The following is a 142,577-nucleotide window of genomic DNA, read 5'->3' as shown; positions in this document are numbered from 1 at the left end:
TCCCCCTGGCCACAGGCCCTGATCGGGACTGGGTGAGATGGCCCTGATTGCCAGCCAGGCCTTGAGACCTCACCTGTGCACGAATTCGTGCATCGGGCCTCTAGTACAGTAATAAACTCTGTTTTGTGTACTCACAACTGTAAACTTACTTATTATGTCTCACCCATATATCCACCCATTTTCCCATACATAATCATGGAAAATTTTTAAACCTTACAACAAATTAATGAGGTTCATATTGTTCTCAAATTACAAAAAAAAAGTTTCAGATAAATTCAATAACTTGCTCTAGGTCACCTAAAACTAGTAAAGAACTCAGAACAGAGCCCAGATTGGGACCTAAGACTCCAGCCTCACTGACTCAGCCCCTGGCTCTCTCTTCTGTGTTCACTGTCCCTCCGGGCCCTTCTCTCTCTCCATCACTTACTCCTCTTACATCACTGCTCTCTCCCTTCAAGCCCAAAGCCCAAACTCCCTCTGACACACTCCCTTTAACCCAATCATTCCACTTCACTTTGGCATTTTTTTCTAGTAATAGAAGACCACTTTCAACCTAAATGTCCATCAATCTGGTTTAATAAGTAATAATACAGCCTCACAATAAAATACTACACTGTAAGTCAATCAACGATTCTCTCTCATCATTGATGTTTCTATCTCTCTCTCCCTCTCCCTTCCTCTCTGAAATCAATAAAAATATATTTTTAAAAAATACTATACTGTACGAATAAGGAATGTCTTCATGCATTACTCTGGAATAATCTCTAAAGTAATTTGTTAAATAAAAAATATAGTTTGCTATCATTTGTGAATATAGAGAATATTTCTATATGTGTGCATAAAAACGACACCAGTATTTGCTTCTGGAAGGGAGATATAGAGATTGAAAGTGAAGGAGGCCCTAACCGGTTTGGCTCAGTGGATAGAGCGTCAGTCTGCGGACTGAAGGGTCCTGAGTTCAATTTCGGTCAAGGGCATGTACGTTGGTTGTGGGCACATCTCCAGTAGGGGGTGTGCAGGAGGCAGCTGATTGATGTTTCTCTCTCATCAATGTTTCTAACTCTCTATCCCTCTCTCTTCCTCTCTGTAAAAGATCAATAAAATATATTTTTTTAAAAAAAGAAAGTGGGTAGATACAGAAGCAGAGCAACATTGAACAGAATGTTAAACTACAGTGGGAAGCCTGGGGAGGGTTGGGGGGGGGATTAAGAGACCAACTGAAGGACTTATATGCATGCATATAAGATTAACCAATGGACACAAGACACGGGGCGGGGGGTTGGGGTCGGGGGAATGTCAAGGGGGGGAAAAAAGGAGACATATGTAATACTCTTTGTAATACTTTAAGAAATAAAAATTATTAAAATATTAAAAAAAAAGAAAAAAAATAAATAAATAAATAAAAAAAGAAAGTGAAGGGGGAGAAGGGACTTAATTTTCACTGTATACCCATGTATAATGTTTAAATTTTTGCCATACACATACATTTAATAAGTTTTTTAAAAAGCAAAAAATTCCAAGTTTTCTCTGATCATCCCACTGAGCTCATCTTTACTTCATGTATGTGAAAGTCGTGGTACATGGGTGAGCCCTGCTCCCCTCTTTCTATAGCCTCCCAAGTGAGGCTCACATATCAACCATTTTCAGAGACCGAAGACTTTGTCTTTTCCACCAGACAAGTAGGATCCTGCAGTCACTTGAAGGAAAATGCTTTTGTTCTAGCCCCAGCTGTGCCATTTGCTAGTTGTGTAACCTAGGAAAAGTCATGTCACCTCTCTGACGGTAGATTCTGTCTCCTCCATCAGGTAGGTGAAGAGTTCTCCATCAGCCTCCTAACTTCAAATAGTCTGTCCCCTCTGCCTAGAAAATGGGAATCATCCCCCCTTTCCTATCTCGACAGCTCCTATCCATCCATCCTTCAAGACTCAGCTTCATGCCACTCCTAAAGGAAGACCTCCCTAACCTCTTAGTTGAGGTCCTGTCCCTGTGCTGTAGCTTCTCCATCACAAGCTCTATAACACTTGGTGGGCATGACTTGTTCAGGGTTTGCCTCCCCAGTAAGACTGCAAGTGCCATGAGGACAGGAACCGTACTGTGTTTATCATGCCTAGCACAGTGCCTGGCACATGATTCGGGCTCAGTAAATATTTGCTCTGGCCACATCACCCTCATCCAGACCCCTCTCTTCAGTTCCTACTTTTTTTATTTTATTGACTTTTATTTTTTTAAATATAGTTTATTGATTTTTTATATTTTTTACAGAGAGGAAGGGAAAGGGATAGAGAGTTAGAAACATCGATGAGAGAGAAACACCAACCAGCTGCCTCCTGCACACCTCCTACTGGGGATGTGCCCGCAACCAAGGTACATGCCCTTGACCGGAATTGAACCAGGGACCCTTCAGTCTGCAGGCCGACGTTCTATCCACTGAGCCAAATCGGTTAGGGCTATGTTATTGACTTTTAGAGAGGGGGAGAAACATCAATTTGCTTCTCCACCTACCTATGCATTCATTGGTTGACTCCTTCATGCGCCCCTAGCAGACCTAAGCGCAACCAGCAACCAGGACTTCGCTCCAACCAACCGCTCCAACCAACGGAGCCACCAGGCCAGGGCAGATCCTACGTATTGACAGACTGTAGCAGGCTCCCCCTGGCCACTCATGAAAGAAGGGTGCCACTGGGGATGGTGCCTCTCCCGTCCTGTTCTTCCCCTAAAGTCTCTCAGCCGACTGGGGCATCCGAGCCTGTGATCTTCCTCACCATCCAAAGCCAACTCCTGCAGGTTCCAGGCCCATCTAGGTCTCTCACTCAGGGCAGGGCCCCACTCAGGCCAAGGCCGGGCCCCAGACCCATTCCCTGCCCCCAGCCCAGCCCGAGAACATGGTGGCCCAGCCCAGCCTGGCAGGCCGGGCCCATCAATCGTGCTCCCAGGGGTACGAACCAATTTCTCTTGCTTTCCTGAGCCTGTCTCCCTGGCGGAGCCTGGAGGAGCCTTCAATCGCATTAATCCCAGGCTGGCGGCGGTGACGAAGACGGATTTCTCCACCAAACGATCCATTTGTATCTCTCGTGCACTCACTTGGTTTTTTTTTTCTGTGCGGATGTTCAAAATATCATGAAAAAGGCGTTAGTCGGGTAGCTGTGGCGCAGCGAAATAATAGAGTGATCCGGCAATGCGCTCCTGACCTTGCAGGACAGCTAATCCATCCGCACATCTATCTTAATTATTCCCGGTTACAAAAGAGAAACTCCACCATTCATTCATTCCAGACTGGCAATTCCATTTTCCATCCCCACTCACGCCCCATCCTTTCTCCACCATTCCCCTAGCCAGATAGGCCCATTCACCAGTGCTGCAACAGTCCCCCCTCGGCACCCTGGTCTCGCCACTTCTGAGCCCACCCGAAGGCAATCCAGGGCCTAGCCCACTGATTCTTGAGATCAGGAGAGAGGCACTCTAGCTCCCTTCCCCACAAATTGGACCAGTCCACTGGAGGAAGACTAGCTACCAACTCAATGAAGACTCACCAGGGACACACACACACACACACACACACTGGCAGCCATAGACTCATCCGGACTCTGACATTCAGACCTCCTCTCATACAGACATGTGTAGACAGACCCAACCCAAAGCAGACCATTTTAACTCTCCTGCTGCCCTGGCACAGATGTTGGGACAGATGCTGGGATGGGCATTTTGACTAAGGGTAGGTGCCATGGGTGGATGTCTTGGTCTGCCTGTCTCCCATCCCCAAAGACAAAGACCCCACCCACTGTATCCTCTCAGGCTTCCTCATTCGTACAACCTAAGCAAGTAAGAGCTGGAGGAGCAAGGTGAAGTGTGGGAGAGGAAGAGAGTAAAAGAGGGGAGGAGTGAGGAGAAGTGGGAGAGAAAGAAGGAAAGGGAGGATGGGGGTGGTGTGGTGAGAAGGTCATTGACATGATATTGTGAAAGTGTCTGTGTAGCACAATTTGACTAATTGTATCAGATTCACTTTGGGGATGCCTGTGCCAGTCTCTAAAGCCCTTTCTAATTCTACCCTTAATGTACAATTTTTCAGATCCCTCATTCTAATGATTTTAATGCAATCAGCAAAACTAGGCATGTAATTGTCTTGGCTCTGTGCTTGGCCATGGGGGCTCCTGGGAACCCTGGCTCCCAGTTCCCATGCTTCCCCCACCAATCCTTCCCTCTCTCCGTTTTTACCTCTCCATTCAGCCTCTGTCAACTAGTACAGAGTGAGACTTTTCCAGCTCCAGGGGCTGTGGGAGAAAAAGGAGGAGTCTCAGTCCCAAATCTGAGTGAGGAAAGGGCGCAGTGTGTCTGTCTAGGCCAGAACTGGGCAGGAGGGACTGTCTGCTGGCCCAGCCCTGGCTAGATGTGGGGGTTTAGAGAAGGGGGGCTTCCTGGAGGAGCTCAGTGGCTCTCCTCCCCTTCCCAGAGCAGCCTGGGCTGGGCCTATGGGGCAGCGAGCAGGGGAAGGGCCATTTGTCCTGAGACAATGGGAGAAAAGGGGTCTCAGAGCGGCTGTTGAGAGTCAATTTGTAGTAGTGACGGCTGAGGTTGCTCCAAAGGCTGGGAACAGCTGGAGCTCAGGGTGACTGATGGGTGGGCCCAGGAGAGGGGCCATCGGTCTGGCAGACACAAAGGCCCCGATGGTGCGCGGGTGGGGCCTGTCAAAATCATTAATTGCCCAAGATGGGAGCCCCTGACTTCAGATGGGACCAGTGGGTAGGGGGAAGAGGTCAGGAGCCTACCCCTCCCTCCCCGCAGCCCCGCTTAGGAAACTCAACTACCCACAACCCCCTTATTTACATAGACACCCACCCCCCAGCCTTCCAGGTCCCTGGCCTCACTCCAGTGAGACTCCAGGTTCCCGCCCGGTTTGAGCAGCTCTGGTTCTGGGGCCAATCCTGGGCCTGGCAAGGCCTCTCCAGGCCTCTTTGAGAGACTCGCCGCGCCCCCCCCCCCCCCCGCCCCCCAGCTTTGCAGCCTCCACACAGCGCTTCACTCACTTCTCAGGGAACAGAACAGCCTCAATTCAGGACCAGGAAAGAGCGCCCCTCCATTTCAAAGGGGAGAAACTGAGGCCTGCGGTGATTTCTCCCGCTTCTGGCTCTTCTTCCCCAAGCGGGGCGGAAGGGCAGGGTTACCAGGAGAAACCCGCCCCCTCCCCACCTCCAGCCCCTCCCCGCTCCGCCGCTCTCCGGGCGGGAGAGGGACGCAGTGACCCAGCCAGGTGGTGATGATGCGGCCGGCCGCCTTGGTCACTCTTGGCCGCTCCCCGAGCGCAGCCCGACCCCCCTCGCACGGGTCACGGCGCCGGCAAAACTCCCTGACACAGAAACGCCGCAGGGCTTGCGCGTGCCGGGGACAATCCTCCGCCTGATGGGAAGCGACAGCCCTGCTCCGCCCCGCTCCGCTCCGGTCCCTCCCGCTGCTCCTCCCCTGCTCCGGCTCACAGGCCCGCTGCAGGCCCAGCCCCAGTACGTGCCCTGGCCCCCTCGATCCCGCCCAACAAGTCGCTGCCAAGCCCTCCAGGGTGTCCCAGGACGGGAGAGGGGAGGAGGAGGAGCCGAGTTGAGGGGGAGTGGGGACAAGAGGGACACCCGGCCAGGCACATGGCAGCTGTCAGTGATGGCAGGGGGAAGCAGACAGCAGCAAAATGGTTTGTTTTCAGGACCCTGCTTCTGTTGTCACCGTGTTCCCATAGAGAAAAGACTGGAAAGAAACAGACCAACTTGTACTGGAAGCTCTCCTGGGTGTGAATTCATAGGTGGTTTGCCTTTCTTCATTTTGCTTGTCTGTGTCTCCTGGAGTTTTTGTTTGTTTGTTTGTTTAGGGGATTTTTTTTTTGTCTTTGCATGTTTGTTTGTTTTCAATAAACATATCTTGTGTGATTTCCCCCCAAAGTTGTAAAAAGCCAATCCAGGACAGGGGCTGCGGTTGGAAACTCCCACCCAGACTCCAGGCCCTGTCACTAACTCGGCCACAGGGAGGGAGGCTAGTGCACTGTGGATGAGCTGGGTGTCAGATCAGGCTGGGGGATGACCCCTCAGCTCCAGGGGCCCTGTTCCCCCTCCCACTTCACCTGCAGAAGTGAAGTGTGTGTGTGTGTGTGTGTGTGTGTGTGTGTGTGTGTGTGGAGGCGGGGGGGGGGGGGGGGCTGGCTGTAGGAGAAAGGCCCAGATGTACAACAGTAGTCTCTCAGCATTTCCTCACACAGGGACCCTCTAACACTCAGGGGCATGCTCCCACGCTGCCACACATCCACATACATTCATACATGTATTTACACACCTATAAGCCTATCCTTGTAGACATGACCACACAACCAAGAACACATTCACCACCACAGGCTCCTACGAGCACTCTTAGCCGTCCTGTACACACAAACTCAGCATGCCCTTCTCAGGCCCAGACAAATACTAGTCATGGCCTCCTGCTCTCAACCTTCCACCAGCCCAGACCCATCAGGGAGCGAATGCCTCATTCACTTCAAATGCCCTCATTCATGTCTGCAGCTGTTTTTCTGCTCACCTCCATGTAACCTCCTCCTGACTAGCAGCCTCTCCTATCCCTCGCCCCAAGGCTCCTACTCCACTTCTTAGTTGTGAGAAATGGGGGAAAATTTGCACGCTCTACCACCTGACTTCAGTCCCAGATTTGGTATGGAAATGGGCCTGAAAGAGAAAGTGAGGGATCCCCTACGAAGCCCCCCAGTAAGAGGCCTATGTGGAATCCCCGTGGGCTCCCAGGGCTGTGTCTGGGCCCCTCCTGCCTTCCACCAATGGACTGCTGACCGTGCCCACAGAGTCTTTCCCTTTCTCTGCTCCTGCCTCAGTCCTACCCATCCTCTGTGGCCTAGATTCCCCAGGAAGCTTCCCCTCCTGGAACCACCAGCCTAAGGCCAGGCTGCCCACTGGCAATCCCATCCCCTGATTGTGCCCCTCACTGAAGGGATATTCCTTCACTTTTGGTTCTCACCCTAGTTGTGAACCCCGCGAACGCCTACAAAACAGGGGCAGATCTTCAATTCATCATGCATTCCCCACCCATATCTGCCTGGCATTTCCTCAGCAGGCTCCTTGAGGAAGGAGCTGAAGAATGTGAGTATGGCTTGTGTCTTCGCTGTTGAGTGTGACCTGTGTGAGTGAAGAGGAGGTGGGAGTAGAGGCAGCCACAGGGCATAAGTGCCCGCTGCCTGTCTCCTCTGTGAAAGCACTTACAACCAATGCATTCCTCCCAACTACCCCGTGTGGGAGGTGTCCATTTTATACAGAAACAGAGGCTCACAGAGGTGACATTATTTCTCTAAGGTCACAAGGCTGGGAGTGACAGAGTTTGCCAGACTGTCAGTCTCTAGGGCTGGGGATACTAACTGCTCTGCCTCCCCAGTCATGGCCCAGGATGGTGTGGTGAGGAGGAGCTGTTTTCTGATAACCATGCTGCCTCACCCCCATCTCTCCAGGGTGAGGGGGTTTCTGGTCCCCTCTCATGATGGGCCCTAAGTTTGTTGCCTTTTTCTCAGCTCCTTACTTTGGCTCTGATTCCCCTTTATGCCTTCTCTCTTATATCACCTCTGCCCAAGACACCATCACCTCAGTGTTCCTTTGGTCTTAAACACATTTCCATGAACAAGAAAGCAGGAGGCTACTGTCTTGGCTCCATCACTGACCAGCTGGTGGCCTTGAGCAAATCACTAATCACAAATCTTCTCTGGCCGTGGTTTCCCCAAGTATGTGCTGTCTGAGGTTCCCTCTGGTGTCAGCAATCTGGGCTCCAACCCCTGGTGAGAGGAGAGCAATAGCCAGCACCTTACCCAGCCCAGCCCACCCCCAGACCTCCCAAGAGGGGTTTGGGCTCCAAGAGGGCTGGGAAATGCTGTGAATTAATTACCATCAGACCTCCGGCCGCTGTTCATCTCAGTAAACAAACATTTTAATATGCAGTAATTAATTACATCTGCCACACCGACCCTCCTCTCGTTCATCCTTCTTCAGCTTTTCTTCTGCTCACCCTGAACCAACCTCCTCCTCCCAGTTGGAGCCTGAGAACCCAGCAGGGCCTCATCCCGCCACATCCCCAGCCTGCTCCCCGCACCCACCAGGTGCAGGTGCTCACGCCCGCCACACTGCTCTGCAGCTTTTTGTTCCCTTTTCTGGCTCCCTAGTACCTGCCTGTCTTTCTGACAGTCTTTTGTCTCTAGTTCTCGCTGCTTGGATTCCTCCCCCCCACTCCCCAGCAAAGTCTGATGCCCAAGGACACATTCTGGGAGGCCAGGGAAATGAGGAAGCCGGTGGATCTGCCCCCAGTTCCCCAAACACATGCGCACACCTTTCAACTCCTCGGTGGCCCAGTACCAGGCTACTTTACAGGGACTGTCTAAAAGCCAGAACAGACCTATTTCCAGGAGTATCCCTCCTGGCCCTACGAGCTCCCAAGAGTCCTCCAGAACCCAGTCCCTTCTCCTACAACTCCCCGCCTTCATAGCAGTTCAGTGTGAAAAGCACAAAGTGGACACATCCGCCCAGGTAAGCCCACCTGGCCACACCATCTCCAAGAACGAGGAGCACCAAGATTGCATCCACTCCCCTGCCTCAGGACTGGCCAGGGGTAGGCAGCCTAACATGGTGGGCGTGTGGTACCCAGCCCGTGGAAGGGAGGGTACTCCTTTCTAGGGAGGTTCATGGGGTCCTGCCTGGAGTCTGGTGGGAGCGATAGAGTGACCAACAGTGAGTCAGAAGCGAGAACCCCCAGGTGAAAACGAGACGAGGGGGACCAGGTGCCTAGGGTTCGGAGCGACAGGAGGGTGAGAAAAGAGCCGGTGGTGGGAGAGTTATGGCCCAGCCTGGCCACGCTAGGGGAGCCGGGAGCGGGATGGGCGGGGTAGGACGGGCGCCACCAGGCGTGGCGCAGGGAGCGGAGCAGAATGAAATGCAGATGCAAAACGTGCTCGTAAGAGTTTCCTCTCTCTCCCCCATCTGCCAAAGCCGAGATTTTAATCTTTAATCCATGAGCAATCAGCGAGCAGCGGCGAATGGCACATTACAGATGTTTTACTGTCGCGGGCGCTCGCAGCCTCCGCGCTCCGCACAGGCGCGCCCGGAGCCCAGGCCCCGCCTGTCCCCACCCCTCCCCCTCTGGTCCCTCATCCTCTTCCTTTCCCTGGTAGTCATTTAACAATTTCCCCTTCACTTGCTCGCTCCTGACCCGCAGTGGAGGTGGGAGTGGGGCGCAGGACCATTAACCCTTCCTAGCGGACCTGGTGGGGGTACACGCGGGGGCACTGGCACGCCCCGGCAGGGCAGCACTCGGCATTGCTTTGAGGCGGATTCTCAGCTCCGTCCAGCCTGGGAGGCACAAAGACAGGAGCTTCGAGAGCCCCGCTAGATGAGTAGTCCTACCCCTCCATCCCCTTCCCCGCCCTACCCCACGAGGGGGCTGCGGGGGGGGGGGGGGGAGGGGAGAGGGGGACCGCTGGTGGCTCCTTCGATTAGCGCTCCAGATGTTCAGCTGCGCTGGGGCTCCGATTGATTTCCAGATGTTGGGTACCTCTGTTCTCACGTGTGGGACCGCTATCCCCTCTGTATGATGAGAGAGGAGAGCACTTTAGTAGTCAGATCTGGAAGACTAGGGAAAATCTGACCGGATGGAGTCTTAACAACCAGCTGATAAAAACTCACTTTACCACGTGGGGAGTTGTTCCCTCCGCAAAATTGTGGCAGAAGTCCCTCCCACTTCTTGGGAGCTGGAGCATGAGGAGGAAGATGGAGACTTCATCAGGTCCTGAGTCCAATTTGCCCCCTCAGCCCCCATAGGATTCCTGAAAGCCACAGGGATATACGCTTCCCCCAGTTCAAAAATCCTTAGAGTGACCCCAGTGTGCAAAGACTGATTATTTGATTAGCATCTGTCCACAAGTTCCATGAGACCAGACTGTGTCTCACTCCTGATGTGTTCCCTGGGTCCAGCACCCGGCCTGGCACACAGGGGATGTTCAATAAATATTAGTTGACGGAACGAAAGAGCTCATGTTGTCTGCTGTGGCCTCAGATCATACCTTCTTGTGCCATTATCAGTGAAGACAGGCCCTCACCCCATGCACCTAAGCATGCACACACAATCCCCCTCCACCAAGATTCTTCCCCAACTGCAGGTAACAGCCCATTCCCCCATCTCCCTGGGAGGTGTTCCCTATTAGAGAGAAGGGGACCCCAGGGCAAGAGGATGTCTGGCACTAAGCCAGGGCTCCTTCAGCCAACTGCCTTCTCGCCCAGGGCCTCCGCTCCTCTGACTTAGCCTTCACCCCCAAATTTTGGACATCCTTCCCCTTCCCCTCTGCGGACCCCTTCTGTCTGTATGGCCACAGACACCATAACCCTGAAACTCCCCTTCCCTAGTGGCTCCAAATGTACCCTCAATCCCAACCCAGCCCCCACCTAGTCATCTCACTAAGCAGGGTCCATCCCTCACCGGGGCTCCCCACTCCGGCCCAAATGGCTTCTGGTCTTCCGAGAAGAAAAAAAGAAGGGCAGGATGTAGAGACTGGAAACGCGGAAGACAAAAAGGTGGAAAAGAGAGCAGCTGCCTGAGAGGAAACCTAGACGGAAGACGAGATGCAGAAGAGGCAGGAAGTGAGAGGAGCCTGAGAAATAGAGGACAGAGGCCCAGAGAGGGAGAACAGTGATGGCAGGGGCAGCGGGAGAGGCCCAGCCAGCCAGACACAGGCAGTAGGAGGGAGGGAAACCTGGGGGTGACTGGGGGTTGGAGGGAGCCGCAGTGTCGGGAGGGTCGGAGATGGGGGCAGCGGCCCGGAGCCCGCACTGCACCGTCGGTCTGCAGCCCGGGGCTCGGCCGCAGGGCCCACAGGCGGGCTGGAGAGGAGGTGGCGGCGGTAGGGGAAGCCGAAGTGAGAGACCGCAGAGCCGCGTGTGTGTTTTTATTATTATTATTTCTGATTAAAGAGGAATTCATCTCGTATCTGCCTCCTGCCAGGGGCCGAGGCGCCGCCATTGGGGTTAACGGTGCGGAAGAATACAAAAAAATTTCATTGAGGAGGATTATAAAAGTTACTAGCTGGAACATTAACAGAAGAGTAACTTGTAAAAAATGCAATATTACAATATTCACAAGGACGGCAGAGCGTGGTAAAGCTATAAAATTCAACATTAAAATCTTCCACAGCCTAGATAACCTAGTTAACAAACATGGTATTGGAACTACTTTCTGTTGGAGCTGAGGGATACGAGCCGGGGGCTGATCACACCCAGGCAGTGGGTGAGGGGGGAGGGTGCCGGCGGGCGGTGGGCGGGGCTAGCCAGGGTTAGCCCCGCCCCTCCCTAGCCTCAGCCTCCCCCCCAGGAAAATGGGGAGAACCTCCAGCGAGTGTTGGAGGGAATTGCCTAAGGAAGCACCTCAAAATCTCGGCTAGGGCTGTACAGTTGTGTGGTTATTTTTTGTGTGAAGGGTATTTAAAGCTGACAATTCAGTGTGTATTTCATCCTGCTGAATAGGATATTCATCTCTGTAACTGCAGGTTGTGCATATAAAATGTATTTTTAAAAGATTGTATGTGTGTGTGAAAGTATGCATTCAGAGTGGGATATGTGTGAGTGCGCAGTATGTGTGTACCCACGGTCTCTGTATGTATGTTCTTGAGAACATATGCATGGAATGTAAATGTGTATGCAGGGCACAGAGCTTTGGGGTGCAAAGTGTGTATTTATACAATGTATGGATGCCAAGTGAGACTCTGTGTAGGGTGTATGTGTGTATACATAGAACCTATGTGTGGGTAAGATATGTGCCTAGATAGCATAGGTACTTGTGAGTATATGTGTATGCATGGTATATTCATGTACAGAATATGTACGACATTGCAAGCATATTATATATCTTTTTGCAAGATGTGTTTATTAAGAGGATATATGTTTACATGGTTCTGTGTGCATGCATAAACAAGGTGTGTATATCACAGGGCATTAAGTAGTTGTGAACACAGGATGTGTGTGCAAATAGCACAGAAAGTATAATATGTCTGCTATGTGTGCAGAATATGTATTTATGCATAGGCTCTGCGATAGTGTATATGTATGTGTGTGTTCAGAGCATATGTATGTGAGCAGAGTGCATGTTTGTGAATGTGTGTGTACAGGTATTTTGTGTGTGTGTGTGTGTGTGTGTATTTTATATATATATATATGAACTAAATATATATATACATATATAATGTGAAATATATGTGTGTTGTGTTATATGTGTATGAAAATACACTGACATTATGTGAGATGTCTGAGCATGTAGAATGTTTGTGTCTGAAGATGCAGACACAGAACATCTGTTTCTGTCAGGCCCCAAATACTTGTAGTGTGGTGGTTAAGAGCACAGACTCTGGAGACAGGCTGCTGGAGATTGAATAATAGTTTTGTCATGACTAAATGTATGATCTTGGACAAACTTAACCTCTGGCTGCTTTAGCTTCCACATCAGAAAAATGGGATTAGTAATAGCACCTACTTCATAGAGTTGTTATCAGGATTAGATGAGTTAATAATACTTGTTGTGGCAGAATAATGATGCTTTCCCCCCCAAAAAAATTCCACATCTTAATCCCCAAAACCTATGGATATGTTACCTTACATGGCAAAAGGGATTTTCAAGATGTGATTTTGTGGAAGATCTTGAGATGAGACGGTTATCCTGGATTATCCAAGCAGACAGTGTCATAACAAAGGTCCTTATAAGAAGGAACAGGAGTATCAGAGTGAAAGAAGGACATGTGAGGACAGAAGCAGAGGTTGGAGTGATACAGCCATGAACCAAGGTATGAGGGTGTCTTCTAGAAACTGGGAAAGGAAAGGAAACTGATTCTCCCCTAGAGCCTCCAGAAGGAGCACAGCCCTGCCAACCCAGAGTTTCAGACTTCTGAATTCAAGAATGTAAGATAATAAATGTGATGTTTTAAACCACTGAGGTTGTGATACTTTGTTAAAGCAGCAGTAGGAAATTAACACACTTGTAAAGTGCTAACAACAATGCCAAGTATAGAGCAAGTACCTTATAAATGTGTGTCAAATAAATTCTTCAAGGTGATGCTTGAGACCCTAGGGGAGGCCTAGCTGGTCAGTCTGTTGCCAGATTTGCCATCCCCATCTAAGGCTATCTCTGGCTACCCTGGGACCTCCGTGATCCTGGATTTTGCCAGAGCCTGTGATTTGCCAATATTAGTATGGGCACATTAGGGGGGCTGAGGATACTCCCTCAATATCTGCCTGCTTCTTCCTTAATCACACGCTGGAACTCATACTAGGGATCTAGGCCTGTGGCTGAGGGAATTGGGGGCAGATTGACAATCTTTGAATCTTCAGGCTCACTTGCTTTTTGGCCCAGACTTGGCAGGAAGACAAGGTTGTTGTGGGGTAGGGAAACTTGTGTGGAAAGTTGATGCCTTGAGAGCCTGTGCAGTATACAGGTCCTTATGCACAGAGAGCTACATCAGACCCTTGATCACATTCAGCCATAATATTAGCCACCGATAGGGGGAGTTCTTGTTCAAATGCCATGGTTCTCCCCTTACCTCTCAGCTTCTTTTGCTGTCTCATCTCCAGCTTGGGGCCCCTGCCTAAGGCTCCCCCTCACGGTTCCTAGATGGGGCCAGGGACTTTGGTGGCATTGCTATGAGACAATGGAATAACTGTGTTAATTTGCACCACAATATATTTTTAATTCTTACAAGTATGTGCATGTGCACGCACATATGTGTGTGATATGTGAATCTCAGTTTCTTCATCCACAAAAAGGGAATACTAATCCTTTCCTGCTTTCCTCACTCCAAAGAGAACATGCTATACAATCATTTGGTGTTGTTAATGCCTGGGGCCCTGGGGCCTTTTCTCACATTTACTTGGAGAAAAGAAGCAACTCTGGTTGTTCTCAGTCATGGGCAGTGCAGGGGTTTAAGTAGAAAGGGCAGGTCACAAGGAATCTGAAGGCCCATTGCTAACAGGGAGATACCCATTTCTTCTCACCTTGGAAGAGGACACAGGAAGTCTGTCCCCTGAGGTCTTCTGCTCTGGGGCTGTGTAGATGTGTTTGGATAAATAAACATGTACATAGGTCCACACTACACAGGTCAGTGTACACTCATGGCTGGCCCCAGAGAGGTGTGATAGAGCATTCCTGGGATGAGCCAACCAGGGGTACAAAAATGGGTTGTGGAGTTCTCTCTTACACATTGTTCCATGCTTATTTTTTTCACTTAATTCACCTTGGAGATCTTTCCATATCTATAAATGAAGATTCATTTCATTCTTGATTAAGGCTGCCTAGTATTGTATTGACTAGATGTGTCATAAGTCATTTAACCAGGCTCCTACTAGTGGACATTTAGATTACTTCTAATCTGCAAACAGAGCTGCAGTGACTATCCTTGCACATCATCATTTGTTCATCTGAACAGTTAGGATTTTTTAAAAATTTCTTTTAAATAATTTCCAATGAATTTCGAACAAAAGCCAAGATTCCTGGTTGCTTTTAAAAAATCAGACAATTTTCCCTGGCTCAGTTGGTTGAAGCATAGTCCCGTACACCAAAAGTTTTCGGGTTTGATTCCCAGTCAGGGCACATGCCTAGGTTGCAGTTTCGATCCCCGGTCGGGGTATATACAGGAGACAACCAATTGCTGTTTCTCTCTCTTCTCTCTCTCTCTCTCTCTCTCTCTCTCTCTCTCTCTCTCTCTCTTCCTTCCTCTCTCTAAAATCAATAAACATAGCCTCATGTGTGGATTTTAAAAAGTCAGACAACTTGAGATCACTGGCCCCCACTTACGCATGACAGTCACAGGCCTTGCCCTCTCGAGTTGCCCCAGAACCCACTTCCTGTTGTCTTCCCAACTCTTCATGTGTGCTCTCTGTATTCATAAACCCCTGGTAAGACTTATGATATAGCATATGCAAATAGTGTCTGGTAGCCAAGCAAATACTCAAGAAATGCTGTTGTTACTCTTTCACGGGGAATTACTCATCTACAGTTTTTAGAAGGAGCCTGTTTGGTTCACACACATGTGGGTGGGTTGCATTCTTATAGCATGTAGGGAACTAATGGTCCAAACAGGAAAGAGAAGCCATGCTCACAGGCTGCCTCTCCCTGCCTGCCCCCGCCCCCCCCCCCCCCCCCCCCCGCCCCATTCACACTCACAGACAGAGGGTCTGAAACCCCACAGCTCTGGAAGAAGGGAGGGAATTCCTTCACATATATTCTGCCCCATTGAACGAAATGAAGACTAATCTGCTCGCAAGAACTGTGCTGGCCAATAGAATAGCCATCAGCTACAATTAAATAATCAAACCAAATGAACTTAAATTTAAATGAATAAATAAAATGAAAATTCAGCTCCTCAGTCGCATTTGCTACATTTTGAGTGCTCAATTGCCACATGTGGCTAGCGGCCACTATATTGAACAGTGCAGAGAGAGAACATTCACCATCACAGAGCGTTCTACAGGCCAGCAGTGCTCTAGACTGCAACCCATGGAGACAGAGACTGGACATCTCTTGCCCACCACTGTAATTCCCATGTCAAGCAGAGAGTTGACACAGAGAAGGCACTGTTGAATTAATGACTGAGGAATGAATGAATCAGCCAGCCAACAGCCCACAGGAGGCATAGCCACAGGCTCCTTCACAGCAACTCATTGAGGCAGGCTTTTGATGGGAAGCTGAGGGTAAGCTAGGGAGGCCAGCAGGGTCACCCCAGGACTGAGACCTAGAAAGAAAGCAGTCACCCACCGATTGCTGTTTGAGTCAGAAACCTGAGTTCTGAATATTCTTGCTGTCACTTTCTGTGGTCTCCCTCCTTAGAGTCTGAATAACCTTCCTTCTAAAACATCTCAGTGTCTGCCGAAACCGGTTTGGCTCAGTGGATAGAGCGTCGGCCTGCGGACTGAAGGGTCCCAGGTTCGATTCCGGTCAAGGGCATGTACCTGGGTTGTGGGCACATCCCCAATGGGGAGTGTGCACGAGGCAGCTGATCGATGTTTCTCTCTCATCGATGTTTCTAACTCTCTATCTCTCTCCCTTCCTCTCTGTAAAAAATCAATAAAATATATTTAAAAAAAAAATAAAAAATAAAACATCTCAGTGTCTATGGGCCTGAAGTGGGGAGACCTCACTAACCCCTGGGGGTCAGTACAGAGCAAGCTGAGATCTTGTTGGCTACAGGCAAATTCCCCCACTTAAGCCAGAAGTTATTCCAGAGGCTGTGGCGCCTGACCTGTTCCAGCCTGAAGTATGTGTATGTGCTGAGAGAGAGGGGAGAGAGATGAGGGGGGCTGAGAATCTAGGTAAGAGGACATGAGAGAACAGTGTGTATCTGAACACCTGCAGGTTTGCAGTGTGTGTCTTCCTGTACCTATGTACCTATGTGCATTGGCATGAATTGTAGGCACTGGGTATGGTAGGAAGCTATGTATGCATTAAGGGGCTGGGTGGTATAGGAGGGCTATGTATAGAGAGATGGCTACATTAGTATGATTAGGGGGCTGTGTGTATGGGGTATATATTGAGGACTGTGTGTTGGGAGCTTTGTGTGGTGTATATGTGGTAGGTAGCTGTGAGTGTATTGGGGGCTGTGTGTGTGGTATGTGTGGTGAGGCTTGTGGTGTGTGTGTGGCTATGTGTGTGTGTGTGTGTGTGTGTGTGTGTGTACTGTGTAGTGGGCATGAACATGTGTCTAGTATGGCCCTGCTTCATTTCCTCAGACTCTTGGATGTGGGCCTGAGCTGACCCTGGAATCAATGGGGAGCCCCACTGTGGGACACTTCCTAAGTCCAAGAGGGTAGGACAAGCCCTCCTGTCACAAACCACTCTCCTTGCTTCTTGATTATGGCAGGGAAATGGGGATGCTGGGTGGGAAGAAAGCAAAGACCCAGAAAGACAGGTATGAAGATGGAGAGAAAGATTGAGAGTGAAGACCTGACCAGGCCCTAAAAACCAGAATAGGATGGGAAAGAGGGAGGGAGAGAGAGAGAGAGAGAGAGAGAGAGAGAGAGAGAGAGAGAACAGAGAGAGTGGTGGGGTAAAGCAGAGACAGTGGTTCAAAGGCCAGAGGCTGGCAGCGATGGGGGTGTGGTGGAGGGAGAAGGGGCGAGAGGAGGGGGCTCAGCGGGGGAATTGCCGGGCGGGCGATCGGGCGCTCAGAGCTGCGCGGCTCCCCGGGGAGATGGCAGACACTTTGCGGAGATGTTACTCCGGAGTTGGAGACGATGATAAATATGATAATTTGTATAAAATCTGAATGGGTCTTGTTTTCAGGGAGAATGCCTCGGATGATGAATGGGCTCGGCTCTCAGATAGATGGCTGATAAAAAGTGTATTGGATTGTTGAGAGCGATTTTAATTCTCATTCTGTACCTGCAGATGCCGCGGCTCGGCTCGCGTCGGCCTCCGCCTCCCTCCTGCCCACGGCGCGAGCGGCCAGGCTGCCCGGCCGGCCTCGGCGGCTCAGGAGGCTTCTGAAATGACTCTAATTACAGAGTTATTAATTTTAAGAGGAGGGTGAGCGGGGGGTTTATGATTATTAATCGAGTGCCTGCGCTCGGTGTGCGGGGCGGGCCGCGGGCAAGCTTGCTCTGAGCCCTGAATACTCCCGGCCCGCCGGGCAGTTCCAAGTCCAGAGGGCTCCGTGGTGGCGGCGGCCAGGCTCTCTATGGACTCAAGCTGCGGGGCCCAAGTCCTCTCACGCACTTTCTTCACCCCCCCACCCCCCCACCCCCACCCTCACCCCCAATCCGACCCTGGCCTGGCCCTTCCGCTGGCTCTGTGCCAGAGAGACAAGTGGGTCTGAAACCCCACAACCCAGAGGGTTTTGTGCCGGGGAAGTACCCCTCCCAGCCCCCACAGGTGTTGAGAAGGGCCTTGAACCCCTGACTGAAGGAGGAAGTGCGAGCTCCTTTAAAGCCCTACGGTATTAACCATTACAGTTGGGGGGACCTCTATTGTGTGCCAGGCCGAGGTGCTGGGCGCTCTGATGCTCCGATTTCCCCACACGGAAGGGATGAGCCTCCCACTGCTCAGAAGGGGAAGTGTTTAAAGTAACTTGTTCTTGGGAGGGGATACATTTGCTTCAGGGATGCTGCCGGCAACAGTACCACCACCACCACCTCTCCCAACCACTTCTTTCCTTGAGGTGTGTTGGGGGTGGGGGGCGGGGAGGAGGGAGAAGGAAAAAAGGGGGGTGGCAAGAGAGAACACTCCTCTCTCTAATTTATATCCATCCAGTCACCTTCCTCCTAGTGTCTTGTCTCCATGGTCTGGCGGACTGCCTAGCGCCCTGTCCATTTTGAAGGAAAGTTTTCAAAAGACAAGGCTGCAAACCAGGAAGGCAGTCACCTCAAGGAAGGGAAATGGTTTCGCTCCATGGGCTGGCACTTTAGGGACATCTGCCCGGCCACGGTGACTGTTCTGAAGAACTCACAGGTCACTTAGAAGAGGCCATTCTGTGTGGAACTGGCTAAAGTCCAAAGTGAAATCCCTCCAAATATAGGCCTAGACCCCGCCCCCGCCCCCATTCACACATATTCATTCCTGCCCTAGCTACCTAGATGGGTTAAAGGAGGGCACAGAGTCTCCACAAATCTAGATCATTTCCAAGTCTTCTTCAACTTCTGTTTTATGGCAAAGATAACTCCTGCTCAAAGGGGGAAAAGAAAGACCTCTGTGGACTAGAGAAAGGGAGGGACATAGGGTGGTTCCAGCATGGTGGGGCGGGCAGCTCTCTGGACATAGTGAGGTCAGTTCTGAGAACTGCCTTTCCTATGGATCCAGTGGAGCTTGAAGAGATGGTGGCTTATCACTAGGGTCCTCTGTGCTCCTCTGCAGTTCTCAGGGTACCTTGGCCCAGCTCATGGGGATCGGTATGGGACAACTGAGGTTAAACCTGCATGTGTGGCATCAGGACCAGTCCAGGGATTTCTTGTCTGTGGCTGGTGCTGAATGAAGATCAGGATCCACCAAGGCCTCATCAGAAACTGAGCCTAGCTGTTGTGAGGCATGAAGGGAATCCCCCCATATTGAGGCTGCAGGCCTGGGAGAGGGAAAAGCCAGATGCCCATAGCGAGGGACAAGGCCAGGCTGGGAAAACTCAGAGTATCCCAATACAAGGACGGCTCCTAGGGTGGGACTCTGAGCTTCCTGCAGGGCTGGTGAGGGCTAGTGGCCCTGCAGCCTTACAGAGTTGGCTGGCTGGTCGCAGGATCCAGCTCTGAGTTTCCAGATTCAGAGACCCTGGGCCGACAAGAAGAGAGAAGAGCATGGAGGTGGTGAAAGGGGACTGGTGTGAGAATCTGGAAGACAAAGGGGAGGAGGGCTCCTGGTTTTACCAAATTGATATGTTGAAGGAGTGAGTCCCTTCAGACCCACCCAACCTCCAAGCACAGCCAGTGTCTCTTCTCCCCGTGACTTCCTTTGGGGCACTAGGAATATCTAGTATAGCATGTCCTTAAGAGTGTGGGTTATGAAGGTAGTATCTGGGTACAGATCCTACCTTTGCCACCTACTGGCTGTGTGTGGACAAGATATTAGAACTCTGGGCCTCACTTTTCTCATCTTTAAAATGGGGTAGTAATAGCTGAGGATTATAGAATTAACATATGTGCTGACACACAGTAAGCCCTCAGATGTGTTAGCTGTTTTGTTGTTCTTATTATTAACATTGCTCAGCTGGGCACCTGGCTTTCCCTATGGGTTGACTTCTCCAGAGTATCTCTATATTATTGCTATTTGTACCCCTGACACCCTGTGCCTGCTCAGGAGACAATGCGCAATCAGTGTATGCAGAGGTCTGGGCCTGGAGTGGGAATGGGGAGTGAACTAATGTGGCCAAACATCTATATGTCACGTGTCAATATACCCCTTATTTTTTAAAATATGTTTTTATTGATTTTAGAGGGGGGGGGGGGAGAGAGAGAAACATTGATTGGTTGCTTCCCATACATACCCCTTTCCCCCACCTCCCCGAGGGACTGAACCTGAAACTTGAGCATGTGCCCTCACCAGGAATCAAACCAGTGACCTTTCGGTGCATGGGACAACGCTCAACCAACTGAGCCACACTGGCCAGGGCAATATACCTCTTTCTCAGGGAACCTTTGCCTTCTCATGGGGATCTGTATGGTACAACTTACAGTTATATAAACCATAAGGCAGATATTCTTGTCCCCATTTTACAGATGACACTTAGGCACAGTGCGTAAGGTCGCATAACTGGTCCATTTTAGATCTGAGAAAGGTGCCATCTGCCTCCGGACAACCTGGCTCCATTTTTCACTCTTGGGTGCTGCTTTCTCTGTCTTGGGGTTAGTGAGAAGTTATCCCCTTCTGAGGGGGATAACATTGTCCTATGAGGCTGCCTTTATAAGGGCAGAAAGTGTTGCCTCCGGACATACTAGTATGTGGGTTTCCACTTTTGTAACCTCTACAGGAGTGGGGGAGGGCTTTCCAAGGGAGGGCAGTGGAGGGTGAAGGGAGGGTCAGGGCCGAGACTAAAGTTACCCAGAAGCCTAGATGGACCTTAATTTATCATCTCATCCAACAACACACACAATTTGTGACCCACTCCTGACCATCCTGCCTTCACCTCTCACTTTCACCCTCTCTTCTCCATCTCCTTCAGACTTCTTGTTTCAAGGCCTCCTATCTTCTCTCGCTGAGACTTTTCCCAGTCTCTGCTGCTCTGTCTACCTCACTGCACTGCCCACACCTCCAGAGTGGTCTTTCCCGTCCAAATCAGATCTTCTCTCTTCCCTGCTTAACATTCTTCAGTGGCATCTCATTGTCTAAAGGAGCAAATCAAAACTCCTTAGTGAAAGTGTTCCTAGCTCTAGGCCTTGCCACCTCCTAGCCTTACTTCCTGTGCCTAACCCCTAATCCCCAACCCTGGCTCCACAGAATCCTTTGCAGTTCCCCAACTAGGTGGGTTATTGCCCTCTTCTCATGCCTTTGCTCCTTATCTCCTTCTGCCTGGGAATAGTTCACCCAGCTATCCCCTGCATTTAGTGTACATCAATCATCTTGCAAGACCCCATTCCCTTTCTGAAGCATCCCTCTGACTCCCCCAGTGTGTTTCCCTGTGTCCCAGTCACCCTTCCAGAGGGTATCTTGCAGAGTTCTTCGGTTTGTAGCTCTCTCTTTGCCATCATTGAAAGCAGGGCGAGTGTCTGATTTACGGCTATGACCACAGTGTCCATCACAGAGTTGACTCGGGTTTATTGACTGACACTGGTGTCCTCGAAGCTGGCCCAGCTTGGTCACTGTCTTCCCAATTTCCTCAACCCAAAGAATTCTGATCTAGGTAGCAGTTTCGTCCTGTCTGGGACAGGTGGGGGGGGGGGGGGGGCGGGTAGGAATTGACTGAGCTACGCCTCCTACCAGGAGGTCTTTCCCCTCCCCCCTCCTCTATTCCAGCTCTGTAGGTGACCTGGCCCGTGGACAAGGCAGGAAGGGGAAGGAAGGAGGAGAAGAAAAGGAGTGGGTTGTTCATCGCCCCACTTGTCCCAAAGATTGGAAAATTTGGGGGCATTTGTCATTCCAGGGGCTGTTTGGCGGGTATGGAAGACTTCCTCTCCTCAGCGAGGGTCCCACACGCACAGAAGCTCCCAAAGGCTTTGTTGGGGTTTCAGTCTCCAGCCCGGCGTCCTAGGGGCGCCTTTGACTTCGTCAGATCAGAGGGGAGACGCTGGCTACCACCCTGGCTCCTTCCTTTCCCTCAGGTCCGAGTTTCCATATTTCATTCCTCTGCCTCTCCTCGGCACCCCCCGCTCCCCTCCCCCACTCCCTTCCTTTCTTCTTTCCTTTCCCCCTTTTCCTCCTCCCCAGTCACTGGCCAGGGCAGCCGGGGTGGGGCCCGACCTCTACACCCAGCGGAATCTGCGCCGGCCGCTCTGTCGGCGCTAAGAGGCAGTTCAGGAAATGCGCCCTCCGCTGGGCAGTTCTCGCTGCGATAATTTTTTTCTCGCAGCTTCGGCCCCGCGCGCCAGCCAGCACGGGATTTGCAGGGGGGCTGGGGTGGGGGGGGGGGGGGGCGTTGTGGGAAGTCCCCCAAGGCCCTGTAACAGAGGAAGGTGATGGGTGGGGAGTCCTAGCTGCGGGTGGTCTGTACTAGGGAGGTCAAAGCCCGTCCTCCCTGGGTCCCCATCTCCCTTCGCTCCGGAGCAGGAAGTCCCAGGTACCCAGTGCATGCCCAAGGGCGCGCCGTGCGTTTTCTATGTACTGACCCCTTCCCTGACCTGGGTCCAGGATGACACCCTCCCCCCCCCCCACACACACACACCATTCCTTCCAGGGCAGATACTCCTATGCGCCCCGCACCCTGGAACTTCAACTCGGAATCCGGTTCTGCGCCGGACCGGCTGAAAGCTCCGAGCAGGTTGCGCTCCCACCCGGGCCGCCCGGGCCTCCCGGGTCTGCGGCCCTTGCGCAGGAGCCCTGGCCGCCGCGGGGCGCGCTTTCCCAGCCGAGCCTGGTGGGGGAGTTTTTGTGGATAAACAAAAGCATTTGCTCTTTTGGTTTTCTTTTATTTTCTTTATTCTTTTGTCCCTTCATCTCCCTTAACGCTCTTCTTTTTTCTGGAACTTCTCCTTCCCCTCCCCATTTCCCCTTGCTTTTCGTTCGCTCTTCTTTCTCCTTCTCTCTCTGCCTCTCTCCTGTCCCTCTCTTTCTGTATCTCCCTCTCTTCTGTTTTGGCCCTTCTCTGTCTCTGGGTTCCTCTCGTTCTTTGGGTCTTTCTTCCAGGGCCCTTCGCTGTCCCTGGGCTGGGGTTACACCATTTCCTAGAATCGCTTTTCCTGACCCGCCGCCTCCTTCTCACTCCTTCCTTCTCCAGGCGGCCCCGGTCTGGCGGGCTCGGCCCGGCTCCCCCGCCGCCGCCGCCGCCGCCGTCATTTATTCGCCTCGCCCGGCGGAATCAGGTGCTGAACCCGAGCCCCGGAACGAGGGAACAGCTTTCTCCCGGGAAGGGTTTTGTGAACTAAACTATGCTAATTACGGGGTGGGGGACGCCCCGCGGGAGGAGGGGCGGCGCGCGGGGCAGAGCCGGGCCGGGCCGAGCGCGCGGGGCCAGGGGAGAGGCCGAGGCCGGGCCGCGGCCAGGGCCGCCTCCCCGGAGCCTCTCGCCCCGGCTTTCTCCTTTCTTTCCCTGGGAACTTTCCTGTCTAAGTTAACTATTAACCGCGGGCGAGAGGCAATTTTCTTCGGAATCTCAGCGATTTCCTTTTTGCGGTGGAGGCAGATTAACATGCAAATAGTGAGACGCTGGGCTTGAGTCTGCGCGCGGGAGAGGATGCCTCTGCCCCGCTCAACAGCGTCCGCGAACGCGGAAAACTACAGCCCCGACCCCCCACCCGCACCCCCACCCCCACCCCCGGGCCGGGACAGGAAGCGTGACCAAGCCAGTGCCCGGCGGTGCCCGGAGTGAAGGTGGAAAAAGCCGAGCGCTGGTGCTTGGGGGCGGGGTTGAGGGAGACGCTAACCCGCCAGCCCGGGGGACCTGAGACTCGCGGCCCCGCACGGCCACCCCGGAGCCCGCCATCAATGCAGCCCGGTCCCTCCTCGGAGCCCAGCACGCGGGGACGCCGTGGAGGCGCTGGCCAGGTCGGGGGGAAGTGTTTCCCGCCTGTAGACTCCCCACTGTCCCCCCACGTCCTCCCTTTTCGCCAACACCGAGCACCCCCAGCACATGCTCACACACTCCCTGCTCTGCCCCGTGACCGCTGCAAACTTTAAGCCTGAGCCGTTGGTTGGTCACGAATGTCTCGCCTTCTCCTGCTTTCCTCTTGTCCAGCCGGCTCCTCCTAGAGCCGGACGGGAAGGGCTTCTCAGCCTCCAGACCTGGGCGAGGACAACGTCCACAAGTGCGGGCCTCGCCTCGCGGGGACCTTAGCGAGCCCCTGGCGGGCCGCCTGGCTGCTGGTCACCCCCCGCGTCCCACGGCGGAAGGCGCTAGTGGTGGCCACGGCGAGGCTGGGCAGGGCCCTGACCCCGCCGCTGCCCCGCCGGGCCTTCCCAGGGCGCCCGGCCCGGCCCTTCACTTGTTTCGGGCTCGCAGCCCCGGTTCAGGGCCGCCCACCCCAGCCGAGCCACCCTCTCTGCGCCCGGACTTTCTCGTTTGTTCTCCCCCAGCCCTCAGCCGGGCGTGTGCTCTCCCCGCCTGCCTGGCGGGCTCGGTCTCAGGCGGGGCTGCCTCTGTCTCTGACTCCCCCTGTCTCTCTGTCTCTGTCTCTCTTGTTTGTTCCAACGCGGGGACACTGATTGCGCCTTATGAAGTTCTAACTGGTTTTGTGTCAGGAAGATCTTTCTCGCTGCTACCCAGCCTGGCGTGACGGATTAAACATCAACTAGTTAAATAAAAATTAATATCAACTGCCTCCTAACTTCTAATGTCATGTTGTTTATAACTAATGAACTGATTAGGGGATAAACACATCACGGAGACATTCGGCTTTCCTGCCTGGGCGCCGCCGCCGCCCGATGCCCACTCCCCAGCACTGCCTGCCAGCTGCCAGGCCAGGAGGAGGGAGGGGCAGGAGGCTGCCAGCTCCCCAGGGCTTGCTCTTCTGCCTGCCTTGGACTCTTTCCCTCTCTTTCTCTCTGTCTTCCTCTTTCCCCTTCCTCTGTACAGTTCCTTTTCTCAGTCTGTCCTCTTTTCCCTCCCTCCCTCCCTCCCTTCCTTCCTTCCTTCCTTCCTTCCTTCCTTCCTTCCTTCCTTCTTTCCTTCCTTCCTTTTCATTCTTCTCTGTCCTTTGCTTCTCACACTGTCCCTGGTTTGTACTCTCCCCCTCCCCTCCCCTCCCGCTCTACCTCTCTGTCCCCCTCTTCTTCCCCCTCATTTGGGTTCATTCTTCCCCCAGTGCAAGGTGTAGCAATTAAAAGCATCCTTGTGACGGGGCTTCCACCCTGCTATAGAGCAGGAGGAACATCTCCCTCAGCACCTGGTGAAAAGCTGACACCTCCTCCCCAGCTATGTAGGAGAAAGGGGAGGGAACTAGAGTAAGTGGGGTTGTGTTGTGTGTTCCTCCTCTAGTCAACCTGGAAAAGGCAAAGAAAAAATGATTTTTAAAACTTTCACCTTTTCTCTTGTTCCAGGAGCAATTAATACAGGTTCAAGTGGTAAATTTGATTTTCAAGGGAAGGAAAGCTGCTCTGGTGCCCTTCCTCCAGGGACTTCAGAGCCCTCTGCACGCACACGCACCTGCCAGCCAGCCCCAGCCTGACCTGAGCAGCCTCCTACTGAGCCCCTTTCCTAAAGATACTTACACCAAATCACAATGGTCATCATGACAATAAGGCAGGAAAGCAAGTAATTACAGATCTGGCCCCAGTAAATTTTTTTTCCCCCTAAGAAGCCACAACATTTAAACTTAGTTTGCCCTGGACCTCAGGGTCTGACAAGACAATAACAACAGAAAAAGCTTTTAAAACCAATTTTGCACACGTGAAAATGTAATTCTAATGAAGAATCAATAGGCTGGCGGATCATTTTTCCTGGGACTCCTTGGAGAACCTGAGAGAGACTCTCAATCAATGGGGTGGGCAGTGAGCAAGAGGGCCCAAGAGACAGTGTGGGACAGGGGTGAGAGCTTAGGACAAAGAGAAGCAGAGCCTGAGGGACGAGGTGGGTGGGAGGCTGAGGTATGGAGCTGAGCCCTTTGACTGGCATCACTTTGCAGGCTTCCATAGTCTCCAACACTCCAAGAGTATCAGAGCCAAGAGCTAAGAAACCTCTTTCCTCCTCTTGGTCCTTCTGGTATGCGACAGGCTGCTTAGCACAATGGCCTCAGCTTCTTTCCCCTGGGCCTAGGCCCCAGCCTTGGCACTGCCCCAACCCTGGGCCCTGTGTTCAGGTAACTGTGACGAGCTGGCTCAGGAGCAGGTAGGGACACTGAACTGAGTGTGTCTCAGTTCAAAACACCTGGCTCCCCAGTGGGTGCTTCCCTGCTGTGTGTGTGTGTGTGTGTGTGTGTGTGTGTGTGTGTGAGAGAGAGAGAGAGAGAGAGAGAGAGAGAGAGAGAGAGAGAGAGAGAGGAACTTTGGGTCTCAGTTCCAGTCTCTGATAATATAGGAGCAAGAGCAATGAATGTGTCTGTGGTCACACTTTACATTTTATAAGTCACTTCCACACAAGTTATCTTGTGAGAAACCTGTAAGAAGGACAAGGATTATTACCACTGTTTTAGAGAAGAGGTTAACAAAGGCACAAAAAGCTAAATAGTGAAGGTATGAGTCAGCAGGTCATGGCCCTTGTGTGTGACTGGGTGCGATTCTGAATAAGTGAGAGACTAACTCTGTGTGTGAACATCTCACATGTGTATCATGGAGTAACCACATGAGAGTGTGATGTGTGTGTGTGTGTTTGTGTGTGTGTGACTAGGGTATCATTTATGCTTATTGCTCTCCCATCCTTGTCCTTGGTAGTGGTTCTATGTATAAAAAAAAGGCAAAAAAATTATTTTGGAAAAAATCACTGTTTGAAAAAGAAAAGAAACACTGGCAAAGTCTGAAGTTTTAAATCGCAAATAATGGTAAGATGGTAATTTGGCTGTGATTTGCCTGAAAGAATAGAAATTCATATATCTGTAGGAAGGTTTTAAAATTTTAAGTTGGGAAACAATGACATAGGCTTTGCCTCTGGGGTCCTGTGCCCCTCCAGCTTCCTGTTCCTTGTTGTATAATTTTTCTAGAAGAACTTCAGCTGAAGCGGATGGGACTCCCAGTAATAAACGTCCAGTTCCTAACCTACCTTGGGGCTTACCCAGCACTTTTTTGGACAGCCTTTCCATGTTACTCAGCATGTGTGAGCAAGGCTGTGTGAGAGCAGGAGGCCCAGGGTAAGTGGGAAGGGGTATAAAGTGGGGCAAATGAGAAAGGGGTACACAGGGGGTAGGAGTAGGGCAATGGTGCTTGAAAGGTGTCTGAGTGTTTAAGTAGTAGGAGTACAAGAGAGTGCATATGAGAAAGTGGTGTGTGAGAGGTTTCAAGGAGAATTTGTGACAAAGGTGTGAAAGAGGTAAATTCCAGATAGAAAGGGCAGGATGTGGGGGAAAGCTAAAGGGAAACTTAGCTGAAGTGATCCTTTGTTCAGGCATGAAAGAGCATGAGAGTGTCTGGACAGGCTGTGCACCTGAGGGTCCAAGAACTAGGCTGAGAGGACCAGAACACTGTGGGATGGCGTGGCTCAAGTGGGCGGTCACGTGATTGTGGCAGGAGTTTGGGAGGGCTCTGGTCATTTTCCCTTTCCCTGGGGCCCGCACCATCTCCTTAAGGCAAGGACAACAGGATTTTTCCTTTTTATTCTGAGTTGTTGTTGTTTTAATGCAGAGAAGGAGAGCTTCTGAGGGACTCAGGGAGCAGTTCCACAATGTATTGGTGAGAGGGACCACCAGGGAGGTGGTCCTGTGTGGAGGAGAAAGTTGGGGTGTGTGGGTAGGGATCTTGGAAACTGAGGCCGAGACCCCGGTGTGTGTGGCAGGCTGTGGAGCCCGATGAAGGAGAAAATCAGATGGGGCCAATGCTGTGAGTCACCGGGAAGGGGACCTCACGGAAGTGGGGAGTGCAGGAGAGGATCATAGATGCCCCTGCGCTTGAGGCTGGAGACTGACGGGGAGCGCCTGTCACAGTGAAGAGGGGGTGGGGTGAGAGAGTGCCGGCGTCTAGGCTGGGGAATCGGTCTCTGGGTGCCTCTGGCAGCGCGGGAGTCGCTTGCCTGAGGCTGGCTCGGGGCCTGGGGGCGTGTGCGCGCGTGTGCGGGGGCGGAGAGCCGGGAGCTCCCCCGCGCGTGGCTGTGCCTCTGCGCTGCCGGGTGCGTGAGCGCGGGCAGGAGCGGAGCGCACCGCCGAAGCGGCAGGCAGCCTGGGTTATCTGAGCCGCTCAGTCTTGGGTGGCTGCGCCCAGCTCTCGGGCGGCGGCGGCGGCAAAGGAGAGACGCGCTGTCGGGGCGAGGCGGTTCGGAGAAGCGAGACCCAGGCCCGGACAGCAGCGGCGGGGAGCAGAGCATGGAACAGCGCTCTGGCCGGGCAGGTGAGAGCCTGGAGAGACCCGTCCGCGCCGTCGGCCAGGGGGTTGGCTGAGAGGGATGGGGGCGGCCGCGCCAGGGCCGGACTCCACTTCCCCTTCTCTCTGTGCTTGCCTGATGGCGCCTCTGTAGTGGCTGGGGACTGGGCTCTGTGGTGTCTTCCCACCACGGGGGCCTCCTGGGCTTTCCTGCCCACTGTCCTCTAAATCGACTTAAAACTTTCCGTCCAGAAAAAGTGAGTTACAACTTCTCTTGGCCTCTTTACAGAGCCTGGCATTTCCTTTCCGCTGCGCGTTTAGGACTTTATCTTTCCACTTGCCCTCGGTGGAAATATTTTGCACAACTTTCTCCGAGTTGGGAGCACTGGGAAGGCCTTAGTTTCTAGTGGGAACTGCTGTGGGTATATGTGCATGTGTGCTAGTGGACGGGGACTTGCTGTGTGCATGTCAGTGTGCACGTGTGGGAAGGTTTTGTGTATTTGAGTAGGAGCCAAAGTGTAAGCACTAGTGTGTGTGCCTAACACGTGTGGAGAGAAGGCTCTGCCCTCCCCCCCAATAAAAAATTCCAGGGAGGCCTGGGACCCGGGGAAAGGTGGCAGGCCCCAGGGGACCCAGGTGGGGAGAATGTGAAGCTGCTTGCCCAAAAAGTGAAGGTTGTGGAGGGCTTCTCTCTCTCTCTTTTCCCCTTCTCTCCCTCTCCTGCCAACTCAGCTCTGTCTGCCCATGAGGTGCACTGGGGGTAGTTCAGGGTGGGAAGCTAGGACCCAAGTTTAGTTTTAGATTGGAGGGGGGCAGGGGAGAAGATTGGATCAGGTTTCCAAGAGTTTTCCATAATTCCACCAAGGTCAAAGGCTAACTCTAGCCTCACTCCTCCCTTTCCTCAAATTTTCTTCCCCTCACCGCCCCCCTCCCCAGCTCAGGTTCTGTTCTTTCAGCTGATAATGCAGTTTCCACCCTCAGCATCCCCCTTCCTCTAAGTTCTTGGCCCAGTCCCTGGGTTGTCTCCATTCCCCCTTGGGAATGGCACCTGGGCCCCCAGGAGTGTCAACTGTGGCCTCCTGGGCTTTTAGGGCTCTGGGCCACCCCTCTGCACCAGAGGTTTAAGTAGGGAGATCAATAGCAAACAGTTGTAATGATCTAATTAATTATGGCAAAATTAAAAGCGAGTACAAAATCAATCTCTGATGGTGTTGAAGATGGAATTCAATTGAGAGCCCATCTGTGCACCCCCTCGACCGTATAAATATGCAGCCCAAGGACAGATCTAATGGCTGGGCCTTTCTGGGAGCCTCTCTCCCCCTCTCCTCCTCTCCTGCCCCCGTCTTCTCTCGCCCTCACTCTGTCTGGATCTGTTTTGTCCCCTGCCCCTATTCCTCCTTCGCACCCTGTCCCGTTTGCTCAGTCTCCTGACACTCCCACTTTTCCATTTTCCCCTTTGGAAGGCAGCTCTCCCTGCCTTGCAGGCCTGGGGTGCCTGGACCTGCTTCCCACTCCCAGAAGACGGAGCTTCTCTCCAGCGCCTCAAGGAGAAGGCAGAGCGGTGTGGGGGGGGGGGGGGCGGGGGGGCATCCTTGACCTCCGGTCAGGGCCCTCATCTCAAGTTTCCTGGCGCTCGGGACACTCCAGAGGGGACCAGGGCGCTTACCCGGTAGCGGCTCTCCCGGCTGGCCGGACAGAGCGGCCAGGAAGACTAGCTGCTCATTGCATTCCCTTCCCCTTCGCTCTTTCCCCCGCTTTTATCGGTGGGAGGATCGCATTCCCACCAGTCGCGGTTTGGGGACGGTGGGGAGGAGCTGTGGAGCCGGGCCTGAGAAGAGCTGTTTCTTGAGAAGGAAGTCGCTGTTCCCATTGAGGAGGCCCCGCCGAGTTCTGGAGTCCTCCACCCCTCGGAGCCGCCTTCTCTCTTTCTCTGTTCACTGCCCCCTCCCGCTCCTCTGCCCTCACCTCTTTCAGACACAAGCCTGGCTGCGGCACAGCTGCCCGGGGCCTCGCGTCGCCCTGACGGCCCCCGCGTCCCTTTCGGCTCCATCCAGCTAGTTCAAAATGACAATGACACGCGCGTGCGAGCGCTACTGCCGCAGACGCCCTGGCGCAACCGCCGCAGCCGGGTTTGCGAAGGATGCGGGTTTTATTCAGTGGCGCTGAGCCTGTTCCAGAGCAGCGAAAACCATCAGAAAAAGGGGGAGGACAAGGAGTGGGGGAGAGAATCAGCATCTAGGTCAGCTACGGTCAGACCACCCAAAGCCCCAGAACCATAAAAACAAGACCTTTACTTAAGGTCCTTTCTTTTACTCTTGTGGCCTGTCCCAGCTGGCTCTCAGGCTCCCTGTCACTGCCCCCGGCCTCTCTCTCCTGGAGCCTGCGCCCACTTCCCGGCCCACGGTGAGTTCCCAGGGTTCTTCCTGCCCTCCGAGACCCCTCCCACTCCCTGGTCCCGCCGCTGGGCTCTCAGCGCCCGGGGGAGACACAGCCCGACGCCTCCCCGCCCTCTTTCGCCAGGCCTCCTCACCCCGTTATTAATTGCTGTGTTGACCTGCAGGATTGATTGGCGGCCCCTCTGGATGAGGCTGCGAGGCCTTGGCCTCAGAGCAGCCGCGCAGCCCAGGGCAGAGGGAGGAGGGGGGGGTGCTGGCTATGGGTACTGAGCTCCTAACGCAGCCCCGCCTGGGACACAGCTGTTTGCCTGGACACCCTTCTCCACCCCCACCCCTCCCCCCCACGACACACACACTTTTCACACACCCTTACAACACTCACACACACACACTCTCACGACCCCCTCGCCAAGGAGACACAAGAAAGTCTCAATTGATTTAGAAATGGAAAGAGGCTTCCTCCCTACGTTAGTCAGATTCTCCGATACATTCGTTAGCCGCGGGTCTAGACCTCCTCGCGCCCGGCCAGACGTGGCGGATTGCACTGCTAGGACCCGGGCATTATTCCGTCTGAGATTTACTTTGCATCTTTTTTCCCCCCAGGAACACTGACCGAAAAGTTACATATCCCTGGATGCGGGTAACCCTTGCAGTCTCAAACCAAAGCACTTTCCCCAGAAAGAGCCAGTGCCCTGACTCCTGAGAGATTCGGTTCAGCCCTTTTGTTTCAAGTTGGGAAGGGGGGGGGGGGGGGGAGTGGACGGCTCTGGACCCCAAAGGGCGGAGGGTGGAGGCTTGCAGCCGCCGAGGCAGGGGTCTGAGCCCAAGCGAAGGACTTTCCCCGCCTCCCCCGCCTGCCTAACTCGGCGCGCGCTTTTGCATTCTCTCTCTCTCTCTCTCTCTCTCTCTCTCTCTCTCTCTCTCTCTCTCACACACACACACACACACACACACCACAGCAACACTTCCTGCCCCGACCCCAGGCCACAGACCCACCGGCAGGAACCCCAGCAGGAGTGAGCCCCGGACCTGGGCTCCAGGCTAGAGTGGGCGGAGGCTGCAGGAGTGGACTGACCTCCGCCGGTCCCCGAGAGCCCTCTTCTCCTTGGTTCTCTCCCTGTCTCACCAGCCCCTCTCTCCCCCGTTTCTCCCTCTTCCCCTCCGCTCCGGTCCTTTGTCTGCAGCCACTTCGCGACGCCAAGCAGCCCGTCCCCGCCTGGGCGGCCCTGCCCTTGGCTTCCCAGGGCCGTAGGCGGGTCTCCCCTTCCTTACCGCTCCCGGCTCTGGCGCGTTCTCCGCCCGCTCCTCACACCCGCACAGCTGCTGGCAGAGGAGACCGGGAGGGCGGGCGCCGCGGAGGGATCCGAGAGTAGATTTGGTTCTTGCTCTCAACTCCGGGACAACTCGGCCCTCGGGCTTCTCCCGCCTCTCCCACTGTTCCTTGGCGCTGCAGAGCCCCGCGCCCTCGCGCGCCTGTGGCCCCTTGCTTTCCTGGGACTCTGGCTGTGGCTATTCCGCTTCCTCTGATGAGCTCGGCCTCTGGAGTTGCGCTCCCCCTGCTCAGCACTGAGTTCCCCTTCGGCTGCCCCGGTCTACCGCTCGCCCCCTTACTTCGTAACCCCCCTCGTCGGGTGGACTTGCCGGGTAACGCCTGGGACGTCCAGGGCCCGCCGGCACCGTCTCCCTACACCACAGCCAGGTTAGGCTGAGGGCTCAAGGCCTGATGAGAAGAGGGTTAATCATTACTTGGGCACCACACTCAGCCTCACTGGGACTCTCTCACCCCGGCTTGGGGAGGAACCTGGGAAGGGGTACTTGGCCAGGCGGGAACCTCGACTTTTCCCAAATTAGCTTCCGCAGGCCTTCCAGAGACAGGTGCCTTCTCCATGCCCTCCGCACCCCTTTCACGCCCTTTTCTTCCCCTCCCCTCTCCGCCTTCCACACCCCCCCTCGGCCAGGCCTCCCCGCACCATCTCATCTCCGCTCTGGCATTGGCAGGTTGACTGCAGGTCCTGGGAGGACCAACTTGCTTTGTTTGGAACCGGACTGGACGGGATTTCCTTCCCCAAATTTCTGCCAACGGGCCAGCTCCTCCCGACGGTTTTGGCAGATTGGCCCAAAGGGGACCGCGCCAGAGGCGACAATTAACCCGGCTGTTCGGGTGGGGGTGGGGTGGGGGTGGGGAGTTTAACTGATCCTCAAGCAGCTGCGCTAGTGTAGTGGGGCAGGCGTGCAGGAGGAAGTGGTAATGGAGGAATGGCAGGAAAGAGAGAGAGCAGGGTGGGAAACATGTACAGGGTGTGGTGTGGTTATGGGAAAGGAAAAAATCCTGAAAGGGAAGAACCCAGGAAGGGAGACAATGAGGGATCTTCTAGTTACCTCTATAGGATAGAAGTTGTCTGGAAAATACCACCCCCTGCCTTGCCTAAATGCCCAGCCCCCCCCCCCCCCTTCGTGCAAGGTTAAGGGTTCAGAGAGCCAGGCCCTTATTCCTTCTTCTACTATGGAAATGTTTGGTTTGTAAGTGCTTTCCTATTGGCTAGCTCCATAGAGTAGGCAAGACAGGTGTCATTATCCCTATTTCACAGGCAAAAAGACTGAGGCTCAAAGAGGCCATAGGACTGTGCAGGCGGCCGCTGCTCCTTCCCGTGGGCTCTGGGGTGAGTGGTCCCTTTAGCTGTTCAGAGGTCCATGGGTGTCTGGGTGTGGGTGTGTGTGAAGGGACTAGACTGTATCCAGGTTTGACCAGGGCCTCACTGCACCCCACCCCCACCCCCCAACTTGTTCTCTGTTGGGCAGAACCCTCCACTCCTAGTTTAGACCTGTCTCGACTATTTTTTCTGCTCCCCAGTCCGGTGGCCCACCAGCGGCAGCCACCTGGCAGGCCCGTGCCACTAAGAGGCGGCTTTGGTGGCCAAGTGGCTTGCATTGTCGTTTCCCTTCAAAGGGGCTGAGAAGGGCCGGGCAGGTCGCTAGGACCTCTAGAAAGAAGCAGCCGGTTGAAGGGGGAGGGTCCGGGGAGGATAAAGGCGCAGCACGTGCGCCAGCCGCCACAGGACCAACAGACCGAGAGGGCGGGGCGGCCTGTACTCTGGCCCCCCGGGCTTCACGCAGGGAGCCCAAATATTGGGAACAAAAGCAGGAAAAGAAAAGTGAGAGCAGGAGGGAGGGAGGGAGCAAGGGAGGGAGCGAGGAAGCAGAAATTAGGGGGTCTTAGATGAAAAAAAAAATAGCTTTAGGGGGAATGTGCCGTGGAGTGTGAAATTGCAGCCCATGGTGCTCCATATTGTACCAGAAGCTCTTCCAAAAAAAAAAAAAAAAAAACCAACAACCATCCTCCAACGTGACCAGAGGGCTAGAAAGGGGGAGGGGGAGAGAACGGGGAGGAGGAGGGGAAAGGGCCGGGCAGGAGCTGGTCAGGCCGAGCAGGAGAGGGGGTCGGATGCGTGCGCCCACTGCCTGGAATCTGATCTCCCAGTGTGCGCCCCGGGGTGCGCCGGGAACCTTGGGGCGAGTGGGCCTCGGGCCGCCCGGGACTTGGGTTGTTAGACGAACTTTTTTTCTTTTCTTTTTTTCTTTTTTTGTGAAGGTGATGACTTCCAAAACTGGGAATAATTCAGAAAAGGAGCTCAGCTGCGGAGCTGCTGCTCTGCACCACCCTTTTATCTTCCCTCCTCCTCTCTGCCTCTCTTCCCTTCGGACTAGTTTTCCCCCCATCGGTTCTAAACAGCTTCTTTCCCCCCTGAACTTTAATGCATTTAATTTGGTCCTCGCTGTGGGAAGCATTTCCTAGGGAGATACATTTAATTTCGGAATTTCTAATCCCCTCCCTGAGAGGCTGGGCCCTGGCTCCCCTCGCTACTCCCCAGGAGGCCTCAGGAGTGGAAGGAGGAAGGCAGGCCTGGCCAGCAGGCTGGGGCACGGCTGGGGGGCTCCCGCTCCCCCAGACCCCCCAGACCAAGCCGCCTTCCCAAACTTCTGGAGGTGGGGTGCCTGGGCCACACCGTTCAGGGCCCATCCTGCGGAGGGGAGGCAGCCACACCTCTACTTTCCCTCACCCGGTGGAAAGCCCTGGGTCAGGGACTGGGAAACTGGAAAATGAGCAGAAGGATCGCCAAAGAATCGGTGCAATTGGGGGCAACAGACAGGGTTTCCATAAGCCCATCCCTTCATGCACAATCTGCCCAGAAACCAATTTTGGAGTTGGGGTGCTAGTTGGGTGGTTGGTTTGGCTTGGGGGGGGTGTCTGTGCGTTTGCACATAGTAGGGCGGAGAAAGGAGCTCAAGGGGGACTACTGTCTCCTGACTCCTACACCCTAGCAGAGCAGGCACAGGCAACCGGAGACTCAGGCAGCTTTGCTGGAGGAAGGCAGCAAGGGTGGGGGCTCTGGGCGCCAGGCAAGCCTGGCAGGGAAGGGAGTGGAGAAGGCAGAGGAATGGAGATCCACAAGGAAGATTTATTGGGCAGATCAGATGCACAGAGGTGGCTAATGAAGCAAATCCCGAGATGGGTATCAGAGCAACTCCCCAAAAGTTTATTTGCCTTTAAATTTCCGCAGGGAGGCGGGTGCCTTGTTTGAAGTGTAAATGCCCCTGGGTTGGGGGGTGGATGGGCCGCTTTGAAAACACCAGAGAGAAAAGGTTCATTTAGAGGCGGACGGAAAAGCAACCAACCCTGACAGGTCGGAGCCCCGGTTGTGTTTGGGGTTGGGTTGTTTTCTTTCTTTCCCTTTCCTTTTCTCTTTCCTCTTCTTTCTTCTTCCCTTTCTTGTTTTTTTTTTTTCCTTCTTTTTCTCTACTAGGCTCTATAGAAGAAAGGGAAGGACAGGAAAGGGAGCATCAGCGGGAGAGGCCAGCCCTTCAGCCTGGAGCCCCAGGAGAAGGCAGAGCCTTGGCTAAAATCACTAGGGAGCAGGGCTCTTTGACTTTCTAGACCAGGCGTGGGCAAACTACAGCCCGAGGGCCGGATCCGGCCCGTTTGAAATGAATAAAACTAAAAAAGAAAAGACCATACCCTTTTATGTAATGATGTTTACTTTGAATTTATATTAGTTCACACAAACACTCCATCCATGCTTTTGTTCCGGCCCTCCGGTCCAGTTTAAGAACCCATTGTGGCCCTCGAGTCAAAAAGTTTGCCCACCCCTGTTCTAGACCCTGGAAGGGCTGGAGCTAAGGAGGAAGCTGCCAGGGCCTGGCCTGGGGGAGGCTGACCAACTCGTGTAGTGCTGGATGGAGAAGTGGTCCCAGAAGGGGCTGAGGTGAGGTGGGTGGAACTCTGGAATCTCAGTGACTGCCTGGGAATTGGACTGTCATGGAAAGGTCTTCACTTCTTAGGGGGTACGTGTGTGTGAGAACTACATCCAGCATACTTTGTGCATTAAGTCCCCTTCTTTACAAAAGGTGAAAGCGCCTCTTGCAAATGCCTGTTGTCTGCACCCACACGTCAACATACGTGTAACGTAGGGATGTGTCCGGCTGGTTCTAGAAAAACCTGAATCTATGTGTGGTTCTGCCCACAGTCTTGTTCCTCCAGTAGTTCAGCTTCTCAAAGACAACTTCCTGGACCAACACAGGGAGATGGGAGAGAAGGGCTCCCTGAGTTCTGGGTTCTGAGCTCCTTTCAACAAGGACCTTTCCTTGATGCCCCCAAACCCCAATTCTGGATTAATTACCTCCCTGAGAAAGCCCACGCCTGTATCAACTAACACCACCTAAGAGCCTGGACTCCCAGGCCTTTCCCTTTAGACTGAAAGAACTCTGGTTTTCCTTTTTCACTACCCACACGAAGTTAGTGCGTGTTCGTGGGGTTTTGAGGCCAAAGCAAACCCGAGAGCGCCATCTGCAGGTCTCCAGAGGAAGAGACTGACCTTCAGGGCTGGACCCTGCGTCTTCAACCTCCCGCCCTAGGTAATCTGCTTGGCCACCCGAGGGAAGTGGGGTTGGGGGCTGCGAGGGAGGAGGCAGGTGGAGAGGTGTTTTTCCTCTCAGAAGTTACTTAGCAGGTGGATTTAGGGGATCGGGCTCAGGGGGATCTAGGAAGTAGGATAAATGCTAGGATCCCAGCAGACCCGGTCCCCTAATGAGTGGAGGCTCAGAAACATGTCAGGCTGCGCCTGGCCCTAGCCCCGTGAGAGGATTAAGGGCACCCCCCGCCCAAAACCTGGGTGCAAGAGGTCCAGTAGGCGTTTCCTCCTGGCGGAGACGGGTGAGTGTAGCCCCTACGTTAGCGGCCGCCTGGGCTCCGCCTGCCAGCGGGACAGCCGGTTCTGCAGGCAGGGGCTAGAGGAGCCCCGAGTCCGGGAGGCTGGAGCGCAGCGCGGGCTTCCCCGAGCCGCCCTTTCACAGACCCAGGGAAGCGGGGGGAGGGAGTGAAGGAGGGAGAGAGAGTTAAAACATCAGCTGAAGTGCCAAGATGATTTATGAGACGAGGGAAAATATTTCATAAAGATCTCCTGGATATTCTGTACTTAACCAGTTAGGAGACAAAGGGCTTCTCCTGCCTGGTGCGTGCAAGCGAGCGGACCCGAGCGAGCGAGGGAGCGAGTGCGGACGAGGGCTGCGGTGGCTGGGCCGGCGGCTCCCGCAGGAGCGGCCCGGCCGAGCGCGATGCGCCCCCAGTGCAGGCGCCGGGTCCGCGGATCTGGCAGCGGGCGGCGCTCAACCCTGTGCGCAGCCTCTTCTCCCCAGCCGGGGAGAGCCAGCTTTGGTCGCCTGCGTTCTCTGCCGCCAGCGACCAGTAGCCCCGCACCGTCTCCCTCCCCAAGCCCTCCGTAGGGGTCACCCCAGGGTCCAGGAGCCGAGTCCCCGGCTCGCCCACTGTCCGGCGGGTCCCACTGAAGCAGGCGGGTCCTTGTCTTAGGTGTCCACCTCGATTCTAAACCGAGCGCTCTGGGTGCCCAGACCCCGTGGGCAAGGTGATGAGGGAAGCCCTACGCGCAGCCGCGCGTGGGACGCGAGAGGACCAAGTGCCGGGCACTTTGCCCCGGAATGAGAATTGGGGGGGTGCGTGGGTGGGGAGGTACCTCAGGAGGGAAAGGCGAAAGGGAAGGACCAGAGAGAGGAAGGAAGAACCAGGAAGGAACGGAAGGGAACTCAGAGCGCAGAGGAGGGGGGTTAAGACTGGGGATGCGGACCCGGCTCGGGGCGGCGCGGCCCGCGCGGGCACTGGCCGGCGGATGGCAGGGCTGGGTGAGTTGGGACTTCCAGCCAGGCTTCCGAGCGCTCCGTGGCTCCGTGTCGATGCCTGAATATTCATTACACGGGCCGCCCTTTATCCTTATCTAACGTTTATCTTATCGGCGAGTTTCGTTTCTCAGCGTAGTTTTAATCCCGGGCTCCCCTTCCCCCTCCCCCTGGCCCGCTCCCCTCCCTCCATCTTCCTTCGCCCGCTGCTCCCTCCTTCCTCCCTTTCCCCCTCTCCTGCCCTCCCCTTGCCGGCACCGGAGTGACAGGCGCGGGGCCCTCCTCGCCGAAGCTCGAGGCTCCGGCGCTGGCGAATCACAGAGTGGTGGAATCTATTGCCTTTGTCTGACAAGTCATCCATCTCCCAGCGCGGGGAGGGGGAGGGGGTCTGGAGGGGACTTTGCAGCTTTTAGAGAGAGACACACCGGGAGCCCAGGCTCCAGTCTCTGGCCGAGCCTTCTCGCAGCCGCAACCCACCTGGGGCCAGCCTGGTGCTGCCGGCGCCACTCGGCTCCTTCCCTCCCTCCCGGCCCTTCGGCCGCCTCGGCGAGCGCCGGCCTTTTCCGGGGGCGGGGGCCCGGCTCGCGCTCTCCCCGCCCGAAGGCGCCCGCTCGGACATCCCGAGGATTGCTACTTCTCTGCCAACTTCTCCAACTCACCGGCACTTGGAGCGGCCCGACTCCCCAGCCGGCGCCCTCGGGCCACCCCGGCTCCTCGCCCTCTCCGACTGCTGCCTCTCGGATGACCGGGTTCCAGGGGAGTTGAGCGAGCCGCCTCCCCCTCCCAGCTTCAGCCCTGGCCGCCGCGGCCGCGCGCGCCATGCGCCCCCAAATCCCCCCGGCCCGGCCCGCCGCCTCGAGGCCGTTCTGCTGACCCACCAGCCCTGAGTCCCGACGGTGGGAAGTTGCGGGCACTGCGGTTGCCAGTTCCAGCCGGCCAGGGAGGAATCCCCGCGGGGAGATCAGCGCGGCGTCCCCCGCCCCCGTGCGCCCCGCCGCAGCTGGGCGCCCGCTCACCCCCACCCCCAACCATCCCTCCCTTTTCTCCTCAAGTCCTGAAGTTGAGTTTGAGAGGCGAAACGGCGGCGGCAGCCGCGCTCCTCCCGCTCCTCTGCCTCCCCATGGATATGCACTGCAAAGCAGACCCCTTCTCCGCGATGCACCGTGAGTACCGGCGCCCGGCTTCTGTCCCAGCTCAGCTCGGGGCTCCCCGTCCCAACCTGGCTCCATCCTGGCGCGGCCCGGCCCCTGGTGCTCAGGTCCCATCCTGGAGGCCACACTGGCTTCTCCCAGTCTCCCCTTTCGTTCTTCCTCTCTCACTTCCCAGTGTTTCTAACGCCTTCCGTTTCTCTCCTGCTGCCTCCTGTCACCCATGCTTCTCCCTCTGCCTACCTTCCTTCCTTCCTTCCTTCCTTCCTTCCTTCCTTCCTTCCTTCCTTCCTTCCTTCCACCTGCTCCTTGTTAAGTCATGGATCTATACCCCATCCCCACCAGAAACCCCAATTCCCTAGCCACCCTCTTACCCTGGGCTGGGGGACTAATGAGCTGGCTGTTCTCAGGGTTTGTGTTGTATTTTCTCTGTCTTCTGTCTCTTCCTCCCTTCGCCTCCCTCCCCTCATCTTTACCTTTCCCCAACTTGCAGTGTGGTTGTCCAGGATGAGACTTGGAGCATCAGCAGCCTCAGTGTCAGGACAATCAGGCAGAAGAGTATGGGGGTGGGGTGCCCCCTTCTGACCCTCAGCTCCCAGTATCTCCAGGCGGCCAGCCCAGCCAAGGCTTCTTATGGGCTGGTTTGAAATGCTTCCTTTTCTTTCCTCTCTCCCTTCCCTCTCTTTCCCCTTCTCTGCTCCTTGAGTTGGGAGTCTGAGACTGGCAGGATGTGGGGTCTTCTTTCTCCGCCCCACCCGGGAGATGCTCCAAAAACAAAGACAGGTTCCAAAGAGACATTGAAGTCCGCAGGAGCCGGAGTAGAGGAGCCTCCGGGAGGCACCTGGGCAGAGCCAGGTTCTGCTTCTAGTTCTGGAGGCTCCTTGCCCACCTTCACACTCCCTGGTGAGGACGGTTTAGCCAGTGACCTGGCCAGGGTGTAGGCAAAGAGGGAGAAATATGGGGGAAAGAACAAAAGGAAGGCAAATGCCAAAGCAGAGGAGAAAGGAGAGCAAGATCAAAACATGGGCAAGCGAATAAAAGAGAGAAAACAGAAAGGATGTGACCAAAAAAAAAAAAAAAAAAAAGGAAAAAAAGGAGGTGAGGAGCAAAGAAACCAAAACAAAATAAAAAAGGGGAATGATTTTAATTAAATTTGAATTTAATTCACGTCATATGTCTTTAGCTTGGAAAACAATTCAGAGATTTTTTTCAGGCTTTTAAAAAAGATAAATGGATCCTAAATAAAAACATCTCCTCCTTTGTAGATTAATAATTAAGGATGATTTGTAACTTCACAGGGAAACTTTTTAGAACTAGCTTGATATATGTTTTGGATGAGAGAGCCCAGAGGAAGAGCTGAGTTTTTCTCTAAGCATACATTTAGCATTACAGGGAGGTGAGGGAGCTTTAAGAAATACCCCTCGGATAAAATACATTTTCCTAAATAATATCCAAGCACAGGAAACCCGAGCCAGGAGCCCTGAGCTGCGGCGAGTCTCCGCGAGCCAAGCCCGAAACCCAGGCTCCTTTCCTGCGAGAGTGAACCCGGGTCTGCGCGCGGGCTTCGCCCAGCCCGCCCGCTTCTCGCCGCTGCCTCTGCCCCGGTTCTCCTCTCTGGCCGTTCCGAGGGGACCCTCCGAATCCCGGCCGCCCAAGGGGGGCCACTTTGAAAGCTGAAGGGGAGCAAGGCGAACTGAAGGTGATCGAAGGAAGGGAGAGACCGCGGCGCGGGCGGCGGACCGGCCCGCCAGCAGCCGCAGCCGGAGCCGGCGCCGGTGGCGGTGGCGCATTCCAGGCCCGACTCAGCGCCGGCTCCGACCCCCCGGACCTGGACTCCCGCCGGGCCCCCTTCCATTCCCACTCCTTAGATTGGGGATGAGGGGCCGGGCCCAGAGCCCGGGAAGGCTGAATTATTCATCTTTAATCTGCCCGCAGCTGCCGCCTTTTCATACCGGTAACGCGAGTTCTCCCGGGGCCTAAATTATTGATGGTTGAGGTTTGGAGGGCGGGGAGGGGTGAGGAGTGGGGCTAGAGGTAGGGAGACCAGCGGAGACGAGGGGGTAAAATAAGAGGTCCCGGCCTCCCCCAGCCTCCAGATCCGAGACCTCTCCCCGGGGGCATTGCCGCCGGCGCTCTGGATCCCCCCAGAAGGGGCCGGGAGAGGATCGAGCGGGACGCAGACGTCCCCGCTTTCTCCGAAAGTCGCCGGAGGCTAGTCTGGCAGGGGCAGCAGGTTGACCGCAGGGTCCGGCCCAGCCGGGCCGCTAGAAGTCTCTGGGCTTGGATTGATCAGGAACCGCGGCTGCGGCTGGATCGCTCTGGGCGCAGGCTTGCTAGACTGCGTTAGGCCAGGGAGCATGGGGAGCCGGCGGTCAGCGCCCTCAGGCCTGACACCCGGGAACCACCTGCGCTCCGAGGTCGGAAGCCAGAGCAGGACTTTGGTTGGAAAGTCAGCGCCCTCCTCCTGGCCAGGCAAGCGACCGCCCTGCTGCGCGGTGTCCGGTCGGCTGCCAGGTCTGAGAGGTCAGAAGGATGCGAGCTGGCCCCGGCTGGCTGCGCAGGGTTCTCCGTGAGCCCTCAGCTCGTCCGGGCGACCTGTACCGGGCGACCAGGGCGAGGCGGTGGGCCCCGAGCCTGGCGCAGCGGCTCGCGGCCGAGCCATCGCCGCCTGCGCTCTCCCAGGCTCCTTCCCGGACACGCCGCTCACCGCTGCCTCCCCGTCTGAGCAAGGCCAACGCGGCCCCTGCTTCTAAAGCCTTCCCTCCTCCACCTGGCTTCCTTTGAACTTTAGACATTAGGGAGACGAGAGGATAGAAAACATAAAGGAAAGGAAAACTCGATTTAAAAAACCAGAAAACAAAAACACAGAGAAAGAGGTAGGAAAACTCCAATCCGATTAAAAATAAACACTAGGGAAAAGGTGAAGAGCAAAAGGGGGGTGTCAGGGACGTAGGGATGTCCCTGTGTTCAGAGCCCTTAGGTACAGAGTCACCGGGACTTAGAAAGCACTGGCCTCCGAGCACATCGCCCGCACACACCGACCACTCCATCTTGCCTGCGGCTCAGGCGGGGATCCCGCTCCACGCAGGTTCTGTCCTCTGTCCGGCCTGTCCTTTCTTCAGCATTCTTTCCTGCTGGCATTAATCCCACCTCTGCTGTTTCCCCTTCTCCCCTCCTTTCTCTTGCCCTGCATCTCCATTCCTTCGCTCGCTTTCTCCCTTGTGTCTCACTGGTCTCTGAGCCCGCTCTTTCCCAGCCCTCCACCCAGCAAACATCTGCACCTCCGCATCTCTGCCAGCCCGCAGGTTCCAATCCCCAAGCCCCCGGCATTGTGGTCTTCCGGCCCCCATTCTCCCGAGACCCCGGGAACATGCCCCTCTGCCCTGCCTGCTCCTTTCCCAAGTCTTGGGACGAGGACCCTGACTAATGGCCGGTCCCTGCTGTATGTGGGGTGTTGTGTTTTTTCTTGTCTCTCCCCAGCAGGGCACGGGGGTGTGAACCAGCTTGGGGGGGTGTTTGTGAACGGCCGGCCCCTGCCCGACGTGGTGAGGCAGCGCATCGTGGAGCTCGCCCACCAAGGTGTGCGGCCCTGCGACATCTCCCGGCAGCTGCGGGTCAGCCACGGCTGTGTCAGCAAAATCCTGGGCAGGTGAGGGCCTCGGAGCTGCCCCAGGGAGGCACCCTGCCTCCTTCCCCTATCGGCCCTGGGTCTCCAGCCCGGGGACTTGGCTAAAAGTTGAGGATGCCAGCGGGAGAGGGACCTGCCCCACTGGGGGTATCTGGAGAGCTGCCCCTTTTGGAGAGGGCGCTCAGGTGGTGGCTGCAGCCCCAGGAGCAAGGGTGGAGCAGGGTCATCCAGCGCCTGCCCGGCTCCAGGGTCCTGGAGGAGAGGCAACCTGATTCCCATCTTCAAGAAGGGGGACAGGGATGCCTCTTCTAGCAGAGTTATATGGACTGGGGGACTGAGGTATAGGGGGGAGGAGCAACGGACCCCCAAGAGGAGAAAAACAAACCTTGGGGAAGTGGAAGGAGGATCTTGGTTCCCACAGGGGCTCCGCTCTAGGTGGGAAAGGGCTGGAGATGGTGCCTTAGCCCTGGTCTGCCTTGGGGGCCTGGAAGCTCTTCCCAAATGAAAGGTTGGACTTTCACTGCCAGGGGCACCTATTCGGGCTCCCTTCCTGGAGGGAGTGTCCCCTTGTCCACCCTCTCATCTTCCGTTGAGTCCCCTGCCCTAGCCAGGCGCCCTCTCAGCCATGCTGGGCCTTTCCCCCTGTGCTGCTGCTCTGGGCAGGAGAGTGGCTCAGCGTCTGTGGAACCTACAGCCCCCCTGCCCCTGCCACTACTGATTCTCGCTGACCCGCCGGCCTTCCCGGCGCAGGTACTACGAGACTGGCAGCATCAAGCCTGGAGTGATAGGCGGTTCCAAGCCCAAAGTGGCAACGCCCAAAGTGGTGGATAAGATTGCTGAATACAAGCGACAGAACCCAACCATGTTCGCCTGGGAAATCCGTGACCGGCTGCTGGCCGAGGGCATCTGCGACAATGACACAGTGCCCAGCGTCTCTTCCATCAACAGGTGAGCAAGCCACCCCGGGCTGCAGAGCAGGGCTCCAGCTCCCACCTCCTGCCTGCCAGGGCACCCCAGCACTCCATCTTGGGATCTTGGTTCTTTCTTCAGCCTCTGCCCTTCCTCCCTACTCCCAGCCACAAAGTATTTTGGGCTGAGAGAGGGGATCTAGGAGGCAGAGAGATAGACAGACAGACTGAGCTATCTCCAGCTTAGGGCTGAGTATTCCCTGCCAGGCTTCTCCCGCTGGCGTCCTGGAAATGAATCCAAGTGTTTGTGGTAATTAAGACTCCAAGATTACTCGCCTCGGTATCTAGAGACAATCACAGCCCACAGCCAAAGCCTTTAAAATGACCAGTGTCTATTCATCGCCTCCAAACAGACTTCCCTTTCTAAAGGCATACTCCCTTCCCCAGGGACAGCAGCCTGTCCTGGCTCCCCCATCCTCCCTGCCAACTCCCACAAAGCTTGCCTCCCCGGAGCCCAGGCCTTGCTAGCCAGCTTCGCACAAATTTCCGGCCTACAAGCAGGAGTGTCCAGGCCTTCGGAGCAGATGCCAACCACTAGCCAGCAATTGGCAGGGACTAGAGATGGTGGACAAGGAGTGGGAGATCAGTCAGGGAGGGAGAACTCTGGATTCTGAGGCTGAACCTGAGGAGATGCCTCTAACCACCTGGAGTGCCTGTGTCCAGGCCTAAGAGTGCACTGTTGACAGGCTCAGGCACATGGGGACGACACAGGCTTGAATCAACTTGATGCGTAATAGCAGAAGTTAGTTAGTCTCCCAATCTCCAAGCCACTCCAGCATGTGCATACTCAATCCATGTATGCCAGTGTGCAAATGTGTCTATCTGTGATGGGTACAGCACATGTAAGCAGTAGTTGGACATAGGATGGCTTCAACATCACAGAACTGTACAACCTGGCACTAACAGAGACCCTGTACATGTTCCAGATGACCTTGGCCAGCCTTTCAACCCATGCCCCCCATTGTAAGGCAAATCCCCAGATGAGATGAGGGTTAAGGGTTTCATACCCTTGTTATTCTTTGCCCTTTTCACAGGCTCATTTTCAGGGTAATAAAGGCACTATCTAATAATTTAGAAGCTGGCATCACATATCAAGGTGGTTTTTAAAAATATTTTGTAAATGATATGGAATTATCCCAAATCATCCTGAAAACAGCAGGTAAAATTAGCTGGTAGAATGTACCTTGGCTAAAGAAGATTCCCTCTGCCACACTCATGCTGTAACGTACTGCAAGGCGACCCCAGAAATTATCCCAGTGTGTGCCATCTGTATTAAAATGGTTATTCAGTTATGAACAGGGTAACATAATACTGATCAGCTAATTATACACCCTCCGAAAACCCTCAAGCTCCCTGGGCCTGGCTCAGCTAGGTATTGAAAGCATAGCAGTTTGACATTCAGACACCTTCCGAAGAAGCTGGAGAAAGATGCTGGGTGGTTCCAGAGAGGAATTAGTCTTTTGCATTTAAAAGCCAGAGAAGGCTGGGCCGAGGCAGGAGTAGTGGCTAGGGAAGGAAAGGAGACAAAGCATTCTTTTCCCAGCCATCTGGAGATTTAGTCTCTTGGCTGGTTGCTGGTGCTTGGAGTGAGCTGGAATTGGGGTCTTGGGAGGAGAGTAGCCCTGCTGAGAGCAGTGGTGCTGGGTCTGGGTGCTCGTGTTCTGGAGAACATTAGAGAGAAATGCCGCTGTCAGTGATAGCATTTGCTTTTGAGGAATCCAAACGTATGGTTAAGGCAGTTTGCTTCCCTTGATGGGCGGAGGATTAGAGCAATCAAGGCAGGCATGGGGGCAGTACCCCTTATCTAGCATCCCTTGTCCCCTCACCCCAAAATATACTCCTCACTGACTAAAATGATTTTGGAAGCTGGCTTAGGTAAAAGTTTGGGAATGCTCTCATCCTGAAAAGCCATGGAAAACGGGGGACAGGTGACCCTAGGATCAAGCTCCAAAGAACTTAAGGTGCATCTGTCAGAATTGGGAGAAAGTAGAGAAGTGAGTCTTGGTTGAAATAAGAGTGTGAGAAAGGAGCAGCCTCAGCTTGACAGCTCTGACAGCGGCAGAATCTGCTCAGTATGGAGCCCTGTCATCTGAGGGGCACGGAGGCTGCCTTTGGGTGTGGAGAAATAGCCGTCTGTGGGCAGGTGTTGCTGTAGATGGAGACAAAGTGGGAGGAGAGGAACGGGGAAGCTCTGGGTCTACAGTTAGGCTTCCTGCTCGCTTTGTCAACAAGGAGCTGTGAGGGTATTCTCGATTTGGTTTTGGGACAGAATCCTATCATGATTAATATTTTGGAAAGAATTCTGGGAGCTTCCCAGTGTGCTACTGAGTCGGGGCTGGAGGGATGCATCTGGGCCCCATGCCTTTAGCTTCAGCCCTGTTGGTGCTTTGTTCTGAAGGGGAGAAAGTTATCTGAGATGTGTTCTTTCACCCTAAAGCCTGAGAAAGGCAGGTGTTTCTTCTGGTCTGGTGATGTCAGGATCTTGGTGAATTCTCAGTCTCTGTGGAAAGAGCCTGGAGATTTCACCCTGTGCAGAAAGTGCAGTGTCTTGGGGAACAGGTAGTGCTTGAGTTGAGAGCTTTACTATTGGTGAGATGCCAACGCGTGTTGGGTACTTTATAACCATTATGAGTAAGGGTGTGCATGTGCCCGTGGTTGGCAAGAAAGGAAGTCCACACATGCTCACCCACCTGAGCCAAATCGTAAGGTTTTTCATATTCTTCTCCTCAAAACAGATGCTGTCGCCGCACTTGAAATATGCTGTTATGGTTATAAACTAAATTGCTTCTCATGCTTTCAAAATGGTTCTGACTTTCTCTGATCCTGTCGTGATAAAGGTTTGGACAGCCAACCCACGTTCTCCACTGGCAAGTCTTCATAGAAATACTTCTCTTAGCCAATGGAGAAGGTCAAGGAGGCCTCCCACCCCAGCCCCCACCCCCACCCCCAGCCCCAGAAACCACTGTCAAAATTCTGGAGGGTTGATGAATTGTTTAGTATGTGAATCATTTCTTAGCGCCTGAATCATTCTCGATATTGGGTGACTGATCACTGAGCATGGAGTGGCAAGTTCTTCGGCTTGTGTACTGCCACTGTAGAGGGTGGGTGTTTATAAGCAGGTGACTTGAGATTAAAACCTGGGGTGGGAAGTGCCTGGAGAGGGAAAGAGTTGGAGGGAGATCCATGCCGCTGAAAGGGGGAAAAGTCACCTAGTTACATCGCAATTGACTAGGAAGGAAGGATTTTCCTGATTGTGCGCCAAAGCCTTCTGGTTTGGCTGTTGCTCTGGGCAGAGAATACGGCTCCTTTGAAAGAACAGGCACAAACTCCAGTTAGAGTCTAGGGCAGCCGTGGGCAAACTACGGCCCGCGGGCCGGATCCCGCCCGTTTGAAATGGGTAAAACTAAAAAAAAAAAAAAAGACCGTACCCTTTTATGTAATGATGTTTACTTTGAATTTATATTAGTTCACACAAACACTCCATCCATGCTTTTGTTTCGGCCCTCCGGTCCAGTTTAAGAACCCATTGTGGCCCTTGAGTCAAAAAGTTTGCCCACCCCTGGTCTAGGGTTACTGAAGATCCCCTGAGGGCAATCTCTTGGAATGAGCTGACAGGAGGCCATCACTCTCCTAACTTTTTCAGCCCTATACTCTTTGGGACCAGGGCACTCCTGCCCCCAGGTCTTTGGAATGGACTCTTCCAGGGTCCATTTTTTCACTAATCATCTGCTACCCACACTCTCTCTTAGCCTGTTTGGCCCTAAGTGAGTACATTCATTCTCATAGCAGGGGCAATACTGGCTTCAAGAAGGCTATAGACTCAGTGCTATGTCGTTCACAGGTCTTCATCAGAGCTCTGGCAGTGGGGTGACAGTGGTCTACCAGCTGTCCATTCAAAGACCTTTCTAAATAAGCTGGGGGCCACTCATCCTAGTCAAGGGACTGCTGAGGACATGGTCAGGGCTAGGGTGTGTGTCTCCTCAGAAACTCAGGTTTCTAGAACATTGCACGTTTGACTCTTGGACCTGGTTTGGCACGAAGCCAGGCAAGAGGTGCAGCTTTTCCTGCCACATCTCCATACCCTTGCAGCTGTTTGGTGGTCAGGGTTGTTGGTCTCATGGCAAAGAGCCAAGGCAAGTTGATGGGCTAAGAAGAAGACCTTCCCACAAAGGAATGAGAAAAATATGGACAGAGAACTTGCCTTCTTGGCCCCTGGCCTACCAGACTGGGTCACAAATAGCAAGCACACATGTCAGTTTCTGTCTGAGAAGTCTGGCTCGCCTGACCCTCCCCAGAGAGGGTCTCCTGTTGCTGAGATCACCCATCATTAGGGTATCACATGTTACAGTCATGACTATTGGTCCTCTTATTCCTTAAAATGAACTGGCATTGTCTTTCCAAAAAGCCATTTTTGTTCTCTTAGTTATTTCAGACTTCTTGGCCGGCAGTCATATTGGTCTGTTTCCCTGGTGGCTGGCTCAGAGTGGGCGTTCAGGCCACAAAGTGACTTTCAGGTGAGAGCAATGGCTGGTTGCCCTGAGTTCTTACCTCAGCTGGCAACTCTTAGGAAGAGGCAGACAGGAAGGGTTGTGAAAGCTCCAAGTGGATTTTGGAGGGTGATGCAAAGAAGAAAAGAAAGGGAAACCCCTAAATAAATAAATAGTGTCCCAACTATTCTGAGAACTCAATAAAACAATCACATCAAAATGAAGAGGCATAAATCTTGTGTCTACACAGGTAACCCATTCAATTGCTTTTATTATCGCTCAGGCTGCTTCCATTTATAACCGTCCACAGCCTGGGCCATGGAGGTTGCATAGAGGGTGGTCTCCAGTGCAATCCTACACTCTGAGAGGCAACAATCAGCCCATACAGGCAGGGATTTCGATGGGAGCTCGGGAAGGGCCCATCTGTCTGCATGAAAACCAATCAATAACTCTGTAACCAGAGCCCTGTCACAGGGAAATGGACAACACAACAGTTCAATACAGGGGCCACAGGGGGAATTAGCCAAGTGGAGATGGGGCCAGGCAGGAGCAGCCCCTGGAGAAAGGAAACAGGGTGCAGGAGTATTGGGGAGAGAGTGGGGTGCAGCAGGGGAGAGCATTGGCTTTGTGAGTATATGGGTACAAGGGGAAGATTATTGTGCAAAGCAGATCGGGAAATGAAAGGCACTGTTGGAAATTGGGGTGGAGGGAACAGTTGGGAAAGGGGCTTGTTCTTATACACATGGGATCACGTGGTTGTTTATGTGATGATATGTGCTTGTGGACTAGGTACAGCTTCCAGAGAAAGAGCAGTGATAGTAGTAACTGGTGCAGAAGATAAATCAACCCACCCACCCACCAGCACCAAGAGCTTGTACTCTGAAGAGTCGGTTTCTTATGAGTTCACATGGAAGTCCTGCTTCTCAGTCTTCTCAGCAGGACTGATAAAGGAACACCTTAAGCCAGGGGCACTATTGTCTGCTCCCAGCTTCCTCGATTTTAAATTCTAGCTATGCTGCAACTTTGCCTCTTACTGCTCAGGCCTGTCCTGAGTCCCTCTTTGTTGCTACCTAGAGTTGGAAGTTTGAGTTCTTATAGTAAAAGGAAACAGAATACTGGAAAGAATTGTTTTCACTTCCTGCTCTTTATTTTTTAATATGTTTTTATTGACTTCAGAGGGAAGAGAGAGAGAGCTAGAAATATCAGTGATGAGAGAGAATCATTGATCGTCTGCCTCCTGCATGCCCTACACTGGGGATCGAGCCCACAACCCAGGCATGTGCCCTGACCAGGAATCGAACCCATGATCTCCCGGTTCATAGGTCAGTGCTCAACCACTGAGCCATGCCAGCTAGGCTCTTCCTGCTCTTTAAAAGAACGCAGTAAAGGGTGCTAATCTGGCCTGTGCCTCCTTCCTTCCTGCTTACAGCAGGTGTCCAGAGTTGAGATGCTTGCAGGGGAAGCAGTTACAGCTATCGACAGTACAGCTCACCCAGTTATGTGGGTGGGTCTAGAGGAGAGAGAAGGGACCCTGACAGATCTGCGGAGTGGGAAACAGTGTCTCACAACCAATGCACAAATAGCTAGTTAAATATTAAACAGGTGAGAACTTCAATCACCTTGGCTTTATCTGTCTACCAGTCAACTACAGGGTGGAGATGTTCCCTCCTGCTGACAGGTTGGTTTGGTGCTGTAAAGGTGCCATTTGAATGTATTCATAATGGTTTCTAGGCATAGAGGTTGATATCTGGGGGGGATGGTGTGTACACCAACCAGTATCTGCTCTCTGGTGAAAGAGTTCTAAGAGGAAAAGGAAGAAGGCCCATCGGATGTGACCCTCGGTCATAAAGTCTGGACACCTTGTCCTTGGGTCCATGGGCCTATCAGGTCAACTAGGGAGGCAGTCCTAGGGCCACCGGGTGATTATAGGGCTGGGCCAAAGATTCTTCATTACAGAATTGGGGCAGAATGGGGCCAAATTTTCCTTTGTCTTGTGCTGTAACACTCCATAGCCCAGTAGCCCCCACTAAGAGGGGATTTGCTACAGTGATGCCACCCTTGTGATGGAGAGCTGTGTGATCAGCTGTCCATCTTCACTTAGACACTTGAATCCCAGTCCAGTTGGCAGGACTAGTTAGGAACCAACTGGGTAAGCAGCCGAAAGATGTTCTTCCTGGTGGGTCCCCTTCCTGCAGAGGTGTGGTACAGTGACCCACCAAGGTTATAGGTGCCCCAGCAGCAGGCATGGCAGCAGCATGGGGACACAGTCATTGGCAGAGCTCTCCCAAGGGCCAGGTCCCAGTTGCAGCCTCCAAACCCTTCCCCACTAATCCACGTGCCAGGGAGATAAGGAGAAACTGTGTGCAAGAAATGCAGAGCTGTGACTGGAGAAGGCTTGGAGACCAGGTGGGGCATCATGGCAGAGGCAGATGCCTGGGGCTCTCTGAGGAGGGCTGTGCACAGGGGAGCTTTTGGGGGTGTGAGAAACAAGAGGAGAATGACCCGGCACTGGAGGAGGAGGAGCAAAGCCCCGTGTAGACCTGGAAACTCTCAAGGAGGGAGGGAGGGAGCCAGGAGAGCCAGGTTCTTCTTGTAGCTCATCCTCAAAAAACCACTGGACTCTTTCTTTTGGGTTTTAGGAGCTAATATGATAAGGAGATATTTTGTGTTTCTCATGTGTGTGTGAGAGAGAGAAACGAAGAGTCCTTGGCATTCTAGAGCGATCAGGTCTAGTCTAGGAATATGGGGGGAGAAAAGTAGTGCCCAGAAGTGCAGATTGGCAAGAAATGTGTTAGTGGAGGGCAGTGATGGAGATGCCGTGTGGCTGTAGGGGTCAGGAGTACAAATGCCTCCAGTGCTCATGGCAGGAAAGGACAGTGGGAACAGCCACAGGAGATGAGACAGAGGTGGTGAGAGTTGGACAAACGGAAGCTGGAGTGCACAGGCCCAGTCTAGAGGCAAAAGATTTTTTTTAAAAAAACTTTGTGCTGGCCAAATAAAACACATCGCCAGGCCTGACTCAGTTCATGGGCCAGCGGTCTGCAGCCCCTGGTCTGCGGAACTGCACATACCTTAGCTTGCCGCTTCAGACCAGAGCAGTAACCTCAGTACAGGTGCAGGGGAATGTGACATTTCCTGAGCTCCTCAGTCCAGAGCCCCTGAGGAAGGGCGGTGAGGAAGGGTGTGTACTCTCTCTAGCTGGGGAAGAAGAGGGCAAGGTGTAGATGGAAAGGGATGGACAAAAGTAAGACTGAGGACTGGAAGAGGAGATGAAGCTGAGAGGGAAAAGGGAGAGGTCTCGGACCTGGCTCAGCCTGGACAGGTGTGTTGGAAATGGAGGGTATGGTGAGAGTGCAGAGCAGGGAGCGACAGAAGCTTAAAAGGGAGAGCTAGGTCTGTGCATCTGAGCCAAGGGCCTCTGGTAGCCCTGCAAGGTCTTGGAGGTGGTGGGAGGGAGCCAGAGCTCTGGGTGGCTGGTTGGCCAGGTTGAAGGGAACTGAGGAGGCTCAGAGGTGGTAAAGGAGGAAAGAGGAGGCCAGCCCTGGAGGAGAAAGCAGGCAGAGCAAAGGAAGTGGCATGGGAGGGCAAAGTCACAAGACCTGGAGCTCCCGGCTGCCTGCATCGGGCAGCACACTGCAGGGCAGGCCGGTAGGGGCTGTGGGGCTGCTGCAGTGATGCTCCAGCCTGGTCCCTGGAAGGAGGGTGGGTGGGAGAGAGGCCAAGAGGAAGGGAGGTCCTGGCCTCCTGGGTGTTCCACACTAGAGCCCCTTCCACCCAGGAGCCTCGGGCTACTTTGCTCTGGACTTCCTGTTCCTCCTGCCATCAGCTTTGCCTGAGCGTCTGTCTGCAGTGAGCTCCCTCTGCGGCCATCCAGGAACAGAGGAAGCAGAGGACATGACCGACAGCTCCTGGCAGCTTCTGGCAGCTCTTGGCAGCTCCTGGAAGGAGGAGAAAGGCTGTGAGACTGGGCAACAGGCTGAAAAGGAAACTGTACCCACCTTGTAGGCTCCATAAGGTCAAGAAATCAGAAAGAGAAAGGGTTCAGAGGGGAGGAGAGCAGGAAGGGAGATCAACAGAGGCTCTAGAGCAGTGGTTCTCAACCTTCTGGCCCTTTAAATACCGTTCCTCATGTTGTGACCCAACCATAAAATTATTTTCGTTGCTACTTCATAACTGTAATGTTGCTACTGTTATGAATCGTAATTTAAATATCTGGTATGGAGGATGGTCTTAGGCGACCCCTGTGAAAGGGTCATTCGACCGCCAAAGGGGTCGAAACCCACAGGTTGAGAACCGCTGCTCTAGAGTGAGCAAATGTGAGCACTGGATCAGCTTTCCCTGGTCCTGCTGCTTCCTCTGGGCCCCAGGGTCTTTGCTGGGCTGATGAAGGAGGCCAAAGGAAGTCTGGAGCCTCATGTGACAGTATCCAGCTTAACAGGTCACAGAGATGGTCAGGGAGGAAAGCCCCTTATCCTGTGACCTCTCGAACTAATTCAAGAGGACAAGATGGTGTCTGCCTTGTGTGTCGTACCAGGAGAAGTTGGTGACTATGTGTTGGGGGCCTCTGCGTAGCTCTGTTTTGGAAAGAGTGTGTGGGCTCCTGGTATCTAGCTGAGCATGGCATTCGTGCCCCAGGAAGCCATCTAAATGGCCCTGGCATTACAGGGAGCTTTTAGAGGGAGTTGGTCCTGTTGAACAGTCTGTCCTGAATAGTGAGCTAGTGGCTCACTGTTCAGAGGGTTTCCAGTTGAAGGGATTGTTTGCTCCCAGGACAAAAGTCTCTACCATCACTTGGAAGGCCTGCCTGTTTGGGGTGTTAGTAAATGTGATTGGGAGAGTGTGGTGTTGAATGGATGGTAGTTGTCCTGCTGGATTGGTGGGTGGGGGTTCTGTCAGGTACACAGAGGATCCTGACACGTTTAGTCTGTGAGCATGTACACATGCATTTATTGTGCTAGAGGCAAGGGTGTAGAGTTATGTGTGATGCCAGGGTGGTGTGTGTGAGTAACACGCTACTAGGAAAACAGGTAGCAACTGCTTGTTTGTGTTTGCTGAGGTCCTCAAAGGGAGTGTGCATGTAGGTGGGGACAAAGACCAAGCTATTTATGGCTTTTTATCATCTGCAGTGAGGATACCTCCTTTCCCTCCCCCGATCCTGTATGTTTTCCTTCCTCTCTGCCCTCCTCATCATCACTCTGATTAGCTGGTTTGGGTTAGGAGGCCAATCTCAGTAGACTCTAATTGAAGATTGAAGAGAATTTGATAAGATAGGGAAGGCCATCATTCCTCTGGGGACCAATAGAGGTTTCATGTTCCCCCACTCCGCTCTGCCTCCCTAAGGAGCTGACACCAGGGCAGGCGGCCTTCACTGACTGTAGCTGTCTGGCCTCTGGGAGAGCCAGAGAAAAGGAAGTATTCCCCAGGGTGGAGAGTTGGGTTCCTTCCCCAGTTGCCATGGGCCTGGAAGGAACAGTATAAGGGACAAGACAGGGAAAAAGGGTAGAAGAGAGATGGCCAAAGACAGGAGAAGTGAGAGCCAGATGTAATTGACACTGACAACCCTAGCAGAAACCTGATTTTTGTTCAGAGAAATGCACTGGGTGTATATATTAGGAAGAGAATCTTTATTATTATTATTATTATTATTATTATTATTATTATTATTGAAGAGATTCTGAAGCCTTTAAGCCAGTCTGCTGGGCAGAACACTCAACTATTTGCAGAGGGTACTGCCTTGGTTCAGGTCCAGCTCCTCCTAGAAGTAGTGTTCATCTCACTCTTATGCCCACTGCCCTCCCACCCCTGCGCTTATTATGCACCTCTTTCCCTGTTCTCACTTCCCATAAACTTGGCTCTGAGGACCAGCTAATTCCTGGCTCCAGGAGACAGCCTGGAGGGCAGCACAGACTACTTAGGAGATGACCTCCCAGGGTGGGTGCAAAGAAAGTTGAGAGAAATTCATTTCATGGACAGTGGCTGCTTATAAAAGGCGATTCCAGCATACGAATGTGATAAATGTTAACTGAGCATTAATCGCATTAAAGAGGATCCTATAAACTTTTCATTTCTAATTAAATTCATCCAGTGATGCTGCCCAAGCGAGTACTCTGGGCCCTTGTTTATGTGGAAAATTAAAATGCAAATACAATGGGATTTATTTCCAGGAGTGGAGTGATGGGCTAGCCCCTCTGGCTACTGGTCTCCAGCCTTGTCAGGCCAGGTGACTGCTTCTTTGGAGTTGCTGTACCCCTTGGGACACATTCCAGTGTGAAGGGAGAGGCCAGAGTTCAAGGTCAAATAGAGTGGAAAGACTTGAAGAGAAAGAAAAAAAGGCAATAGATGACCCAGAAATATAGGGAGGCATTGTCCTGGTTTCCTATACTCCAAATCACACTTCTAGGAGAAGAAACCCCCAAAACCTCGCTTGTGAACAATGTCATCACAGTTTCCTCTGCAGCTCTGGGATGAAGGGTATGCATGGGAGGAGGAGCTATTGCAGGCAGCAGCCAGGCCAGATATAATGGGCCTGGTCCTAAAAGAACTGATTGGTCAGCAGCAGGGAGGGCCCGGGGCCTGGACTTACCTCCAGCAGTTTGAGGGTCAGCTTCTGTCCATATTATGGTTTCACCGGGCTCTTCCTGCCGGTGCCAAGTGGCATTGACACAGGGCAATGGAGCATAGTGGCACACACTGAGCACACTGTGCATGCACGCCCACACGCATACAGCCTTCTTGCACGCAGGGAGAGCTGGTCTCTCATAAGAATAAACAAATGTCCCTTGCAAAGATCCTTTAGTGCCATGGCCCCTTTGATAAAAGTGATAACCCTAAATACTATTGAATGGAGCGATCTAAAGGTCCTATTTACTAAAACATAAATTAAGTCGAGTGGAGAGAAAACCTGGGTAAGAAAAATCATTTGGGTATATCAGTAGAGACACTGAAGGATTGCTGTGCTGCTCTATGGATAAGGAAGCTGTAAATAGCATTAAAAAGTAGAGAGGGAAAGAAAATGGAAGTAGGAGAGATGATAAAAGGCACAGCACTAAATCACAAATAGAGGTACCTGTACAAAGTCACAAACCAGATTTATGCCCAGCTTTGCAAAATCTGCAGCTCGTACTGTTGATACGTAGAGACACTAAGTGCACAGGCATGTGGGCATCAGAGTGCCTACATGTTTATATGAATTGAAGACAGTAGGGATGAAGCTGTGTCAGTCGTGGGCTGTCTATACCAGATGCTGGGACTGATCCATCAGCTCCGTCGTGCTGGGATCTGATTGGGTCCAATTCCGGCGTAAACAGTCAAGGATGCAGCCTTATAAGGTTTTTAAAGGTCTTTAAGCACACGAGTCTCTTGTGAGCTGGATCCGTGTTCTAATGGATCTCCAAGGCAGCAACCCATTCCCAGAATGGAGTCTGCTTGACTAGTTTTGTCGAATAGCTGCTACCCTGTCCTCTTTAGTCTATTTTATTCTGTGTGTTTTTTTTCTTTACTGTTCACTTATGTCTCTTGGAAAACCATGAGCACTTGCTGATGAACAGGTTAACTCCCAAACATATGGATGAAAACCAAAACCTTTAATCAGTCATCTAATAAATGTTGTCGATATGATGTCAAGTATCTGGTGGTTTGGAGATGTCTAAGTAATTGATTGAAATTCTTAGTTTTTATCCAGGCACAGAATTAACACCTATCTGCATTTCTTTGGTGTTTTGTTTCATTGGGAAACACCTGTCTGCAGAGGAAAATACTCTAAGAAACAAAGTGTTGTGGTTAGAAAGCATCTTTGATGCATTTGAGTCTCATTTCTGATTTGAAGGGGGACTGGGCTTGGCCTGAACGTCAGTGGAGATCTGGAGCTTAGAGCATTTAGTATTTGAACAAGCACAGCTGGTGGACGCTGCCACCTGAAAGTTGGTTGGGAGGGCCAATCGCTTGGTCCAAATACACCTAAGCTGTCGATCAGGCCTGGCTTCCATAAGGGAATCCACTTTGCCATATTGAAAGAGAATATCAGGGATCTTAGTAGATACTGTCTTTTATTCATTTATTCTTTCATTTATCCATTCAGAAAACCTTTGCTAAGCACCTGCTATGTGTGAGGCAATTCACATAAAGCTATGGTATAGAAAACGTAGGAAAGCAGGCTCTGGAGAGAATTGCCAGAGTTTGAATCTAGCTTCCTTACTCACTAGCTGCACGGTTAGAGGTAAATCTCATATCCTCTCTGGACCTCAGTTTCCTCACTCATCTGACATGGGGATAATTATATAGATCTTTTATAGGTTCTCATGAGAGTTATATAGGTTAGTCCACATAAACCTGCTTGGCATTGCACCTGGAGATAGCAAGTGCTCGGTCAACGCTAGTTATTATTACGGCAACAGCAGTCATCAAGTAGATATTTCCTGTTTTGTGTCTATGTCAACGTGTATGAGTTCTGGCTTTAGTGTGCACAAACACTGAAATTTTTAAAATAAAAATGCTTGAGGAGCCAAAAGGATACTGTATGGACAGAATTGTGTATATGAATGCCAGTGAGAATTGTGGGCTGCTATGAGCCCCACTGGATTTAGGAAGGGGGCCTGCTCCGTGTACATCCAGGAAAAACAAACAACTCTATAACTCAGTTATCTAACCATTGAACAGAATTAGTTACATAATTTTCCCCTTTGTCCATTTTGAGAGCCCTGCCTGTGTATGTGTGTGTGTGTGTGTGTGTGTGTGTGTGTGTGTCAAAGTCGCATCTTCGTATGACTGCACATTCCTTCTCTGTGATGAGTCTACTATTATTTGAGCAGTTGAAGGTTGGCATTTTCTGGACTTCACGGCATTTTCATGTGTTGTGGTGCTTTGCATTTTGCAGGGTTTTTTTTTAAAGATAAAATGAAACGGTAATGGAAAAAAATTCCTTACTTGATAGGTTTGAAGGATTCCTCTGATTCTTAAATATCATAGAGGGAAGAGAAAGGGAGGAAATTGGGAAGAGGAGGGGAAGAGAGGAGAGAAAATAGAGATAAGAGAAAGGATGAGGTAAGAGAAGAGGAAGAAGTGAACAATTGTTTGACAAATTCAAACCAAATCTGTCTACCAAATTGTCCTGCATATCTATATATTCCAGGGAAGCATGGGGGCGGGGGGTTGATAATCATTGCAACTATTTCCATTGCTGAGGGAGAAAAGATTTTAAGGAAAAATTAAGAGTTAGTGCAATGGCTCAAAGTAACTACACATCTGAAAATTCTCCATTTTACTCTGTGCCCAACAAGAGCAAAGATGAAAACCAAAGCTTCCCAAACTCATGATGATGTGTTCTGGCCTCCCCAGCTTTATGAGAAACCCATGAGATAAGTCTGAGGCCCTAAATTCTCCCTGCCCCTTTGGCCTAGTTGAGTAACCAAGTTCAGCTCAATGGCCTTCTTTAAGATCCACATCCAAATGTCTTAACATTCACTTATCTGATTCCTTCCTTAATTCCCAAATTTAGCACCTAGATTCTACTATTCCTCATTTATACCTGTTAGCTGGTAGAGGTCCTGATTTTTTCAATTAAAAAATAAATATTTTGCCTAACCAGTTTGGCTCAGTGGATAGAGTGTCGGCCTGCGGACTGAAGGCTCCCAGGTTCGATTCCGATCAAGGGCATGTACCTTGGTTGCGGGCACGTCCCCGGTGGGGAGTGTGCAGGAGGCAGCTGATTGATGTTTCTCTCTCATCAATGCTTCTGACTCTCTATCCCTCTTCCTTCCTCTCTGTAAAAAAATCAATAAAATATATTTTAAAATAAATAAATAAATATTTTAAGTGAGCTAAATTGGAAATCTGAGAACTTAAATTTTTTAAAATAAGTATAAAATGTATATGGGCCATTTTCCTTTCTGTCTACTCATCCTCATGGGGCTGGATGCAGCCCTCTGTGTGAAGACAGACTATCAACCCCCAGTCCCTGCCACTGTCCAAATGGACCAGAAGGCCAAGAAGAGAACTACCTTCTGCCCCCACCTGACTGCCCCTAACTGACTATTAGTTTTTGCAATTCTGCTTGAATCACACAAACATCTTGATTTATCATAGGATTTTGTATGATATTAGCCCACATGTGTGCATGTTTATACACATGCATAGGCCAAGCTTATGGATACTTTACTTGGTGAGTCCTTATATTCATAAGAATAATAATAGCTAACAACTTCTCACTGCAATAGGAATTGTTATAAGCACGTTGCATGTATTAATTGATTGTTTATAGATGAAGAGTACAGAGAAGTTAAATAACTTGTTCAGGCCACTGGCTAAGTAACAGAACTAGGACTTGAACCCATGTAGTGCTGGCTCTGAAACACATGTGCTTATGCACTAATTCATACTTCATATCAACTTTTGATCAAAGGAAGTGCAGGCATGTGTAATCTCTTGGGGAGCTCTGTATATTTTGCATCTCATGCCCAGCAGTGTATTCATGCATTTACTTGCAAGTTCAGAACAGAGACCCTGAGTCTAGTAGAAAGACATGGCTAGTACTTTTTCCCGTTCTCTTCCATGGTGTGTGTGTGGTTTTGTGAGTGCTGAGCTACATCATCTGGGGATACTGGGGAGGGAGAAGTTGCTGGTGGCCTGAGCTACAGAGTGGAGCAAACGGGATTCTTGGAACCAGAGTTTATGTTGTTATTCCCATTGGAATTGGGGAGTTTTCTCCCAGCTAGCCTCCTCTAGCCCCATTAGGGATCTAGACTATCGACAGGCATAGAGTTTGGCTTTAACTCTCCAAATTAGGCAGATGTAGGGAGTGTGGCATCAGGACCTGTGCCAGTGGGGTAAGGTCAGAACTGCTCCATCGAGCAGGGGGAGTTTGCTTCCAAGAATAGAACTGTGCATTTGGTCAAGAAGAGATTTGTCCTGCATTTCTAGAATCTTCCTTCTGATGAAGCCAGAAGCTTTAAAAAGCTAAAGGATGGGCTCTCTCACCCACAACCACACAGAGAAAGCAATTACCAAATTATACACCACCACCCAGATCCAACATCATTACTCAACTCACATCACCAAGGAGACACCCATTAACCTAATCTCTGAGACATACATTATGTGGGAAAAAAATGGATGCTGATATGATCAACGAACACAATAATTCAAAGCAGAAACATGGACATTGCCACCAAACAATACTTAAATTCCTCTAACTCAGTGTTACACAAAGTGCAGTCACCTCGATACAATACCACAAAACACCAAGTAACAAACCTTAAGCCAGCTGCCAATGGCACAATGCAATACACAATAACACAACACAATTCCAACTTTCCATCCCACAGGCACACCTATTCACAAAGGCTGAAATCATATGGGCATCTGAGTGATAGCACTGGTCAAACACACAAAGAGCTGGAGTCAGCAATGCAACACCCAACCCTTCTGTGTACCCAGCACAAAATGGTCACAGCCCCAGCCTCCCCAAACCCCAGGGCTCTCCTGATCCCCAAGCACAGCACAGCCTGCCAGAAAGCAGGGCCCTCCTGTTTCTCCAGCAGGTGGATGTGTCCAGACCATCACCTCCAACATGCCTGCAGGCTCTCGTTGCTCATAAGAGAGTAAACTGTCCCCTGAGCCTGCTTTGCAAGAAAGGACAAATGAGCTTTGTCCTGGTTGGGGTTTAATCAGACTTTGCTGTTACTGAAAATGACAGAGTTCCAGGGAAGGAGGGAAAGGTGGGGGTGGGCAAGGAGGGGGCTTGCCAGGCTGGGTGCCGGAATTCCCCTTCTTCCACCAAGCCCTGCCTTCTGTGGTCATTCCAGAACCGAAGCCCTCTTGCTGGGTGTTCACTGAGTATCGATTCAGTCTGCAAGCAATTTTAATATTTCTTCAGGGACTTTCCAGCAACAGCACAAGTCATTAATTCACCCTCCCAAATTGCTTATTCAATAGCAGGAACATGGCTCCTGAATAAAGTCCCAGAATTTATGTGACTCGCACGAGTCAGGAGGTCAAACAACTGTTATGGAGCGAAGTTAAAAATCCAAATAAAATATTGACACTTTTTTGGGGAGGGGGTAGGGGAAGTAAAGGTATTTAAAATAGGTTTTTGTTGCAATGCCCCCAGGATAAAGAATGGAAGGAGGCTGAAGACAAGTTGGAGTTTATAAAATCAATGAAATTTATTGCATATCTACTTGGCATTTAATAAGTCTCTCATTTCCACATCACTCTACCCCCACCACATCCTGGCCATAGATAGAAAGACACACAGGTATACAAATGCACATTTATGCCCATCAATACTGTGCACGGACCAATATAACAACATGATCGTGATGTGAGCGTCTCAGACACCCTGGGAAGAGAACAGTGATGAGTGTGGAGTCATGTATGATTGTGGCTTACATATTTGACAGAAATAGGCATAACTGGGCAGAAATTCATGAAGTTGGTTTCAATAAATACATCCAGTATCATAAATCCTGGATCAATGCATTAGAGCAGACATGAATATAAAGACACACTAATCATAGAAATAGTTTCTAGAAACATAGAAACTGAGAAACACATCTTATGCATTATCTCCACATAATTATGTACATGATTTGAAAGCTAGATAGATACAGAGAATTTGGAAAATCTACACCCCAAATCTACCAGTGCATATAAAATACATGGCCACCAGACCACTTAACCTAAAATTATGGTTCTTTTGTAACGCAGGTATGATGCTTATCAAATACAACTATGGCATGTGTAGGGGAGAGGGTCAGCATCTTTAGAATCATGGCTACATTCAATTTCTATTAATTATCTACATATACATTTGCTCAGTTGTCCAGATCATGGATGTGAAAGACTGGAGGGAAAAGTTGTTCATTCCCAAATAGGTAATAAACACAAAAAACTACTAACATAGATATTTCCAGAAGATGTAATATGATTCAGCCTACAGATATTGGAGTCACAGGCCCGGACCCAAAGTCTGGCTCCAGTGCTATTAAGCACATGAACTTGGGCAAGTTGCTTAACCTCTCTGTTGTTTCCTTGGTATAATAGAGAGCATGCCTATTTGATAGAGTTGTGTAGTTAGGATTTGAATGAGAAAGAGCATTTGTTACAATGCCTGTCATACAGTGAATATGAAATAAATGATGGTTATTATGTTTCTTATTATTATATGCAGCTCTTCTATTCAGCCCCAGCCTCTCATGGATTCTCCATCTGTTCTTGATATGATTGACTTATTCTACCCAGTGGTTAGCAGCGTGGAGTCTGGAGTCAGACTCCCAGGTTTAAATCCTAGGTTTGCTACTTAACAGCTGTGTAACCTTGGGCAAGTTACATAACCTCTCTGAACCTCAACTCCCACAATAATAGAAAAGAGAAATAAATTAAATAATCCATGTAAAGTGTTTAGCTCACTGCTTGGTACACAATAAACATGTATTCGCTCACTATATCCCTTAATATTATATTATTGTTACTATTAATAGTCACACTTATTTGTTACTAAACAAATAATCTTTAAATATTCACATTATTCCAGGCACTGCTGCTACGTGATAGAAATACAATGGCAAGAAATCTAAGCATGACATCTGCCCTTACAGAGCTCACAATCTAGGGGAGGATTCAATGTGAATTGAGTAAGCAAGAAAACAAGGTTTCAGCTCTATACTAGACCCTGAGTGGAAGAGAGCAATAGAGAAATAGATTAGAACGCCAGATTAGGGGAGATTTTGAAGGCAAGGCTGAGGAATTTTGAGTTTATCCTGTAGCTAATAGGAAGCAGTTATAGGGGTTATCCACATCACATTCTTTTAGGTGGACAGAGAGAGAAACCATGCATTGTTTTTGAATGCTGGCGTTAACTAGGTGAGAGGGGGTGGGGCTGGAGGCAGGGAGGCCAGGCAGTCTCTGGGAGATTGCTGTTGCTAAAAGGCACTTCCTCCAGGCTTCCTTCTGCTTGGGAGGGAGGAGGCATGCCCGTGGAGGGACAGGGAGGAATTAGTCCCAGCAGTGAGTCTACAGGAGCACCCTTCATCATATCAGGCAGTCTTCTAGCCTCTGGAGCCTCCCAGGGCCAGCAGGAATGTGTGTGATAGGCAGCAGGCGACCCCTAGCCCTTATCTGAAAGCCCTCGCAGATGAGGGCACGGCCAGTGACGAGAGGAGCTAGTCTGGTCACGGCTCTGGGCTTGGCATGCACTGCAGACCGGTTTCCAAATGGTTAGTTAAACACATTGCCCCTTAATTTTTAAACCTATGCCTATCTTGAAGTTAAATCAATCCATATGCTTACCATTCATCATCTAAACCATCCCTATGGCCCCCTTGGGCCAGCCCCATGGCCCATCTAGCCCAGTAAATTGTATCTGGCCTGGGCTCCCGGGGACACGTGGTGGAAGGATTATCGCCCTCAGTGCCAGTCTTAGAAGGCGACGTTGATTCAGAAAATATGCCCAGGACCTAAAGAATTCACTGGGAATCTCTCACCGTGGAATGTACCAAAAACTATTTTGAAATTATTTTTATTTCTAACCTATAGTTTAGTTCCCACAGAGGAACTGAGAGCTTCTTGAATTTCGGCTACTGTGTCATTTGGAGTCAGGATTAGCAGATGGGGAGGAATGTCGATTGCTGGAGTATGAGTAAGGAGCCTAAGTATTCTTAACTCACTAAGCCTTTCTCCCTGCTCTCAGGGCTTCCCTGCTAACCACCAGGACGGTTTCCTCACCCCTTGACAGAAGGTCGTCTTCTCAAATATTAGAGAGCTTAAGAATAAGTTGGAGAATTTGCTTAAATACGGATTCCTGGGCCTGACCACCACCAGAAACTCTAATCAGGAGGTCTGACATTACCCAGGATTTGCATTTAGCACACACTCCAGGGAAAGCTAATGCAGGCAGTTCAAGGACAGTAGTTTGAGGAAACCCTTCTGCAAGCTTATAGTTGGGCTCCCATCTCTTGGAGCTCAGTTTTGACTTCTGAGAAGCAACAAGAAGCAGAAGCTCTTGGTACATTTGGGGGGAACCCTGCTAACCTTAGAACCTGTGTATTCCAGTTACATCCTCCTACAGGCAGGATAGAAGGTTCTGCCCATAGCTTCCCCCCATCAGTAACCATTCTCACGCACACAACCCTGCCTGACATATGGTCAGTTGTCCAAGCTGAAACCCACAGGGCATGGGAGTGGGTGCGGGCAGACAACTCTAAACTCTGCACAAATTGCAAAGCGGAAGCCTCAGAAAACAGTTTATGTGCAGCACTTCGGGGCTGCCAGTGGGGTGGGCAGGATGGATGCTATTTCCTCTGTGGGGTGGAGGTAGTAAATTTCACCTTTTTAGTTTCTGGGATGTACAGAGGGGAGATTCCAGTTCCTTAGACTTCTCAGGAGTAGGGAGAGGTAGGAACCGTTTTTGGGAGAGGTGAAATTTTCCTAGATGACCTATGATACCTCACCTGAGGTTCGCCGTGAAAACTCTCCAGCTATCTGCGTTGCTCTGACTTGCCTTGGGGCTGAGCCAGGGACAAATGCCTGATGTTGGCAGCTCTCAAAAGGCCTGAGTTGAAACAATTACCGGCATTCATTGGGCAAAATATCCTTTGCTGAAGCAAATATTGTTTTGTCCTCCAGAATGATCCAGCCTATAAGAATACCTATGAAGTCACTGGGAGAGGCCCCTCCTACCACTCCTCTGGCCCAGTGTGCAGTGGGGCCAGCTAGTCCGAACCATTCTCTACACTGGAGTTCCTTTCATTTACCAAACCAGGGTAGATTTTACTCATGCCAGGGAAACATTTTCTGCAAAAACTCTAAAGTGAGTGAGCTATCTACCCCAGGACAACTTAAAGTGATTTACACTTGCATATGACACAAGAATGGAGATACTTGACATCTTGCTCCCAAAGACCCTTTGAGCAATCCCGTGATATGACCAAGCCTGGGGCTAGCCTGCCGTTCCACTTGGAAGTGATTCCAAAGTAGAGAAGGCAGTCTGTCCCGGGCAGCTGGACAGGATTTCATGGGGACGTGCTCGAAGGTCCTGTGTATATCACATTGTCAGCAGCTGGTGAGCAGGTGTTATTACTCCCATTCTATAGAGGGGGATGCTGAAGCTCAGGGAGCTCCTTACCTTTGGTTTGCAGAACACAACAAAACAAGAGGACTAGAATGTAGGAGCTTGGATTTGGGACTTTTGGGTACCTGTCTCCTGGAGGCAGTATGCTTGGCGGGTCAGGGTATGGGCCCTGGGTTAGTCTACCTGAATTCAAACCTCAGATTTGCCATTTATTAAATGGTTGATCTTGGCCAAGTTATAATATGTCTGATCTGTAAAATGGTTTGTTGTGAGGATTAAGTGAACCATGTGTTTGAAGCACTTAGACCATTGCCCGGCACCTGGTGAATATTTAGTGCAATTGTTTTTATTGCTGGAACCTCCACTAAGGAAGCAAGCACACTGCTCTTGGAAATCCCGGCCAGCCTAGTCCTGGAAATACTGCCACCTAACTCCCTCCAAGGTGAGCTGAGGTCACTTCAATGCTAATAGGTCCTCTTCTTGTCCCCACCTCGGGGAGTTTTTGCACACCATTTATTATCATATAATATAATGCAATATAGTATCATACATAACATAACATAATATGATGGGTAGGTTAACTTGGAAACCCTGAGGCGGACCGTGGATGGATGGATAGATGAATAGATACATTTGTACTAAGTATACATACATTATATCATTCTATTGATTTGTAAAAAGTTCCCGGTCTGCCTGGCTGTAATGAGATTTTTGAACTTTGCGTGGCGATCAATGAGAGGAATATTATTGGCCTGGAGAATTGATATACCTGCTCTCAGTGGCTTGTTCTGCTCCCAGGCTGCCCCGGCCCCCCAGGTGTACGATTCCAGCAGACACTTAACCTTTTTTACAGTGTCATCGGGCTAAAAGGAATCTAATAGTGACACAGGACTTGTGCTCAGCACTCTGCCACTATTGCTTTCCTGTCACAAATAATTTATAGCCTTCTATTTCCATCCCTGAGTCTGCACCCCAGCCCTGCCTCCCACTTTCCCCCAGCTCCCAGAAATCAATAAACTCACACAGCCACACTGGGACTTCAGGGTGCAAGGAGACAGACAGACAGACAGACAAAGAAGAGAGACAGAGAGAAGGACAGAGAAAGAGTGAAACACAGAAGAAAGGATGAGAGAAGGAGGAAGAAGAGGGTGTAGAGCCAGAGGAGGATTAAGAATGTCCCCACTGCTTTCTTAGAATGTTGAGGGCTTCTGTGTTTCTTCATGAGTTTAACAGACTATTACTAGGCGACTGTTTACATGCTTTCATTTTAACTCACAGAGCCACTAGACTGGTTCCCTCTCCTCTTGGTGGGAGCTGAAGGCTTCCTGGGAATTTACCTAAGACGGAGGGATTCCACCTGCCTTGTCATCCTTTACTCTAAAGCTCAACCTGGTATCTCTTGGGTCCGGAAGAAGCTGCTGCTCATAGTGTCTACAGATCCACCCCCAGGCAGGGGTCCCCAGTCTGTCTTCTCTGATGCAACCTCTTTTGGGGTCAGGCTGTGACACCCGCTGCTGCTGTTTCCTGTCTTCTCAGTGTCTCTGTAGCAGCTGCATTGACCAGACAGGGGCATGTTGGGCTGGGAGGCCTCCTGCCTGCACCTGGCTCAGCCCCTAAATAGAAAACAGCCAGGCCTAGGGGTAGCCCATGGGAATACTACTATTTGTTGTTGTTATTATAGCTAGCACTTGTTGAGCCAAGCATCATACTAATTGTTTTACATGAGTTATCATCTTTAATCCTCACTATAGTCCTAGGAAGTAAGTAGTAGTAGTATTTTATTATACAGGTGAGGGAATAAGAAACTGCAAGGGTTTCAAAGGCAATAAGTAACAAGAGCTGGGACTCAGACTGAGCTCTTTCTCCTTTTGCTCTAGTCATACTCCTATGAGTGTGGGAGACGCTAATTGCCTGAAGTCCCCACGCTGGGCCCCGACAGAGCCCTGGAGGTCCCAGGAGAAAGAACATCCCTGTGGAAGAAAGCATGCTGGAAAAAGAAGCGGGGAGCAGGCACCCTGACAGGGCAGTCTTTCCGGAAACAGGAAATAGCATCTCCTAGCCCCCAACTCTAGAGATGTGCTCTCCAGGGCTCCCGACTGCACCCTCCAAAGACCCATATGCCGAACTTACTTGACTTTCCAGGCCAAACCTGCCTGGGACCCTGGAGGCCATAGAGGTATCTGGCTGTCTGTAGGGCCAAGAATGAAAAAGAATTGGAGGAAGAGGAGGAGGAACTGGGGGAAATAGTATCAAGCAATCACCCAAGACAACTGCTTTTCTCCATCCTTTTAACCCTTCGTGATATTCCTGTGAGTTGTTGGGTTGTGTATGAGATGCAGGAGGGCAATGGCTGGCCATCAGGTTTCCACAATCCCAGTTCTTAAATTCCCTGCGATCAGCTCTGGATCTTGCAAATACCCACAGCCCAGAGGGCACGGGTGGACACCAAGAGTATTAGTGAGTAACTCACAGCAGGCAACCTGCCCAGCTCCTCTTCCAGGCACCACCGAGCCACTGTCAGGGAGTCATGCTTTTCCATCACTTGCTGCCTCAGCTAAGTCTGCACCTGTGCCCCAGGGGTCAGAGGCACTGGGTAACAAAGACAGAAACTCCGCAAGGCCAGCGGTTATCTGTCTCATCCAGCCCCAGCTCTGAGGCTTCCTTAGTCCAGAGCCCATCGGCCCTCAAGCCAGAGCCACCCACAGGTCAGTGAGATCCCAGAAGCTGTTGCTGCAATGAATTAGAAGCAGCTGCTCTGAACTGCTCCACCTCCTTCTAGGCCAGTGGTTCTCAACCTTGGCTGCACATTAGAATCACCTGAGAATCTTTTTAAAATCCTGATTTCTGGGCCTCATCCTCTGGAAATTCTGTTTCTTTGTTATTAATGTTGTGGCCTCACCCCATAACAAAGAAACAGAATTTCCGGAGGATGAGGCCCAGAAGTCAGGATTTTAAAAAGATTCCCAGGTGATTCTAATGTGCAGCCAAGGTTGAGAACCACTGCTCTAGGCCTTTCCTGTGGACCAGTCTACACTGCCCTTAGCTACTCCAGTCTTTCCCATTGTGATTATGCTCCAAACACCGCCCCCCCGCCCCCAACTCTTGGGAGATGACCTTGCCTTCTTGCTGTGAGTTGTACTAAGGAAGCAAGCACACTGCTCTTGGAAATCCCAAAGCATTTGGCTCCCTCAAAACATGCCATCTCTCCCTAAGTCCTCCCCTATGTTCTCCATTCCATTCTCTTCTTGTTTTGCCTTGCTTTCACCAGCGTTCACAATCCCTTAGCCAACCGATCGCTCCCTCTTCACAGGTGTTTCCTCCTCAGCCTAAGGACTTGTTATCCCTGTCGCCACTACCTTAAAAAGCCTTCCCTCCACTCAGTTCACCGCCCCTGGCTTCCACATTTTTCCCTCCTTTCCTCCTATGCACTTCCTAACCTCTTTTTGTCTGGCTCCTTCTCTTTGTTTATATTGCTCTCCCCAGGGTCACTAGTAGTCACTAAAATCCCCAAATCTATGCCCCTTCTTCTTCCCAATTCCCTCCAATCCTCTTGTCACTGTTGACACTGTGAGTTATGTTCTCCTTATAGAAACATTCTTCTCCGTTGAGTTGGGTGAAACTGCAGATCCTGGTTCTGCCCTTTCCTGTGTGGCCAGTTCCGACCCCTTGGCAAGGTCAGGTTCCTTTCCCCAGTCTCTGAAAGTGGCGTCCACTCCTCAGGCCTCTTGAACCTCTCAACACTCCTCTCCTTGACAACCTTCTAAATCAGCGGTTCTCAACCTGTGGGTCACGACCCCCTTGGCGGTCGAACAACCCTTTCACAGGGATCGCCTAAGACCATCCTGCATATCAGATATTTACATTACGATTCATAACAGTAGCAACATTACAGTTATGAAGTAGCAACGAAAGTAATTTTATGGTTGGGTCACAACATGAGGAACTGTATTTAAAGGGCCAGAAGGTTGAGAACCACTGTTCTAAATCCATATCTGCTATGCCAGCTGGGTGTGGGCGTGTCCACCTGGACACTCCTCCCCCACCTGATGCTGCATGTCTGGGACCAACATTCCCACATGCATCCCTCTTTCTGACAGTGGTACAAACCACCAGCTTTTCAGTTACCAGACGTGGGTCTCTAGAGCTATGATAGACTCCAGTTAATTGCCAAATCCTGGCCATTTTGCCTTCACCATATCTTGCAAATTCTTTCCTTTTTTTTCCTGAGAACAGCCCCTCATTGCCTCCCGCCTCTATATTGCTTTACCAGAATCAGTTGTATGTGCCCCCTCTAGTTTAGAAATCACTCGTGGGCCTGAGACCCTCTAAACCTGGTCCCCATGTATTGGGGAAAGTGTGACGAAAGCATACACTTTTGAGACTGAATTCTAACTTTACCCTAATTGGCAGTGTAATCTCCAGTAAGCTTCTTAACCTCTGTCAGCTTTGGTTTTCAATCTGCAAAATGAGGATAATAGTATGCACCTTGGAGGTTGTGAGAATTAACACTGGTGTATATATAAGTGGTATGAATTGCATATAATATTGGCACATAATACATGCTCAGTAAGTGGGAGATCACCATTCTCATCACTTCCAAGTTTGCAGCCTTATTTCCTCTCCTCCCTTACATACCTCCCCTGTTCTGGCTGACTGGTCTGGGCATGAGCCCCTGAAACATCAGGTTCATTTGGCTCCCATGCTTTGATTCTACTCCCCTCCAACACCTGATTATAATGTTTCACCCTCTGCTTCTTTGTTCATCTTAGAATCATGTTTTTTAGTGGAGAAAGAGACCTCAGAGATCCTGTAGTCCAAGCATGTCAAACTCGCAGCCAGCGGGCTGCATGCTTCAATATGTATGAGGCATGCGGACTGCTGGCCACGAGTTTGACATGCTTGCTGTAGTCTAAGCTTGTTAGGCTAACAACAAAAAAGAACCTGAAGCCTAGAGAAGTAGAATGATGAGCCCAAAGCTATGTAGCCAAAAAATGGCAGATTCAGAAGCAGGGCTTGGGGCCCCTGCCATGTAGCCCGGTGCCCTGTGCACCATCCTCCGTGCCTCTGGTTCCTCTGTGTATCTATGTTTAGCCCTACTCTGCTTTGAAGCGCTACATAAAGTTTCACCTCCTCAGTGACTTCTCTCCCGATTACCCTGCCCGCAAGGGGGATGATTCCTTTTGGCACTTACACTTGGCCCCCTTGGAGTTACTTAGCTTTCTCTGAGTGTGTGTCTTCCTTCCCTAACTTTATATCCAGCACTTTCAGGCACTTTCTGTTGCCTGGCAGCGCTCGTAAAAGCTGGTTAGAGAGGAGTGCGCTCATGGCTTACGACTTACCTGCTGGTTGAAGTGAACTTGGATCACACACATTTCTGCAGGGAGGAGCAACACTGTTGAAAAAATTGCTTCCAAGGGCACCTAAGTTGACGAGTGAGTGGAAGGGAGCATTCCTCAGTCCTGGCCCCAGGAGTGGCCTTCTGTATCACCTAGCCCTAGGTCCTTCGATCACTGACTAGCCAACTCATCCCCAGTCCTGGGATGTTTGACTCACCCCAGAGTGCACAGTGGGGTTGTGTGTGTGTGTGTGTGTGTCGGGGGGGAGGGGGGGGGCACCAGGCTTTTCAGCTAGCCTGGTAAAGGAGCTCTGATCCAAGTTGGACCTCAGAAAAGGAGGCCATCAGGCCAGCAAGCTCGACAGGGACAGAACAGTACGTGAGAAGTTGTCCAGGGCCTGACATCTGGCAGAGGGACTGTGTGCTGTATTGGGATCCTGGGGACAAAAGGGTCACCTGTAATGCAGCCCTTCCCTGGTTACTTCTCTTTGGCTCAGTAAATGGGGAAATTTCACCCCCTCCCTCAACTCTGGAGTTGTGTGGTACAATCCCAATAGGAAAGCCAGCTCCAAAATGATCTTCAGATCTAGGGAGTCCCACGCCCAGGAAGAGATTTGTATGTGATTAGGAAAGGGGAAGGGGGGGAGTCCCCACCCCCACCAAGGGGAAGGGTGCTGTGCTCTACTCACTCTGCTGCCCCAATACCTGCTACCAAAAATCAAGCTGCAATTCTGGTGATGCACACATGGCAGGACAGAGGCAGACGGCCTCCACCCACAGAGCTGCGCTGCTGATCCGCAGAGCAAACGGGAAGGAAAGCATGCCTTGCAGCAGTCAGTGAGGGCAGGGGTGCAGGGAGCAGGTGAGTGAGGAAGGAGCTGAGGGCTGGTCTCTGCAGGTCTGGGCTAGAGTTGCTGGGGAAGGAGAGGCATGTGATGTGCTGTTGTGATGCTGTTGCAGGATCATCCGGACCAAAGTTCAGCAGCCTTTTCACCCAACACCGGATGGGGCTGGGACTGGAGTGACTGCGCCTGGCCACACCATTGGTAAGAGGGCTCAGGCTCAGGGAAGCGGGATAGGGGTAGTGGCGGGGTAGAGTGGAGGGAAGCAGGACCCCACCTGAAAGAGCTGGACATGCAGCTACGCCCAGAACTACTTTTTCCCAATTTGCACTATGAGTCCTAGAGGCTCAAAGGTCTTTTTGAGAGAGACTAGCTCACTGGGATCCCTACCCCTCTCGCCGTATCTATCTATCTCTTTCCTCCCCTTCCTCCCTATTAATATTTCCCCTTTAGCATAGCTTCTTCCCCCCACCTTCCTCCTTCTCCATCTTTTGTTTTTATCTGATCCTGTCTCCCTATTTGCACCTCTTTTTTCATATCTACTATCTTACTCCATTTTTGTTCTGTTTTTAATTTCTAAAATTATCATTCTCTTCTCTTCCCTTCTCTCCTCTTCCCCCCTCTTTCTCTTTCTCCTTCTCTTTTTTCATCTCTGTATGTGAGGCTCTGGGTTTGTTCCTCTGTCTCTCTCCCTCCCTCTTCATAGCCTATCTCTTTTGATCTCTGTCTCTCTGTCATCTACTTGGTAACTCTTTGCCTCTCTCCAACCTCCTTACTTACGGATTCTTGCTCATGGCCTTCCAGAGACGTGACCCAGGCCATACCAAAACACCTGCTAACATTCCTACCACCCCCCAATCATACAGTCTTCCCTTTGGCCCAAGGGTGTTTGGCACCAGGTATTAAGGAGCTGGGATGTGATCAAACTTTTCCTGCTGCCCCTCTTGGCAGCTGTCCCCTGCTCTCTTGACTAGCAGGAAGTAGAATGGCAGGTCCCAGCCCTCCTGGAGTTGGCAGGATCTGTTGTTTACTAGGCCTGTATTACAGCGTGTGCTAGGAAGGAGGGTTGGGCTGGGCTGTACCTGAGTAGATCATTACAGAGTGAATGTGTTCACTAGTCTGTGCCCGGAGAGGGGAATGAGGAACTTCTCAAGTGATTTCAAGACCAGAAGCAACTGAGAGAGAAGAGCTATGCACTCCTGGAGAATATCAGGACCATTCTTGTGTCTCCTAGGGATTCAGAGACAGGTCTTAGAAAGCCACAGAGTCTAAATCAGGATTGGTAAAGACTCAGCCCAGGAGACTAAGAGGCAGTGAGATGCAGTTTGTTTAGAAGGGTTTTCCTGGCCCCAGGGATTGAACGAGCTGTGCAAGGAGGCCTCCTAGGAGCTGTGCTCACTCCAAGACTGCTGAGTCACTTTTTAGGTTGAGTCAGCTTTAGGTTTCCATTCATCTTCAGGGGAGTGAGTTCAGGGCACCAGTGACCTCTATAGGTCTGCAGAGAAGGCTTGGGGTTGACTGGCCACCACTCAGTCCAGGGCTGGACAGAAGTGAATAGCCTGCTCTCTATGTAGCTATGCCTTCTCTCTTAAACCTCAGAGAAAGAAGGGGAATATGGGCTCCCCATCCCTCCTTATTTCCTCTGCTTCTCTCTGCCCCCAGCCTGGGGGCTTTGGCCTGCTATCACAACTGCTTTCCTGATGGCGTTTCCTCCTTATTCTCATCCAGTTCCCAGTACGGCCTCCCCTCCTGTTTCCAGCGCCTCCAATGATCCAGTGGGATCCTACTCCATCAACGGGATCCTGGGGATCCCTCGCTCCAATGGCGAGAAGAGGAAACGTGATGAAGGTAGGGAGGAGGGAAGAGGCTTGGCTTCCCTATGCATGCTTTGTCCTTGGACTCAGAGCTCCGGTTTCGGCCCAGCCTTGCAGCTGCTCTGCTATGAGATCAGTTTTAGTGGCAAAGCCCAGGTCCCCCCACTGCCCTGCTGGCTCCTGGAGAGAGGGAGGCAGGCTGCTGGTGGGGCCATCAGCTTCACCATCTGCTCAGCAGCCTTGACTGCTCACCTTCCTCTGGGACTCAACCCCAATATCTCTGTGGGATTCCAGGGAGAGAAGCATGAACCATGTACCTTGGGAAGATTTTGGAGGCTGGGGGGCATCTGATCTCTGACCTGAGGATAAAAGGCCAATTTGCCTTGTCCCCACCTGATCCCAACCCATCAGGAGAGAGGGGAGTGGTGTCACATACAGCTGATCCTGCTGTCCTTTCTCTGTGACACATGGACACTGGCCCCATTAAAACCAGGCAGGGAGCTGGACATGGGTTCCTCTCTGTGCTCCCCCATGGGTGGAGACACCGGTCCGGCTCCTCTCTGGCCTTCCCTCATTCCCTGTAATGCCTCATGGTGCAGCCAGCTGTTAAGCATGGAGGTAGAGAGGGAAATAAAGAGGAAAAGGAGAGGGGAAAAGGAGTAAGAGGAGAGAGTGGTGGCCATGAGCTTGGGAGAAGGTGTTTTTCATATGGATGACATTAGAGGTCCCTTGGTGACCGTCTGGTTCTCTTATGATGCATGGCCAGGGTGCAGAGCTGGCAGGCCCTGGCAAACAGAGACAGCAGTGCCTGGAACCTGCTTCTAGCCCCAATCTCATGGTCTCTGCTGGGGAGGCAGTAGCCTTCTGCTTTAGGGAGAGTGTATGATTTTAAGGGTATTTTAAGGGTATGATTTTAAGGATACCATGAAATAGGCAGAATCCTCTAGAGATGAGCACAAAGGGGGTGGCCATATATCCCATTAGTCCAGATGGTCCCAATTTATACCTTTTGTCTCTGCATCTTGGTCAGTCAGCATCTCCTTGTTCTTTCGAAAATGTCCTGTTTAGACAATAAGTCATATAGTCATCCTAAGCCTAGATGAGCCCTTGAATTGGGGCAGCTTTAGAGGGTAAGGAACAAGAAAAGGGACAACGCTGAGATTCCCTGGGCCCCAGGAAAAGATTTGAGAGCCCTGGCCTCCAGTAGAAGGGGCAGAGTGTAGGAGAGGCCTGGGTCTGGCAAGACAGTGATGACCTGGTGCTGGCCTCCTTCCAGAAGCCCTAATGGCCTCGTTTCACAGGGAAACAGCTTGTCTGGCTCTATTTCTCCTTCTTCCCAAATATCCAAACCCATTTGGCTGCCACGGCCTTTGCTACTCACTGAATTTCATTGTGGTTGTTTTGGCCACAGCCCCTGATGGGCAGGGGGAGGCTATGTGCAAGGCCCTTAGTTCCACTTCTCCCTGAGGATTTCCCACATTCAGGCCTTAGCCAAACTTCCTGATGCCCTGAGTATTTGGAAGATTCTGCCCCAAACCCTAAGGGGTTTCTCCTTTAACCACTGCCCTGCATTTTTTAGAGTGAGAGATGTTCAGGAAGCCAGGGTAGGCCACAGACCCCCTCACCTCTCTCTCTCCCATTGTCCTGTGGTTGGACATGCTTTTTGCTTCCTGGGCTCCTATGGGCCATGAAAAGAGACCTGGGGTAGGGAGGCACTGGCATGAGGCTGTGGCCACCCCAGGTTGGGCCTGGTTGGCCCAGAACAGAGCGCTCTCCTTTCTGAGCAATTGGTCACGTTCATTGTTTCAAGTCAATTCAATTCAGTGAACCCTTCCTGTGCGTTAATCACAAGAAAGGCTTGGTGCTATGGGGTCCCAAAGCAGAACAAGATATGATTCTTGTCCTTAAGGAGCTTACCGTCTAGTGGGGCGTGTAAGACATGTGAGCCCAGAGAGCGGAAAGGCCCATCAGATATCCGCGTTGTGGTGGAGGTCTGGGCTGCGGACCGTTGGAGCTCAGAGTGGGGAGAGAACAAACCCCCGGGAGGGCTGCTCTGTGAGGAGGGCCCTGAGGGATGGGTGAGGGACATGTTCAAAGACAATGGTAGTGTGAAATTCTCTGCTGGACCCAGCCTTGTGACCAGAAGTTCTGTGATGAGAAAATGCAGGGGCACTTTGGCTGGAATGAAGGGGCGGGAGGGGAAGTCATGGGAAATCAGGCTAAGTGAATGGGTTAGGGTCGCAGATCAGGTCAAGACCAGATCATATAAGGCGTTTGGACTTTTTCTGCAGGCAAGAGTAGCCACCGAAAGTGTGTGAGCAGGAAGGGAAAAGGGCAGGGCTGGGTTGGGGAAGATCACCCTCCAGCGGGGTGACAGTGGTGGCAGTGGGGAGACATCTCAGGAAGCAGTTGAACTCCTCTAGGTGAGGGACAGGGGCGTCTCCAAGTGTCCTGCTTACACACTCACTCCCTGGGCCTAGCGAGGTGGCAGGAAGGATCAGAGGCCCTACTGCTTTTTGGGGGGATGTGGAAGGGTTCTGTTGCCCTGACTCTCCGTCCTATTGACCAACCACAGATCTGATAGAGCTGTCCTTTCTCTGGTAGAGCCTATAAGGGAGGCCCATTCTCTGACCCCTCATCCCCACACCACAGACACCATCGGACCCAGATGGGAAGAGAGGAAAAGAAAAGAGAGAGCAAGGACAGACCTTCCCCAGCCTGTACTCCCCCTCCCCCACTCTTGGTGCCTCTAAGCAGCCAGGCCCAGTTTGCATTAGTGAGCAGCTCAGATGATTAAGAATAGGGGAGATAATTATGTGTCAAGATGATGTAGCCCAACTCTGCAGTCAGGCCAAGGTAGCACAGCAGCTGGCAGGCCGGTAGCAGGAGGCAGCCTCTGGCCTGGGCTGCACAGACACCCAGGTGTGTCCTTTAGCTCCTGGGCCAGCACTGCAGGCAAAAGAGAAAACTGGCTTGAGGAGCTGAGGGCATTGGGATGGGAACAGGTATGCGTGTCAAGGGACTGAGGGAGTGGACAGACAACATCTCCCTCCAGGAGAACCCTGATGCCCTGCCAGGCTGGCTTTTTTTTTTTTGGCCCCTCTTATTGTGGCATCTCCCTAGGAGTGTCATACTCTGAGGGCAAGCTGTGATGCTCTCTGTCCTCAAGGAAGCCACTCCCGCTCCTGCGTCTGGGTACAGTTCAGCCTATTCTTCAGCTCTAACAATGTCATGGTGTTGGGCATTAGGAGGACAATCACTGCAGCGTGTGCTGGCGTTATTGGAGACAATCTCAGCAGTAGTTATTGGTGTTCACAGTGATAATACCCAGAGCATTATTGGCACTGGCACTTGGAATATGGACAGCGTTATTAGTATCTGCAGCAATCATATCTGTGGGGATATTAGTAAAGGGTCGATCAGCTGTGACTCTGGGGAAAAAGAAACTGACAGTGACTGGGAGTCCGCTTGAGACGCCTTCTCAGGCCTTGGCTTTTGCAAGAATCCCCAGACTTTCCTTTGAGAAATATGCTAGGCAAGAAGCTTTGACCACCACCTCCCCCCCCCCCCGCCCCCCGCAAAACCCAAGAGTCCAGGAGATCCCAGAATCAGACAGGTAGACAGGCTAGGGTTAGATGAGTAAGTTATGTCACAAAGCCCCCAGAAGACTGTCTGGGGAGGTAAAACCCTGTTGTGGACCCGTAAAAGCTTTACCTCTTTTTGGCTACAATTATGGCAGAGTATATTAGGGTCCTTTGAAGGTTACTGCTTCCCTGAATGTGGCTTGTCTTGGCTTATGTGGCTGGAAGATAAAGAGACTCTTACATTATTTCAGGCTGAAGAACCAAAGGCCTTTGCCTTTCCCCAGTTGCTTTCAGCCATGGCCCAAAGTGTTGCTGTCCATTGGTGTTGTTGAAACACAGAGCAATTGCATAACCTGTCCAACAATCCAAATGAAGTCATATGGTCTGAGTCTGTTAATCTGTGGGCGGGGAGGTGTGTTGGTCTCATCCTTTGACGTGTGGGATTGCAGGGGGCTGTGATTCTGCATTCCATTAATTAGGTGCACAATGAGTTGTGCAGTTGAGTGGTGCCAAACCGGTGCAGTTGTGCATTTGCAGGCAGGGCAGGTTGCACGGCTGCAGACAGCCGAGTCCTGTCACTGCCTTTATAGCTCCCTCCTGCTTTGGATGGAACCGTAACTGGAAGAAGCAGTTTATTTCCTTAGTTAGTTTCCCTCCTAGAGGTCCCCAAGTGTGTTGCTCAGGTTAGACTTGGAGCAAAGGAGGAAATGAAGCTGTGGAAACGAGCAGCACCTACCCCAGTGATGGCGAACCTATGACACGCGTGTCAGAGGTGACACGCGAACTCATTTTTTCGGTTGATTTTTCTTTGTTAAATGGCATTTAAATATATAAAATAAATATCAAAAATAAAAAATTTTTTTATACTATGGTTGCAAATATCAAAAAATTTCTATATGTGACACGGCACCAGAGTTAAGTTAGGGTTTTTCAAAATGCTGACACGCCGAGCTCAAAAGGTTCGCCATCACTGACCTACCCTGTCTAGGAGCCTTGGATTCAGGCAGGGGAAGGCTGCAGACCCCCTCGCCCCCCGCCAGGAAGGAGGATTTGGGATGGGGGCCAGCAGGCCGTCCCTGAAGGGCAGCAGGAACGGGCAGTTGGAAAAGGTGTGAGCTCTGTCAGGCATAGCTGGGTTTGAACCCTAGTGCCTTGGTCAAGTCACTTAACCTTCATCAGCTTCGTCTTCTCCTCTATGAGGGGGAGACGGTAACAGCATTCACTTCACAGGGATTGTGGAAAGGACTACACGAGGTCATGGATATAGAATGCCGAGCCAATCCATCTTGGAAGATGGGTCACTGTGTTTCTGGGGGGGGGGGGGGGGGGGGGGGGAGAGACCTAATTAATTGGCAGGTTTAAGTTTTGAGAGAAAATGAAGTCATGTCAGGAAGAAACTTACTTGGGCAGAGCCCCCTAGTCTTGGTGCGGCCCCTGTTAAGGAGGGGAGCTAGGGCAGTGGGGGAAAGATGTCAGCTCCCCGTGTGTGATGGGGGGGACCTTGGTCTATCTCTGCTTACTCATTGGCTCTGCAGTTACCTAGTTGGGTCACATGTCCTCTCTTAGCATCCAAAGACATTTCAGTTGTATGTAAATAAATATAGGACCCCCTTCTTTTCTACCAGGGAGGCACCCCTCCCTCTATTCACTGCTGTGCATTTCCGCTCCCATGTGTAAGTTTACTTGTTTACTTTGTTTATGGACATATATGTAATTTTTTACATAATTTATGAAAGTGTGTGTGTGTGTTTTCCAGCATTCTGAGATCTTTGGGTGAAAGGGGATGTAGAACGCCAGGCATTGGGCAGGCATGCAGCTTTCTGGAGAGTGTATATATTTGCAGAGATGAGCAGATGTGAGCAGCTGCATGTCTACGAGTGCTAGTGAACAGGGAGAACTCAAGCCAGGCCTGAGTGTGTTAGTGCCCATGGTCTTGAGGCACAGGGCCCCATAGACATTACCCTGCATCTGTTGGCAAATGGATGGGCTGTATTGAACCCGCCTCCAGGGGTGGCCTGGGACTCAAGGCAAGGGAGACATGCTGGGAGCCCTTATGCCCTCGGGCTATATGGGAGTTGTCACTCAGCACCCTCATACCCTTTGAAGAAGAGCCTGGTCTCCCAATCTCAGGGTCTTGCCCCCCTCTTCTACCTGCCTGTCTTTCGGGATCTCTCAGTGTCTGTCTGTCTCTCATTTGCTCTAGTCGAGGTATACACTGATCCTGCCCACATTAGAGGAGGTGGAGGTTTGCATCTGGTCTGGACTTTAAGAGGTATGGGGGCCAGAGGGAACATGGTGTGGGGGTCAGGGGAAATAGCTGGGGGTGGCGGTTAGAGACCAATAAGAGAGTGGGTTCCTAAGGGCCAGTGAGCAGAAAAGGAGGAGGTGGCTCAAGCGTCCGCTGGGAAACCAAGAGGCTAACAGAAGCTCAGGGCCTGGATCACTTTTTCCACGGGCCACTGCTGGGTGTGGGGGCTGAGACCCCAGTGGCCTGGAGGATCAGGCAGCCAGTGGATGGGGGGCACTTTTTCCAGCCCTTGGAAAAACAAAGAGCAGATCGGGTAGTAAAACAAAAGCAAAGGAGACCTGGAAGCACCTGACAGCCCTAATTCATCACGGCCCAAGTTTTTTCCTGTGTTCCCATTATATTTGTTTGTAAAAGTGGAAATCAATTTTGAAGGTAATTTTCTGGAAAGAATGGAAGGGAGGTGGGAGGGCCGGATAAGGCAGAGATGGTAAAAGGAAAAATTTAGGCCAGGCACAGCCCAGGGGCAGCTCTTGGCAAGGTGAAAGAAAATTGCATATTCAATCTCCATCCATGAATCTCCCTCACTGCTGCCCGCCTCCTGCTTGAAAACAATGAAGGCTTTTTTTCCCAACGCTGGGCAGGGCCTCGGTATCAGCCTCACTTTAACTTCAGGGTCATTAATTCCCTGATTATTGAAGGAGAAGAGAGGGTTGTAGCATCGTCAATTCCAAAGGCACCCCCCATGTGATCAGGCCCTGGCTGGGGTGCGGTGGGGGACAGCCAGGGTGGGGCGAGGTGTTGTTTCAGAAGAGCAAAAGGAGGGAGGAAGTGGGGAGCCAACTGGACTGGGGGGAAGGAAGCCAGGAGGAGGGTAAAGAAGGCAGTCATTACTGCATACCTCTGTTGTGTTGTTATTGCAAATTAAAAGTAGCATGTTCCACTCCACAGCTATCTTTGGGGAGGGAGGGGCACCGAGGGAGGTGGGGGATCTTATCATTGCTTCTTCAGCAGACCAGCCGTGGTGTCACCGTGTGAGGTGACATTTGAATTTACAATTCCGCTGAGAAAAGCCATTAATTCACAAATTAACATTTCTCCCTCTCCCTCTCTCTTTAACACTCTCTCCCTCTCTCACATGGATGTGCAAGCAATTGAAAAGACAAAGGAAATAGCCTTAAGGAAGAGACTTTACTGCTAGTCTGTCTGTGCTGAGATTGCTCCCCCTGCTTCCAGATAGATAAACCAATTACCTGAGCAGCTCTGCTCCTGGCCGCCCGCGATCGCGATCGCCTCCTTTTGTAGGCTGCCTCCCCGGCTGGATTACACTCGGTGTATCTCATTAATGTAAACCAGGCGTGCCCTGGTCGCCAGTCTCCCTTCCCCGCTCTCCTTCTGGAGGGGCAGCGGGAAGAGTGCTGGTGTCAGAAAAGGCAGGCCAGGAGGGCCCCCTGGAAGAGGAGAGGCTGCCCCTGCCCCGCTGGCCCGCCCTGGGACTTTGGGTGCAGCCTTCAGTCCTGGAGGAGGCTGATGGGGGAAGTCTGCAGGTCGGCACACCCTGGTAGGCTGGCACGGGCAGACATTTAGAGGCAGAAGCAGGAGCCAGAGCTGACTCTCTCAGGCCCACAGTGTGTATCTTCTGTGGCCTTTTGGTCCAGCTGCAGGGGAATGGTGGAAACAAAGAAGGATTTAAGCATTCCTGCAAGGGAAGAGCTTCGGGAAGTTTCGTTGAGCACATACCATTTTCGTGGGCCACGGTTCAGCCTGAAGGAGCTGGGAGGGGTACCGAGGAGGGCCCAGAAGACACAGTGAAGTTGCTCTTGTTGGGTAAACAAAACGAGGAACGAGGTCTCACTGATTCCTTAACCTAAACCCAGCACTTGGGCACAGTTACGTGTGTTCACCACCTAACACACACACACACACACACACACACACACACACACACACACACACTTGATTGGTTTTAAAGAATCCCCACCCAGGAGTGTAGACCTGGGGTGGCGTGCCCTCAGAGCTCTGACGTGAGCTCACATGGTGGGCAGAGAACCTAGGAGCCTCGTTTTGCTTCCACTGTCCTCTGGGCCCTGGCCAGGCCCTGTAAGAAAGCATTATATTGGCAGAGGGAAGCCAAGCCGAGTTTGAGTTTCTCTAAGGACACGTGCTCTGTGGGTTATTGCCAGAATGACGATTTCACATGCACTATACTACCTAGCATAGGTCACAGACTGCCCCTCGTGAGGCAAGTCCTAGGAAAGCCCAGAAACCAAGTCCACAGGAAGGTAACCATCCATCTAGACAAGTGCCTGAGTTTAACTGCGTTAACAAAGCTCACCCTGTATTCATTTCCCAACAAATATCCAGACCCTGGCTAATGTCCACTCTAGGCTAAGAAAGAGCTAAGGTTCAAAGGTCCGCATTCACTAAGACACCAAAAAAGTCCACTTATGAGAACATATTTGTTGTTATGATTATATCTTCCCAGTAAACTGGGAAATCAGGCCGTTCATGCTGAGGGGGGAATTTTTCTATCTTAGTTGGATCGAAATTTTTAGCCAAACCCTGGACAATGTTGGCCGTGAGCCCGTTGAACGCTGACCATGTCATTATACAGAGGTGGGTGTAGGGCATGTCGATGTGTTATTAAGGCCTGCACCTTGGGGCCTGTGCGCACATGGGCTGACTTTCCTCTGTGGGGAAGGACTGGGGTTAGCCAGGGTGGTGTGAGGCTGACATGGGTGCATGAATTTGTACATAAATCCCTGAGTTTAAACCAGAGACTTCAGTCAAATCATTAACCACCTCAGGCTCCTAACCAGTTCCTGCTGTTGTAGATAAAGAATTATATTTCCTTGTTTGAGGAAGTATGTTGTGATTTCGCACAAAAGAGCTTCTTTTTTCTTTCATAAAATGCCAAAACGTTAAAATAGGTGGACCCCAGCCCCCAGAAGAGAATGTACAGATTAGCAGTAGAGGGGCCTGTGTGCACCCCTCCATCACTGAAAGTTGGGGGGAGCGGGGGGTGTAGCACAGTATTACAATTTTCTCAGCAAAGGATCTGTGTGTTTCTGGGCACATGTTTGCACAACCACGTCTTCAAACCCTAGTCTTCCACTTGGCAACTACCTTCCGCCCTGCAGGTAGGCCTCGTTCCCCTTCCCCCACCGGGCAAGGGCACCAAGCGAGAAATGAGAAATCCGCTGCCTCAGCGCTGCCCTTCTCCCCTAGGCACGGGCTGTGGGCAGGAGGGAGGGGCCCGGCCCTGAGGCTGTCCCCCAGGCCCTGCTGCTAGTGGGCTGGCCTCCCTGAACACCTCCTCCTTTGCAGGCCAGTGGGCAGCTGAGAAGGGCAGGGGCATGGGGACCCCTTGGAAAAAGGATTTGGAGAGAAGGTAGGCTGGATTTGGAGACCCAGGATCGCTGCCCAACAGAGGAATGGGTCCTAGCCACCTTCCCGACCGCTGTGGGCTGCACAAGGAGCCCCCGAGCCCAGGGAAGGACTCCCTCCTGCCTGCCTTCCCCAGGGCCATGGTGGCTGGAAGGCTCTCCAGGGCCTTCCCCACCCTGCCCTGTGGGGGTGGAGAAGCCAGGAGGGTTGGGGGAGGGCTGGGAGATGATCACGAGTCTCAGAGCCGAGTTGCAGTGGAGCCAGTAATTCAAACCATCCTGACCCTTCGGTGAACCCGAACCTGCTGACCTTGACAGCACCAGACAAGGGAGGCCTCACAAACCTCAACCTGCGTGGAGGCCGCGCTTTCTCTTTCTCCCTCCTTGGAGCCCTGTGGCCCAGCCTCCAGGTGGCTCCTAATTTGGTCATCCCCTCAAAATGTCAGCATACCTCCCTCCCCGAGGCGCCTGCCCGCCTGCCTCAAAGTACCCTTTGTGCTCATCTCCACCGGAGACGAGTGTGTGGGCATCTCACAAGGGCCTCTCCAGGGCCAGGCTGAGGCTTTCTCCTGTAAACACAGCTTGAACACCTTGTCCATGCTCCCGCCCCAGGCTTCAGCTTTTTCAGGAGTACTAACTCTAAAGTGTGTGTGCGTGAGTGTGTGCCTGTGTGTGTGCGAGCGTGTGTGTATGTGTGTGCGTGCGCGTGTGTATGTGTGTGTGGTCTGGGTGCACACAGGGGCTGGGATAAAATGTGATCAAGACAGAGGAGGGAAGAAAAGCCTGAGGAAAGCTGCCCCCAGGAACCTGCATTAAAGTAAATGTAGTTTATGAAGTTTATGCTTTCCTCCCAGGGAGAGCTGGATTCCGTCCAACAGCCTCCCAGAGCCTGGCAAACAGCTCCTGAAGCAGAAAGTGCAGGCAGGAGCACGGGCAAGCCAGCAAGAGAGGGAGAGATGCACGGACACACGTGCACACACGTGCAGACACATTCTCCCACCCCCCACCCTCCCTCTCTTCCTTCCCCCTGCCCTTTCTCTCTCACACTGGCTCATACAGATCTCCCTAGACCCCAGCAGACTTCAAAGAATGGATGGAAAGATGCAGGCAGTGTGTTTGGTAGAAAGGACTTCAGGAGCTTCCCTTTCCTTCCCTCTTCCCTCCCCACCCCCACCCCACCTCCATCTCCTTTGGCAGCGTGGCCAACCCAGACACGTGGGCAGAGTGGATACTTGGGTGGACCACTGGGGCAGCCGGCTTGTGGAAGCTGCTCTGGGTGAGGGGCAGTGTGGGTGATCTTTAGGTGGTAAGTATGAGGTCGATATAGTCAAAGAGATCAGAATGTGGTCTGCCAGGAATCCGCCCTTTTTCTGATGCTGGGGAGCCATGTTCCTCTGGCAGTTTGGTTTAGACCAAGTAGGTACCTTACAGCTACTGAAGACAGCTACTGGAGTCTCCTAAGGAGAAACAATGAGGGACAGTATTTTGTTCCGGAAATTCAAAGGAAACAAATGGTTGGGATATGGGAGCTCTGAGAGGAAGCTGCAATATCTGCTTTCTAGACTCTTCTTCATGTGCACAAGCATATGGAATCAGGTTGTGTGTGTGCTAACAGTATGTCCGTGGGCCAGGGCCCTTGAGTTTAGAAGTTGTGTGGCGGAGAAAAATGACTGGAAAAGACAGTATAGGTAACAAAGGCCTTCACTCCAGCCTGCTGGGTTGGCAGCATCTGGTCTCTTGCCTCCATGCTTCCGGGACATGCCTCTGCAGGGCACAGGCAGTGGGGGAACTCCATCTCCCACCTCCTCCTGGGAACTTCCTGTCCTTACTCAAGTTCTGCCAGGATCTAGGACAGAGGAGGACCACAGAGGTAGAGTCATCTGACGGCACGGAGTGGAGGGAAGAAGAGAGTAGAAGGCAATGTGGAGGATGGGCAGAAGTTGGAGCTAGTCTGGGAGGCCAGGAGATGCTAGCATGGAGCGCAGCAGAAATTGGCCAGGATGGCTTTCGCCCTTTTTCTCCCCTCTCTCCTTTCCCCTCCCTGCCTCCCCCTCCTTATCTCCCCTCTTCCCTCCACACATCTTTATTGGTTCCGGTAATAGCGTTGATTTGCATGTCAGGCAAAGCCTTGCTACACACACAAAAAGAAAGCCCCAGCCTTGGCGGTGTGGCAGTGTCAGCTCTCGCTGTTGTTCGACAGTGTAAAATTAAATTAATAAAGCCCCCAACGCAGGAAAACATAACAGGAAATTAATGGCCTTTACTGTCGCTCTGATGCAGTCATTTGCAACCCTGCTTTCCGCACCAAAGACTTCATAAATGCAAGCAGTTTCTCTAAACAAGCATACTTAGAGCGGCCTGGTATGTAATTTTTCGCCTTGCTTGTGTCCTCTGAGCTAACAAAGCCCCTTCCCTTCTGGCTCCAGAGAGGTTTCTAACTGGTTCTGGTCCCCGCTGGAGTCCAGCACCCCGCAGAAGGCTCCAGCCCCTTCCAGAAAGCCCAGAGAGGGCCGATGGAGGAGTCGGGTCCCACAAAGAAGGACCCTAAGCAAAGCCCTCCTTCCCCACCAGCAGCCAGTGTGCCTGAGTCCAGCAGGCCAGCAGGAAGGCACAGCGCATGCTCTCAGGCAGGAAAGTTGATCACTCTGGGGATTTCACCCGAACCCACCCAATGCTCACTCCCTGCTACCTGTTTGCTCCCTCCCATTGTGTTGCCTCTGGCCCCCCTGCCTCCCTGCCCCCATTTGTACCAGCTCACCCTCCTCACATACACTCAGGCTGGTCGTGTTGTCAGTGGGTGCCCATGTCCTTCTTTCCTACAGGTAAACTAGGGGTTTGGGATGGAGGGGGCTAACATTCAGGGAAATTAACTGTACAGGTATAATTTTCTTGGGTTCTAGGCCTCTCTTGTATCTCCCTCATAGCTCCCTTGGTTGGTTAGGAAATGCGAGGTCCCTAAATGATCCTTCAGGCTATCTCTGTGTCCTTGGGCAAATTTCTTTTTTTTTTTTTTTTTTTCGCTAAAAGTATTACAAAGGGTATTACATAAGTGTCCTTTTTTCCCCCCCGCCCTTGACAAGCCCCTGCTGGGCAAATTTCTTATAAACCATTTCAGGTCACGGAGAATCTGTGATCTTGCTTTGGTATATAAATATGTGGAAGTGTATACTCATCTCTCGGGGGAGCTTTGTATCAATGTGGGCCCCAGTGTTGGGAGGTATGAGAGGAGCAAAGAACCAGGATGTGGGTCTCAAGGAACTTCAATCTATTGGGGGAGGCAGGGCTGTCACACACGAGACTAGAAAATGAACCAGGTGGCAAGAGTTCAGTAGGAATCCAGGAAAGTAGCTAGAAAAGCAAGAAGGAAATGGGACTTGAGCCTGGGAGTGGTTAAGATTCAGGGAGACAGGCTCCAGGGACACCTTCCATGTGGAGGGAGGTCAGAGGCTGGACTGAGAGTGGTGTCAGGCAGAGTCTCAGATTCTTAACGGTCATCAGGTCTCCCCTCCAGCAGTTCTGCCTGACAGGGTACATCCCCTGCCTGGACATAGGATGTAAATGGACAGTTGTCACTGTTAGAATTCAAATTTCTGGATGTGGGATCTATTTCCACTCCTTACTTGCTCTGGGACCTTTGGCTAATTACATACTCTCTCTGAATCCCAGTTTCCTCATCTTTAAAGTGAACCACCTAGAGTGGCTCTCCCTCCCTTCCATTCCTTCTATTTGATTTACTGAGCACCTGCAAAAACAATGAGCTGAGCCCTGAGTGGGTTTCAGTTTCTCACATGATATGGTCCCTGTGCGTGCGGGAGGTCCCTACCCATCCTGATCACCCATTTCTGAATTCATTATTGACAGTGAAAGTCTCTCTTAAATAAACACTAAACTCTAGAGCAGTGGTTCTCAACCTTCCTAATGCCGAGACCCTTTAATACAGTTCCTCATGTTGTGGTGACCCCCAACCATAAAATTATTTTCGTTGCTACTTCATAACTGTAATTTTGCTACTGTTATGAATCGTCATGTAAATATCTGATATGCAGGATGTATTTAGGCGACCCCTGTGAAAGGGTCGTTCGATCCCAGAAGGGGTCGCGACCCACAGGTTGAGAACCACTGCTCTAGAGACAGTCTAACCAATGCCAAGTACAGTAGGACCATTGCCGCTCTGCACCTGGAGATTCTACACCCATAATGTAGCCTCAGATTGCATTCGATTTTTTAGCAGCCATGTCAGACTCAAGCTCATATTGAGTTCGTGGTCAACTAAAACCTTGAGATCTTTTTCACATCAATTGCTATCAAGCCAGGTCTACCCCATTCTGTACTTGTGTAATTGATTTTTTTTTTATCCTAAACATAGGGCATTCCATTTATCCCTGTTGAATTTCATCTTGTTGGTTTGGACTCTTAATTCCACCCGATTAAGGTCATAAGGAAGTTTTCTATATCATCACTCTCATCGTTTTTTAAAGAGTTATTTTCCTTTCAAATAAAGGAGAGCCACATAGCCCACCAGTGGAGATCCCCTTCCTGGTTGTGATAAATGAATGTTTTGGGTACTATTGACTCCAGTAGCCATCAACCATTTCACTTTTCTTCATCTTGTCCATAAAGTTAGGAAGGAGATTCTTTGTGAAATGTTAATGTTCACTAAATTCAGAGCATTTCTTTAATCGATCAATAAAACAAATCCAACTTAAGTCAGGGCACAAATTGAGTGCCTGTTATGTATGAAACATGTCAGGACTGATTTACAGAGGCAAATAGGACTCAGTCCTTGACCTCAAGAAGCTTTTCATCTAATAGGGAGATAAGGTGCATCTATCTATATAAAACCCTAATACGCAGATCAACTGAACAGTGGAACGACTGGTCGCTATGATTTGCACTAACCACCAGGGGGCAGATGCTCAACACAGGAGCTGCCCCCAGCCCATAGGCCCCAACCGGTGGTGGCGGGGGGCGGGGTGGGCAAGCAGGTAGCGCCAGGCCAGCCAAGGTGGGTGTGAGCAGGGGGGCCCCGGTCACGCCGCTGGTCGCCCCACAGATTGGCCCTGATTGCCAGCCAGGCCTAGGAACCCTACCTGTGCATGAATTTCGTGCACAAGGCCTCTAGTATTATTATAAGAGCAGAATGCGATAGGTGCTTTAACAAGGTAGAAAGTGCTGTGATGAATATTTTTAAAATGGGGGGCAGTTGCTTCCAACCAGGGGAATTGAGAAAGTCTTAGTGGAGGTGGCATTTGATCTAAGCGCTGATATGTAAGTAATGTGCTCCAACTTATTCTTGGTGAGTACATGCAAGCTCCAGGGTATCACTGTTTTCTTTTCTAATGGCCACGAATTAATTTTATAGTAATTTCTTCTAAAAGATTTCCAGACCCCAATATTAAATTTATTGAAGTGCTATTTGTGTAAGCTTACCTTGACCCCCTTTTATTTTTTGCAAGGCAGGATGGCATTAGGCTTTATCACTGCTTCACTGTGACTCCTCAAGAATCATCAACAAAAATTTTAGAATTTTATCTACCTTTCCCCCTTCCCAGACTCCTGCTACATGAATTATCTGGGCCTGAGAAAGTTAACTCAATGGGCATGGTTAGGAGTACCTGCCTGGCCCCCCTGACCTGGGCAACGCCTGCTGGTCTCGTTTGGAAGATTCTTTTCTTTGGTGGAGAAGTTCTGCCTTCTCTCTCTTTCCTCTCAGTATTACCTTCTCTTCCCCAGCACTGAGCCTAAACCTGCCTTCCTTTTTGTTCTTTCTCCAAGCAGAGCTAAAAGAGACCCTTTTTTGTTGTCTCAGCTTGTTCTGAGCTTTTGTCTTCCTGACAGGCTCATGCTATTCTCATATCCATCCTTGGTTATGGTCCCCTCCTTCCATCTGTTGTATGTCCTTTACAGGAGGAAAAAAATAACTTTTGTCTGATAATAAGTGCAATACATGCTCATTGTAAAATATTTGTAAGATATGGTAGATTTTTTTTTAAAGAATTACCCATAATCTCATCATCAAGAGATAACCACTGTTGGAATATGGTATCCTTTTTCTTTCTGTGCATGTATAATCTTATATATATTATTTTGATAAAAATTGGAATGATATTGTATATACAGCTTGTCTTGCTATTTTCACTTAACATTATATAGAACCATTTTCACATATCATTAAATATTCTTTGAAAACATGATTTTTTAATGGTCGCATAATCTTCCACTATTCAGTGTACATGTCCTTTTAAAATCTAGGCTCATCATATTTTAAAGCTTATTCGTGTGCAACAGCAATGATGTTCCTAAAATGTCCTTCTCTTTTCACCCCTCCCCCACTCTCACTTCCTCTTTCTTGTCAGGTTGATTCTTTGAGCTTGCAGAGGCAGAATTTCATTGTTAGAGCATCCAATCCTATGGAACTGTGTTCCTTTCTAGAACCTCTTGCCGTGGGATCACACGACCATTCTTTCCCTCAACACCTAGCAGTTTGCTCTCCTCCAGTCAGATTTTGTCGAATGCCTCCTTCCTTTGCTGCTGTTAACTCTAGACATGGTTGCTTTCTCCCCAGATCCCCATCACTTCTCTTTTATCAGTTTTTCTTTGTTGATCAAAATTGAGCAACCTGGAATAGGAGAAAGGGCTCTACGCTGAGAACCTCAGTCCCCAGCCTATCGATGACTAGCTGTGTGACATGGGAAAATTACTTAACCTCTCTGAGCCTCTTTTTTTTTTTAAATCTCTAAGAGATAATGGAATTAAATGATCTCGATACTTGCCAGCTGTGAAATATGATAATACTGAATCCAGAGTAGCAATTGCTTTTGTTGCTTAGTTTTCCTTCTAAAAGGTAAAATATTGAACAAGGCAAATTAATAATCTATCAACCTTTGCTTTGGGAATTCTATTTGACAAATCAGTCAACATTTTTATCACCTACTATGTATCAAGCCCAATGCTAGGTTTATAAAGATGAAAAAAAAAAAAACATGTCCGTGCCTTCAAAACGGGAATAGTAATAGAAGCTCCCTGCTTTAAGTTTTGGTGAAAATTAAATGAGTTAATATATGTAAAAATCTGAGATGGGTGCCTAATATATAGTAGGCACTTAATGTTAGCTGCCGTTATTGTTAGGATTAAATCAGTAGATGTACATTAAGCAGAGTGTCTGGCACCATAACGGGAACTGGATCGATTTTAGTTATTATTATTTCTACAATAGAAGTTTGGATAGATGGGCCACTGGAACACAGAGAAAGGAGAAATTGATATTGCTGAGGGAGAGCTAGCAACCCTCTGGTGTACATCTGAGGAAACTCAATCCAGAAAAGCTCAAGGGACTTGGCCAAGGTCATATAGCACATGAGCGACAAAACTAGGAGTTCAACTCAGGAGATGGTACTACCAGTCCAGTGTTAAGTTAGGGTCACTAGGCAGTTAGTGTCCCCAGAAGCACAGGAAGTCAGGCCAGGCAGGCCAGGCCTCCACACACACCTTTCACACTACCATGAACTCACTGAGTGCTTGGAAGCTGGGTTTGGTCAAGGAGAACCCTTTGGCCAAAGGTCTCCAGGGCTGGAAGGCTTACCAGACCCTTGTCGTCCAGCCAGATCTCCAAGGGCTTCTTTGTGCCCTCCTCTTCAGCTGGGCTTAGGGTTCCTGGGCAGGGCAGGCTCACAGATTGTGCAGTTTAAGGATGGGAGGCAATGGGGTATGTCACCTCAGCTCCTTGGACAGGCACCGTCTCTACCAGCACAGTCTCCACCCAGCCCCTCCCAGCACATTGCAGCACCGCTTTCCTCCTCTCTCCACCATTTCCTATCAATTTCTCCCTTCCACTGTGCTTCCCCTCCCCCTCTCTCCCTCCCGTCTAGCCCCCCCCCTTTCCTGTCTTCTGCCCTTCTTTTCTCCTTTCCTCGCACTCCTTCCCTTTCTTTTCTCCCTCCCACTCGCCTGTGCCCTCTTCCCACTCCATTTATCCCTGTTCTTCTCCCAGTCTGGAAAGCAGCTCCATTCCTGGTCCCAAACCCCACACTCCCTGTTCTCGATCAGATGGGAGGGCCAGGGTGGCAGCCCAGACCTTCTCCTCCTGCGCAGTGGGGGTGGGGCTGGGGCTGCACAGGAGGGCTGCCCTGAATGACAAGCGGAGATATTGATCGCATTCTGAACTCAGCCCAGCCGATAGAAGGTAATTAATGACTCCATTTGCCTCAGTACTGAGGAGAACAATTGAGTTTGAAACTGCAACAACTGGCAGCTGGGGAAACTGGGGAATCCTGGGGGTGAACCCCTTAGAGAGGGAAGGGGTGTTGGAGAAGCTAGGGTGCAGAGAGGGGGGGGAGGGGAGGCCATAGATCAGAATGGTATGGAGCAAATGTCTGTTCAGAGCCCCACCCCCAACCACAGCTAGCCTTGACCCCTCCTGCTTCGCCCAACCCCCTGAGGCCTGAAGCTCATCACCCACTGTTCTCACTTCCTCCACATTTTTCTCTTTTCTTCCCGTATCACTTTTTCAGGTCATTTTCTGTCTGCAGATGAAGTAAGACTTGCTTTCCCCAAGATTGCTTCCTGTCAGCAGTGTGGTCTTGTGCATGCTTTTAACTCTCCCTGAGCTTGTTTTCTTTGCTGTAAAATTGAACTAATGATGTCTCTTTTGCAAGTGATCTGTGAGGATTAGAGAGCATGTGTGTCAAGCACCTCGACTGCCTAGTACATGGTTAGTGCTCACTAAATGATGATAATGACAATCTTCGACAAAGAAGGCAAATTTGACAGTGTCGAACAAATAATTTTGCCTCTCATCTGAAAATGAGATTAATAATAATTACCTTGTAAAGTTAAATGGATTTCATGAGCATATGTGAAAGCCCTAATATTGTCAATTTCCCCATTGACAGGTAGATATTTGTGTTTGGTCTTAGAAAATGGAACTTAGTATAGTTCTTTACTACACTTAAAAACAGTCCCTTCAAATGCCTCATTTTCACTTCCTGGGATTTGATGGGAAACCCCAGTTCATACCCATCTTGATTTTGTAGACTTTGATAACCTTGGCACTTTGTGACCAAGAAAATGACATCATCAATTTTGTCTATTATCATCACCCCCACCTATCTTTGGTCAGTGCGTGAGAATTTCTCTTGTCCCTTGCAGTGACTACTTTGGGAATCTGGGTGGAATGTCCACATATGAGGAAGACAGAGCACTTCTGTTTTATCCCTTGTCCCTAGCCTTCATCCCTGAGACATGACCTTCGGGGACTGCCCCCCTCTCCAAGCTGCTGAGACCTCACTGGACAACCTTATTTATTTTTAGCCAGAGAGAGGGTTCTGGTCTGGGGTCAGAGAGGCAGGAGGTAGAGAGCTCTGCTCCGGGAAGCCCAGGTGTAGATGGGGAGTGACAGGGCTAAGTGAACGAGGAAATCAGAGCTTATTGAGGAGTAAAAGATTATTATTAGTGATTCTGCAAGTGGCACGTGCTTATTATACAAAGCTTGGATGATATAGAAAAACTTAAATGAGAAGAGTGAGGTAGGTGGCTCTCCTTTCAGTCAAGATGATCCTTTGGTTTTGCCATTCACTGTTCACTTCGTTTGCGTGGAGATTGGGAGCTGATGATGCTCATTGGTTCAGCCTACAACAGATTACAGAGCATGTTCCTGTGCCAGGCTCCCCTGTAGATATGCCCTTGAGCTAGCCCCTCACTCTCATTTAATCTGCAGCTCATGTACTCTGACCCTCAGCTTCCTACCCAGCAAAACAGGGATTATAATCCTCACCACTTTGGAGAGTGGTCGGGGAAACCCAAATAACCTAAGGTCTTTGAAACCTTTTTGTTAACTGCTAAGCAAATATGAAGTGGTTAGAGGAGAAGACAATATGAGCCTTTGTTCTCCTTGAAAGAATAATATACGTCAAAGTTTTAACTCAGCAGTTTGTTTAATTAATTTATTTATATCTGCCTTGTTCCAAAAAGGACTCGTGGTGGCTCACTCTTCTTGGAAGTGCTCACGGTGTAGTGGACCAAGGTCCTGGAATGGGCTCTGGTCCTGCAAGTCTACTTCCTGGTTGTGTGACCTTGGGCTTATCACCTTCCCTCCCTCACCTCTCCACCCACCCCATTAGCTTTCATTACTATAAAATGAGGACTTTGGACTAGGTGTCCCCTAATCACTCTGGGCACAGTCTGTGCTCAAACTACAGGCTGCAGCCTCCGTGTAGAGAGGGTGCAAGGCAGAGAAGTGAGGATGCTGGGAGGGAAATCATGTCCCGGATGGGGCCAAGTGGCCCTCGGCTGGGCCCTTGGGTTTAGCACCCAGGCAGCAGAGTGAAATGATGTAGAGGGCAGGCTCTGGAATCAGACAGACCTGAATTTAAATCTTGACTGTCATTTACCAGCTGCTTGGCCTTGGATAAGCTACTTAATCTGTCTTGGCCTCAGTTTCCTTAGCTTTAAAAGAGGTGTCACAGTATTTACCTCCCAGGGTTGTTGGCGGGGAGGGGGTGGATTAAATGAGCTGTGTAAAGTTCAGCAATGGCATGTAATAAGCTCTCGGTATTGTAACTGCTAATGGATGGCGGCTGGGCAGGGGACAGCAGGACAATATATGGAGACCATCTAGGACACGGCTCCTTCCTTGGTCTATGGAGTCTTACTAAACCTACAGCAACCATATTTTCCAACCTCAGTCTAAAAACATGGCCTGAGAGTGGAGAAGGATATTGGAAATCAGAACTGTTTCAGAAAGCTCAGGCCATATGGCCACCATACTCCAGCCCTCTTCTGGGAGTCCTTGAAGGGGTGGTCTTCTTATCCCATCAAGGTGAAGGCCTGGGGCCTCCTCCCATCGTTTAGGAAAGACTTTCCCTGGAACCAGCTCCCACCACGGGCAAATAGACCCATTTTGTGCTGACCTTGCTCTCTGAGACCAGGGCTTTGGTGTGGGGAGTCCAATACAGAGGCCATCTGGGCCCTATTCCCAAGAAACATCTCTTACCTGCTTTGGATGGCAATTCTGTGGCTCCAAGGTTAGGTTCTGTTTTTAATTGGGAATATGGTGTTCTCTGTCCTTTGGGTAGATGCTCCTCTTTAGGAGTAGAGAGTGTAAGGGGCATGCTAGCAGTCAGCAGGTAGAGGAACTGTAGGTGGGCAGGATGGTGTTAATGAGAGCAGGAAGGGCCTCCTGCGGACCAGAGTCCCTGCTTCCAGAAGCTAACAAGCAGTGGGGGTGAGTGAAGTGGGACATAGGTCTACCCAGGGGCTGCTGAGAGCTAGGAATGCGAGGGACTTGCCTTGCAAGGATGCCAAGCCAGTCAGGTTGCCAGTCCAGAGACCTTCTGCCAGGGTCTGGCTTGAATGCTCCTAGGAGAGCCTCATTCATTTATTCAGTCATTCATTGAGTACCAACTGTAAGCCCAGCTCCGTGCCTGGCCCTGGAGCTCCAGAGATGCGTCGGTCATGGTCCCTGCCCACAGGCGCTCACAAGGGGAAGGATGCTACCTAATTACTCATAGCCTCTCCTTCCCTGCTTACTCTGAAGCCTCCTCCTCTCTTTTAGCCCAGCTCTGCCAAAAGGGGCTCCAGTACTTGAATTTGCTGCAGCAGCGTCATAGCCCAGTTCCACCCGCTCTCTCCTGTCACCTCTGAGCCAACCCGTGGGCAGTCCCACTCTGAGCTCTCCCCCTCCGTTCTCCTGAGGAGGTCCCTTCGAGTGGTGGGCACAGACAACCGCTTCTTTTTCTCTTCCTTTCCTAGTCTTTTCTTCTGTGTTCTCTTGTCCTTTCTGCTCCTCCTCTATGCTCTTCTCCTTTTCTTCCTCCACCCCCCACCTTCTTCTAGGCCCTGGGCTGCCCTCCTTAGTGGGTACCCAGGCTGATGGGGAGACAGAGCCAGCAGGTTTATTCGATGGCAAATGCCCTCCTCCCAGCCAGCGCTGCCCTGGGCTCCCTTTCTCCTCTCTTTGTGTCCTTTCTCAGACTCTCCCAACCTCCTTTCCTAACTCCCTTCCCACCCTCTCTGCTCACCTTCATTCCTCTCTTTCTTCCCTAGCTGAAGGAAGGGTGCCACCCCATTCTCTGGAAGGGAGCCCGGGAGAGCCTATGGGCCCTTTGGTTGATTTGGGAGGGCCTGCCCCCTGTCCCCCACCAGTCATGCCGCTGCCCTCTCCCTGCCCCTGTGGCTCTCCTCCCTGATTGCCCAGAACTTTCCATGTGCTCCTTCATTATTCGTCTTTACTGCTGCCTCTCCCCCTTTCCTCACCTTCCTTCTATCTTTGGGGAGTTTCCTCAAGCCTCCAGCAGCCTCTCTTAGGGGTTCTCCAAATGCTTTCTTCATGCCAGCTTGCTGTGCTGCACCTCTAGCACCTCCTTTCTTTTCCTCTCCCACACCCCTTCCTTCTCCTTCCCTGTCCCCGCCTCCCACCGCCACCTCTGCCTGGAACGGGCTTCCTTTTGCCTTCCTTTCCCCTCCCCGTTTCTCTCCATTGCTGCCTCTGTAACCTGTCTTATCACCAGGGCCTGAGTGTACAAAAAAATAAATAAATAAAAAGGTCAGTGAGTAGAGGGAGCAGCAATAACCCCTAAAACAGTACTATCAGTGGAACATGATTGATCAATTGAATTCCATAGCGGCTGAAAAATGTGGGATTAAGTAGTGTATTATACGCACAATGAGTTGAGGCATGATGTTCATTTCAAGTTCATTTCGCCGGCCTCTGCCACCAGATCAGGCAATCAATAGGGGCAGCAGATATCATATATCACCTCTCTGCGGGCTGGGGAGAGAGCACCATAATCTCTCGCAAATTTAGAGTGACAGATTTGTCAAGATCTGAAGGGCCCCTGAATAAATGAAGGAAAAGAGACTCCTCCAGCCAGTGACCTGAGGACAAAGCTTCAGTTCAGCCCCTACAGACACACACACACACACACACACACACACACACACACACGGGCTTGGTCAAGCCACACACACAGGCATATTCACAAATCTACACAGAGGCATGGTATGAGTCTCGCCACACACATGCACACATCCATGCACATGATGTGTGGGCAGCCTCTCGCAGACAAGTGCACACTCTCCTTCCCAGGCCCACTGGTGACATGGCAACACAAAGACACCCTTACTGCCTCCCTCAGTCCTGACAGCCAGGCTTCCCACAAAGGTAGGAGGACTCTAGCAAGGAAGAATAGATCCAGTGAAACATGCAAATAGCTACAAGGGGTGGAATTAGGATGATGGCACAGGGACAGGAGAACATGGGGGACGTGGGCTCCTGCTCCCCATGCAATGACACATGCGCACACACACACACACCTTTTCAGAAAAGGTCTCACTCTGTCACTTACACATACCCAGACGCTTATGTATGTGGATGTTTATATGTGTAGAGATGCATCTACACAGAGAATACTCACACAAAAGGGAAAAATAAATATGCCACACCCTAACAGAAAATCATTGTGGAGGCTTATACAGAAAAAACACAACCACCAAGTTTTGTATCCATAGTAACAGGGCACATAGAAACACCATTGAGGCTGTCTCTATGTCTGTTTGTCCTCCATAGACTTGATCCTGGTTTTCATCTCTCTCTCTCTCTCTCTCTGTCTCTCTCTCTCTCTTACCCTTTCCCTCTCTCTCTCTCTTTCTTCGCCCCTCAACACACCCACTTTCTTTGCTTGCCCACCCCCGCCAGAATAAAATGGAGGGATGACAGGAGGTCGAATTAAGAAAACAGACCCCCATGCTCCGTCTGAGAGGCCAGCAAGAAAGGGTAGGACGGCTGCAGGTTGAGGTTAATCAATATGTAATATTTTCTATGTTCTCCCGAATTATACTGTATGGTGTTACTGTATATAATGCAATATTGATTATATCATATCGTATAATCACCTATAAACTGATATATATAACAGTCCCAGAGGATCATCCTGGGGCCTACAACATGGTCTGGCCCCAGGCCCAAGGCTCCCCAGCTGCTTTTGGCCAAGCTATGGCTGGGGAGAACCCAGCTTTGGTCCAGGGGAGTTACAGGGTGGGGGTTCAGGGAGAGGTGGCAGAGTAGGCACTGGGCTCACTGTATACTCTGACAACTTTTGTGGCCCTGATATGAGAGGGCGAGGAAGCAGGGGAGCAGAAAGGAGAGAAAGCTTAGGGAGGGCAGGATGTGGACAGAGTTGGCCAGCAGCCCCAGGGAGCAGGCACTAATGTGGCCCCACTGAGACCCACAGGAGGAACCAGGTGGCCAGGGAACTGGCCTCTGATAGAGGCCTAGCCAGAGTCCGGGTCAGGGACAGAGGCTGAGCAGGGTACCTGGGCACAGCAGCATCCACACAGACTCTGTCTTCAGTCTCTGTCCGAGTTAGCATTTTACTGCTCACCTGCCACCTGCTGTCCTCCTGCTCTGGTCTCAGTCCTGGCGCAGTGCAAGCAAAATGCCTCAGCTTGGCTTCAAGTCCCTCCTCCCTCTGTGGTGAAGTTAATTACTTCACCCAGTCTCCATGTTACACTCAGCCTCGGAGATTTGATGATTTTCCACCGTTGGAGTCAGTGGAACTGAAATTCATCTCAGAGCCACGTTCAATTCTCCACAGGCTGGGTCATGCCGGTCCCAGACACCTAGCTCCTCGCCAGGTTGACCCAGACCAGGGGATAAGAGTTCAGGGGAGATGGCCCCTGAGAGCCCTTCTGGCTCCACCTCTGTCTAGTCCTTTGGCCCCCTATCCTGGGACAACTTTCCTGTCTCTCCCCAGCTCCTTCAGAGGCTCTGGCTTCCTGAGCCAGGTCTCTGAGGCATGGCCAGCCTTGGGCCAGCCCCTCCAACCCCAGAGCTGGGAGTAAGGGGTCCCAGCAGGAGTGCAAAGCCCTAGGGACCAAGCCAGGTGCCCTGCTTTACCCACTGCACGACTCTGTGCCTCTCTGGCCTGCACTGATGCTTCGAGTGTCCATGTGTCCCCCAGATGTGTCCGAGGGATCAGTCCCCAATGGAGACTCCCAGAGTGGCGTGGACAGTTTGCGGAAGCACTTGCGAGCTGACACCTTCACCCAGCAGCAGCTGGAAGCTTTGGATCGGGTCTTTGAGCGTCCTTCCTACCCTGACGTCTTCCAGGCATCAGAGCACATCAAATCAGAACAGGTGAGGAAGGCGCTTCCTGGGTGCAGAAGTGGAAAGGACCTGGGCAGAGCAGGCCTCTGGGGAACATGCACAGGGATCAGCCATGTGCACACCAGCATTGCATGTGCTACTTATGGATGCACCGTGTGTGGGCCGTGTGAACAGGCTCACACAGCACATTATAGTAGAGTTAGGGCAAACCATGATGGCATATGGTAGTTAGAAATGGTGAGTTCTGGGTGCGAGTGTGGCCTTGGGTAAGTCTTACTCCCTTCAGAAACTCGGTTTCCCCATCTATAGATGAAGGCCTTGGAGGTGTGATCTGACAGATTCCTTCTGGCCCTGCCATTACCTGCTTCTGGTGTCGAGTACTCGGGAACTTCCTTTTGCCATGTTCCTTGCCTAAATCCTCCTTCCCCCGCACCTCCCCCCGCCCCCGGGGTCCTACAGAAAGTCTATGCAAGTCCAAGGCACTCTTCTTGCCCTGCTGTCCCTGCCTCCTGCTCCCCGATCCAGCTGTCCAGTGTGATCCCAGGCAGGCTGACAGCCTACCTCTCAGACCCATTACTTCCTGCAGATGCAGAACAGCCCAGAACACACAGCACGGGACGCCGCCCACAGCACACCCGCATAATACACAGTGTACAAACACATCTGCTAACTTCTCACATTAACCCTGTGCACATGTTTACCACCACCACCACCCACTGGCTCCCTCTCCCCCACAGCCCACAGTGCTCCCAGTATTCCCCCCACCAGCTCAGCACCCTCCAGCCCCCTTCCACCCACACCTCAGTGTAGCCCACAGTGCACACGCTCAAACACAGGAACACACCCCCATTCCTCCCACACCTACAGCCCATCCCAGGCTCACAACTACAGCACCTCACACTCAGCTGCGCTTGCACACACACACGGTGCATGCTCACACACACAGCACATGCACACACACATAGCACACGTGCACACACACACACACCAGCACATAAGCACACGTGTACCAGCGCAGCCCCACGGGCTCCACACAGCACAGTTCTGCTCTAGGACTCCAAGAGCTCACAGCCACTCGCCTTTCTCCCCGCCCGTCCTTTTATCCTATAAGCTGTTTGTCTTCATAAAACAAAAATCAAAAGTCTTTTTAAGGTGCCCTGAGCCATAAACCAACAAAGGAGGAGCCGGCCGAGGCAGGAGCCTCGGTGCACCCTCCCCGAGTCCCCGGCTGTATTACAATGAATAACCTTTATTTACTTTCATTAGACTATTAAACACCAGCACAGTCATTTTTCCCCCTGAAACTCGGAGCAGGGCCCATAAAGCAAATCCGAAGCCTAATTGAGTTCATTTTAATTTCTCTCCGATCACAGCGAATTACTCTGGTGATAAATCAGGGGGCAGCTTCACCCCCAGTAGAAGGCCTAATTTGCAGCTAATTACAAAACTGATTTCTACAGGAAGATCAATACGAGAAGGAATTGGAAATGACGAGGCAATCCCGTCCAGCCAGGGAGGGGAGGGGGTCCTCTGGGGGGGGGCCAGGAAGCGGAAGGGAAAAAAAAGTACCCGAAAGAGCAGAAAATCAGTTTTAATTTAACGTAATATTAATCAGAGCAACTTTTCCTGCTTTGTGCAGGCTCCTGGCCTGCCCAGCTCTGGGGTCTGGCTTGGCGGTGGCTGCAATAAAAAGGCAATTACCCGAGTGTTTCGGGCAGGACACCCTTTCAGAGTCAATGACTGGCCCCCTCCCACCCTTCTGTTAGCCATGTGGACTCTCCCCCTCCCCAATTTCATACCCCAGTGCACAGGCAGAGAGCGAGGGGCCCATGGGGCTGTCTTTGTTTGTTTTTTAAAAAAGGGGCGCCAGCACCCGATCAGCCAGTCCAGCAGTGCCAGGCTGGAGGCCCCACTAGGCCCTTCTGCCATCATGTCATGGTCCACCCCTCCTCCCCAAGGCTCCCCACCCCAGGGGGACCTTAAAACAGCCCTTGCCTCTCAGCAGGGGATCCTCAGTGCTATACTCCACCCTTGGGGCTTCCTAGGAAGAGCTGCTACAGCAATATAGAGGGTGCTGGGATAACGACCGATAATGTATAGGCTGCACCTCAGCTTCCCAGTCAGGTCTGCATCCACCCATACAAACTCTCCATCATTCTCCAGCCCGCCCCTCCCACCCTCCCTCCCTCTCCCTGGCCATCTCCTTCCACCCCATCTGGGAGGGCTCCCTGGTCCTCCTCCCCATCTGCACACTGAGCTCTTTCTCCGAGTGTGTGCATCAATAGAGAGCTGTCGCTTTTCTCTCTTCTCCCAGGGGAACGAGTACTCCCTCCCAGCCCTGACCCCTGGGCTTGATGAAGTCAAGTCGAGTCTATCTGCATCCACCAACCCCGAGCTGGGCAGCAACGTGTCAGGCACGCAGACATACCCCGTGGTGACCGGTAAGAGGGCTTCCAGGAGGGTGGGAGCATGGCTTTCAGTGGGAGCTCCTCAGCTCATGCCGTCTGGGGCCCAGGGGGACAAGTGGGCCTCCTGCCATATCTGCAGAGAGAGTGAGGCTCCCAAATCCAGGGTGCCTCCCGGATGGATGTGTGCAGATGTGCGAATAAGAAACTGTGGTCAGGGTCTCTGTGTGCTTCCCCCCCGGAAAGGGGGTCGTTGCTGGCTCTTTCTGCCAATCCTCTTTCCTCTCTCTTTGCCTTTATTCTTGCCTCCACTGAGGTGCCCAGCATTATAAGCCTCTAACTAGGATTTGCGTAGGAGAAGGCAGAGAGTAAATAGGCCAGGCTGGCAGGAGGGAGCATGAGTGCCCAGGGTCTAGCCTCCATGCTCTTAGGTCCCCAGGGTTGTTGGGAACCTGTTTTCCTCTCCCACTGGGCAGCCTGGGTGGCTGTGGCTTAGGACATGGCATGCAGCTCTCTGGTTATAGAAAAGCACAATTTGTCCCAGTGCTTTCCCAGCTTCCCAGAGAAATCACAGAGACCAAGCCTTGATCCAAGGCCAGAGAGGTGGGGCCTGTCCCACAGGCAATGCAGGGTCACATAATCCGGGTGCTCCCATGGACTAGGATCAGCAGAGGCAGCTGGAGCGAAAGAAGGCCGGGATGTGGCGAGGTGAGGGCCAGCCGATGAATGCTAGGCCTCAGAGCTGTCGGCTGCGGAAGGCGCCTGGCACTGCAGAAGGGTTTCCAGGCCAGGGAAGTGCCCAAGTGGGAGAGACACACATTGAGGTGTTATTAAAATTCACCTAATTATTCTGGAGCCACTAAAGGCAATGTGCCGTTTGTTCCTTGGGAGACAGAATGATTGAGAAGGGTCTCGGTGGGGATTGGGAGACACTGAGGCGTTACCTGCCGAGCGAGGAGAGCGGAGGCGGCCTGGGGACCTGGCAGCAGGGTGGCAAGCGTCCAGCATCACAGCCAGTGGCAGGACCAGGAGCAGGCCTGGCCCCGCTCGCTGTAAGACAGGGCCCTGGTTCTGACTTGGAGGTGATCTGAGTATGGCTCAGGCCTGAGATGGGCAGCAGGTGTCCACCCAGCCACCACCTGGGAGGCTGGGAGAGCCCTGTTGTTAGCTTTCCCTCAAGCAGTGTCCTGGTACAACGTTTCCGGCCTGGACGGTGTTGAGCTCTGTGGCTAGACAATCAGAGGTTAAGTTCCGGAAGTGTCAGAGAACTGTGTGATCGGGCTTTTGAAAGTGACCATCTTAGCTGGATCAGGACACAGACTATTATCAATTGACACTTGGCATGAGCTCTCCGTAGCTCAACTTGGAAGCTCTCTGAGCTGCTGGGTATTGTGACCCTAGGCAGGGAGATGGCCCAGGCCAGGCCACCTTTCTCCTGATCTGCCGAGAGTTACAGTGTCACTTCCCACTGGGGCCACCCTAGGTAACTGGTGTAACAGAGCCCAGGAGACTTTTCTCTAATCCCAGCTGTGCTCCTCTGGGCTCAGGGCCACAGTCCTGAAGGCAGGTGCTTCCTGGGCTGGAGAGATGGAACTTGGGGGCAGGGCTCCTGCTGCAGGAAAACTTGGGGCTAGTGGAGAAAAGTCCCTCCACCTTGAGCCTCTCCCGCCTGCCTCCCCCCGCTACCCCCCGCCCCCCCATGGCCCTGGAACAGTCCCAGCCCAGCCTGGGAACATCTCCGGCTGATCCATCTGGATCCAAGTGTGAGAAAAGTTCATTTCAGACCCAGCTTGACATTCCCAGGTGGCAAGTTAGCACTAACATCTCAATCTGTATGCGACATTTCAATCAAGCGAGGAGTAACAAAAGCAGAACCATTAACATTCGGAGCTGTTCACCAGTGGTAATGACGGGGAAACTCGCTCAGAAACTGGAAATTACCAAAAAGAGAGAAGTGTGTGGAGATGTGGGGGAGGGGAATTTGAAGGGGATGGGGGCAGGGAATGATTTTTCTACACTTAGGCCAAGATCCAATGTTTGGATGAATGGTGCCATTACCCGAGAAAGGGCTCCTCATTCTTAAAATGTTTTTGCTGGCAATTAAACGGCTGCAGTTATTGATCTTCGTTGATTTTATGTCCTCCTAATTTGCATAATCTATTAAAGATGAATGATTCATGATGTGTTTATTATGGGGACAAACAGAATTTGCTGAAGGTACTGTCAAGGTGAGAAACAGGGTAGTGGCCAGAGATTTCATGGGCCATCTCAGGAGTGGGTCCAGCAGATTGGCCTTCAGGCCAGGACTTTGTGGGGAGCAGTGAGCAGTGATGCCAGGAGAGCAGACACAGAGTTCTCTAGAAAGATGTGGGCATCTGGGGGAACCAGGCTCCAAGCATGGTTGGGATCTGGGAGAGGCTGTGATGTATTTGTAGAAATTCCTTCCCAAGATTCTTGAAAAGCTGACTTTGTTGGTGACTATGAAGGGCTTTTGTGGAGGAAGAAAAGGGAGGCCCTTTCAGGTAGGTGTCTGGCCAGGTGTGTGCTCAATGTGAGCGGGCAGGGGGGCATCCTGTGCCTACAGCCTGGCTTAGGTGTACCAGTTCAAGGAGCCCTCTTCATTCCCCACGTCTCAGGCACCCAGCTCATCTTCCCTGGGGACAGGCAGCTGAAGCTGCAGCCTCCGGGGATGAGTCCTGAGGAAACCAGCCCGGAATGCCCTAGCCTGACTTGAGGAGCCGACCTTATTGATATTCCTGCCACCTCCTGGCACTGGAAGCTGATTTCAAACTTCACCAGCCACTTGATACAGCTGTTCCACAAGGTCAGGACTGAGAGGAGAGAGGAGCTTGGACTATTGTGTGGAGGGGAGAGTGGGCCCAGTGAGCCAGGACACAGCTAATCACATTGCAAGCAAGGGTGGCTGCCAGAGGCTGGGGTTCGGCCCGACAGCCTCCCCTCCCCACCTTCCATCATGGAACCAAGGAGAGAGACCGATTTTTCTGGGTAGTGTTTGCAAGTTCTGCCGAGATTTTAATTTCACTGCATCACAACTCAGCAAGCTGCCAAGTCAAGCTGGTTATTTAAATTTATCGCCCACTTTCCCTTCCGCGGCTGGGCTGCTCTAGCTCAGCCGCACCTCTTCTCTCCAGCCCACTGCTCTAGGCTGCTGATCTGGAACGGAGCCGAGTCGCTCCTAAGTGATAAGAAAAAAGGGACCAGCTAGACGAGAGAGGAGGTTGGGGGCACTCTGGCCCCAGGCTTCCTCCGGTTGGCTGGCTGTGGCTGGTACCGTCTTCTAACTTCTTATTCTTCCAAAGGACCCCACAGGGAGCCGCCATCAACCCCTCAGTGGTCCCAGGGACCTCTGGATCAGGGCCTCTTCAGTGAGGACTCTGGCTCCAGCTGTGAATTAGTGCCTTCATTCCTTCAAGTCTCTCATCACTGGTTTCTACCGTCTTCCCTATGCCCTCCTCACCTTGAACCCTCCCTTCCTGTGCCTGGTCCGGTCTGCAGCCACAGAGGAACATGAGGGGACACTGGCATTAATGTTGATCTGGGAGAAGATGAGTACTAGTTTCAGGATTCCCAAAGTCTCTTGGAGATGTTTCTGAGCATTTAGAGAGTCGCTTGGCCTGGTGAAAGTCCACCCCAAAGGTGGAGCTGAGTGGAATGAGATGGTGCTGGAGAGCGTTAGGGCTGTGCGGAGGCTCTGCCTGCTCACTCTAGAAGCTGAGGAATACACCGGTCTCCGGAGCTATTGCACTGAGCAGCCGTCACTGGCCTGTAGTGTGCATCACTGTCACGCACTGGGAAAGCTTCATGCAAATGTAGTTCTCACCACTTCATCTTAGTCCCAGAGAGGTAATGGAGGAGTGAGACTGAGTTCCAGAAGCAAGGAAGGTGAAACTCACCAAAACACAGCTGGGTAAAACATAACAAGAATTGTTTACACATGACCAAACCTCACTCTCTGGTACCAGAAATAGAGGGAAACTCAAAGCCAGAGCAGTATGTGAGGGACTGTTGGTATCATACTGGAGGCTGGGGTTGAACAAGGGCAAACTCTTTCTGCAGAGACATTCCCCAATCCAGGGCACCTGGGACTCCCACAGGGGAAAAAAAATCCACCAGTAAAGATGAGCTCACTATAAAAAATTACACACCTCATATCAACACACATTATCACGAGGAAAGTTCACAGAAGCAATAATTAGGACAATTAATACCCCCTAGCACTGGAGAGCATAGATCAGTGATGGCGAGCCTTTTGAGCTCAGCGTGTCAGCATTTTGAAAAACCCTAACTTAACTCTGGTGCCGTGTCACATATAGAAATTTTTTGATATTTGCAACCATAGTAAAACAAAGACATATTTTTGATATTTATTTTATATATTTAAATGCCATTTAACAAAGAAAAATCAACCAAAAAATGAGTTCGCGTGTCACCTCTGACATGCGTGTCATAGGTTCGCCATCACTGGCATAGATCAATGCAAAGCAACTATAAAATAAGCATATTTAATATTCTAAAAAAGATAAGAGAAATATAGTTTTGTGATTATCACAGATTTGGATCCTACTTCCCCTTCCCCACCACTGCTCAGCAAATTGTGAGATATGGAGATAATAAAGGATTTTAAAAAATGAAGACCACACCTATAGCTTATTGTTTTGGAATTCGGGAGCCATGGAAAGGGATGAGCCTCAAGTAGCCTTTCAAGTAAAGCCTGTCCCCTGCTTAGCAGCCAAGCTTCCAGACAGCTAAGTCTCAGCAGAGAATCTTCTATTTTCTTTGGGAAAATGTCTGAACATTGGAAATAATGCCAAGGGCAGTGCATTCCTCCCCAGTGGTATGGGAGCCTTGTTAGCTTCCCCACGCTGGTGGGAAGAAGGTAGTTTTATTCAAGAGCTTGGAAGAGACTTCTCTGGATGCCTAGAGAGAGACTGCAGCTCTGAAGGAATCCATAGCTAAGAACCAGGAGGCGATGTGGTTGCTGCCCAAAGCAGGGAGAGGGAGATGCTGGTTTGAGCAGAGGTGGAGAGCCCAGTCAAGCAAAGTTCAAAGAAAAGCAAAGGCTGGCCCCCAGGGCCTGGAAGCCTGGGAGAGCAGTGTGAGCTCAGCTTCTGAGAAAGGGTTGCGAACCCTTAGAAGCTCAGACTCCTTGCCCACATCTGGAGTGGTCAGCAAAGTGGCCTTTTAGCAGACAGAAGTGTGGACCCTGGGAAACTCTCCTTCTACTCAGGGAGTCCTGGAACGGCCTCTTTCCTGTAGTTAACAACCCCCTTCCAATGTGACTGCATTTCCCTCCATAAAACAAACAGCTCAGCCCTTGGCCAGCCCCTCGGGGGAGGAGAGGGCAATAAAGGCTGAGAAATGTTTTTGGAGGAGGCTGGGAGTCTCCTAGTCTTGTCTATCAGCCCAAAGCCCGATTAGCAAGAGGAATTTAGGGCACAGACATCAGAGTTCCTCTCCAACCTTGAGAGGAGAGGACTGGGGCAACACCAACATGCGGGGAGTCAGAGAGCCCTTTCCTGTGGAGGCAGAACCAAGCCAGAGGGTTTCTCCTCAGCACCCTCAGGCCCTGGACCCTTCATTTAAACTGAAAAGGCCCAATGGAAAGACGCTAGCTTCCTCCAAACATCTTTGAGGCCTCCAGCCACATCCCCAAGGACCTCCAGCCACCAGACCTCATCTCTGATTTAATTATGGGGGCATTTCCATAGCAATGAGACATTGACAGATAATGCAGGTGCCCTGGGCCTGCAGCCTAGGGAGTCATTGGATCAGGGCTCTTTTTCTTCCTCCTTTATCTCATGTACCTCTAGAGGGAAAGAATGTTGAAAATAAGAGGCATTAATCTACTCTAGGACGGGAGAGTCAGGTCAGATTTGAGCAGTATAAAGCCTGTACCACCCCTGTCTCCAGCTCCAATCCCATGCCCAATGCCTGTGCCCACTGGCCTTCCCATTCAGCTGCCCTTCCCAGGAGGGTGCCTTGGGCAGAAGCACAAGGGGCTGCTAATGGAGCTGCAGAGGGAAGGAGAGTCATAGGGAGGTATGAAGGGCTCCCAGGCATCCCAGCACAAATGTAATTCTATGGTGTTCTAAGCTGAGTTCAAATTTGGCCCATTACTTTGGGCCTCGCTTCTTGACTCTTCGGTTCATCTTTCCCCTCCATCCATGAGACCCAAGGGCTGAACATGCCAAATGGACTGTGCTTGGTCCTCGATAGCATAGTTTCACCAATTCATTTAGAGATCAGCGAGAGGGGCCAGTTTAAATGTGAGTCAAAATATTTTCAAGAAACCATTGATCGTTTTTTCAAGTGCATATAGTAGCCAACTCAGGCCAACAAAGGATTACCTAGTAGAAAGCACTGGGCACTGCTTTAGTGATTCGCTAGATTATAGGGAATGTTTAGGCTGCTGCAGATGTTTAGAGATGCTTGGGGTGTCCCAGAGGAGAGTTCTCCGAAGGGGGAATCTCCCAGCACTAAGCTTGTTTACTCCATTATTTGGCACTTCCTATGAAGAAAAGGTTGGCTAAGTAAAAGTAAAGTCAATCAACCCAACCTTTTCTAAATGACCAGAAAGCCTAAATAGTGGTTTTCCAATGAATATTACCGGTGTGCATGGGAACCAAAGTTCTTAGCAATGTCCTGGTGCCTCAAAGCCACCTGGGCAAGACCTGAAAGCTTGTTTCCCTCAGAGAGCCAGCTATCCCCCAAGATGATGGGAAGACCCCTCCCCCACTGTCTCCCCAGGGTGATCAGAATCCTTCCTTCCCCTACATTAGCTGTAGCCTCAGGACAAACACATTTCAACCTGAGCTTTGGGAGGCAAGCCCTGCCACTATTGTTGCTTCTGAGAGGGCTTTGCTCGCCTTCAGACTGGAATCCTCCCCTCTCCTCCCAGGTGGTGGCTGGGCTGGCAGGCGGGAGGGAGGAAATCCTGGGCAGGCTCAGAGAGCAGCCTAATGCCCCAGCAGCTTAAGTGGCCGTTTTCCTTGGGATTAGGGTTTCACTTACACGGAGCGCCTGAAAAACGCTGCGCTTTCGGAAGGATTAGAGCTGACAATTCAGTGCTCTCAGAGAACAAAATAAAGCCAGAGAGGAACTGGCAGAGCTGGAGTATCGGGAGACTGTGCAAACAGGCTTAACCTCTGCCCACCCAGCACGAGGGTGTCTCTTGCTCTGAGCCCGTCAGTGAGCCTGGGCCCCAGCCTTCTAGAAAGCAAGCGCCTGCCCAACTCCAGTCTTCATTTGCGATTTGCTAATGGAGCCAGAGAAGGCAGTGTGGGGAGGTGAAATGAGAGGGCTAGGATGTCTTCCCAACTCTGAGCCTTAGTTTCTTCTGTAAAATGAGGGAGTTAGACTAGAAGATAACCAAGTTCCCTATCAGCCCTCGGAAAATGTGATTCTCCCAATACTCCCTAGCCTTATACTAGGATGCTGAGGCTACAGGTCCATCCATAGTCCAGCTGAGTTAGAAGCAAGCCTCCTCTTGTGGGGTCCTGGGCCAGCAGACTACCATGGCCCAGATGAAGGCCATGTGCTGTGAGGAGAAGGGGTGTGAACAGCATGCCTGGCTGGTCCAGCCCATTGGCTGTGAAGGGGAAGCCCTCACTGAGTCCACACAGATCTGGGCAGCATCCCTGCCTAGGATACACCAGGGACTAAATTAAGGTCGAACTGTCTGTGGGAAGCAAGATCAGCTAGGAGAGCAGCCAGTCTGAGCTGCAGGCACAGCCCCCTCTGCTGGAACCCAGAGAAGACAAGCCTCTGGATGAGAAGCTGTGGGGCCAAGACTGGCTGGGGCTGGGGGACCTCACACCTGTGGAAGGACTTGAAAACGTGGGAAATAAGAAACAAAATGAAATATTCTTTAAAAAACTCTTTCCCTCCCCTTTTATTTTATTTTTTAAATATATTTTTATTGATTTCAGAGAGGAAGGGAGAGGGAGAGAGATAGCAACATCAAGGATGAGAGAGAATCATTGATTGGCTGCCTCCTGCACACCCCTACTAGGGATCGAGTCCCCAACCAGGGCATATACGCTAACCAGGAATCAAACCATGACCTCTTGGTTCATAGGTTGACACCCAACCACTGAGCCACAGCGGCCTGGCATTCCCTCTCCTTTTAAAGAATCTTTTACAGACTTAAAGTTTGTTACGTTAGTGCATTATGTAATTTGGATTGGTCATGTGATCATAACTGGTATAGTAAATGTAAGTATATGGTATATTTAGGCAGCAATTACCAATCTAATAACTGTGTATTCTTGGAAGCAGTATAAATGCATGTGTCCAATGCAGCCACAGACTACCAACCTTGAAGCAATCTAATGTCTTCGTTTTCATTACCTTATGAGAAGCAGGCAAACTTGAGGAGAGGTTAGTAAAACAAGAGTTATGCTTTCTGGCCTTAGGGTCCTCCATCGTGTCAAGTGGAGAGCAAAAGTGCTCATTTTCAGAGGAAGGTGCTGAGGAAAAGCATCTCTAAACTCATCGAATATAACTTTTGCTGCATAAATCTATGTCTAATAAGTCTTGCTGTCTGAGCCATCACTGAACCGAAGCATCCCTCTGCTTTGGCAGCTTCCTCTTTATCATTTCCTTGGTATTCTAAATGCTGACTTTTTTTTTTACTTGAGATAAGCTTCTCTGCTTCTTCACGTGTTATTTTGCTGTTCTTTGTATGATCTTGTTTATCAGTACAGTTCAAGTGGCTTCAAACAAATCAGTGCCTTTCCTACACCAAAGAACAGAGGTTCTTTTGGTCTTTTATAAATACTGCTTATTAATCTTTGGATCATGAATACTTTTGAGACTATGCTAAAAGCCATCTAGATATTATTTATATATAAACATTTAATGTATGACTTTATACGGGACTCCCTAAAGCACGTCAATGGAGTCCTACAGGATCAGTGAAACCTTGTTGTGGAAAATGGAAGAACCTGAAACATGCAAGAAACAATAAGTGACAAGATGTTCTGTTATAGGAAGAATTTGCTCAGCATAATCCCAGGTTAATTACCTGGACCAAATAGCTACGAGTATGTATTTCCTGGGTCTACAATATTTGAGACTGTCATTCTAGAATCACCCAAGTATACTGCTTGTTCTGTAGTCCAGTTCTGCCATGTACTAGCTGTGAAATCTTGAACATAATACTTAGTGCCTCTGAGTTTCCGTTTCTCGTCTATAAAATGGTGATTAAAAACAGATCAACATCATAGGTCAGTGGTTCTCAACCTTCCTAATGCCGCAACCCTTTAATACAGTTCCTCGTGTTGTGGTGACCCCCAATTTCATTGTTACAAATTGAACATAATTAAAGCATAGTGATTAATCACAAAAACAATATGTAATTACATACGTGTTTTCCGATGGTCTTAGGCGACCCCTGTGAAAGGGTCATTCAACCCCCAAAGCGGTCGCGACCCACAGATTGAGAACCCCTGTCATAGGTTGATATGAGCATTAAATGAGATAATACACAGAAAATATTTAGGACAGTGCCTAGCATATAGTAGGTGCTCAATGAATGCTGGCTAGCCCAAGTACAGGTAGAAACACAAGCCTGCCCTTGAATCTTAGATGAAATAGCATAAGTTATCTGGTGACTGAAATTTTCCAATTTCTTAACGGTCTTTCACTTTGCTTTTCTCTGTACTTGTAAGAGCAACTTCACTTAGATTCTCTCCAAAACAGTTGATTCGATCTGGCCCATTTGGTAGGGAATGCCTGACAAAAGTGCACTGTCTGATTCAGATGTAGTGATTGCTGTAGAAATTGGCTTTAGAATCTTCAGGGACTTCTGCAGTTGAACTGAGAAGGCATCCTCATCAAGTACAGTGCTTCTAACACTTCTGGGTACTTTAAGAGACTCAACTACTACTGTTTCTTGAAGAGCCTCTTTGTTTTTTAGAAAACTCTCAAAGGAGATTAATACTCCACCCCATGGAGCTTTACTGCAGACTTTCAGTGTCAGTATTTTATTCTTTGTGTCCTCCTTTTTCTTGTCTCATCTTAACGATGGCCGTGGCAATGTGAGATTTTGCTTGTTGGATGACTTCTTTTCCTTTTCTTTGGCTCTTTTGGGAGTACCTGGCTTCGTGTCATCATTATAAGGTAGTGTGGTATAGACGTAGCTTCAAACTTTGGCTCTGTCATTTACTAGCTCTGGAGCCAAAGGAAAGTCATTCTGGCTCTGTGTGCCTCCATTTTCTCAACTTTAAAGCAAGCAAGTTAGACTGATCATCTCAAAGGCTCTTCCATCTTTAAAACTATAATCTTAGGAAGCAAGTCTCCAACATGAAATGTCCATCCCCTTGTAATATGTGGCATTTTATCCATTTGTGATTCTTGGTGCTGTTTTTATGTTACCGGCATTGTCAGTGAGCAAAGCAAATGCTTTACTGCTTCCTATCTCCTGTTGGATGGCACATATTTTATAACTGATGTATTTTGCTGTGTAGCTGGGTTTTTTTTCTCTCTTTCTAAGCTTTTGCTTGTTTAAGGAGGTGGCTGTGCTGTCTTACAGTTTTAGAGTTTGTCTCCACTCCCATTTGTCCATCTGTCTGTAGTAACACAAGACCCAGTGCTCTGTCGATTCTTCCTTGCACTGATTCCATTACCCATTCATATTCTCTCACTAAAAGAGGCTTGCTCAAAGAATGCTGCTGGGCAAATGGTATGACAGTCTTAGTAATTTGAAAACTTCCTGCAGTATGTGTTTTCCATTATTGACAATGGTGTTCCGGGAGAATATATGGCTCCGGCAAGAGTTTGGTCAATGTTTTGCTGCTCTTCAGGTGTCACCTGTGTACTAATGAAGCCATTGAGAGTGCTTTGTATGCAGTAGCTTGCACCTTTGTTGGCTTAGGCATCCGGAACCTGAACGGGCACCTCTTTGTGGTGATACTGATGTTCCAGAATCTGGAGCAGCAGCAGCACAGCTGTATGCTGACCATCCGGAAGCGTGCGTGTTTTACCTCATCATGGGTTTCTTCTCGCACATTCTAAAATGTCTAATAACCACCAAGCTATCTGTATCTATGAGTTGATTTTTGTTTTGTTTGTTCACTTGTTTCTTCTTTTGTTTTATAGTCTACATACGAGTGAAGTCATATAATTTTTGCCCTTTTTTGCCTGACTTATTTCACTTAGCATAATACCCTCGAGGCCCAGCCATGTTGTCACAAATGGCAATATTTCATCTTTTTGTATGGCTGAGTAGTATTCCATTGTATATATACCACATCTTCTTTATCCCTTCATCAGTCAATGAACACTTGGGTTGTTTCCATATCTTATAAATAATGCTGCAATGACCATAGAAGCGCATATATCTTTTTGAATAGGTGTTTTTGTGTTCTTCAAATAAATAAAGATATTGAATGATAATATTGTACACCTGAAACTTCGATAATGTTATAAACCAATATTACTTAAATTTTTTAAAAGTTCATTTTGAGAAAAAAAAAATAGAGTGACAACTTGACTACTAAAAAAAAGTCTGGCCCTAGCCGATTTAGCTCAGTGGATAGAGCATTGGCCTGCGGACCAAAGGGTCCTGGGTTTGATTTCAGCCAAGGGCTCCTCCCTGGCCTGGACCCTGGTTGGTGCTCATGCAGGAGGCAACCAATCAATGTGTTTCTTTCACATTGATCTTTCTCTCTGTCTTTCCCTCTCTCTCCCACTCTCCCTAAATATCAATGGAAAAATATCCTCAGGTGAGGATTAACAATAACAAAAAAAAAGTCTGAATAGCACTCTACAGATTCCGTGTTTAAAGTAGAATTCAGAAATGTCTCTTTCAGGCAACAGTTCTGTGGGTGACCTTCAGCATGCCAAAGTGTCTATATGTTGAAAGTTGGCAAAAGAAAAAGCCAGTGGAAATAAAAGTTGGCAAGAAAAAAATCCAGTGGAAATAAACAAAAAACCCTGGAGGTGTACCTCCAGGTTAGCTGGAAACACTTTTCCAGTCATCCAGCCTCTGAAGCTAAGGACGGGATTGTGTGACAAAAACATATTACAAGGAATTCATGTGTGACAGGTTGTGGAAACCATGCAGCTGAAAATCAGAATTCAGGTGCATTTAAATTCCTGTTTATTAAGAAAGAAGCATAGTTCTTTTCCTAGCTGCTTTGTATACATTAAGATCACAAGACCAAGAGGAATTGGGTTTCTAAATCTTTTACATTCTCTTTAACTCTCCTCTGTCTTGGTCCTTTTTTCTTTTTCTTTTTAAATATGTTTTTATTGATTTCAGAGAGGAAGAGAGAGAGAGAGAGAGAGAAACATCAATGATGAGAGAGAATCATTGTTCAGCTGTCTCCTGCACACCCCTACTGGGGATCAAGCCCATAACCCGGGTATATGTCCTTGACCAGAATCGAACCTGGAACCTTTCAGTACATAGGCCGATGCTCTACCCACTGAGCCAAACCAGCTAGGGCTGTCTTGGTCTGTTTTTGACCAATATATGTCATATTATTAATCTCTCTAGGAATTAATAGATATGGCTGTCATTGTCCATTTCAGGTCCACTTCTCTGAGAGGTGGTCAGAAGGAGTAGACCATTTATTGACAATAGAAGTCAATGAAAGAAAACCCACAACAAAGCAAACAGATTCTTTCTGCTATCTCTCTGGGAGTCTAAAGCAATCTCTTGTTTAATAGTTCCACTCTGTTGTTTATTTTTGAGTTTTACAGTGTAAGAAATTGGCTATAATAGATAGGTTAGAGAAAAATTATTCTATTGCATGAGAAAGCTGAGTCACAATATTTGAGTCCCTTACTGTTAATCTTTCGTTAACCTGTAAACACTCATAATCCACTGTTCAAACTATTTTTAGAGAAAAAGGCAAATTCAAACATTTACATTTATCCCAGCCTTTACCTCTTTAAAGGAGACCAACAAATATGAAACAATTAAAAAACAATATAGCCCCCTCTATTATTTTTGTTGGCTATAAATGCATAGAATGATAGAAAATTAACAAGTATTTATTGCGCACCTACCATTTCTCAACTGTGCAAGAAAGCACAGAAGACAGGACCCTCAGTTTGATTATGATCTGCTTGAAGAAGCAAGCCATGATACGAAACAACAGGGCTGGTATAATATGAAATATAATGACATGCTCATCCATGGAGCACAGACGCTACAGAAGTTTAGGAGAGATAAACTCTGAAGGGTAGAATAGTAGGGGTTTGAGCTGGAAGGAGAAGGAAACTATGAGTAAGAAGATGAAAATGATATGGCAAAAGCACAGAGGTTTCACAGCAACACGCCAGTGAAAACAGTCAAACTAAACGAGGAGGGGTGCAAATCAGAGCTGAGGAAGCTGGCTGGGAGGAGTTCCTGGGACGCTGTGAAAGCCTGGCAGAGTTTAGATTCACACTGTAGTCTACACAGAATCAATGATGGTTTTTACAAGGGAAGTGTTGAGAGCAATGTTTTATGAGGACAAGCCAAGCATCCACACTTGGGAGAGACCTGAGAGGGAAGAATGTAGAGGCGGGGAATATAAGCAAGAGAATTGTTGTGGCAAACCAAGGGCAGGTCTTAGGAGCTGAGCTCTGGAGGTGTTGGAGGAAATGGAGAAGGGACAGATGTCACAGACATTGCTAAGCAGAACTGGGCACACTTGGTGACTGACTTCATATGGAGGGGGAGGGAAAGACCATGTCAAGAAAGACTCCAATATTTTTGGTCTCGTGGTCTTCAAGTAAGTTGTTGGTAGAACTGATCATGGAGACAGTGAATCAGCTTTTATTCCTGTCAAGTGTGAGGTGACAGTGGGACAGCTAATGAAAATGTTCAGCAGGAAGCTAGAAATACAGAAATTTGAACTGTATCTCTGTAGTCTGAGGGTAGGAAAGGTGAATCACTCAGATATGTTAAGGTGGGGATGAGGAAACTCAGAAAAGTAGGAGGAGAGGTCACTTTCAAGGTGAGAGTGGCAAGGAGAGAGAGAGAGAGAGAGAGAGAGAGAGAGAGAGAGAGAGAGAGAGAGAGAAAGAGAGAGAGAGAGAAAGACTGCCCCTTTGGAATAGACATTAGGAGGATGAGGATTAGTGAAAGTGAACTGGGACAGATATGCATAGTTCCATAACTTCCTCTAGCCACACCTTGCTTTCCCAGGGTTGGACAGAGGCACTAGAGTGGGAGAGTGGCACTGGATGAAGAGGAGGATAAAGGGAATTTGGAGAGGATGAATGGGCCCCAGGAGAGCAGGAAGTAGTGTCTAGGGCAGTGATGTCGAACCTATGACACGCGAACTCATTTTTTGGGGTTGATTTTTCTTTGTTAAATGGCATTTAAATATATAAAATAAATATCAAAAATATAAATCTTTGTTTTACTATGGTTGCAAATATCAAAAAATTTCTATATGTGACACGGCACCAGAGTTAAGTTAGGGTTTTTCAAAATGCTGACACGCCGAGCTCAAAAGGTTCGCCATCACTGGTCTAGGGCGTGAAAGAATGGGAGAAGAGGGCGATTTTTGTTGTTGTTAATCCTCACCTGAGGATATTTTTTCCCATTGGTTTTTAGAGAGTGGAAGGGTGAGAGAGAGAGAAAAACATCGATGCGAGAGAGACACATCGGTTGGTTGCTTCCTGCACGCGCCCTGATAGGGGCCAGAGATTGAGCCTGAAACCAAGGTACTTGCCCTTGACCAGAATCAGACCAGCAACCCTTCAGTCGTGGGCTGACACTCTCACCACTGAGCAAAACCGGCCTGGGTATGAGGACAAATTATTATGATTAGCAATTGGAGCATACTAAAATGCAAAGGGGGAAAATGCAAAGGGAGGTGGTGACCTCTTCATGGTGGTAAAGGGGACAGGCAGGGAGGGAGGCCACTCACTCAGGTGCAGGTATGTGGAAGAGGAGATGTCTGTGGACCATGGGTATTTCCCTAATGTTGACTTGATTTGCCTTCCCATTAAGGAAAGCCCTGCCTCCCACTCTCCAGGCTCTAGCTAATAGAGGACTCTCAGGACAGATGTCCAGCAGTTGGTGGTGGGGGTGGGGGGGTGCGTGGGGAGTGCAGATTTTGGAACTTGATCTGATCCACTTGCACTGTTGGCTCAAAAGCTTCTGATTCACTTCGGAGATGGTTTTCTGTCATTTAAATGCCATAAACACTAACAGCAGAATAGCTCACTGGCTGGCCCCCTGCTCTCCACACCGGCCAGGCCCAGCACCTGCAGCATCTCTTGGAGAGGAAAAGAAAGACCCATTATCCCATGTGGGTGGTGGGGGGTATCTTCCAAACCTGAAGGAAAGGTAGGGTGTTAGGGAGGAGAGAGATGAGCAAGATCACAGAGGTCCATTTGGTTACTGGAGAGACCACAGCTGAAGACCTGGCTGGGAAGGAAGAGTAAAGCCAGGTCATCCTCCCGCCCTTCTCCATCTGGGTTTGGGCTACAAAGAGACACAGCAAAGGCAAACACGTACACACACACACACACGCACCGAGAAAGAGCTACACAGAGTGGAGGTGCATACACAGCTGATCATAGGACAGACATTTAGGTCACGAGCTCATACACTTGTAAAGGCACACCCGGATCTGCTCATCACCTGCATCTCTGTCTGCACACAGTTCTTTCTTCTCCAAGGGTTTTCTTCCCATGGAGTGCCCTGGTGTGAGTAGAGGCAGGCCCCTCTCTGCCAGGCCTCATGCCTTCCCCTTTGTGTTTTTCCAGGTCGTGACATGGCGAGCACCACTCTGCCTGGTTACCCCCCTCACGTGCCCCCCACTGGCCAGGGAAGCTACCCCACCTCCACCCTGGCAGGAATGGTGCCTGGTAGGTGACAATGCTGTAGCTGCCTAATTTATGTGGGGGTAACTAAATTGTGGGTGAGCTGCTGAGTGGTCTTTAGGCTGAGGCTGGGGGTGGGAAGAGATCCAACATCCCCTCCCCCCAACCACTGCTATTCTACACCTCACTCTCCCTAGAGCTGCAGTTGGTCCCTCATCCTCTTTCATAAGCAACCTAGGGAAGGAGCTTGCAGACATGCCCCTTGTGTGCATCCCACTGTATGTCATGGCCCCTTCACAGGGCCCACCCACTCAAGCCTGTGCCCAGGGAGCACTCAGCCTCAGCTCCACCCTCAGTGCCCCAGCCCACCCCCAGCCAGCTGACACTGCTTGGAAGAGCCTGCCCTGGTTTCCATGGAAACTTGGATCCAAGAACCATTTCCAGAAACATGTCAGTCACTCAGACAAAGCCACCCTGGTCCACACCAACCCACAGGGAAGACTAGAGTTAAGAACCTACCCCACCCTAGAGAGAAGAGGGAACCTACCCCACCCCGAATGAAAGAGGAATGGGGGACAGGCTACGGCAGGAACCAGAGAGGCTAGCTCCAGAGAAATGAGCTAAAGTACCCCCACATGTCCTCAGAGGAACCAGGCTCTTGGCTCCTCAGAGTGCAGACCATCCCCTGGCAAGGTGCAGCTGGGTCAGGCTGTGTGAATCAGAGAGGCAGAGGTCGCTTTTTGGCTCTGGTGTTGTGCTCTTCCCCACCCCTCACCTCAGATTGGAGCCAGACTTGAAGCCAAAGAGAGTTGAAGCACCTATTTGCATAAACACCGGAAAACTCTTGGTTAATAAGGGTGAGACTCACTGGGCCTGCACCGCTCCCATGGTTGCCTTCTTGTGTGCCCCTTCCCTGAGGCTCAGGTCTCATGGGAGGAGGGTGGGTAGAAAAGGGTGACTGGCCCCCTTCCTGGACTGTCCATCCAGGGACAGCCTGGATAAGCAGAGTTGGGGGAAGGGCATGGCTGAGAGGGCCATTGCTGCAGAGTGTGGTAGAAAGGGGGCTGAAGAGACTTAGAGGAACTGGGTAGGAGGAGCTGAGGGGTGTGGGTGAGGAGACCCAGATGTGGGGTAGGGGGAGTAGAAGTGTTGAGAGCAAGGAGACTCATCCAGGAAGGTCCCAGCAGTGAGCTGGTGGAGGCTGGAGAAGGTCTTGGAGAGCTGGGGTGAGGGAGGGGGGAGTCTGTAAGGAGGTGGGGATGAGGGGAGCGCAGAGAGCTCGTGGTGGCAAGGGGGGAGTCGTTAAACAGAATCTAGTGCTGATGAGGAAATTACACTTGTTTCATTAGCGATGGGGAAGGAGATAGCTCAGTTCCTCTTGGTCACAGTTGAGCTCAGAAGCTCATTATCCTGCTGCACGCATGCTTTCCCTCCTCGTCAATAAACAGGCTTTCCAGTGGCTGCATCCCCCACCCCCACCCCAGCTCCCTCTCCGAGAGGGGCCCCTTCTCCTCTACTTAACCCGCGGTTAGGGATCACTGTAAACAGTCTGGGGTCATCACACAGGAGAAAGGGCGAGGGGGAAACCCGGAGATGTGGCCTTTCTCCCGTGGAGGGAGTGAAGCAGCTTCCGACGGGCTGGGAGCCCACGGGGCCCTCCGCTCACTGCTCACGGCTGGGCAGGCAGTTCACCTGCTGCCCGCCACCTCCTTCCCCTGCTGCGTGCCCCACAAGTCCGGTCTCTCGGAGGGAAACGTGGGAGGGGGGTTCCCAGCAGAACCCAAGCCCTTTGCTTTGGCACAGTACTAAGATGCCATTTTTAGGACTTTCTGGGACAAAATGTCCCCAGGGCCTTTCTTCGCCACCCTCGCCCGCTTCCACCCCGGGGGGGCTATGGCTCCCAGAACCAGAGTCTGCGCTAAAAAGACCCTGTCCTCCCACGCAGCGGGGTAGGCGTGCCTGGACCCAGAATAAACCCTTCTCGGGTGCCAGAGACGCCCCCTCGAGGTGTCCTAGGGGAGCACCGCCCCGCAGGTCTCTCCACTCCCGTGTGCGAGGGTCGTGGGTGCAGCTGCATCCACCCCCCCTCACCCTGTACACACGCACCCAGGGCTCTCCCCACGCGGTCTCGATGGATTGCTCCGCCTTCGCCTGGCCCACAGCCTGCAACATCGGGTCCGCCTCGGTGTTGCGCTTGTCTGATCCCACTCCCCCACCCTCCCGCAGGGAGCGAGTTCTCCGGCAACCCGTACAGCCACCCCCAGTACACGGCCTACAACGAGGCTTGGAGATTCAGCAACCCCGCCTTACTAAGTGAGTACGCCACCCGGCAGCCGGCGGCTCAGCGCGCCCGCCCGCCGCCCGCCGCTGCCCCACGCGTCCCACTCCAGCCACCGGACCTCCGGTGCCGGCCGGGCAGGCCCGCAGTGCAGCACGGAAGCCCGGCGTCCCTGCCGACCCCGCGCCTCCCGCCCCCTTCCCCTCCTCGCCCTCCTAGTCGCTAAAAGGGCCTGGCTGCCCCAGTGTCAGCCTCCCTGCAAGATCCGCAGTCGGGCGGCGTGGTCGCCCATGGGGTCCCCCGCCCCCCCCCCCCCCCCCCCCCCCCCGGGAATGCAGCTCTCCCAGCCCCTCAGCCCAGCCCAGGTCTGCCTGCCCCGAGCCCCGGGAGGTCTTTGCTTTGCTTTCCTCTTTTTGTTCTCCTGTTTGTCCTCTCACCCAGCCCATTCTTCTCCTGTGTTAACTTCCAGGTTCCCCTTATTATTATAGTGCCGCCCCCCGGGGTTCCGCCCCTGCCGCTGCTGCCGCTGCCTATGACCGCCACTAGTTACCGCGGGGACCACATCAAGCTCCAGGCCGACAGCTTCGGCCTCCACATCGTCCCTGTCTGACCGCCCACCCCGAGGGAGGGAGGACCTCCTCGACTCGCAGCCTCCTGGCCGCCGCCCCAGCCCCCACCCCCCCCGCCCCACCCAGGACGCCTGCAGCCCTTCGCGTCACCCGGCCCGGGCCGGACGGGACTAGTGGAGCCTCCGGCGGGACCCTCGGGCCCGGCTGGGCCCACCGACCCCGCCCCTCTCCGCCCGCCTGGACTTCGAAGGGCACCGAGGAGGGCGCACCCAGCTCGCCCCGGCCTCGCCCGAGCTGCACCCGAGCCGGCCGCCGCTGGGCGCGGGGACACGTTCTGTGACACACAATCAGCGCGGACTGCAGCGCGGCCCAGCCCAGGAGCAGCCAGCCTCGCCAGGAGGCCTCGCCGCAGGGCCTGGGCAAAGGAAATGAACAAACTGGTTTTCTGCGGGAGGAAGAGCCTCCTGCCTAACCCTCGGGAAAAGCCCTCGCACCCGCGCCAGCCGGACTGCCCCCGCCTTCCGAGTGCGCCCCGCCCCGAAAGGTGGACTGGAGTGGCGGCTGGGCTCTAGCGGGGAAGGTGGGGGTCGTCTGGTCTTTCCGAGGTTGGGACCCCAGGCACGCAGGCCCCAGCAGCCCGCACCCACCGAGCCGACTCCACCAGAGCCGACTCCACCAGAGCCCCAGCTCCCCAGGGCCCAGGCACCCCCTACTAGTGAGGAGACTCGCAGCCCCACCTTGCCCCTACCTCAGCGTCTCTGCCTTCTGTGACCCCCCCCCCCCCCAAGACTTCCCTCCTGCCCGTCCTTTTCCCCACCCACGGTGCTCTGCATCCCTGCTCCCTCTCTCACCACCCATCGGAGGCTCTCCAGTGCGTCCCTCCCCCGACACAGACTCTGGATCTGAGCTGCGGCGGGGGGGGGGTCTGAGCAGGGTCTGAGCTGCGGCGGGGGGGGGGGGCGCCCATCCCACCCCCAGCTCCTCCTCCGGCAGGAACTGAACAGAACCGCAAAAAGTCTACATTTATTTAATATGATGATCTTTGCAAAAAGGAAAAAACAAAAGCCCAACAGGCTGCTGCTCTGTAGAAAGACGATGTGTGTCGTGCGCGAAGGCGAACCCCAGTGTATATAACCCCACCCCGCGCCCCGCCCGGTAGAGTCCCCGCCGCCCGCCCGCCCGCCCTGCCTGTAGATACGCCCCGCGCTCTGTGCTGTGAGAGTCGCCGCTCGCTGGGGGGTGGGGGGAGGGGGACACAGCTACACGCCCACTGAAGCACAGCACGTCCTGGGGGAGGGGGGCATTTTTTATGTTACAAAAAAAAAAAATTACGAAAGAAAAGAAATCTCTATGCAAAACGACGAACATGGTCCTGTGGACTCCTCTCGCCTCTGTTCTGTTGGCTGTTTCTCTGTAATTCCACGTTCTCATTCGCTCATCTTTCTCTTGCGCATCTCTCCCCTCTCTCCGTCTCTTTCTCCGCAGTCCGTTTCTCTCCGTCTTTGTCTCTGTCTCTGTCCCTCCCGCGGCCTCTCCTCCGCCCAGGCCCGGCCGCCAGGCCCGTGCAGCTAACTCAGCGGTGGCGGCTCCACTCCCGGGCTCGTCCCCTCGAGGCTGCTGTGCCCCGCGCGCCCTGCGCCGCCGGCGGCTGGGCCGGGCCGCCCCGCCCCGTAGTTGCTCTCTCGGTAGCGGCGATGCGCCCTGCATGTCTCCTCACCCGTGGATCGTGACGACTCGAAATAACAGAAACAAAGTCAATAAAAGTGAAAATAAATAAATAAATAAAAATTCTTAAATACGAAAGGCTTGGCGTCCTCGCCCAGATCTCTCTCCCCTTCGAGCCTTTTTTTTATTTAAAAAGGAAAACGAGAAAAGAGAATAGTTTAAGGGAACAACCGGCGCCTAGCCAGGCTCCAGGGGCCTGAGCGGGGCGGCAAGGGCACCGAGGTTCGAACTCCGAGGCTCGACCCATTCCAGTCCTGGGGGGGCACCAGCGCCACGACCCAGCCGAACCCTCGAGAGACAGCCCCCCCATAGCTCTGGTCTCCTTGGCCACTTGAAGCGCGTCGGTTCGTTTTGATTCTTTTCTTTTTCTTTCTTTTTTTATTGTGCACATGAGAAATAAATAATAAATAATAATAATAATAAATAAATAATAATAAAATTTTGTATGTCACTCCCCATGGCTCCAGGTTTGTCTCTCCCTGTCTCTGGGACAGGCCTCCCCTCCCGCTGGTGGATCCCAGATAACCCCCTCAGTGACCCTCCAAGCCACGCTCCCCTGCCACCCCTTTACCAGGACCCTCGTGGCGGCAGCTGAAAGCAGGCGAAGGCCCAGACCACGGGGCCCTTCCGTAGTCACCCGCCCTTGGGACAAGAAGCTTTCCAAAACGTAAGAATCACTTCGGGGTACACATCTATAGCAGGCCGATGGTCGCCCTGCCTCTCCACCCGCTCCCAGATTTAGGGGTCAGAAGCCCTCTCCCGGTGGGTGGAGGGTGGGGATGGCTTGCTGTCCTGCCTCCTTTCTCCAATCCTCCGCGCAGCCGCAATTTCATCCCGCAAGTCTGCACTGAGACCGCGGAGTGGTCACAAGTTTCCTTGCCAACACTTAGCTCCGCGGAGACTCGGGTAGAATCCGCCAGCTCGCGGGACCTCGCGCGCCCCCTGTGTCTGGCGGCGCCCGGGCCCTCGCCAACAGCAATTAGGATTGGTGTGGTCTGGTTGTGTCCCGAGAGGGGTCTGTGGGTCCGTAGGTGCTTCCATTTCTGTTGGACTGGGTGGGTAGATGTTCCTAGGTGGGCCGGGTCGGGGAAGCGGGGGTGGGGGGGGGGGTGGGGGGGGGGAACTGTTTGCTTTTTCCGGGCATTCTCACTGCTCTTGTGCTGGGGGCGGGGGGGGGGGGGGGGGGGGGGGGATCCGTGTCTATCCTGTGTCTGTTCCCATTTGGGAGAAGGATGGGTGATTGTCCAGGATTGCCCAGGCAGCATCTGAAATACTTGAAAGGGTCTTCTCTCGATCCCTTCAACAACCCCTCAACTCCAGCCCCGCCTAAAGGCTGCAGCTTTCACCTGATCTCACCCGTGGAGACAACTCAGCTCTTGGCTGGGCCTCCTCCCTCCCGGAAGGCTCCTGATGCTGAGCTGCCAGGGCATCCTCTTGGCTGGGAGCAGTGTGTCCCAGACACCTCCTTCCCTCCAGGATCCCAGAGGCCTTTCCTTCCCCAAGCCTATTTGCCTAGCTTCGCCCCCTCTGACACTTCAGGAGGATGTGCAGGATCCCCAACAAATCAGCAAGCCCCTAATTAATCTCCTTCTTCCTCCCTCTCCCCTGTGGCCCCTCCCAATTCCCCACCTCAGCAAATGACAGTCCCACCTTCTGACCTTGCTTGGTACTGCCCCTCTTGACTCATTTTCCTGGAAGGGTGGTCTTCAAAGTTATTTTAAATCATACATCCTATCAGTAAAAAGAATTCTTAACGTGTGCCTCCCATCCTATATAATAAAAGGCTAACATGCACATCGACTGAAGGGCAGAACAACCGGTCACTATGACACGCACTGACCACCAGGGGGCAGACGCTCAATGCAGAAGCTGCCTCCTGGTGGTCAGTGCACTCCCCCAGGGGGAGCACTGCTCAGCCAGAAGCCAGGCTCACAGCTGGGGAGCGGTGGTGGGAACCTCTCCCACCTCTGAGGCAGTCAGACATCCCCTGAGGGGTCCCAGACTGTGAAAAAGCACAGGCCAGGCTCAGGGACCCCCCAGTTTCCCAATGTCATGCACCAGGCCTCTAGTATAATATATTTATTTAAATATTTACTTATTTATAAATTCCACAAATGTACAACTGGACTAACAAATTATGAATTTCATAAGACATAAAATAGTAAAAAGATGAGGTTGGAATACATAGACATAGAAGCTCTAATGCAGTGGTCGCCAACCTTTCAGACCTCACGGACCACCAGTGGTCCACGGACCACCAGTTGGTGACTGCTGCTCTAATGTTCTCTATGATAAATGGATTCTCTTGTACCCCCTGGGAGATGTTCACCCTACTTTTGAGATCCTGCTCAGAACCCATCAAAACCCAGCATGGCAGAACTCCTGACCACTGCCTGATGTCTAGCAGGTAAGTTCCTGGAAGTTGTCAAGGCACTGGTTTGGCCCAGTCAATGCTGCCCTCATCATAGATAGCAGGCTACCTGGCCCCCAGTCCCTGGCTTTGCTTCCAGGTGCTCCCAGACTGGGAACACTGCTTTGCCTAACACATCAAATTGGGAGTCAGGGCCTTTTACCTGGTTCCCACCAGAACTCCTTACCTTCTGTTCTATGTCTGGTCTCCCCACACCAAATTGGACAGTGAGAGTGCCCCTGTTGAGAGTGACCACCTCTGTACAGACGCTTTCATGCTGTTTCTCCTGGAGTGTTGGTTTCTGCTTGGAATCAGCCTGAGGATCCCCGAAACATGTTCTATTTTGAGCAGTTGCCTGTTCTAACTTCAGCCCCATATACACGTCCCAAACATAAATAAGGCCTGTTCTCCATAACTGACCCAATTCTGACTCTGCTAGACCTATCCCCAGCCCACTCCCAGAGTTGAGCTACACCAAGTATGACAATTATAAACAGATTAAGAAAGGTGTCCTGGGTTGAGGGAACAGCAGGAACAAAGACATGGAAGCAGGGAAGTATACCAGATAGAATGTGGCTGGAGCACCAGGTGGCAGGAGATGAAGCTTTAAAATAGTTAAGTGCCAGGACACCATGCTAGAAATGTCAAAATGGTATTCATCACTGAATACCATGGCTTCCTTAAGGAGGCTGTCCCACTCAATCTCCTCCTGCCATATCTGTGCCAATGACTGACTCCAAGCTGATTCAATGATTCCCTCTCTCTCACGACACAGCACTAGGAAGTATAGAGAGAATAAGGCCATTAACCATTAGCAGCAAAGCCCAATGGAAACGCTAAGGCAGTGGTTCTCAACCTTCTGGCCCTTTAAATACAGTTGCTCATGTTGTGACCCAACCATAAAATTATTTTCGTTGCTACTTCATAACTGTAATGTTGCTACTGTTATGAATCGTAATGTAAATATCTGATATGCAGGATGGTCTTAGGCAACCCCTGTGAAAGGGTTGTTCGACCACCAAGGGGGTCGCGACCCACAGGTTGAGAACCACTGCTCTAAGGGGATTCCCCAAGTCTTCCTCATCTCAGTCAAGCACCGCTTCATTGACTGCTTCTGTCTTTCCCATCCCATATCTGATCCACCAGCAAAACTAGACAGCTCTGCCTTTAAAATAGGTTCAGAATTTGACCACTTCTAACAATCTGCACTATACCATGCCAGTCCAAGCCTGGATCCTTCACCTGGTTTTGCAAAAGAAGTCCTAATTGGCCTTCCTATTTCCATCTTTACCCCCCTCCCATTCCAGTCTATTCTCCCCCAGCAGCAGAGTGATGCTCCCAACATGTAAAGCAGATCATGACCCTCCTCTGCTCAGAGGCCTCCAGTGGCTCCTCTTCTCCCTCAAAGTCAGAATCCTAAATCTGATCTACAAGGCCCTACATGGTTTGGCTATCTGCCCTCTCACTCCCTCCCTCCCTGACTCCCACTGCCACTCCTAACTCACCTCCCATTACCTCCTCAGCTCACTGTGCTCTGAGCCTACTGGCCTCTGTGCTTTAATTACACCAAGCACAAGCCTTCCCAAGGCATCTGCACTTCATGTGATCCAGATAGACTGGCTCCCCGCTTCCTTAAGGTCTCTGCTCCAGTGTTACCTTTCCAACAAGGCCTTCCCTCGTTAACTTACGTAAAATAGTGCACACCCACCATTGCTCTCTGTTCCCTTCCCTTGCTTCTCCACATTCTTTACTACCTCCTGACAGGTTATGCTTTATTGGTTTAGGTCCTGTCTTCTCCCATTAGAATGTTAACTCCATGATGACAGATTTTTGTTCTGTTTGCTGAAGAACAGTGGACACATTGTGCAAGAAAGAAGGAAAATAAGAATGTTATTACATTTGTTTATATATATATATATATATATATATATATATATATATATTGAAAACATAAACAACAATCTAATGAAAATGGCTATCTCTGAGGAGGGAGAAGTGTGAATTGGGACTGGGTAAGAATGAGATTTCTGTGAGTATAGTTTTTGATGTAATTTTGAGTTTGTTGAAAAATAAAATTTAAATTTAAAAAAGAGACAAGAGACAGCCAGGTCCTTGACACATGAAGCATAATTATTTAAAGAATAACCCAAATTTCGCTTTTTATTGTAGGACTGAAGGAATGCTCATTGGATTTGGTGAATAGGGGATACCTGGTGACCTGAGAGCTAGTTCTTTCTGAGGGTGGAGGGAGAGCTGCTGGGAGTTGAAATGATGGGGTGGCTAAAACCTGAGAATATGGAAGGATGAAATGTGTAAATAATTCTTTTGAAAGGTTTGGGAGAGGGGGGAACATGAGGAGGGCCAGAATATGTTGTTAGTGAGCTCAAGGGAAGATCCTTTCGGGCTAAGGGTTTTGGACAAGCCTGCTGACTGAGGCAGAGGATGGGAGGCAGCCAGGGTGAAGAGAGGCTATTCAGAGATGGACATGAGGGACTTATGAAAGGAGGCCTGACATAATATGGTGGAGGCATAGGGGTGATGGGTGGGGAGGAATCAGAGAATTATTCTGGGGAGAAGAAGGTCATGAGAAAAAGGGGGCTGCCAGGGTTGTTCAGAGAAATTACAGGAGACACAATTGTCTGCTGAGGGTGTGGGGAACAGGGCTGGGTCTAGCGTTGAGGAGGATAGAGAGTTTTGGTAGCATTTTTCTTGGGGATTCGAAAAGAAGTCTTTGAGAGCAGTAGGAGCTCATTGCCAGGCAGCAGGAGGGAGAGCACACGTGAGTCACATGAGTAGAAGATCCTTAGCTCCCCTTGCCCTGGCTGGCTCCATCTCTTAGGATGTAGCATTCTGGTCCCCCAAGATTGCACTGCTCTCCCTTCTCTCACCTCATCTACATCCCTCTCCATGCGGCCACCCTACTTGATGAAACCCATTAGTACCTTGGGCCCATTCTCATGGTATGACCTTTGTGACTGTGCATCCCCAAGTGTCCAAGCATGGCCTCAAATACTTGGTAGGAGGCCTGTAGAAGACCCAGCCTCCCAAGGAACTCCCAGGACCCATATGCAACCTAGAGGTGGAACAGAAAGCATGTATGTATGGTGGCATCTCCAAACCAATAGCAGAAGGAACCCAGAAGTTGGCTCACAAGGTCACTGTGTAAGCTTCAAGCCCCCTTCTCTCTGTGTGCCCGGTTTCCTCGTGTGTACAACCAGATGGCCTCTAGGGCTCCTTCCCATTTGACATTCTATTCATCTGTAGTTGTATTCTGTAGGTTCTCAAGTCATCTCTGTGATCAGGAGAAGTTCAAGAAAGTTTCGTAGAGGCAGGGCGGGTACATTCAGATGGGGAAAAGGATGGGGAGCTTTTTAAGCTAGAGAAGGAGTAGGCATAGATTTATTTGTTGTCATCTCTCCCATCTTGGGAGATAGGGAGTTAGTACTGTCTTTTCTATCTCTCTTCCCAGTGTCTGCCCAGATGTTTCTAGAGGTAGGGGCTTTGAGCATTGAGAAGAATAGTGGGGACCACTGAGGGTGCATTGAGGGGATCAGGGGAAGAAGACAAAGGAAGCAGCTATTTGGGGCCAACTATATTTCCTGTCTTCCCCGGCACCCCCACCTGCCCAACCATCCCAATATCCTAATTAGCTAGTCCCTTAGGCCCCTGTTAGCAAGGCCGGCTGAGCGCCCAACTCCCTAAGGACCAGCCCCCTTACCCCCCAGACTAATCAGTCCTTCGCTCCTTGAGTGCATGAGTGTACACACACACACACACACACACACATTGAGCCTTATTCTTTCCCAGAGTTTCAGGCCCCATTCCAGCCTTCAGATAGTTAATGTAGGGTGATGTTGAATTTCCCAGTGAAGACACCCTCATTTGAGATGATTGAAGAGTTGGGGAGAGGCCAAAGTTTGGTGGGTCCTCTCCAATTTGGGGTTTTCTCTCAAACTTGAGGAATCAATGATCTATAGCAAAGAATGAAGCCATGATTGGGGGTACTCTATGGCCCCCTAAGTCCTAGGGCTGGTGTCTCTCAGGTCCCCATCTATGGTCAATATTCACCCCAACCCAGACCCCTCCCCCCTTCATCTCAGGGCCCCCATTCATCTCCCTACCCTCCCTACCCCCCGACACCCGCACTGTCAGCCCAAACACATGATAAATTGCCCTGTCAACAGAATTCATTCAGGGACCAATTAATTCCACAGAAATGAACCAGGAGCCATCAGTTGCTGAAAAACTCAGAGTGCAGGGAGCGGAAGGAGGGGGTGCAGACGGGGGCTGGGCGGCAGAGGAGGGGACGGGGAGGCTGGGGAAGTTAGTCTGACAGAAATTGGTCATTTAATGCTTAAGTGCACGCTAGACAGCCCTGTCATCGCCCGAGGCCCCCGTGCGGGATTAATTATCAGAGGAGGAGAGGGCAGCCCAGCCAAACCAAGCCGTCTGTCACCAACCAAGGCTAGAGTCACCCAGGACTTGGGCCACCCTGAATCCACTTCCAAGTCTTCAGGCCTCCTGCTCCCTCAGCTTCCAGGCCCCACCAGATCCCAATCTAAAACCCAACTCTTATCTTGAACCGTACACCACATTTAGTCATGGCCTTGCCATTAGCTACCCCAACCAGGAAGCCGCCTTCGACCCTTTGACAGGGTTAGAAGCTATAACTCCCTGTACTTCACTATCATTAACCTCAACCATCTTGTGTGACTCTGTGGAGTCCAAAACATGATTGTGCCACCCATTGATTCTAATCTGAGATAATGGCACCATCTTCCACTCAAATGCTCAAGTCAGAATCCTGCCAGTTGTCCTTGACTTTTCCCTCTCCTTCATCCCTCTCAACCAATCAGAATCCACATCCTGTCGGCTCAACCTCCTGTAAACATATCTGGGCCACTTGCTTCCAGCTTCCCCCTATCACCCAAGGTTGGGCCACCAGTGGCTCTGCCTGCTCTCCTAATTTAGGTCCTTACTTGCAGTTGGAGTTATCTCTAAAAATACAAATAATGCCCTGCTGTATCCCTTCGCCCTACCACAAAATTCAGTTTAACACCCTTTGGTGGACCACCATGGGCCTGCAGGGGATAGAGTCCAAACTTTTAACTTAATTGAGAAGGCACAAAGCCCCAGCCTTTGCCAGCAGCCCGGCCTCACTTCCAGTATGCTTCCCCTTCTCTCAGCTCCAGCCCCATTGACCTTCTCTTTTGGCTCTACACACGCTATTTCTCTCTCAGCCTAAAAAGCTCTTTCTACTTTCCAACTCCTACCATTCACCTGACTAACTCCTTCTTACTCATCCTTGAAATCTTAGATTAAATGTCACTCCCTCCAGGAAGCCTTCCTCAACCCCTTAATGAGCTTTCACAGCTCCCAAACTTCTTCATTCATCAACATTTCACCCTACCTGTGCACTGTCTATACTTCCACCAAAATGGCAAGTTTCACAAGAATGGAGTCCATGTATTTATCCTTAGAGCCTGGCACTTAATGGGTACTAGAAAATATTTGTGTTTTTTTTTTTTTATATATATATTTTTTTTATTGATTTTTTACAGAGAAGAAGGGAGAGGGATAGAAAGCCAGAAACATCAATGAGAGAGATCGATCAGCTGCCTCTTGCACGCCCCCCAGTGGGGATGTGCCCGCAGCCAAGGTACATGCCCTTGACCGGAATCGAACCCGAGACCCTTGAGTCCACAGGCCGATGCTCAATCCACTGAGCCAAACCGGTTTGGCGAAAATATTTGTTGAATAAGTAAATGAATGAATAAAGGCTCAGCTTTTTCTTGGCTCTATCCCTGGTCTGACTCTGAGGCTAAGCTTCCCAGAGTCAGAACTCTCCTAGTAGCCAAGATAGGCTGGGTGGCTGAAGAGATAAGAAATTGTCAGGCCCTAACCTGTTTGGCTCAGTGGATAGAGTGTCGGTCTGCGGACTGAAGGGTCCCAGGTTAGATTCCGGTCAAGGGCATGTACCTTGGTTGCGGGCACATCCCCAGTAGGGGGTATGCAGGAGGCAGCTGATTGATGTTTCTCTCTCATCGATGTTTCTAACGCTCTATCCCTCTTCCTTCCTCTGTGTAAAAAATCAATAAAATATATTTTTTTAAAAAAGAAATTGTCAGAAATTAGTCAACTTGTGACCCCATCAGATGGACCCAAAACAGCTGAGCTAAGTGAGTTCAGATAAGGGAGAGGCTACTGAGAGCTGGGGGTTAGAATGCTAGGGAGGATTTCTGGGAGGGCTTCCTAGAAGAGCATAGCCACTGGTCTGGAAGAAGCATGCTCTGGGTAGATATGAGGGTTGTCTGAAGCATGGGCTGACCAGGGGAGGAGGGAATAAACACCTAGAAAGGGCACTTTCCAAAATGGATCTTGATATATGTACCAGAAGTTGAACTGACAGGACTTTGATATTGATTAGATGAAATTTTAGACCAATTTTATAGGGCAATGAATTCCAGACTAAGTTTGCCATTTTTCCTTCCCTGATGGCAGGATGTTCATTGACTGCTTCTAACGATGGCCAGATGCAAAGTTTTATTTGCCAAGTTAATTCTGGCAGCCAGACAAGGTGTCTGAAGGGAAGGTTGAGGCAGGGAGACCGTTAGAAAGCTGGTGCAGTTATGAGAAAGGGAGGGAGGCTGAGAGGGAGGAGAAAAAGAGAGAGAGAGAGAGAGAGAGAGAGAGAGAGAGAGAGAGAGAGAGAGAGAGAAAGAGAGAGAGAGAGAGAGATCTGCAGAAAGATTTGTGAAGTCTCCCATCTGGGGCAGAGGAGAATAAGGTGAGCTGAGTGGGCTCCATCTCAATGATGCCTAAAAGGACTATTGGCAGCCTCACTGAGATGATATATCTGGACTTGGCTGCCAATTGGATCTGAGGGTGAGATAGAGAGATAGGGCGAAGATGGCTGCCTCCAAAGCTTGTGTTCCAAGAGGCTGGGTGGCTGGTGGGGCTACCAGTAGAGGTAGGGCTATCAGTAGGGCTATCAGAAGAGAGGTGGACTTGAGACGAGAAACAATGAGCATGACTTTATATACTGAGTACACATGCCTGAGTTTGCCATGCCTGGGCATGATGGCCAATAGAGAGAATTACAGAGCAGTAGCTTGGGAGTAAATTGGCCTTAAGATGTAGAATTGGAAGATACCTTCCTGCCCCCACCCTCCTATCCTCCAAATTTGCATTTAGTTAGAATGGGCCAATGTAATTGTGTGGTAGAGTGATAGTATAATGCTGAAACAAATGATCCTAAAAAATATAATGCAGTAAAGTGTGTCATGAGGTACAAGTGATAGTGTAGGGCTTGTAATAATAGTGTAATGATGTAACTCAGAAACAGGATAACCATATGACAATTTACTAATATGAACCAGGAAATGATGGGTCAATGCACTAATTAATAATGCGGGGCTGTATTGTGGTAATGAGATAACCATGTAAATCAGTGACACTGTAACAAGGCACACAATCCGGCAACCAAAGGACAACCTGACAGTGTAATCGTGTTAACTTGGTAATGATGACATAACAATGTCATCACATAGTGGCAGAGTGTGGCGATGATGTCACACAATAACAAGAGGCAAACCAGAGAGCAGGTTGAGCCACAACATAAACCGGTAACATTCCTAAACATAAATTTTATTAAAAGACCAATGTTAAGGTGAATAAAAATTTGTATAATAAGCAACCATTTATCTAAAAAGGGAAAGTGAAATATAAATACATATACTTATTTGCTTACATGCTACAAAATGGAAAGATAACCAAAATGTTTTTTTAATGCTCATCTAATGAAGAAGGGAGAAACAAAATGGAGAGGACAAGAAGATAAAAGCTACTTCACTGATTATATCTTATTTTGTAGATTTGACTTTAGAACTATGTACATATTTTATATAACAAGCCAACAAAATTAAGTAATAAGTTAGTAATCCCCCCAAAAGGCAGACACAAAATGAAATAAGTGAACCTAAATATTCATTGTGTTGGAATCATAACCACATGGAGAGAAACTATTTCAAGTAATTTAAAACCTAGTAATTTACTATATGTACATTCCCTAGTGGGTCATACACTGATAAAGCAAGTAAGTAATGACATTGATGTTCTTGGAGTTTTTGGTGTGGGAGAAACAAACAAACAAACAAAACCAAATGGAAGATCAGTGAAAATAAGTAAAATCCCTGTAATCCTGCATTTCAATTAGATGCCTTAGTAATAAGTCAATGCATTTTATCTTTTGAAAACCATTTCCTAGCTCTACCCACTGAGAAAGGCAAGAAGCTAATCAACTCAGTAACAATAAGCACCCCTGGTCCCCGGATTGTGGGCTTTAATACCACATTGCACTAAAAGGAACCAGGACTCTTTGGGAAAATGAAAGATGTGTCTGGAAATCTTGCCATAACAGAAAGCAAGGAAGCTATTAAACACTCCTACTAAAGTCAGGTCAAAAGGACTTAGGTGCCAACTAGAGGCTGTCATTGCTCAAAAATGAGATAATTGAACATCAGTGAGAATAATAACTACAATGGATTGAAACTCATTAAACATATTTAAATCCATGAATACATAATTATACTTAAGAGAAACATTTTATTATTTTATTTGTAGGATGCAAAGAAACCAACTCATTATTTGGGAAATTAGTAAATAAAGAGAAAAAAAATCAAACATTTCTACTGCTTTTCTTATAAGAACTGCATTTCAGGAAAACCAAACAGTGAGTGAAGGGAAGTTTCTCTTTATAAATGTCGTACAGCTAATAAATGAAGAAGAAATAGATAGAATTAAAATATCACCATTTTGCAACCCCTAATGGAATAATAGATCTAGGCAATGATCATCAATGGCTGTTAATTTCACAAAAAGAGAGACAACAGACCATTATGTGCCCCTTGATGAAAATACAAAACACACACATACAAAACAAAACAAAAACCGAAAACTCTATTAGCTAATATTTCCAGAATATCCAACCTGAATCTGATCAAGCCACTAGATGTAACACCATTTTACAGACAATACTACGAACAGAGGAACCACAGAGATGAAATCTGATTTCGGCTCTTGATTGTGTAGTTTCCCCAGACTGAGAGGGCAAATAATCTGGCTTCTTCAAAAAAAAAAAAAAAAAATAGCAAGTTGGGCCCTAGCCAGTTTGGCTCAGTAGATAGAGCATTGGCCCTCAGACTGAAGGGTCCTGGGTTCGATTCTAGTCAAGGGCATGTACCTTGGTTGCAGGTTCCCTGACACTGGTCAGGATGCATGAAGGAGGCAACCAATCGATGTGTCTCACATCGATGTTTCTCTCTGTCTCTCCCTCTCCCTTCCACTCTCTCTAAAACTCAATAGAAAATGAATATCCTCAGGTGAGGATTAACCAAAAAAAGAAATAGCAAGTTGGGAAATGGATAGACTAAAGGAAACTTAAGAGATATATCAACTAATTGCAATATATTTGAATCTTGCAAGTACTTAAAAAGAGGAGGAGCAGAAGAGAAGTTATGAAGTAATCAGTGTCATGTAAATACTGCACTAATTGCACATTATAAAATTTTTAGGTGAGCTAATGATATTATGATCATTTAAAGTCCTTTTATCTTATAATTTAAATATTTACAGATTAAATAATGTCTGACATTTTCTATAAAATAATATGGGGACAGAGGCATTGAAACAAGACTGGCTTTAAATTGATAATTCTTGGAGCTGGGTTTATCATACTATCCTCTCTATTTTTATCCTCTCTATTTTTGAATTTTTCAATAATAAAAAGTTTTAAACCATTGTTCTATTAAATCAAACCAGTTAAATTTGAGGATAGCCATATCCCCTATCTTGACTTTCAGAAAGCTGACAACTGTCTTTAATTGGTCAGCTGTGTAAGCTGAAGATTCTGAAGAAACTGACTAACCTAAGAAAATATAACTCCAGATTCTGGCAGTCAGGGTCTCCCACAAAACATCCTGGTCTCTATCTTATTACTCTTCAGTGATGTCTACCAATCAACAGGACCCAAATATGCACACAAAGTTTCCAAGCAGTCTTTTACTCCTTTGTGTGTGTGTGTGTTGATGGACAGGAAAGGATGTTAATGGTTTAAAATAAGCCTGTAACATGGGGTATAGAGACCAGAATTAACTACCACAAGAAAAAGGACTTGAAAAAAATCAAAGACAATTCAGGGAAGAGAAGAAAAGCAAAATAAAATAAAAACTGCCTATAATTTAATAGTCTCAAAGAGGTAAAAGAAACATACTCATGAAATAAAAACAGGGTGTATTTTAAGGTACATTTAGAGAATAATAATAATTTTAAATCCCTGGACATTAATATATATGTATATGTGCATATATAATATCAGAATTAAAAATATTCAATGGTAGGCTTTCAAGGTAAAGTTGAGAAAATACCTAAAAAGTACAATGAATGACTACAGAGATGAAACTAGGAAAGAAAAAAATAATATCTAATGGATAAACACAGAAAGTATAAATATCTAACTAATGGGAGTCTCAGAAAAAGAAAATGGAGGTGAGAAAATTATCAAAAAAATATTCCATAAATTTCCCCAAAATGAAGGACATGAATTTCTATATTGAAAGGGCCTACCAAATATCCACCACAATGGATTTACAAATTCTTACACCAAAGCATATCATCATAAAATTATAGAACATTAAGGGATAAAGAGAAGCTTTCAGAATGAGAGAAAAGGGGGAAATAAGGGTTAAGTACAACAGTTTGGAAATAAGAAGGGCAGCAAAGTTCTCAATAGCAACAGTGGAAACTATTAAATAATGGAATAATGCCTTCAAAATTCTTAGGAAAAATCACTTCAAGTCTAGAATTCTATAGCCAGCTAAAGTATCAATCAAGTCTGAGACTAAAATAGTCTTTTTCATGCTTCCAAATCCCCCCAAATTCTCATGTATCCTTTCTTTTAAAATTATTGGAGAATGTTCTCCATACAAAATGAATAAATAAATAAAATAAATGAATAAACCAAGAAAGAAGTATACTTGGGACCTAGTAAGCAAAAGATCTAATACAGGAGGGGGGTGAGAGGAATTTCCAACATGATAGAGAAGAAAAATTCCATAATGAAAATCATGCAACATATCCACGGAGTAACCAGTACAATAGGAACAGGAACAGGTACATTATATACAATAGTGTAGGTTGTTTTCTGACCAAAGGTATAGAGCTTGGTGGCCATATATTAGAGCCAAAATCTATCTTGCCCTCTGCTTGCCATGACACAATCCTGATGAGTGGCTGCATTAAACCTACAAAAAGAAAACACTCTGGTCTTCCCAAAGAGAGCACTATTCTGTAATTTGTCAGTTCAGGAAGCTCCTTTTTATAATCCATCTATCCAGAGGGTATGCCTTTGCTAAAAACTTTACTCAAAGGGTCATTTGTATTAGTGATGGTCTAAATGAAAAACATTGCAGGTCTTAGAAGGATGCCACCGGTAACAATAGATGACAAAATATGCTTGACAAAAATAAAATGAGTTTCATATTCCTGTTGGTAATTTGGACATGAATTAGTAATAATGAACTAAAAAACTTAGCAAGTAAAATAAAACCGAGGCACTTATTAACCCCAGGAAAAACAAAAAAGTTATACAAGAAATAAAATGTGATGAAAGGCACAACATGACTCAGCTGAAAAAAAATTACACTTTTGTTCTTTTTTGTTTTCCTTGTTTTTTGCTGCTTGCTGTGCCAGCCACGTGCCTCCCACTCCTAGCTAGCCATGCCTTGAAAAACGAGGAAATCAAGGGCTTCCTGCTTATTGCCAGGAGAACGGATGTCAAATATGTTCAGATCAAGAAAAATAAGGATAATGTTACACTTAAAGTCTGGTGCTTAAAGACACCTTTAGACTTTGGCCATCACAGAGAAGGCAGAGAAATGGAAGCAGTCCCTGCCTCCAGGTTTGGCAGTGAAGGGGCTGAAATGAACTAAACACACTGATCTGAACTATATTAAAATGTTAACATTTTTTAAAATTACACTTTTGTTTACATAAACACAAAACATTCATTTTATTCCAATTTGTGATATAAGTATATTGAGAGAATTAAGAAAGAGAAAGTAAATATAGGTGTTGGTAAAAAAAAAAAAAAAGATCCCCATCTTCATCTTTCATAAGAGTCAATAGATAATTTTAAAATATGAAAAGTCAAATATAGTGATATAAATGTAATATTTCAATAGAAATAGGAAGGTAAGTATCAGAAGATATAGCTAATCAATTTTATTTTATTTATTTTTTAACCCTCACCTGAGGATATTTTCCCACTGATTTTTTTTATTGATTAAGGTATTACATATGTGTCCTTATCCCCCCATTGCCCCCCCACACACATTGATTTTTAAAGAGAGTGGAAGAGAGAGGAAAAGACAGAGGGAAATATCGATGTGAGAGAAACACATCTATTGGTTGCCTCCTGCACAAGCGGCCAGGGAGGAGTCTGCAACCAAGGTACATGCCCTTGACCAGAATTGAACCCTTTGGTCCACATGCCGACGCTCTATCCACTGAGCCAAATCAGCTAGGGCCTAAATAATTTTAAAATATAGTCTATAGGGAGTTAATAGCGGATAGCTATAAACTTTTATTAGTTTGCTGTTTGAGCTATGTAAATAGCTATTTTTAATGAAAAATTCAAAGATATCTAAAAATAGAGAAAATAATACACTGAACTCCCATAGTAATCACTCAGAGTTAGCCATTATCAAGATTTTGCTACACTGGCTTCATATAAACATATTACTTTAATTTTTAATTAAAATATTTAGAGCCCTAGCTGGTTTTGCTCAGTGGATAGAGCATCGGCTGCGGACTGAAGGGTCCCGGGTTCGATTCCGATCAAGAGTACATGCCTGAGTTGCTGGATCCATCTCCAGTAGGGGGCGTGCAGGAGGCAGCCGATCAATGATTCTCTCTCATCATTGATGTTTCTATCTCTCTATCCCTCTCCCTTCCTCTCTGAAATCAATAAAAATATATTTTTAAAAATATTTCTAAAAAAATTTAGAAATACATACAACTAATAATATGACTACCTCTGAGGCACATGATTGATATAGGGATGGGAGGGAGTTAGGAAAGAAAGAATTGCTTTTTCTTTTAAACAGTTTTATTTTTATCTTACAAATTTTAATGTATTATTCTGAACACTTTATACTCATTTAACCCTCAACAATTTGAGGTAGATACTAATAGCTTATCCATTTTACAGAAGAGAGTTAGCTATCATTTGAAATTTTTCAATGAGCAGGTGTTCCTTTTTTAAAAGACATCACTCTTTAAAAAAGGATCCTCAGCTTTGAACCCAGCAAAATATGGAAATTAGTGGGACAATTGGCCTTTCTTATTCCAAGAAATCTACTAAAACAGCTTGGGAGCAGGGGAGTCATCATACTCCTGACAGTGCCCCACAACTGATTCACAATGAATTGGCTGTCAAATAAACTACGTCTTTTTTAAATGATTCATTCTTAAACCAGGGCTCTAGCCCCCTATTTGCACCTCTGATCTTTTGTAACTTGCCTGAAGGACTCCACACCCACCTCCCTCCAAATGTCATTTGTTCATGTATGATCATCGTTCCAGCCTGTCAAGAGCATTTCAAATCTTAATTGTCATCTCACCTATTAGTGATCCTGTTCTTTGCATCATTTGGAAATGTGATGAGGTGGACACCTACATCTTCATCTGAGCCACTTATAAAAACATCGCCTGACCAGGGCTGAGTCACAGGCTCAAAGACCTCCCACTGGCAAGACATAAACCCTATCATCTCACACCCCTTTGGGTACAGTGACTCACCAGTTATGAACCCTCCAAGCAGGGCCATCATACAGCCCCTATTTCTTCATTGTATCCACAAGCATAATCTGACAAACTGTTTAATGCCCGGTTGAAAGCAAAAATAGTATCTTCAGCATTCCCCTCGCCTTATCAACAAAAGAAGCATGATATTCTACCTTTTGGTATGTATTCTTAGAGAGCTTCTGATGGCTCCCACCAAGGGCAGACACATTCTCCTTGCTAAGCATTGCCAGACCCCATATGTAATAATCATTTCTAGAATTTTGCCAGAAATCAACATCAACCTTGACAATCTTTAATATTCAAATCCATGTCTACTCCTTGCTAAGTATATGCAGTACTTGCCCATTTCCCTCTCACAGCACTCCTCCAATCCTCCACAAGTCCCCAAACGTCACTGAAAGCAGATTTCTCATCATATATGATCTTGACACCTATCTGGACCTGGACCATTTTATCATATTTTCTTCCTGTTTCTGGTTTGAAGTCATTCTCCTTAACACTCTGGAATGGAAAGAAAAGGAAGGTAGCAGATCTTCTCTCTATCTTTGGTTAATAACACAACATGACCTTCTATCCCATAGTTTGTCCTGGATATTAAACACATTTTATTTATTTACATATTCATTCATTTATGTTTAATCACACAAGCAATACATACTCATTAAAATGCAGATATTATGGATAAAGCTAAAGCTCTCATTGACCAGTCCTTCTAATTCTAATCCATTCTCTATTGTGCTTAGCTTGGTGTATATTCTTCTGTGCATTTATATACCTATATATACATTAAAAATCATATGCTTTGGCTTTTTGTTTAACTATGTTGGCATATCCTTTAGAACATTTTCCCCATTAACATTTTCCTGGCAGAACATCTCTAGGTGTTTAGTACTCAAACTTGATGGGACACATGTATCTCACAATAATGTTTTTCAGTTGTTGTTTATATAAGGAAAATAAATACATATTTGCACCCCCCAAAGTCAATGTGGCATTCTAAACTCAATGATGTACAGGAAAAATCCCAATTTATAGTTCAAATAGAAGTAGTAGGGTGTGAGAATCATGTGTAGATATTTGGAAACATGTCACCAAAGGGGATGAGTCCGGAGTATGGCTGGTGCTCAGAGGTCTTATTGCTAACAAAGCAACCTTTTGTTACAACCATATTCCTTATTTGGTAACCGGGAAGGAATTTTTTTTTTTTTTTTTTTCGGGAAGGAATTTTTGAGCATTTTACATCCTAACATAATTTGTGACATATATTGGCATTTTACTGGGATTTAGTTACATTTTAGGAAATTTGTGGAGGGATTTGAGTTGACACAATCTGTTACCATTTTTGAAATTAAAAAATAATGAAAGACAGGCTCCCAGTTAGTGTTTTCACACAGAATGTTTGATTTGAAGGAACAGATTCCTGACTCTAAGAGATAAAATGCCTGTCAGATGAAGGGATTAAAAAATGTAGCATGGCTGAAACCGGTTTGGCTCAGTGGATAGAGCGTCGGCCTGCGGACTCAAGGGTCCCAGGTTCGATTCCGGTCAAGGGCATGTACCTGGGTTGCGGGCACATCCCCAGTGGGAGATGTGCAGGGGGCAGCTGGTCGATGTTTCTCTCTCATCGATGTTTCTAACTCTCTATCTCTCTCCCTTCCTCTCTGTAAAAAATCAATAAAATATATTTTTTAAAAAAAATGTAGCATGTACATATATGATGGAATATTATTCAGCCATAATAAGGAATAAAGTTCTGATATATGCTACAACATGGATGAATTTTGAAAACATTATGCTAAGTGAAAGAAGCCAGACACAAAAAGACAAATATTATATGATTCCATGTATGAAATATAGGCAAATTCATAGAGATACAAAATAGATTATTGCTTACTGGGAGCTTATGGTAGCAGGGAATGGAAAGTTATTGCTTAATGGATATAGAATGCCTGTTTTGGATAATGAGAACATTTTAGAAATAGTGGTGATAGCTGCACAACATTGTGAATATAATTAATGCCACTGAATTATCCACATTAACATGGCTAAAATGGCAAAATTTATGTTACATACATATATATTTTTATCACAATAAAAATAAAAGGTTTTGCCTGCGCGGTGTGGCTCAGTGGTTGTGTTGACCCATGAACTAGGAGGTCATGGTTTGATTCCAGGTCAGGTCACATGCCCAGGTTGCAGGCTCAATACCCAATAGAGGGCGTGCAGGAGGCAGCTGATCAATGATGATCTCTCATCGTTGATGTTTCTATCCCTCCCTCCCTCTCCTTTTCTCTCTCTGAAACCAATTTTTAAAAAAACACACACGCATATACACACGTGACAAAGGTTTTCTTCTGTAACTTGCTTTTCTCATTCAACAATGTGCATTGAGAGCCTCCTGTGTGGGTACCTGGCAGTGCCCCACTCTGTGATTGTTGATGAGTCTCTAGAGCAGCGATTTTCAACCTTTTTCATCTCATGGCACACATAAACTAATTACTACAATTCTGCAGCACACCAAAAAATATATTATATCTTTTGACGATCTGAAAAAAAATAGGTATAATTTTTATTCATTCACACCGATGGCTATTGTTGTGTTGGCTGTTGTCTTTTTTTAATTTGACAGTCTAAGAGAAAAGAGGTCAGTGCCCCTGACTAAATAGTCAGGTATTGCATGTCTTAAACATTCTCGAGGCACACTGGTTGAAAATTGCTGCTCTATAGGATAGAAGTACACGGGGTTGTTGGGCCTTTGCCCTGCCAGGCAGTTTTCACGGCCTTCACGCTTTTCAAGCTCTAACCTTTCAGATGCTTTTCACAGTGTGTTGCCAATCTGGTGCCCCTCTCCCTGGCCACTCTTCGTCCCTCCATGGCCTGTGCAAGGCCTTGCCAATCTGGCCTCATTAGAGACTTTCCCAGGTCGCACTGGTGTTCTCTCCTGCCTCTTTTGGATATAGAGATACACGCTCAGAGATATTCCTTGCATTATTGTTTTTAAAAGCAGAAAGCATTCCAAGTGTCCATCAGTAAGAGATTATCCAATAAAGTTATCCTTACAGTAGACTACTATGCAACCATTAACAATGTTGGTATAGATTATAGAGCTGTATTTATTGACATGAAAAATCCCCCACAATTGTTAAGTGAAAAAAAGTTTTCAAATCAACGTGCATTATAGAATACAGTTTTTGTAAAAAGAATATTGATTATGCACATAAAAATAAATCTGGAAGGATATACTCCCAAATGTGAACAGTGGTAATCTGGGTGATAGGGTGACAGGTGATGTTTTATTTGGCACATCTGAATTTTCCTGTTTTTCTTCAATTAACATTCATAGATTATGTAATGAGAAAAAGGGTTGTTGTTTTTTAAAAGTCTGGGTTGACATCCCTGACTCCGGTAATTGTGCAGAACTATCTTACAGCACAAATAGCATTCCTCACATGCTTCTCTCTTTCTCCCTGTGAGTTCTGTCTCCGCTATAAGGAAGGGAGGGGGCAGGGGGAGGTACTATTCGTAGGCACAGTGCCAAGCCTTGGCTAGGAGGCTTTGTCACCATCATTGCATTTAATCCTCACAAAAACTGAGTGGGGAAGATATCAGGCCCATTTTACTGATGAAAAACTGAAGCTCTGAAATGACAAGCAATCACCTCCCATCATGCAGCTAATAAATTACTAAATCAAAATTCAGAGCCAAGTTTGCATGACTCCAAAGTCACACCCTCACACCCACATTCTCTCTAGATGTACTAATCACCCCACTCTAACGCAACTACCATCCTCCTTGCTGTCAGAGGACTCATTCATTCTCTCAAGGACTCTATGTTGAGCACTCTATACTTAGAGAGCTGGGCACTGGAAATTCAGTGATGAACAGGATATGTGGTTCTTGCCCTCATGGAGTGTATATTCTAGCTAAAAAATAGGTTATTAAAGTGCATAGGTGCTAAATAGAGAATATTTTTGCAAAGTAATAACCAATATAGCTCCACCAAGAACCATAGTCAAAATGGAGAAATTAAAGAAAAAAATAGACGGGTGTGAACCTAAAAGGAAATTTCTAGAGCTTGGTCCCATGACTCCATCCTTGGCCCTTCTAATTCACTCTTTTTGTTAATGGCTTTCAAGCTCATCAGATTATCAGAAGATATAACACTTATTAAATGGAAGAGGACAAAATTAGACAGCTTAGAATAATGGGTCAAAATTAACATAATGTAATTTAAGGAATAACTGGAAAGTCTTGAATTCGTGTTACAATTGAAAATTAATTGTCCCAGTGCACTAGAAGATGGGCCATGTTCATCAGTGACTCGTGTGAAAAAAAGCAGGGAGTTTTTGTTGCCCACGAGTTTAATGTAGGTCCATAAAACCAACCAACTACTAAGAAGCCAGGACATTGGTGTGGGCAACCCTGATGAAGTCCAGCTGAGGCTGTGAAGACACTCCAGCTGTCCTCATGGCTGTTCTGAGAGGGTCCTCCACCCACCCAGCCTCTGGAGTAGACAGCAGGGCTCAATAAGAACACCTGCATTGTTGCACCATCCATCACACAGGGCTGACCACCTGCTCCATCCTCCTCATTCACAGAGTAGCCCACTCAGGCCCGGAGAAGAGGTTTCTGCCCAGTAGGGTCAGCATGTTTACAGCAGACCTAGGACAACTCTTGACTATTGTGAATGAATGATGTACAAGGATGAGGATAAAATACATGGAGGGGCAGCAGGTGAGATTAAGAACATCCATTTTATCTTCTTTGAGGCATCAAAGCGGAATTAATCAAAGTGATGTTTTCCCATTGATTTATGCCTGATTCTTTGTGCTGAGTACATGAGTACATATATGGATACCCACACCACACCATGTCCCCAAAGGATTTGCTGCAACCACCCCTACTCCAGGCTAGTGCTTGTCCAGTTCCCCTGGTTTTCCCTTATCCAACTCCCTGAGTTTTCTTTGTTCTTTCCAAGGCCCCTCCACCAGGAAGACCTCCTGAATTGGGGAGGCCATGGTGCTGGCCTCCCACCCAATCGAAGAGCCCTGACAGCTGCAACAGCCCCTACTCAGGCAATTATCCTAAATTATCCTAAGGGGGCATTAGCCTAGGCCGTGGTCGGCAAACTGCGGCTCTCGAGCCACATGTGGCTCTTTGGCCCCTTGAGTGTGGCTCTTCCTAAGCCTTAGGAGTACCCTAATTAAGTTAATAACAATGTACCTACCTATATAGTTTAAGTTTAAAAAATTTGGCTCTCAAAAGAAATTTCAATCGTTGTACTGTTGATATTTGGCTCTGTTGACTAATGAGTTTGCCGACCACTGGCCTAGAGAAATACCTTGTACCTTTGCACCTTCTGTCTTTCCATATGCGTCTGTGCCCTTGGCCCCTAATCCTTTCACCCTCACCAGGGTCCCATCCTCAGTCCCATGTCCCTTGGACCCCAGAACCCCAGTTCCCTTTCTCTCCTCCTATACCCTCCCCCAAGATTCTCTGTCATTATCTCTAGAAAGTGAGGCTTGTGCATCATCATTAATGGGCTAAACAGCAGGGTCAGCGAGGCTGGTAGCAGTAAACACAGCAATTACGGCCGCGCCTCCATCCAAGCGCCTTCGCTCCCAATCCATCTCCCCTCATCACCGGGCGGTGCTGAGCCGGCCCTGCCGTCATTACATTAATCAGGTTAATTCCAAGTTAGAGTCCACATTCTAATCAAAAGGCAGTCAACAGGGTTGGGGTGTCAGGGGGAGTGGGAAGAGTTTTCCTCCCAAGGAATGGGAGTTGACAGCAGGGTCCAGGCCTGGACGCCTGACAGCCCCGTCCCTTCCTAGTGCGGCCACCACTCTGGGTCTGGGCCTTGCTCCTGACACCTCTTTTTTTATCCTGGATTTAACCCAGGGCTGAGGCTCTGGATATGTAGTTGGGGCCAAGGGAGAGTCTTTCCTTGTCTCTCTAAACAGGCCAGCATGGTCTGTTGGCAAGCTTGGACCCTGACAACTCTAGGAGAGCACTGTATTCATATTGTTGTCTATGTGAATGATGCCCTTAGAGCTGTGCAATGTACAGCATGAACAACAGTAGAGAGTGGCCCTGCAGCTTACCTCCTGAGAAACCAAGGGCCTAGAGATCCTCCTGCCTCCCCTTTCACTATAAAGGCCCTTGTGCATACATTGGGCCCACCCAGATCATCCAGGATAATCTCCTGGACCTGTTTAGTCACCTTAACTTCATCTGCAACCTTAATTCCCTCTTGTCATGTAACATAACATAGCCACAGGTTCTTGAGATTAGGACATGGATTGAAGAGACATTATTCTGCCTACTATAAATCCCACATGCCCTATTGATCTTCAAGTCCTATTAATTCTATGCCTTCAGAATGACCCTTCCTTCTGTCAGTTCCTGCATTCTTCATCTTGGATTGTCCAGATGTTGCAATCATCTTCTAACTCTACCTCCAACCTCTCTCCCTCTCTAATCCATCTCCCAAGTGGCTGCCAGAATGTAGCAGATGCCTTTATTGTCCATAACTCACTTCTGATTTCAGTGCAGCTAGCCCAAGAAAGAGGATGCAATGGCCCTGAGGGCAAACTTCAACCAATGGGGGATCTCAGTCAGTAGGTATGTGCCCAGCTTCTTATCCTTTAGAGGGGCAATTCTGAAGTACATTCTACATTATTCCTGAGAATGTACCCAAGGATGGAGCACTAGTCGCCCACATTGGCAATAGCTCTTTTCTGTTTCACTTTTCTCACTCCCTCACCACTGCTCCCTGGAGTCACCCAAATACCGTAAACTGCCTTGTCTCAAGCTCTGATTTGGAGGAAATCAAACTAAGACATGAAGTGATATCTCTAAAATGAAGATCTGATCAAGTCATCTTCCTCATTAAAGATAGTCAATAACTCCTACCTTCAAATGAAAGTACTAACTAGTAGGTTAGTATTTAAAGCCCTATATACCCTGACTTCCTCATTGTCTTCTACATCCATCCATTCATCCTATGTACCAACCATACGAGATTCCACCACAAACTTTCACATCACCAGCAAGCCTTCACTCTCATGCTGAGAGCTCTGAGGTCTAAATCCTGGCCCTTGGACACCACTGTATAAATGTCCCATAGTAAACCTGAAATTTAACATGTCCAACGTTGAACTCAACTTCTTATCAATGTTCTCTTCTCCTTCCTAACTTTCTCTTGGTTTTCCTCTGTTTTGTCTGATTCTTCATCATCTTTCCTGGATTCTTTTTCTCCCTCCTGTCTCATATACATGAGTGATCTCCAGGCTTTTCCC

The 142,577-nt window shown here is 49.9% G+C and overlaps 1 protein-coding gene and 1 pseudogene across 10 annotated transcripts; both read left to right on the top strand.

The window, feature by feature from the left end:
• Nucleotides 1-27,318: 27,318 nt before the first annotated feature.
• Nucleotides 27,319-119,454, top strand: PAX2 (paired box 2). 10 transcript variants are annotated; one of them, XM_070432493.1, is made up of 12 exons: nt 27,319-28,074; nt 38,681-38,791; nt 42,260-42,425; nt 43,155-43,352; nt 70,218-70,303; nt 71,828-71,947; nt 77,701-77,769; nt 96,086-96,261; nt 98,546-98,672; nt 114,375-114,476; nt 116,658-116,744; nt 117,198-119,454. In XM_070432493.1, exons 1-12 carry the CDS (start codon nt 28,050-28,052, stop codon nt 117,317-117,319), a joined length of 1,389 nt encoding a protein of 462 aa, XP_070288594.1. In that variant the 5' UTR covers nt 27,319-28,049; the 3' UTR covers nt 117,320-119,454. The 10 variants fall into 10 exon arrangements, with proteins under 10 accessions (XP_070288594.1, XP_070288598.1, XP_070288593.1 ...); XM_070432497.1 differs by having other exon boundaries at nt 117,179-119,454; XM_070432492.1 differs by having other exon boundaries at nt 42,257-42,425.
• An 8,868-nt stretch (nt 119,455-128,322) lies between these two features.
• Nucleotides 128,323-133,395, top strand: LOC139022175 (large ribosomal subunit protein eL38 pseudogene; annotated as a pseudogene).
• Nucleotides 133,396-142,577: the final 9,182 nt, after the last annotated feature.

The sequence above is a fragment of the Myotis yumanensis genome, unplaced genomic scaffold (genome assembly GCF_028538775.1).
Source record: "Myotis yumanensis isolate MYYU_CA2020_CCGP unplaced genomic scaffold, mMyoYum1.0.hap1 SCAF_13, whole genome shotgun sequence".
In the NCBI taxonomy this organism is placed as follows: Eukaryota; Metazoa; Chordata; class Mammalia; order Chiroptera; family Vespertilionidae; genus Myotis; species Myotis yumanensis.
Note: the sequence above shows the minus strand (reverse complement) of the source record. Positions and strands in the feature narration are given on the sequence as shown.

Bases quoted from the DNA above. Each gene is read 5' to 3' on its own strand.
- PAX2 (XM_070432492.1), top strand. From the start codon at position 28,050: ATGGAACAGCGCTCTGGCCGGGCAG. The intron at 71,948-77,700 runs GTAGGGAGGAGG...CATTTGCTCTAG, and splicing joins GAAGAGGAAACGTGATGAAG to TCGAGGTATACACTGATCCT. The intron at 96,262-98,545 runs GTGAGGAAGGCG...CTCTTCTCCCAG, and splicing joins AGCACATCAAATCAGAACAG to GGGAACGAGTACTCCCTCCC.